Raw genomic sequence first — 144179 nt, 5'->3', positions numbered from 1 at the left:
CTTCATGCCAGGCAAATCCACTGATATTAACATACGCAGAGTGTTCACTCATTTGCAGGTCCCAGCGGAGGCTCAGAGTACACGTGTGATGGTGGCACTTGATTTAGAAAAGGCATTTGATTCGGTGGACTGGTCCTACATGATGTTAGTTCTGGAAAGGTTTGGTTTTGGCCCTGTTTTTTGTAAATGGATTGCCATGCTTTATGCTCACCCCAGTGCTCAGATTAAGTTGGGGGGAGGCTGTCTTGTCCCTTTTCGATCGCGCGGGGCACTCGCCAGGGGTGCCCCCTCTCGCCTGCCTTGTTTTCCTTGGCTGTTGAGCCTCTGGCGGCGGCTGTTCGTGGTTCCGGGGCGGTCGGGGGGATCCGGGTGGGGTCCCTGGAGGAAAAGTTGGCGCTTTATGCTGACGATATTATCCTTTTCCTCCGGGACCCCGGCCGGTCGCTCCGTTCGGCCCTGGATCTGTTGGCAGTCTTCACCACCTTGTCTGGCCTGCGAGTGAACTGGGACAAGTCGCTTATCCTTCCGGTGGACGCGGGGGCCCGTGCCCACGCGGACCCGTCCTTGCCCCTGTGTTGGACTGACAGGCTCAAATATCTGGGCATAGTGATATCCCCTGACATTCGAGACTTTTGTGATCTTAATTTATCTCCCTTGTTGTTGAAATTCGGGACCAAGCTGCGCTCCTGGGCTAATCTCCCCTTGACCCTGATTGGCCGCATTAACCTGGTCAAGATGAAGCTGTTGCCCCCTCTCCTATATGTGCTTCGTCACTCCCCTGTCTGGATACCGAAGGCCGTTTTTCGTCGGCTCCACTCTCGCATCCTTACTTTTATCTGGAATTCTCGCCCTCCTAGACTTCGACTGACGATCCTACAGCGACCCTGGACTCGGGGGGGACTGGCGTGTCCGGATTTTTTCCGTTACTTCGTGGCGGGACTTTTGACGCATGCTCACAACTGGCTGATCTCGGATGCCTCCAATGCTGCGGTAGCCCTGGAGGCGGGCCTGCTGGGCTCATATGAGGCTTTACGTAACTTGTTGCTGCGTGGACCGAGGGCCCCGTACCCTGTCACTGTCTCGATGTTGGCGGTGATTAGGGCATGGAAGTTGCAATCGCCCTACATTCGGTTGGGACCTGGTCGGCGTTCCCCGAATTCCCCCCTATGGATGAATCCGGAGTTACCGGAGTTTTTCTCCATCCCGGATCCCTCCGTGTGGGCCTCCAAGGGCATTCTGTCTCTCTCTCACATCTGTCGGGGGGAGGAGCTTGCGTCGTTCGACCAACTGAAGGCCGATTTCTCCCTACCCAATTCCCACTTTTTCAGGTACCTGCAGCTCCGCCATGCCTTCCACAAACAGTTCGGTAATTTTTCTTGCGACTTCACGCTAGCTGACTTAGAGGCCATTCTCCGAAACGAGACCTTAAAAAAACCACTCTCCACTATCTATGGTACCCTGCTCCCCAGTGTGCACTCGGGGCTGGAGGTCCTGCAGGCCTTCTGGGTGGCAGAGGTTCCCGGCCTTGATGCGGAGGACTGGGAGGACGTCTGGGACTACCCGTTCCGTCACCTGGTGGCCGCCAGGGACCGCCTTGTGCAGTTTAAAATCCTTCATCGGTTTCATCTAACCCCGACCCGACTGCACAGGGCCTTCCCTGATACGCCTGCGGTCTGCTGGCGCTGCGGAGCGCCGGACGCCGCGTATACACACATGGTTTGGCATTGCCCACCCCTGGTAGAGTACTGGACCCGGATTCTGGACTTTGTTGCTCGAGTGACCACCATCCGCGTGCCTCTAAAGCTGGAGTATTGTATTCTGGGACTTGTGAATGATCTGGCCCACTCTGTGGCGTCTCGCACTCTTTTAGGACTTCTGTTGTTCTACGCTAGGAAAATGGTGGTTCTCCACTGGCGGAAGCCTGCTGCACCCACCGTTTCCTCGTGGAAATCTCTTGTGAACTCAGTAATCCCACTCTACAAAGCAACCTATGCTAATAGGGGTTGCCCGCAAAAATTCTCAAAGGTGTGGGACATTTGGTTGGAGTCTGATGATACTACCAATGATGCGGGGGGCCCTGCTGTATCGACTTAGGACCCTTAATTGTATTTGTTATTGCTAATTATTTCCCCTACATGCAGTGGACTCTGTTCAGATCTTCTTCTCTATTGATCTGATGGACCTTCACGCAGTGAACGGATTGCTTCTGTCACCGGGCTCCTTGTGCGTTGAACACCCTTATGAAGTAGCAGTTGGGTGCAGCCTTGTTTGGGGTTGTTTTTGCCTTTTTGTTGCTGTGTATTTTTATTTTATTTTATTTTGTTCTTTTTTGTCTTGTTGTTGAGCCAGGGAATGCCCAATGGCTGTGTTTTTTGTATGTTGTTCTTTTTGAAACAAATAAAAAGAATTTTCAAAAAAAAAAAAATGCTGTCCCTAAAATTGACGTTCTTACTGGCCATCACTACAGCCAGAAGAGTAGGAGACCTCCAAGCTCTCTCTATCAAAGAACCATTTATGGTAGTATTCCCAGACAGGATAGTCCTAAGACTCTGTATACACTCCTCTGTATCTACCGAAGGTAGCATCTCCTTTTCACAGAACACAGGAGATAAATCTGCCTTCCTTCTGTGATAACCCAAGGAACAGTAAGGAGAAAAGTTTCCACTACATTGATGTAAGAAGAGCCTTGCTCACCTATTTAGATAGGACAAGACCCTTTAGGAGGTCAAACCATCTTTTAGTTCTTCACACTGCACCTAGGAAGGGGTTGCAGGCCTCTAAGCCTTCAGTATCTACATATATCAGGCAGGCAATTACCACCGCTTATGAGGCATCAGGTATCCCTGCTCCTATTAAAATAAAAGCGCATTCCACAAGAGCCCTAGCAACATCCTGGGCCGAGAAAGCAGGAGCATCTTGGGAACAGATCCGCAAGACAGCCACTTGGTCCAGCCACGACACTTTCCTGAAACACTACAGGATAGAAGTACTGTCTCAACAGGACCTAACCTTTGGACGGAAGGTCTTGCAGGCAGTAGTCCCACCCTAAGGTAGGCCAGGGGTAATCTAGTATCCTCTCATGTTTGGGCCGTCCTGGAAGGCGATTAGAGAAAACTTACCGTTAGTTTACCGGTAACGACTTTTCTGATGAGCCTTCCAGGACATCCCGGCCTACCCGCCCTATTAAAAGTTTGCAAACAAATTAAGGGGTAAGTACCTATGGAATTAATTTGTACACTTCCCTCGAGAAATTGGTTGTGGAAGATACTTTTTTACAACTGAGGGGCAGAGGGAAGGGTGGGGCCTTTTAACTATGTTTAATTGATTGTGTTTCCGGTAGGAGGAGCCTATCATCTCTCATGTTTGGGCCGTCCTGGAAGGCTCATTAGAAAAGCCGTTACCGGTAAACTAACGGTAAGTTTTTCTTCAAATCTTTTAATGATGGTGTTAGTTTGATTGTCATAGTCATTCTCATCATCACAATTCCGCCTAATCCTTATCAACTGGCTTTTGGGTACTGCATTGAGCCACCTCGGATGGTGGCAGCTGTGTGTTGGGATATACCCATTGTGGTCAACTTCTTTGAAATATGTTCTAGTGCATAGTTTCTTTTCTTTCTTGTAAATGGCCATGTCACGGACCCTACTTCCCCCCCCTTCTTTTCCTCTCTTCTGCACCCCCAGTACTTTACTATCTTCCCCAGCATGAGATTCTTCTCTCCCCCCTGGCTGCTCACTCCTTTGCCTGCCCCCCCCACTGTGCTGTCCCTCTCCCCTCCCCAGCAAGGTGCCTGAATGTCTGCTTCTCCGCCTTCATGCTCCCTGTGGACAATGAACACATTCCTTGTGTGGGCTCAAATAGAGGGGGGCGGGGCTGGTTGCTGGGGCAACTGGACGCCAGGCTGGGAGTTGCCTGGCCCACCTGCTGGGACACAAGTCCTAACATATTTAGCTGAGTGAGAGTCTCTCCTGTGGGTAGTTCATCTCTGCTGTTTGGAAGACTGTGTGGCTCTGAGCTGCGGCCAGAGAACACAGAATCCCCTATTGGTTCCTGCGGGCCTCTTCAAACCTTCCTACAACCTGGATTTTGGATTTACCCTGTCCCTTCCTACAACCTGGATTTTGGATTCATCCTGTACCTGCCTGCTGGTGAGTGGATTAACACTGGGCCTACCAGAACTCTGCCTGAACTTTGTCACCTCATTGTTTGCCCTGCTCTGTGTGTGGCCCAATCCCTCGCTGGCCAGGACTTTGCCCATTCTATTGGGAGCCCCTGTTACGGACTAACCCTGTTATCTGGAACTCTGTCCTACCCACGTTGGGTCTGACCCTGGGCACCATTGTTTGGCCCCTTTCTTTGTGAACATACCCGCTACCGTTCAATAAAAGGCTTTGTTGGCACTCCTGCTCTCCATGTGCGTTCTGTCTTACCTACACTTCCGTCACAGGCCAAATCCAGAAAATTGATGGTGTCTCTACTCCAGGAGTCGGAAAAAGAGATATGATAATTGTTAACTTTAATTTCTTCCATGAAGTCTTGAAAAGATTCTGGGCTCCCCTCCCAGACTATCAAAATTTCATCAATGTATCGTTTATATAAACGTAATTCTGGTCTCTCTTTGCTATAGATCACCTCTTCCTCCCACTTACTAAGAAAGATGTTGGCCTCTGAAGGGGCATATTTCACGCCCATTGCTACGCCTTTTTTCTGTCTGTAGAAGTTACCGCTGTGCCAGAAGAAATTCTCACTCATGGCTAGTTCCAATATTGTAGAAGGAATTCTACCTGCTGGTTATCCATATTGGACCTTTCCAAGGCCCACCTGACCACCTCCAAAGCATGTGATTGGTGTATATTGGTATATAAGGAGTCTACATCCACACTTGCCAAAATTTGATGTTTGTTGGTGTCAATTTGTTCCAACACTTGTATGACCTCCTTGCTGTCCTGTAGATAGGCTGGGAAGGTTTTCGCCAAGGGCTGCAGAAAACAATCCAAATATTCCCCCAATCTGCTAAAAATGGACTCAATCCCACTAACGATGGGTCATCCGGGGGGGTTTGTCCTTGTTTTTATGGACCTTGGGTATTTGATAGATGATTGGTAGTCAGGGGGCATCCGGGACCAGATACCTAGCTTCTTTTTTGTTGTTTAATTCATCATTTTGGGATCTTTTGATCATTCTCTTCAGTTTGGCTTTGTTTTTATTAGTGGGGTTCCCCTTCAACTTTTCATAAGTTTCCTGGTCTCCCACGAGCCTATTAAGTTCATCAAGGTAATCTTTCTTATTGAGGATGACCAAACCTCCCCCCTTGTCTGCCGGTCTTATTACTACATCTTTCTTGCTTTCTAGCATCTTAATCCCAAGGTCAATATCATTTTGCTTTCTCTTAATACAAAAACATTGGTATATTCTACAAAAAGATCCCACTCTAGAACAAATACTGCCAAAAAAACGCAATTTATCTACACAAAACCCACCACTTTGAGACACAGACTGGCCAGGAATGTTGTTAACCCCCCAAAACCCTTGGGGACATTCTTTGACCAGGTGGGCTTTTTCTCATGTGGGCGATGTGTCATGTGTAAGAACTCCAAACATAGAGTGAGGAAAACTACAAAGTTCAAGTCTAAAGGGATGACTTATGAAATTGATAAATTTATCACATGTGGTACTACACATGTGACGTCCCTATTGGAATGTCTATGCAAACTCCAGTACGTTGGCCATACCACTCGCCAACTAGGAGTCCGGCTACATGAACATGTGACCAACATAAAAAAGGGGTTAAAAAAACATAGCCTATCGAATCATTTTCCATTGGTTCATAATAAGGACCCAACCGGACTCAAGTTCTGTGGTATAGACAAAATAGTACCCAACTGGAGAGGGGGAAACCTTACCCAGGGGATTTCACAGAATGAAGGAAGGTGGATATATTTTTTAAAAACACTCCATCCCCATGAGTTGAACATTGACTTTGACCTAAACTGTTTTTTATCCAACTGGTAAAATAATTTTTTATAATATATACATTTTTAAACAATTATTTATAAGTATTTTATGTGGTACCATTGAGTGTTTTTAATGTGTGGTTATTTTACCACGTAATAATTGACACTACATTTTACAAATTCTATTTTAACTATGGAGTTTGGTTTTTATATGATTTTTTATATCAATTTTATATGGTACCACAAGGTGTGCTAGCATGTAGCAACCCACACTATATTTTAGCCTTTTCAGGGCCGGGTTATCTTCCTCTTATAATTTTATATATTTATATATTTTTTTAATTTCTGCGATACTGTATTATTCATGATTTTTAGCCACTAATCAATTTTCTAATTGTTGGAATCCCATTCCAAGAGTAAATCATAGCGATATAAATATTTTTTATGATTAATAATAATTTTCATGATTTTTATTGAGAGTATATATAATTTCACAACAATAATTTTTAATATCCTGGATTTTTATAGTCAAAATCTTTCCATTAATTATCTCTATTCATTATATAGAAAGCTGCGATTTACATCTTGATGTGGTATTTACATTACATATATATGTTTTTTTTCCGTTATGTAATGCCTAAATTGCAGCATGTCATAAAGTTATTAATAAAAGATCGGCAAGTGGTTTCCGGTTGGGTGTACATGAAGCCAGGTACACCCAGCAGGAACAGGAAATGACCAATGTATTAGAGGAGGAGGGGGTATTTATACCCTTCCTAGTTGAGGCCGGAAATACGTCTGTGATGCCTTGGAGGAGGGCGAAACGCATCAACGCAATTTCCGGTCCTACGCTTGCTGTGACGTCATTTCCGGTAGCGGTGGAACGCACGGCGGGACCAGGGGAGCCCGCAGCACACCGTGATCTGAATGATCCGCTATACCAGCTGAATGACTGCACCAGCCTGCCTTTTTTTACCATATGAAATGGGAGTGATCCATTTATGTTCTTCATAATAAACGTTTACCTTAGCAATATTACACTATTGTGAGCCTTTCCTTTCGCATATGGTCCCTATCCTGCTGAGTTCATTGGAGGTCCCTTGGTGGCTCTAATCAGTCTAAAGGATATTTGCCTGGATTCCTTACTGGACTAAGCCTGTGTGACCCTTACACAATACTGTCTAGGGGTCCATTTTGTCCGGTAAGTGTAACATCCTGGGGGAGAGGAAAGTCACCGTTTTTCACCACACTATGGCAGCATGATTTTGCACAGATTTTCCAGCACATAAGCACCTTTTGTGGACTATCTTTCACTGGCTACCTGCTGAAGCACTTTGGATTTCATGCATTATGTTTTGATTGACTTTTTATTACAATTTTCATGGACTTTTATATTCACCACACAGGGTGTATAATATTGATTGTTTTTTATTGATATTTATTGCACAGGGTTCAGGTCACATCTGTCTTATATATTTATATTTTTTGTGATTCATCATCACACTTCGTATGCCAATCGCAACATTTTGGGCTGTTCTTTTGATTTTTGCACAGCAGCACTTTGAGTTGTACTTTAGCACCACCATAGCACAGCATTAATTTATATTTTATTATACTGCAGAGGTAGTCCACCACAGACTCCAGTCCAATGTAGATGTTGCCTTGCTCTTTTTCTAGCAGTTTTGCACTGACTGCACACTGCTGTAGTTGCAGTGAGTGCCTTACTGCAGAGGTAGTCCTCCACTGACTGCAGTCAAATCCACTGTGTATGTGTACTTATTGTGTAGCTGTTGTTGTTGTTGCCTAGCTTTTTTTCTAGCAGTTTTGCACTGACTGCACTGCAGTAGTGAATTAAAAATATTGCAGTGAGTGAGTCCACTACTGCAGCACTTTATTATGCATTAATGGTTAATGCACATCAGATGATGTGAAATGCAAATGTCCCTGCAAGTGCACTTTTCCTATCAGTTTTCATGCAGTTAAGGTGTGAAGAATGTTAAAAATGTTAATAAAGATTAACATGTTTATTAAGAGATTTGTGTTTTTTTTTTAAACTTTTACATGTGTGAAAATATCGGCCCATATCGGGCGATACCGATATGCGATCGCCAAAATTTTGGTATCGGTGTCGGCAACGAAAAACCGATATTGGTCGATCACTAGTATTTTGTCCTCAATATCACTGATGCGGCCTTCAGCAGCAATTGTTCTTTCTCTTATCTACTGGAGGTCTTGTCACAGCAGCGACACCTCCTCTGTCAGTACCCCTAAGCGCTCCTTGACTGAGTTAACTGAAGCAGTGCAATGCTGTACAGCTTGTAAGATTTGACTTAGGGTAGGTTGTTCTTCTTCAAAAAAGGTGAAAGGTGAAAGCTTGAAAGGTGGATCCCAGGGAGGCCAAGCTGAAAGGCCCGAGCTTGACTCGGATAGATGCCACCTTGCTGCCCTCACAAGATTGGGGGAGTCCAAAAGACTGAAAACAAGAAACAAACAGAGGGCGCACCGGCCTAGTGCATTATCCTCAAAATAATTAATTTTATTAGGGTAAAAGAAAGGTACTCACAAACGAATGTTTGGTACAGACATATCACATAAAAGGACTCAAGTGTCCACAGTATCTCGTTATGGATGGATAAAAATCCTCTGGATCAACTGTGGATATAGGTTTGTGTATATGGGATTGTATGGTGGTGTTTTCTTTGTTTTTTTTTTTTATTGGTTGAGCCAGATGGACTTGTGTCTTTTTTCAACCTGACTAACTATGTATGTAAAATCTTTACTATGGGCACCCAGCTGTGACAGCGGATAACTTCTCCTTCATATCACCTAGGTGGTCCGAGTGGAAGTAGGTACCTGTCAAAATTGGGTACCTGCTCTCCCCTCCTCCTCAAAAGCTCCATTTCACAAATAGGAGTGGGGGAGGAAGCCTAAACTTCAACTTGTCATACTTGATCAGACTTCATATTACTATGAACTTTCTTAATTTCTTGCTTAATGTGAGACTATTCCCAGTCAATAACTAAATGTTGAGCATGTCTTGAGATAAGACCATGGATGTGTATCTATTTGGTTGGGCTTTCAATAGGTAGTTTTTGGTACATTCTCAGTATTTGGGTCGCTGAGGCTCAATCTTCCCAGCGCTTTCAGTTCTGTTACGTCACTATAGAGATCTCTGACAGTTGGTCAGCAGTCTATTCTCTTCTTTGCTATAGGCATTTATATTTTTATTTATAACTACACCTTTCTTCTGGTAGAACATCTTTTGTTGAGAAAGTTGCCTGGAACCTCTTTCCTACTTTTGATGTACTGCATTACTGCCTCACTGGCACAGTTAAAAGTGCTTCCCTAATTCTACCTTTGCTAGTTATGGCAGGATATCAGTATATAAATTAGGCAGTCTTTGTTCTTTTTGCAGTTGTTCCCAAGCAGGGACCTATAGTACAAACTATAGGTACTACAATCATAGTAGTGACTCTTTCAAAGTCCATTAACTGCAATTTCCTGATTCAGCTGACTTATTGACTCTACTGTAAATCCCCCTCTCACTAAGGCACCACTTTGAAAAGGTTTGTATTTAAGCCACATTATTCCTTAAAGTGGTATTAATCACAACTGCTGCATCAGTTTTTCTTTTTTTTTTTTTGCTTTTCTCCCTCTGATGATCTGCCCAGTAACACACCTGTATTAGAGTGCCCCTACTCTGCATGAAGGAGCTCAGAGACAGAAGCACTGTCAGTCTGGGAGGAGGGGAGTGTTACATGTACTAGCATATTTAAATACACTAAAAATTGAAGCTGCGGGGTGCTAAACATAGCCAGGGCCATCCCTAGGGCATCCAGACCCTGAAGGCCCCTTCGGGGGTATGCACACCATGACTGCTAAAGTTTGATCTTCTCCAGGAACCTGTAGTGTGGTTAGGGTAAGACAGGGTTTCCTTGTATTTGCGACCATGTCCTGTTTTTACCTGTGGGGTGTTATTCATTTATTGTGCTATCCCCTTGTATTAATGTTCTTTACTACGTTAGTAGTAGATAACGTTAAAATTGACATTTTAGATTTGGTAAGTTTTCCCAAACAGTGTTTGCTGCTTCGGTAGTGTCATAGTATCACTATACCTTCCAGTTGACACTCTTCCACCCAGGGCCGGCCTTAGGTGTTCAGGCGCCCTGTGCGAGCTAATCCTATTCTTTCACCTTTTTTGCACTTTATTTTACTTTTCTTTTTTATGATCACTAATAACTTAGCCCCCCCTTACATCAGAGACCCCCCACACAGAGCCCCCCTTACATCAGAGACCCCACACACAAAGCCCCCTTAATTTAGAGCCCCCCCACACAGAGCCCCTCTCACATCAGAGACCCCCCCACACAGAACCCCCCTCACATCATAGACCCCCCACACAGAGCCCCCCTCACATCAGAGACTCCCCACACAAAGCCCCCTCACATCAGAGACCCCCACACAGAGCCCCCCTCACATGAGAGAACCCCCACACAGAGCCCCCCTCACATCAGAGAACTCCCACACAGAGCCCCCCTCACATCAGAGACCCCCCACACAAAGCCCCCCTCACATCAGAGACCCCCCACACAAAGCCCCCCTCACATCAGAGACCCCACACACAGAGCCCCCTTACATCAGAGACCCCCCACACAAAGCCCCCCTCACATCAGAGACCCCACACACAGAGCCCCCTTACATCAGAGACCCCCACACAAAGCCCCCCTTACATCAGAGACCCCCTACAAAGAGCCCCCCTCACATCAGAGACACCCCACACAAAGCCCCCCTCACATCAGAGACCCCCACACAGAGCCCCCTCACATCAGAGACCCCCCACACAAAGCTCCCCTAACATCAGAGACCCCCTACACACACACAAAGCCCCCCCTTACATCAGAGACCCCCCCCTACACACACAAAGCCCCCCTTACATCAGAGACCCCCACACAAAGCCCCCCTTACATCAGAGACCCCCACATCAGAGCCCCCCTTACATCAGAGAACCCCCCTTACATCACAGACCCCCCACACAAAGCCCCCTTACATCAGAGAGCCCACCTTACATCACAGACCCCCCACACAAAGCCCCCTTACATCAGAGCTCCCCACACACAGAGCCCCCCTTACATCAGAGAGCCCCCTTACATCACAGACCCCCCACACAAAGCCCCCTTACATCAGAGCCCCCCCACAGAGCCCCCCACATCACAGACCCCTCTTACATCACAGACCCCCCACACAAAGCCCCCTTACATCAGAGAGACCCCCAACACAAAGCCCCCTTACATCAGAGAGCCCACCTTACATCACAGACCCCCCCACACAAAGCCCCCTTACATCAGAGCCCCCCCACACAGAGCCCCCCTTACATCAGAGAGCCCCCCTTACATCACAGACCCCCCACACAAAGCCCCCTTACATCAGAGCCCTCCCCACACAGAGCCCCCACATCACAGACCGACCTTACATCACAGACCCCCCCACACAAAGCCCCCTTACATCAGAGCCCCCCCTCACATCAGAGATCCCCCTTACATTTTTTGAAGGAGAGAGACCTCACTTACCTCACGCTGTCTGCAGCTTTTTTTTTCTTTAAACTTTCCGCCCACAATTCCCCGGGGAGTGTGGGCGGGGCAGGAGGAGGAGGAGAAGTGGCGGGAGGAGGAGGAGGAGCTGATGATCTTTCCTCTGGTGTCCCTGCAGGGAGGAGGGATCTGTCAGCGTGGATAAGAGGCTGAGCTGTGTGTGATACACAGCTCGCCTCAGACTGTAGCTAGGAGACCGAGGCACAGCGGGGAGTAAGCGGCGGCCTGTGTTAGCCCTGTCCAGGCAGCGGTCGCCGCTTACCTCCTGCTGTGCGGACCTGATCTTCTGCAAGCTGTGATGGCCGCACGGTGCCCCTGTTGCCCATGGCGCCCTGTGCGGCCACACAGCTCACACACCCCAAAGGCCGGTCCTGCTTCCACCTGCCATTTCTGCCCGCATATTCCACTGAGAACACAAGAAGCATGGAATAAGAATAAAGAAGAAAAAGAATTTGTATGCCTGCCTTCTCCTCAATTCTAACTCTTCAATCTGCTAGCTTCACCTCAAAGATAGGCTGATTTGTGGGTCGCAGGAAGTGGTAATCCCAGTTCCTGCAGAGGAAAGGTTCAAAGGATTTCACTCAAGCCTATTCACAGTCCCAAACCCAGGCAGCGACATTCGCTCCATTTTGGACCTAAACTCCCTAAACTGATATCTACAGTATGTATCTCAAAATTCTGAATAGAGTCCACAAGATCTGTCATCACCTTTCAGATCAGAAAAATTTCTGTCATCAGTGGATTTCCAAGACGCCCCTGAGTAGGCAGCACTTTCTTGTAAAGAGCCCCTTCTTGACTTATAGGGATAAAATGGTCCTGAGACCATGATCTTCTTTCCACCCCAAGGTGGTCTCTTCCTTTCACCTTATTGAGGACATTGTCCCCACTTCCCTATGTATTGCCCTGAAACATACCAAAGTGACTTCACTGCATGGATGTGATCAGAGCAGTTAGTTTATCTGAAGGAAGATATTGCAGTTAGGTAGGTCCTGAGTCCCTTTTGGTGTTCCTGAAGTACAACCTACTCCCTCTTCCATCTTTTCTAGGTGGCTCAGGCAGCTCATTTCCAGGGATTACACCCTCAAAGAACCCTATCAGGGCCCATCCACTGGATCTGTTGTTTCATCTTAGGCCTTTCAGCATCAAGCATCTGTTGCACAGGTTTGCAAGGCCGCCTCCTCGTCTTCTAATCATGCTTAATGTTTTGCTGGGTGGATCTTTAGCCCACTGCTGTTGTGAGCTTTGGACGCAAGATTCTACAAGCTGTCATGTCAGTGTTTTGGGTCTGTTGACTCTTGGTTTTTGTGGGCCTGTTTGCTGCTGTTTGATATGATGTTGCTCACCCCTCTTTTTATTGCTTGGAGAAATCCCATTGTCCTCTGTTTACATGTTTTCCAGGTTCATTCAGGTGGATGTTTAGGCCCGGGCTGATGTGAGTTTTGCCGCAAGGTGCTTCAGGCTGTCATCTGGACATTTTTTTGGGGTTCTTTCCCTTTTTTTGTGTGGACCTTTTGGCTATTCTGTTAGCTATGCTGTTGCCCTAACCACTTTAGTCCCAGTGCTGTTTTAAAATGGTGATGGGACCAGGTGCTTTTTAAACATCCTAATGGCTGCTATACCTGCCTGTAGTGTGTGTGTACATTTGTAAAGCCAACTGTTGGTTTTCATGTGTGCATGATACAAGCGGCTTTAAAGCCCCCATCCCCCTTGTTACCTCCACCACATATACTGGGCTCCTCTGTCCCACCTGAGGGCCCGCTGCGGTCATAGTAGGTGTTGATGGGAGGGGCAGCAGGAGCACTAAGAACATCCGTTTGTTGATCATCTTCCTTGTGAATGAACCAGGAAGCGATGTGTATGACATCACTTCCTGGTCTGACCCTGGAAACGGTTGTCCCCATAAGAAAACCTTTCACCTATGCTATCGCCTAGGGGGGTCACATACACACACACACGTTTGGGAGCCTATGTACGAAAACAGAGATTACCCTATACATGTTACCTATCTCCATGCATGCTGGAGTGAGAGCAATAATTCCAGCACCAGAGCTCCTGGGTAAACTTTAAAACTGATGACCTGTAGGGGCTTGTAAAGCGTTGCCTATGGAAAATATAGGGTACTGACGTTTGTTACCATTTCATGGGCACGCACAATTTTGATGGCCGAGTGGGAGCTTTCTAGGACTAGGTGGGTGTCATAAGATGTCCTCCAGATGTGCCTGTGAGCTCTAGAGCTGGCACTGCGGCTCGATCTGTTGCTCGTTTTGTCTGCCAGACACAGTGAATCAAAACTCATTGTACCAGGCTGGCCCTGATACCATGTAATCCCTGTGACCAATCACAGCATCACATGACCCTTACATCAGAGAGCCCACCTTACATCACAGACCCCCCCACACAAAGCCCCCTTACATCAGAGCCCCCCCACACAGAGCCCCCCTTACATCAGAGAGCCCCCCTTACATCACAGACCCCCCACACAAAGCCCCCTTACATCAGAGCCCTCCCCACACAGAGCCCCCACATCACAGACCGACCTTACATCACAGACCCCCCCACACAAAGCCCCCTTACATCAGAGCCCCCCCTCACATCAGAGATCCCCCTTACATTTTTTGAAGGAGAGAGACCTCACTTACCTCACGCTGTCTGCAGCTTTTTTTTTCTTTAAACTTTCCGCCCACAATTCCCCGGGGAGTGTGGGCGGGGCAGGAGGAGGAGGAGAAGTGGCGGGAGGAGGAGGAGGAGCTGATGATCTTTCCTCTGGTGTCCCTGCAGGGAGGAGGGATCTGTCAGCGTGGATAAGAGGCTGAGCTGTGTGTGATACACAGCTCGCCTCAGACTGTAGCTAGGAGACCGAGGCACAGCGGGGAGTAAGCGGCGGCCTGTGTTAGCCCTGTCCAGGCAGCGGTCGCCGCTTACCTCCTGCTGTGCGGACCTGATCTTCTGCAAGCTGTGATGGCCGCACGGTGCCCCTGTTGCCCATGGCGCCCTGTGCGGCCACACAGCTCACACACCCCAAAGGCCGGTCCTGCTTCCACCTGCCATTTCTGCCCGCATATTCCACTGAGAACACAAGAAGCATGTCCGTTGGCCTGCCAGCTGCCCGCTTTCCGGAGGCACAGCCATAAGACATTGGCCAATGCCTGGGTTAATGCAGCTCCTTTACCGACATAAGAATATATAAAAATATAAATATATAAATGTGCTCCAAGTAGTGTTTAAAAGTCCAGGCAATAGCATGCAATCAAAATTGTGCTTGGTGGATTCTTATTAATCCATTCACAGTGCTCCAGGTGCTGGGATGTGACAACCGTCAATTAAGAAGTGCTTGTGCTTCTCAAAGTAAATTAATCCACAAAGGTGTGGATCAGTGAACCAATAAATAAATATATAAAGAATTCCATACAAAAATCACATAAGGATATATAAAAAAAATCACATAAGAATATATAAAAAAGTATAAATATATAAATGTGCTCCAAGTAGTGTTTAAAAGTCCAAGCAATAGCATGCAATCAAAATTGTGCTTGGTGAATTCTTATTAACCTCCCTGGCGGTATGATTCTGTCAGGAATTCTGTTCCAAAAGCGGTACAATTCTTTTCATGGAAATTTGGCGTTATGTATTATAGGCCTACAATTCTTAGTAATTACTGACTTAAACCTGACCAAAACAAGTCTCTAGTAGACATCCCAGATGTGATAAATTTGAAACACAAACAAGTGAATTGTAATCGAATCAATAATATTATTTTATTATTTAATATATAATATATATAATAAAATTATATTATTGATTAGATTATAATTCATGCGTTATATATTATATATATATGTGTGTATATATATATATATATATATATATATGTGTGTATATAGATATATATATATATGTGTGTGTGTGTGTGTATATATATATATATATATATATATAACGCATGAATTATAATCGAATCAATAATATAATTTTATATATATATATATATGTGTGTGTGTGTGTGTGTGTATATAGGTATATATATATATATATACATATATATATACATATGCATATATATATATATATATATATATATGCATATATATATATATATATATATATATATATATATATACATATGCATATATATATATATATATATACATATGCATATATATATATATATATATATATATATATATATACATATGCATATATATATATATATATATATATATACATATATATATATATATGCATATATATATAATATAAAATGTGTTATGTGTTTTGTGCAACGTTTTTTTTTTTTTGACTTTCCCTCCCTAGTTCCGCTCCCATGCAGCATTGCTGCTGCAGGGAACGGAACTAGGAAGTCCTCCTACTGACAGACGAGCGGCGGAGATCTCACTGGCGGTCACAGCAATGAGAGCTCATCGCTGGATCGCCAGGATAAGGTAAGAGAAGCTCCGCTGCGCTGTCTGCACGCTCTGCCCATTGACCCCGAGCGTGACTCGGGGATACCGCTAATAGCAGAAAATTCCTACCCCGAGTCACGCTCGGGGATACCGCTAAGGCGGTTAATCCATTCACAGTGCTCCAGGTGCTGGGATGTGACAACCGTGGCCTCTTACCAGCTAGCAGCAGGTCACAAGGACCCCCAACGCCTGTGATCCCTTTATTGGGTGGATCAGACCTCTCCTCGATTGCTTGGATCTCTGGCTCCTATATTATATTTGTTGTGCCCTCCTGGCACTGGGCAATTCGGCAGTACAAAATCGTTTTTTTGGGTCTTAGGAAGATATTCTCCGGGGATCTGTAGCACCCTGTATCTCCTTTCCCCCTTTCTTTGTATTGCGGCGGTGGATGTGTATCCCAGCCTCTGTTCCAAATGCCTCTGTGTGTTACTTCCGGGTTAGCATTGACCACAATGCATTTCGCTTAACGAGCGTCCTCAGGAGACTGCCTCTAATGCTAGCCCCTCTTAGGCACACACCGGATGGCCTATCTGACAGATTTTACTTCAACCATGTCTTGATTTCCTTGGGAAACTCTCTGACCTTCTAGAACCTTCAGCCTCCAGGGTTCAAAAGTGTTCTTTTGTCTTTTCACTTCCTGAATCTCTTCAGAAATATGACCCTGACCCTCCTAAAAGTAAAATATTGAGGACAATGAGATGGACACAGGAGAGGATCCTGCAGAGGAATTTTCACCTCCTATGAATGTCCTTTGCCAGGTCTCTAGAAAAACATTGCTCTCTGTGCATTTGTGCATAAATGTGTAGTTTAAGGCTTGGGTATCTCTTGTCCCTGAAAAGGCTCTTTTCCCTTCTCCCAGGCTTACCCTGCTAAGTCAAATGTGGGTCCATCCATTTGGCACAAGCCTTGCACTTAAAAACCCTTCAAGCCTATCCAGAAGCCCTCCTCACAATGAAAAAATGGGGGGACATCTGTCAGCATTTGCACCAGCCATCCTGGACCTCTGGATCCAATCTGCCTTTCCAAAGGCTACGAAAAAGAATTTGTATGCCTGCCTTCTCCTCAATTCTAACTCTTCAATCTGCTAGCTTCACCTCAAAGATAGGCTGATTTGTGGGTCGCAGGAAGTGGTAATCCCAGTTCCTGCAGAGGAAAGGTTCAAAGGATTTCACTCAAGCCTATTCACAGTCCCAAACCCAGGCAGCGACATTCGCTCCATTTTGGACCTAAACTCCCTAAACTGATATCTACAGTATGTATCTCAAAATTCTGAATAGAGTCCACAAGATCTGTCATCACCTTTCAGATCAGAAAAATTTCTGTCATCAGTGGATTTCCAAGACGCCCCTGAGTAGGCAGCACTTTCTTGTAAAGAGCCCCTTCTTGACTTATAGGGATAAAATGGTCCTGAGACCATGATCTTCTTTCCACCCCAAGGTGGTCTCTTCCTTTCACCTTATTGAGGACATTGTCCCCACTTCCCTATGTATTGCCCTGAAACATACCAAAGTGACTTCACTGCATGGATGTGATCAGAGCAGTTAGTTTATCTGAAGGAAGATATTGCAGTTAGGTAGGTCCTGAGTCCCTTTTGGTGTTCCTGAAGTACAACCTACTCCCTCTTCCATCTTTTCTAGGTGGCTCAGGCAGCTCATTTCCAGGGATTACACCCTCAAAGAACCCTATCAGGGCCCATCCACTGGATCTGTTGTTTCATCTTAGGCCTTTCAGCATCAAGCATCTGTTGCACAGGTTTGCAAGGCCGCCTCCTCGTCTTCTAATCATGCTTAATGTTTTGCTGGGTGGATCTTTAGCCCACTGCTGTTGTGAGCTTTGGACGCAAGATTCTACAAGCTGTCATGTCAGTGTTTTGGGTCTGTTGACTCTTGGTTTTTGTGGGCCTGTTTGCTGCTGTTTGATATGATGTTGCTCACCCCTCTTTTTATTGCTTGGAGAAATCCCATTGTCCTCTGTTTACATGTTTTCCAGGTTCATTCAGGTGGATGTTTAGGCCCGGGCTGATGTGAGTTTTGCCGCAAGGTGCTTCAGGCTGTCATCTGGACATTTTTTTGGGGTTCTTTCCCTTTTTTTGTGTGGACCTTTTGGCTATTCTGTTAGCTATGCTGTTGCCCTAACCACTTTAGTCCCAGTGCTGTTTTAAAATGGTGATGGGACCAGGTGCTTTTTAAACATCCTAATGGCTGCTATACCTGCCTGTAGTGTGTGTGTACATTTGTAAAGCCAACTGTTGGTTTTCATGTGTGCATGATACAAGCGGCTTTAAAGCCCCCATCCCCCTTGTTACCTCCACCACATATACTGGGCTCCTCTGTCCCACCTGAGGGCCCGCTGCGGTCATAGTAGGTGTTGATGGGAGGGGCAGCAGGAGCACTAAGAACATCCGTTTGTTGATCATCTTCCTTGTGAATGAACCAGGAAGCGATGTGTATGACATCACTTCCTGGTCTGACCCTGGAAACGGTTGTCCCCATAAGAAAACCTTTCACCTATGCTATCGCCTAGGGGGGTCACATACACACACACACGTTTGGGAGCCTATGTACGAAAACAGAGATTACCCTATACATGTTACCTATCTCCATGCATGCTGGAGTGAGAGCAATAATTCCAGCACCAGAGCTCCTGGGTAAACTTTAAAACTGATGACCTGTAGGGGCTTGTAAAGCGTTGCCTATGGAAAATATAGGGTACTGACGTTTGTTACCATTTCATGGGCACGCACAATTTTGATGGCCGAGTGGGAGCTTTCTAGGACTAGGTGGGTGTCATAAGATGTCCTCCAGATGTGCCTGTGAGCTCTAGAGCTGGCACTGCGGCTCGATCTGTTGCTCGTTTTGTCTGCCAGACACAGTGAATCAAAACTCATTGTACCAGGCTGGCCCTGATACCATGTAATCCCTGTGACCAATCACAGCATCACATGTCAAATGTACACAATGACTGGCTTTCATTCATAGGCATTCATTGTGTAATATTGTGATCTCTGTGATTGGTCACAGTGATCACATGGTACAGACAGGGCCAATCACAGCGCTCCTGTACCATGTAATAGCTGTGACCAAACGTAAAGCAAAAGAAAAACAAATTGTAAAAAGAAAAAAGTTAAAAAAATTGACTATTACCAGTCAATATCCCTGATCTCTACCACATATGACGACACTGTACTGCTCTGGTGTCCGTATGTAGAAAGAAAATGTTTTACTTTTCCTCAGTTTCCAAAAAAATACAACTTAAAAAAACTTCTGATGCCTCTTATTAAACACCTTGGGGTGTCTACTTTTTGGGGGGCTATTTGTATTGTCCTGGAATTTTAGGCTCTCAAGAAATGAGATTGACGATCAGTATATCAGGACTGATCTATTATCACATATATCATAGTTTGTAGACTCTATAGCTTTCACACGGACTAAATAATATACATGGATATGGGTTATTATTACCAAACAAATGTAGCAGAATACATTTTGGCCTAAATTTATGAAGAAAAGCTAAATTTTATAACAGAAACAAAGAAAAATGTTGGTATTTCTTTTTTTACTTATATAGAAAAAAATGAAAAACCCAGTGGTGATTAAAAGAGAAGTATGGGTATAAAAAAAAAAAAAAAAAAAAACATTTATACTCCCCTAGATGGATACAGCATGGATCTGATGCTGTATCTGTCCCCTGCCGCTTCTGAGACTGAATTCAATTGAACAATCAAAGACTGCTGATCACTCAGTTTTCAGCCTTCAGTCAGTCACTGTCAGCCACCGGTTCTTTGCTCTGCATCTCCAGCGCTCACTGGAGCACTGTACTGTGGAAGGGGCTGGAGCAGCTGGCTCAGGCTCTCAGTGGCTGAGAGGCTAAGCCAGCTGCTGGCCCAGGCATCTGGGTGGATCCGGACTGGATTGATCCAGAGCCTGGGCCAGCTGAGTTATGTCATCTAACAGCCTCAAACAGTCTAAAGGCCCATACACATAAGAAAATTGGGTCGGTTATCTGTTCATTAGTATAGTGCTATCGACAGCCAATTCTGACTGTTCAAACTAAATAAGAACTGAAGGTACAAGCTAGACAATTTTGATTGTAAGGGAACACAATGTCAGATTTTCGTTCAATGTGTACAGTAATAATACAGAAATAATTGAATAAAAAATATGCATGATCAGAAGCAAAGAACTACCTGGAAGATGCTAGTACGTAGTTTTGTTTGACTTTGTCATTCCAGAATTTTTATACATTCATACATCCCATTTTCTCATAGTGTGTACTAGGCTTTACTATCAATCTCTGTAAGGAAGATCTCAGCAATTCCAACATTTATTTAATTAAAGAAAGTCTTACTCACCACTACAGTAGGTGTTGCAGTCTCCACTTGAGTTGGCTGAGTTCAGAATGACTATGCTTTTCTGCACTTCATTTTCACTCTTGTGACCATAGGGCAACATAAATGCAGGCCTCACTTTCACTTTAGCAACTTCTGTAGACACAACTGTATTTTTTTGGGCTGTTGCCAGGGGCAACTGCAGACACTTTTGCACCAGAAACTGGGTTTGTATGTAAAGACTCTTGCCCCGCAGCATTATCTCATGTGATATTCCACAGCATAGGACAGGTAACCACATTATGCCCCCACTGTCTACATAATAGAATAAAGATGTTGCACTAATTGATAACCAATTAGAAAAAAGTCCATAGACAAAACCAGTCCTGATCGGCACTCTTCTCCTCACACGCTGTCAGTGTGAGGAGAGGAATGCCAATAAGTCCTTTGGCGACGAAACTGGTTGGGCTCGGCTACACATTCTGACTATCGCACTTTTGGATATTTTTTATGGCCACCATTACCATGATATCTGCTGTTTATGCTACCTTTTATCTGGAATCATTTAAGTGCAATACTTTTTTTTTATTAAATGCTACTCGTGAGAGGGTTTTACACTATCAGCGTTTTAGTATTCATTTACTGGGTGCAATACCACCAAGTGGAGGGCCTGAGGAGAAAAGGATTGGAACAGCTCCCCAGTCTCCTATCTGAGATCAGTGCTGGAGGATTCATTATAGCCTGTATGACCTTCCATGATAGAGGGCCTGGCTCTCTCTGGTCAGAGCACATCCTTTTTTGGTTGCAGTGAACACACATGGTAGAGGGAGTTTTGGATTGAGATATGGAATCTTTTTCAGTGGATCGTATGAAGCTGAAATGTCCAGCCTAATTTCAGACTGCGCCATTTTGGTTTTGTCCATGGACTTTTTTTCAATTGGTTATCATTTAACGCAACATCTCTATTTTATTATAATTTGATTTGTGTCAATATCTCACCAGTGAAATTGGCCAGGGTAATAGTTGTTCCCCTACACCGAAAGAAGGTCCTATATTGACAGAGGTTCCTTCCTCTAATTCTAGCTCCCTCTCAGGCACACAATGGATGGCCTATCTGACTTAGACAGATTTCACTGCAACCATGTCTTAATTTCTTTGGGAAACTCTCTGCCCTTCTAGAACCTTCAGCCTCTAGGGCCTAAAAGTTTTCATCTGTCTTTCCACTTCCTGAATCTCTTTAGAAGTATGACCCTGAACCTCCTAACCTTTTCAAGGAAAAAATTGAGGACGATGAGCTGGATCCAGGAGAGGATCCTGCAGAGAAATTTTCACCTCCTATGAATGTCCTTCGCCAGGTCTCTAGAATGATATTGTTCACTGTGCATTTGTGCAGAAATGTGTAGTTTAAGGCTTGGGTATCTCTTGTCCCTGAAAGGGCTCTTTTCCCTTCTCCCAGGCTTACCCTGCTAAGTCAAATGTGGGTCCATCCTTTTGGCACAAGCCTTGCCCTTCAAAACCCTCCAAGCCTATCCAAAAGCCCTCCTCACAATGAAAAAGCGTCCTCGCTCTCAAAAGTGGGGGGACATCTGTTGGCATTTGCATCAGCCATTCTGGAACTCTGAGTCCAATCTGTCTTTCCAAGGGCTACGAAATAGAATTTTTATGCCTGCCCTCTCCTCAATTCCAACTCTTCAATCTGCCAGCTTCACCTCAAAGATAGGCTGATTTGTGGGTCGCAAGAAGTGGTAATCCAAGTTCCTGCAGAGGAAAGGTTTAAAGGATTTCACTCAGACCTATTCACAGTCCCAAAACCGGGCAGATACTTTCGCTCCATTTTGGACCTAAAGTCCTTATGTCACTAACTCCCTAAGGTCACTTCTGTACCACTTACAGTGAACTCCAAATCTTCCCAATGCAGAAAACTACAGCAAATGTCAAAATTAGCTCAAGTGTAGCACTTCCAAGAACCACTTGCCAGTTCTTTACAGGGCTTTCCTTGCCAACTTTTATTATAAAATGGCTCAAAAGAACACATGTTTTCCATGCAGGAGTTTTTCAGCAAACCATTCACACCAAACTCCTGGCTTTTACTTTGCAGCTAGAATTGAGCCCAAGCATCCTCTGAACTCCTCTCTAGCTGAACTTGCACTTTTTTAATACTCCATTGAGCTGTGGGCAAGGTCATTCCAGTTCCGCAGCTCACATAAACTGCAGAATGAGAATTACCATAGCCTACAGCTCACTAGATTAAAAAAAGAAAATTGTGTGCAAGTTTGGCTGGAGATGAGCTTAAAAAAATGTCTAACCTCATCTTAATTTGCAGCAGTGTCACTCCGTACTCCAGGCTTTGACCCTTGTCTCTATCAGTCATGTAGGAGGGGCCTGACCAGTGTACCCTAGAATCAAATAAACACACGTGGATACTTAAACTTTGTCTATATTGTAAGAATTGAGGCAATATACAGCAATGACACATATTTTGTAGGTCATTCCACTTCTTCAGGCAGAATTTGGCACTGTTCCATATAGTAATATACAGTGGGTATAGAAAAGAATCGCCCCCTTTAAAATAATCACATTTTGTTTCTTTGCGGCCTAAAATAAAGACAGACACCATTTTTGTTTTAACCAGCTGTATTTAACCGCTTGCCGACCGCCGCAAGTAAATTTACTGCGGCGGTCAGCCCCGGCCAGGCAGAGTGACGTTAATTAACGTCACTAGCCTGGGAGGGTCTGGGGAGCGAGCGAGCGCCCGCACGGTCACGGACCCCCCCCGCGCGTGTGACCGGCGGACCCGATGTCCGCCGGTCACTCGGCGATCGTCGGGGGAGAGGGAGAAAGTCAGGCGGCTTGTGTAAACAAGCCACCTGTCATTCTCCTCGGTGTAAAAACACTGATCATTCAGTTCTACTATGTAGAACCGTTGATCAGTGTCCTTACACCTCAAGCCACAGCCAATCACAGTAGAAAGCACGCCCCTAGGGACACACACAGCCCCTCCCTCTCAAATAAAGTTAACCCCTTCACTACCAGTGTATTTTTACAGTAACAGTGCATATGTATAGCACTGATTACTGTAGAAATGTCACTGGTAACCCCAAAAGTGTCAAAAATGTCAGTCAAGGGTCCGATCTGTCGGCCACAATGTCGCAGTACCGCAAAAAAAATCGCAGATCGCCGCCATTACGCGTTGAAAAAAAAAACAACAAAAATTACAAAAATCTTTCCCTTTGTTAGTAAACGCGATAACTTTTGCGCAAACCAATAAAAATACGCTTTTTGCGATTTTTTTTACCAAACATATGTAGCATAAAACAAATTGGCCAAAAATGTTAAAAAATTTTGATTTTTACATTTTTTTTTGGGGGGAATTTCATATAAAAAAATGTGAAAAATATTGTTATTTTTGCAAAATTGACGCTCTTTTTTTGTTTATAGCGCAAAAAGTAAAAATCGCACAGGTGATCAAATACCACCAAAAGAAAGCTCTGTTTGTGGGAAAAAAAGGACGTCAAATTCGTTTAGGTACAGCGTCGCACGACCGCGCAATTGTCCGTTAAAGTTACGCAGTGCCGAATCGCAAAATACCCCCTGGTCGTTTAGCAGCCAAATCCTCCGGGGCTTAAGTGGTTAACTTATAACATCCAAGTGAAAGATATAACACCAACATGTCAGAAAAAAAAAATTCAGAATTTAAAAACAAAATCAGTGAGTTGGAAAAATGATCATCCCCTTATGTCAGTATTTTATTGTAGCACATTTTGCTTTAATTACAACCTTTAGTCTGTTGGAATATGTCTCTACTAACTTTGCACATCTAGACTTTGCAATATTTGCCCTCTCTTCTTTGCAGAACTGCTGAACTTCAGTTAAATTTGATGGTGACTGTTTATAGACAGCAGTCTTCAATTTGATCCACAGATTTTTTATTTTTTTTGAAAAATTTTATTTATGGAATTTTGTAAAAAAACAGACAATACAATACAACACAGAAAATTGAGGCAAACAATCCCCCCACCCCCTTGGTAGTGCAGTGGTTTGCAGTGCAAACTATAGACATGGAGGAGAAATTTACATTCTCCCTCCAAGCGCCCATCAGCAATCAGGAGTCATGCATAAATCTGTAAACACCTCAGTTCAGCAAGAAGGCAGAGCCTAGGATGAGCTCTCCCAACCCCAAAGTTAGCAATCGCCCATCAATGCATCAAGTAAGAGACTCCGCTGTTGCCAGCCAGCATTGCCAAGTTTTCTCAAATTTCTGGGGACATCCCCTGCTCAAATAAGTAGCCTTATACAATGGGAGTACTTTGTTGACCGAATCTTTCCAGAAGGACAGGGAAGGAGCAGCTTGCTTTTTCCAATGTAGTAGAATTGCTTTGCGAGTGTAGAAGAGGGCTACCGAGAGTATAGCCCTCTGATGTTGTCGTGATGCTATGCCCTACACCAGTCCCAGTAGGCACACTGAGATAGACAGAGAAACTGCAAGTGATGTAAGATCACTGAGAAATCCAGTGACACCCTTCCAGAAATCCGTATCAGCGGGCAGAGCCAGAACACATGATCAAAGTCACCTGGAGATGCGGTGCACCTCCAGCACTCCGCAAATCCCGATCCGTAGATTGTAAACATTGTAATAGACCCTATGTAGAATCTTAAATTGGATATAACGCTCTCTCGCTGAAATCAACATACTAAAAGGCAGGTCCCATGTCATCCCAATCCTCCCCCTGCAAGCCAGGGACCGACGCAGTCCATTTATCCCTACACTTCACCAATGCCAATGGTCTGTGCTTAATTAGGTCTCTATAGGCCTCAGATAATGTTTTTTCCAGCGAATCATCCAATAGGAGGTCCTCCATAGGAGAGCAAGCCATGGACACCATACCCGACAGGAATTGTGCCGAGAAAGCATGGCGTATTTGCAGGAAGCGAAGAAAAATAACTGTTTGGTAAGTCGTGTTTAGATTTGAGTTGGTCAAAAGTAAGTAATCTCCCCCTACCCACTACATCCCTCAGATGCTTGACACCCACCCTCGCCCACACCACAGGGTCAGGAATCATGCGAAAATGTGGGAGATTGGGATTGTTCCAAAGTGGTGTAGCGGGGGAGAAGACACGTTCGGCAGTCTGGGTCAAAGACCTAACCTTGTCCCATGCCCAGATCGCAGCCCGCATCGAGCCAGTTAATGGGGAGGCAATTTTAGCACCCCTATAAACTAAACACTGTAGGCTCTCATAAGATCCCAGAAGTGCCGCCTCAAGTGCTGTGGCAGCATCCCCATCGTCCCAGAGCAGCCAGCGTCACACCACCACCATCTGTCCAGCCAAAAAGTACTTGAATAGATCCGGGAGCGCCAGACCCCCCTGACCAATCGGTTCCTGAAGAGCTCTGAGCCCTATCCGTGGATGAGTAGACGACCATAAGAAGGAGCCAAACATGCTATGAACACGTTTAAAATATGAGTCGGGAACCCAAATGGGAGAATTGCGCAGGAGAAACAGAAGAACCAGCAAGATCTTCATCTTAATAAGATTTATACTCTCAATCAGGGAGAGAGGTAACTGTTTCCATGCATCCAGCTGTGTCCTGACCGAACAACGGGAGGAGATTAAGGGCTATGTGGCTGTCTACCCTAGGAGAGACACGAATGCCCAAATACCTACAGCCAGGTCCTTAAATATTGGGACATCAACACAATTCTAATCTTTTTGGCTCTATACACCACCACAATGGATTTGAAATTAAACAAACAAGATGTGCTTTAACTGCAGACTTTCAGTTTTAATTTGAGGGTATTTACATCCAAATCAGATGAACGGTGTAGGAATTAAAACAGTTTGTATATGTGCCTCCCACTTTTTAAGGGACCAAAAGTAATGGGACAGATTACCAATCATAAATCAAACTTTCACTTTTTAATACTTGAATGCAAATCCTTTGCAGTCAATTACAGCCTGAAGTCTGGAACGCATAGACATCACCAGACACTGGGTTTCATCCCTGGTGATGCTCTAACAGGCCTCTACTGCAACTGTCTTCAGTTCCTGCTTGTTCTTGGGGTATTTTGCCTTCAGTTTTGTCTTCAGCAAGGGAAATGCATGCTCGATAGGATTCAGGTCAGGGGATTGACTTGGCCATTGCATACCATTCCACTTCTTTTACTTAAAAAACACTTCGCAGTATGCTTCGGGTCATTGTCCATCTGTACTGTGAAACGCCGTCCAATGAGTTCTGAAGCATTTGGCTGAATATGAGCAGATAATATTGCCCGATACACTTCAGAATTCATCCTGCTGCTTTTTTCAGCTGTCACATCATCAATAAATACAAGAGAACCAGTTCCATTGGCAGCCATACATGCCCACGCCATGACACTACCACCACCATGCTTCACTGCTGAGGTGGTATTCTTTGGATCATGAGCAGTTCCTTTCCTTCTCCATACTCTTCTCTTCCCATCACTCTGGTACAAGTTGATATTGGCCTCATCTGTCCATAGGATGTTGTTCCAGAACTGTAAAGGCTTTTTTAGATGTTGTTTGGCAAACTGTAATCTGGCCTTCCGGTTTTTGAGGCTTTCCAATGGTTTACATCTTGTGGTGAACCCTCTGTATTAACTCTGGTGAAGTCTTCTCTTGATTGTTGACTTTGACAGACATACACCTACCTCCTGGAGAGTGTTCTTGATCTGGCCAACTGTTGTGAAGGGTGTTTTCTTCACCAGGGAAAGAATTCTTCGGTCACCCACCACAGTTGTTTTCCGTGGTCTACCGGGTCTTTTGGTGTTGCTGAGCTCACTGGTGCGTTCTTTATTTTTAAGGATGTTCCAAACAGTTGATTTGGCCACACCTAATGTTTTTGCTATCTCTCTGATGGGTTTGTTTTGTTTTTTTTCAGCCTAATGATGTCTTGCTTCACTGATAGTGACAGCTCTTTGGATTTCATATTGAGAGTTGACAGCAACAGATTCCAAATGCAAATAGCATACTTGAAATTCACTCTGGACCTTTTATCTGCTTCTTGTAAATGGGATAATGAGGCAATAACACACACCTGGCCATGGAACAGCTGAGCAACCAATTGTCCCATTATTTTTGGTCCCTTAAAAAGTGGGAGGCACATATACAAACTGTTGTAATTCCTACACCTTTCACCTGATTTGGATATAAATACCCTCAAATTAAAGTTGAAAGTCTGCAGTTAAAGCACATCTTGTTTGTTTCATTTCAAATCCTTTGTGGTGGTGTATAGAGCCAAAAAGATTAGAATTGTGTCGATGTCCCAATATTTATGGACCTGACTGTAAATTCAGTGACACAGGGGATCGGCACCAGGGCAGAAAAGTTGGCCCGTGCCCCAACATCCATGGGAATTACACTGGACTTCTCCCAGTTGACCCGAAGGCCAGAGAACCCCTCAAAGACTGAGAATAAATCAAATACCGCCTGAATCGACTGTCCGGGGTCCTGCAAAAACAACAAAATGTCATCCGCGTAAAGAGCTATACACTCCTTAATCCCCCCGACCTCCAGGGCACGCACCCTGCCAGGCGCCCGCTGCGCTATGGCCACCAGTTCTATAGCCAGTCCCCCTCCCTATGCGGAATTGCTCCGAAACCGCCATCCCAATACGAATAGCTGCCGTAGGCTCGCTATACAATAGGGCCATCCATTTAAGGAAATTGTCACTGAATCCCATGTATCACATAACAGTCAGAAGGTAGGTCCAGTCAATAGAATCAAAGGCTTTCGCCATATCCAGTGAAACCACCACCGGAGCCCCGGTATTGTCATGATCCACTTGCAAGTTAGCAAACAATCTGCACAAGTTAGTATCCGTCGATTTCTGGGGGATAAAACCCATCTGATCGATATTTACCAGAGAAGTGATAACATGGGACATACAGGTAGCTAGGATCTTAGTCAGAATTTTAAGGTCCTGGTTGAGGAGAGAGATTGGCCTGTAAGATGAACATTCCAGGGGGTCCTTACCAGGTTTCGGAATTAGAACGATCTGAGCCTCCATAAGCGAAGCTGGAAGGACTCCCGTCTGCAAGCAGTAATGAAATAGACTGCAAAGCCGGGGAGTCACCACATCCATATGAGCCCTGTACCACTCTACACCGAGGCCATCTGGGCCAGGAGACTTATGTGGCGGAAAAGCCTTGATCACCAACTCAGTTTCTTCAACAGATATGTCCGCCTCCAGGCCATCTCTCTCCCCCTCTGAGAGTCTGGGAATATTCAGAGTCGACAGAAGAGATTCAAGATCCTGCAGCCTATAAGAGGGAATGGGTGAGTATGATTGTTTATAATATGACACAAAGGCATCCATGACCCCCTCTGGATCTGTGTCTGTAACCCCCCCCCCCCCCCCCCCAGCATCCTGGACACAAGGGATATTTGTTCGAACCTTCTGGTCAGCCACCAGGGCCGCCAACAACTTACCATTTTTGTCCCCCCATTCAAACAGATGTTCCGCCCGTTTGGTTCAAGAAGTGTGCGCGAGACTGTTGAAGTGCTTCCAGCAACGCCACATAGGTAGCATCAGAGGGGTCTGAGGCGTGAGTCTGCTCGCATGCTTGTTCCCTGTCCTGTAATTCCTGCAACACAGAATTGAATTGCCTACAAGCTCATTTAATAGCCGACACATACTAACCCCTGAGGTAGGCTTTAAAGGCATCCCAGACCACAGGAGGATCCCCCAAAGACTCCTTAGTAGTCCAATAATCCTATATAGCCGGGAAGAACTGATAGGCGACCATCTCTACCTCCAACCAACCAGGGCTTAACTTCCATGCACCTCCCCGAGGTCCAGACGACACACCCAGATGTACCGCCAAGGGCGTATGGTCTGAGAGACCCCTCCGCCATGTAATTAGCACCCCTTACCAGCTGTAACATGGGGGCATTGGCAAAGGCCAAGTCAATCCTGGAGGAAGACCGGTGGGTCTTAGATAAATGAGAGAAACATTTGGTGCCTGGATTCTTCCACAGCTCAGTCAAGGGCGCCGTCTCCGCCCACGCCACCAGGTCCACCGAGGCATCTAAAATGGCGTTAAAATCCCCTGCCACGATCGGAGGGAGGTGCATAAAGGGAGTCAGCTTATCAAGCAATTCATACAAGACAGTGGGCTGGAAGGGTGGAGATACAGTACATATACAGTGCCTTGCCAAAGTATTCAGCCCCCTTGAACTTTGCGACCTTTTGCCACATTTCAGGCTTCAAACATAAAGATATAAAACTGTAATTTTTTGTGAAGAATCAACAACATGTGGGACACAATCATGAAGTGGAACGAAATTTATCGGATATTTCAAACTTTTTTAACAAATAAAAAACTGAAAAATTGGGCGTGCAAAATTATTCAGCCCCTTTACTTTCAGTGCAGCAAACTCTCTCCAGAAGTTCAGTGAGGATCTCTGAATGATCAAATGTTGACCTACATGACTAATGATGATAAATAGAATCCACCTGTGTGTAATCAAGTCTCCATATAAATGCACCTGCACTGTGATAGTCTCAGAGGTCCGTTTAAAGCGCAGAGAGCATCATGAAGAACAAAGAACACACCAGGCAGGTCCAAGATATTGTTGCGGAGAGGTTTAAAGCCGGATTTGGATACAAAAAGATTTCCCAAGCTTTAAACATCCCAAGGAGCACTGTGCAAGCGATAATATTAAAATGGAAGGAGTATCAGACCAATGCAAATCTATAAAGACCTGGCCGTCCCTATAAACTTGCAGCTCATACAAGGAGAAGACTGACCAGAGATGCAGACAAGAGGCCCATGATCACTCTGGATGAACTGCAGAGATCTACAGCTGAGGTGGGAGACTCTGTCCATAGGACAACAATAAGTCGTATACTGCACAAATCTGGCCTTTATGGAAGAGTGGCAAGAAGAAAGCCATTTCTTAAAGATATCCATAAAAAGTGTCGTTTAAAGTTTGCCAAACTTAAACAATGCAAAATGTTATGTTTGGCATAAAAGCAACACAGCTCATCACCCTGAACACACCATCCCCACTGTCAAACATGGTGGTGGCAGCATCATGGTTTGGGCCTGCTTTTCTTTAGCAGGGACAGGGAAGATGGTTAAAATTGATGGGAAGATGGATGGAGCCAAATACAGGACCATTCTGGAAGAAAACCTGATGGAGTCTGCAAAAGACCTGAGACTGGGACGGAGATTTGTCTTCCAACAAGACAATGATCCAAAACGTAAAGCAAAATCTACAATGGAATGGTTCACAAATAAACATATCCAGGTGTTACAATGGCCAAGTCAAAGTCCAGACCTGAATCCAATCGAGAATCTGTGGAAAGAACTGAAAACTGCTGTTCACAAACGCTCTCCATCCAACCTCACTGAGCTCGAGCTGTTTTGCAAGGAGGAATGGGCAAAAATTTCAGTCTCTCGATGTGCAAAACTGATAGAGACATACCCCAAGCAAAAGGTGGCGCTACAAAGTATTAACTTAAGGGGGCTGAATAATTTTGCACGCCCAATTTTTCAGTTTTTTATCTGTTAAAAAAGTTTGAAATATCCAATAAATTTCATTCCACTTCATGATTTTGTCCCACTTGTTGTTGATTCTTCACAAAAAATTACAGTTTTATATCTTTATGTTTGAAGCCTGAAATGTGGCAAAAGGTCGAAAAGTTCAAGGGGGCCGAATACTTTCGCAAGGCACTGTACATTAACCAGAACCAGTTTATAAGAATGAATATCAGCTAGCACGATTAGTTAGCGACCCTTAGGGTCGGAGATGACCTGATGTATGGTGCAGGGGACAGCCTTACTGATGAGGATAGCTACACCCCTAGAGTATGTGGAATAAGTAGCATACAGCGCCTGCTGTATCCAGGGGCGGCGTAAGGCCAGAATCCTGCTGCCAGACGTGTGTCTCCTGCAAAAAAGATGAGATGAGGTTTGGTTGACTTAAGATATCGGAACATCAGGGCCCGACGAAATTTGTCATTGAGGCCCCTGACATTCCAAGACACCAGCTCAACTATGGACCCCGCCATTACAAAAAACGTTAAGGACAAGCGTCCTGCCCCAGACAAAGGGGAGGTCGCCACAGGGCCGAAGGTGCAGGTCTGGGAAATCCCAGTGCGGGCAATCAGAAAGTGAGGAAAATAGAACCACTGCACTACGTTAAACAAACCACCCCATATAACCAAAACCCCCTGCCACTGTGTAAAACCAAACATTAACACATACACGCAGCTTGATCCCAAAACTTGTGCAAAAACTGGAGGGTGTGCCCTCAAAGTCACATAAAGGCGGTCAAAAAACAAAATTTGAAAATCCCCCCCCCCGCACCCCGGGCCACCAGAAAAGAGGTGAAAGGGATATGTCACCAGGAAAAATAGTCAGTAGAAAAAATTGTCCACCATCACAAACAAAAAGAAGAAGGGCCAGTGAGGAACAAAAGGTAAAGGAATCAAAAATTGGTCCACATGAGCTCCATGCATAGTCAGCAAGGGAATGAGTTAGGATTCCAGGGCAGCCGCCCCCCTCAACGGAGAGGGTTCATGAGCCAACAAGGTAGTATCCTATCCGAGCAAAAGGTTCAATCACAAAACAAAGGAAAAGGTAAAAACATCCTAAGGCACTGCCACTCAGCATCCAGAGCAGGGAACAGTGATGAGTACGCAGACATCAGGCAGTCATCAGGCGGCAGCTCACAGGGTGTCAATCCAGTCGTAGGCCTCAGAGGGTGTATCAAAGAAACGTACTGTGCCTTGATGTGCCTCTCGCAGCCGACTACGATACAGCATGCTGTGATATTCTTTTCCCGCAGGTGGTGTCTCACATCATTAAAGGATCTGCAATGCTTCTGCACTTCAGCAGAAAAATCCGGGAACAGCATCACCCTGGTGTTCTCATAGGGCAGCTCCGCATGTTTCCAGGCCTCAGCCAGGATCAGGTCCTGGTCCCTGTAATTGAGCAGCCGGGCTAGGAATGGTCTAGGCGGGGCCCCGGAGGGGCGTTTGCCTGTGGGAACCCGGTGCGCCTGCTCGACTACGTAGGTGGCAGGGAGATTAGTTAGCTGCAGGAGCGATTTGAAAAAGTCCTCCGCAAAGGCCTCAGGGCGAGAGCTCTCCACCCCTTCAGGCAGTCCCACCACGCGGACATTGTTGCGGCGTTGCCGGTTCTCGGCATCATCCACTTTATGAGTGAGCGTGGCAACTAGAGACTGAAGTTCTGCAATTTGAGCCATATGAGAGCCTTGGCGATCCTCCACCTCTCCTATCCGTCCCTCCGCCTCAGTCAGCCGGACTCTGATTTTATCCAGGTCATGTCTAATGAGCGTGCACTCAGAAGCCACATTGTCAATGCGTATCATCAGGGATGCCTTACAGCCTTCTATGGCTGCTAGTATGGGTGCCATGATGGCCTCTGCCTCCGCAGTTACCTCCGCTGGAGCTGGGGAGCCTTGCTCCGGTGTCCGGGAGCCAGGGGAAGAAGATGTCCCTATTGAGGCCTCCATGCTGCATCCCACTCCCGCAGGATGTGTGACCAGCAAGATGGTGCCAGGGGAGCATGTGACCCGCCCCTTCCCTGGCCACGGGATTTTAGTATCCTTTGGTAGCTTACCCCTGCTCTTAGCCGACATGATAGCGGTGCGCGGAGGATCCAGGAGGCAAGATGAAGCCAGCCAGCCAGTCAGTAAACACAGAATCGCCCTGTATCAGGAGGATTGAAAAGGATTAGCACGGAGTTCAGCTGCAGCACGTCTGTCCTAGCCACGCCCCCAATCAACAGATTTTTAATGGGGTTTAAGTCTTGGCTCTGACTAGGCCATGCAAGGACATCACCTTCTTTTCCTTCAACCACTGTGTGGTCATTTTTGCTGTGTGCATTGTCATGTTGGAAGGCAAACCTTCTTATTGACAACTTTCTGGCAGAGGGCAGCAGATTTACCTGAAGAATTAGACAGCATTTTTCCCCATCCATTTTTCCTTCTATCCTATTACCACCTCCATGCTTTATTGTAGGAATGGTGTTATTTGGATGGAGAGCTGTATTGGATTTCTATCAGACATATTGTTTGGTGTTTAGGCCAAATAATTACATTTTTATTTTTTATAGAAACTGCTGAGTTGATGGACATTTCTGCTAAAAAGTATAATTTTCATAGTTTATTTAAGATTTACATTTTTGCACATATTTGTTATTTGTATAGTCTAGGGTAGTGGTCTCCAAACTGCAGCGGGATGAGACCCTTTGCTTGCCTTTATCTGGCCCTTGGGGCACTATTTCTCCTACTGACACCAACAATGGGGGCAAAATTCTTGCCACTGACACCAACAACAGAGCGCTATTCCACTGATACAAATTTTTTTAAGCAGATTGATGTATTGGTATACATTAGTATGAATTGTTTGACTTTGCACTTTTGGAGCGCTGATATTATTAACCATAAGTTATTATTATTATATTATTTTATTTATTATTTTATTAATATTATTCTGGACCGGAAGTTTTACCCTCCAAATGACCAGGCCATTTTTTGCGATACGGCACTGCATTCGTTTAACTGACAATTGTGCAGTCGTGCGACGCTGTACCCAAATACATTTTCCCACAAATAGAGTTTTCTTTTGATCACCTCTGCGGTTTTTATTTTTTATATAAACAAACAACAGCGACTATTTTGAAAAAGAAAACAATATTTTTTACTTTCTGCCTAAAAACACAGCCAATGAAATTTTTCTTTTTAAAAATCTAATTTTTTTTTATTAATTTAGGCCAATATGTATTCTGCTTCATATTTTTAGTAAACAAAAATTCCAATTAGTGTATATTGATTGGTTTGCATAAAAGTTATAGTGTCTACAAACGATGCAATATTTTATGGAATCTTTATTTATTTATTTTTACTAGTAATGGCAGCGATCAGCAATTTTTAGCGGGACTGCGACATTGCGGCGGACAAATTGAACATCTGACACTTTTGACACTTTTTTTGGGACCAATGACACCAATACAGTGATCAGTTCTAAAAAAAAAATACACTGTCACTGCACTAATGACACTGGCAGGGAAGGGATTAACATCAGGGACAATCAAAGGGTTAAGTGTGTCCCTAGGGAGTGCTTACTAACTGTGGGGGGTTTGCACTGATTGGAGGAAGACAGAGATCTGGTTTCCTGCTTAGCAGGAACACAAGATCTCCATCTTGTCCCCTTGCAGAACGGCGATCTGCCTTGTTTACATAAGATGATTGTAGGTAGCTGCGGACATCAGGTCCGCTGGACCCGTTAATTGACATTCCCGCTTGCCAATTACGGTGCAATCACGCTTTGCGCAATAGCGCCACATTACTGCAGTAAATACATGGCAGCCGGTCTGCAAGTGGTTAATTAATTATCATTCAGGCTTATAACCTCCAAGGGGGAAGTTCTTCCTTTTCCGTTAAAAGGGCATATTTTTGAGGGGCATACATGCTTTTGGACATTTCAATATCAAGCCTCCGTTTCTTAGGTCTGTATTGCAGCTACCTGGTCTTTGGTACCTTTACAAAATTCACAAAGTGAGTGTTCAAGTATTGACTGATGAAAGTTTTGAACATAAGGTCCTTCAGGCAGCCCTGTAGAACCTGTTCCCACCCCTCATAGTATTGCTTGGGGAGTCCCAACAGTAGTGATTAGAAAGCCCTGTATCCTGGGATGTACGATGAAGAAAACAGGACTTTGTTTTTACTTACCTGTAAAATCCATTTATTGAAGTAAAATAAATCCTGTTTTTAACATTTGACAATTAACCACATATAATATGAAGAGGTACAATATAGTAGGTATAGGGTTTTTTTTGTTTTTTTTTTTACTATAGGCCAGGGTTAAAAATGGAGATTAGATGACTAATCAACAATAGGAATTTGTGTGGAAAGTGATAGGCTTTTTTTTTTTTTTTTAAATTTGTATAATTTTGGCCATATCACCTCTTACCATATTCTGCAGGCTTTTGTTTGATCTTTTATTGACGGGTAAGATTGGAATCATGTGATGTCTTTTGATATCTGTTATATTCCTTCTCCCCTTTCCCGTCCTTCAACTTGTTTGAAGTCCCCCCCCCCCTTTTGATCCGCTGCACCTTTGATCCCTCACATTCCCCCCCCCTTTTTTCCCCATGTTTCTCTGATGCTTGTCCATTTTTCTTTCCTATTTTAGACTTTGTTATGATGCATTGCTGTATTTATCTCTTGGTTATATTTTTGCTTGAATCATTATATTTAATGTATATTGATATGTATTGTTGTTTGTCTTAGATATCATGATACTTTGCAAATCTGTTTAATATATACATACTGGCTGGATCCTGAAGAAGCTATTTCAGTGAAATGCGTTGATCCATCAGCAGATTCATCAGCATATTGTATATACTCAGGCCTTTGGACCTGTTATGCAGATGTATCATTAATCCTTACTGTATGTGTTTTAGTGAACTGCTTGTACAAATAAAAATGTTGAATTTTATATCGTATATGGTCATACAGTATATTTTTAATATATATTTGGCACATTCAAATCCCCACTGTCCAGGTTTGGTATTTCCCCATCCATTTCCTTCTCCCCTTCCCCTTGTGCTCCTTATTACCACACCTGGATTTTACCTTTCTTCCCATCGACTAATCAACAATACACCATCCATGTACAATGTCACTTTATGTATTATTATTTAAAGTTTTATAAAATATACAAAATGAGTACATCAACAAATATAATTTTTTTCATGGTTAAGAAAATAAAGCTGAACAGCAAAGTAAAACCTGTCACACAAATATATTCAATAAAGTAACCTTAGAAAAGTAACCTCCCTCCCCATGAAACCTAATGCAGCTACCAAAGGATTGGTAAGCAGCAATACGCTACATTCTTGTTCTTGGATTTAGGATTGTTTTCACTCCTACATAGCTGAATTTTATTCTTCTGATTTTTTATGGGTTAGCAATACATAATAGCAGCCTAAAATAGTACTCATTTTGCCAGCATCAAAAACAGAAAAAAGCTTTGGCTTCAACAAACATTTTTGTAAAGCCAATGCTAAATAGTTGCATAAAAAAAAGACACAAGTCTATCTAGTTAAAAAAAAAAAAAAAACTGATACAGGATACCTCTTCGGGCAAACTTCTGGCCTACTTTCACTGAGCATGGGTGCTTCACCAAATGGTGTTCATTTTTTACCAGCTTGCAGAATTTAAATAGCGAAAGACATATCTCTGTCATTTCTTTTTTTCTCAAAAAACATTCTTGTGCATGGATGAGTTCACAACACCAGGTCCAAGCACATTGCCCCCCACCAGATCCTACTCCTTCTGCTCTTAAGCATTTAACCCCTGCCAGGTCCCGTTGTGAACTCCTCAATGTTTCAATAAGGCATTTTGAGGGAAAAAAATGTGAAGGCGCGGCTTTTTTGGTTTGAAACATTTTTTTGTGGTTTCTAAATGGTATAGCTGTTTAGGTTTACAAATATAACTTAACAGTTATGACTCTCTCTTTAGTTAGACTATTAATAAGCTCATTAGCTTGTCAGTTTATAAACCAGACTGTCTCTTTTTTTGTCTGTGCCCCCCCCATGATCTAGGATCATTGCAAATGCAGGAGATCAGTGCTCATTATCAGTACTGATAGCTATTAGCTGCTGAGAAGAAAGAGTGGTCATGCAAAGTTCCCAGTCCTGTACTCATAGTACTGTCCCTTGCCACGTAACTCCTTAACCACTTAAACCCCGGAAGATTTTACCCCCTTCCTGACCAGGGTGTTTTGCGATTTTTTACTGCGTGAATTTAACAGACAATTGCACCATCGTGCGACGCTGTACCTAAACGAATTTGACGTCCTTTTTTCCCACAAATAGAGCTTTCTTTTGGTGGTATTTGATCACCTGTGCGATTTTTTGATCATGCACTATAAACAAAAAAAGAGCATCAATTTTGCAAAAATAACAATATTTTTCAAATTTTTTTATATGAAATTCCCCCCAAAAAAATGTAAAAATCAAAATTTTTTAACATTTTCGGCCAATTTGTTTTATGCTACATATGTTTGGTAACAAAAAATCGCAAAAAGCGTATTTTGATTGGTTTGCGCAAAAGTTATCGCGTTTACTAACAAAGGGAAAGATTTTTGTCATTTTTGGTGTTTTATTTTTTAACGCGTAATGGCGGCAATCTGCGATTTTTTTTGCCGGACTGCGACATTGCGGCGGACAGATCGGACCCTTGACTGACATTTTTGACACTTTTGGGGTTACCAGTGACATTACTGCAGTAATCAGTGCTATACATATGCACTGTTACTGTAAAAAATGACACTGGCAGGGAAGGGGTTAACTGTATTGGAGAGGGAGGGGTTAAGTGTGTCCTAGGGGCGTGTTTCTAACTGTGATGGGACATGGCTACTAGTGTAAAAACAGAGATCAACGGTCCTACATAGTAGAACCGTCTGATCTCCATTTTTACACATGGGAGAATGACAGGCGGCTTGTTTACATTAGCCGCCTGCCTTTCTCCCTTCCCGGCGAACGATCGCGAGTGACCGGTGGACATCTGGTCCGCCGGTCACATGCACTGACTTCTTAGGGAACGAGCCGGTGCGGGCGCGAGCTTCAGCGGGCGCGCGCTCGCCTGCTATTGGCTCACAAGCCAGTGACAGGCTAGTGACGTACTGGTACGTCACTTTGCCTGGCCAGGGCTGACCGCCGCAGTATATGTACTTGCGGCGGTCGGCAAGTGGTTAATGTATTGTGTATGCCCTCTATGCCTTCGTTTAGTATTGGCTCTTCACAACGGTTATAAAAATTTGAACCCAAAAGTCTTTCTCTATGCTATGATGAAAAAGCACTCATGAAAACAGAAGCTGTAGATCAGATCAAAAGATGTAACAAATTCGGAACAGATAAAAAAAAGTGCTGGCTAAAGACTGCTTCTGTTACTCCAGTGTTTGTTGTGAGACATGGCAACCAAGCATATTCTGCCTGGCACACTGTAATTTCTGTCCCTTTAGGGGTGGTCTTGACTGAATTCGGTCAACCCAGGGGGGGGGGGGGGGTCCAGGATGGGAGAGCAGAAAGGCAGAAGCATTGGATGTGGGAGTGTAAGTTTGTACCTATGTTAAAGCAGGCAGGTGTATGCAAGCGTAAATGTTTGATTTGATTGCATGAGTGAGGATGATGTGTTCTGGACACAGTAATGGACATTCTGTAGGTGACATAGGTATATGAAGTAACTACCTCTGGTTTACAGAGACTTCTAATGTGAAATAAGTTACTGTAAAATGTTCCACTGAATGCCTCTGGGTATAATTATGTGATTATTGAGTTACTGTTTTTATAGTAATTGTAATGATATTTTTTACGTCACTCACACATATGCTTTTTGCATGCATCTGTCACTCTGATATGCACAGTAAAAACTGTGTCCCCCACCCCCAGCCTAAGTTGGACACCGTTCAAATATTGTGCAAAAGATACTAACAGGTCAATATCTGTTGAAATTCCATGCATGTTTATGTGTTTTTGGGCATGTCACATACAAAATGGATTGTGAAAGTGAGCACTTTGGCACAGGCTAATGGGGGAAACCATATATGCAGTCAAGTAAAATGTAGTGAGCAATCCAGTGACTAAATAACATAGTAAATTCCTTATTTATTTCAGTATGGGTAAAAGCTCCAGTACACATAAAGCTGCTGCTGCGTTTCAGCCCATAAGGGCCTTATCATAGCTATGATTAAGGCCCTTACAGGCTGAAATGCATCAGCGGCTTTATATGTACTGGAGTTTTTGCCCCTACTATAATATAAATAAAGGATTTTGCTATGCTGTTTAGTCACTGGGTTGCTGACTACGTTTTATTTGATTGCTATTACACACGGCTAGTGGAGGCCAGGTGTTGAGAGCTGGTGCAAATTTTTTCCTTGTCAGGAATTTAAGGGTTGAAAAATTGTATTTTTGTTTGAAATTATTTATGCAGTGTTAATTTAGTGTTCTGTTACCAGATATAGTTCAGTACAAATATGTAATTGCAACTTCTATATATAATATATATTTTTTTTTTGTTCTCTCTATATAAACTCATATAATTTATTCTACATGACTGGATTACAGTGGTAGGTCATATTGTCTGTACAAGTGACTCATCAAATCCCTCTGTTTCAATGATAGTGTCCTTTATCCATGAAATATAATTTGACACTCTTGTATATACACCATATTTTCCTTCGGCTGCACATCCTTCTCCCCAGCTCACGACCCCCACCAAGTACCAGGTATTGCGGTATAATACAGCAAATGGACCTCCACTGTCCCCTTTACAGGCATCTTTGGCTTCAATACTGTATCCAGCACAGAACATGTTTCCGGTTAACACATTTTCAGTGGATGCCGTACAGGCCTCTTGGCTGACAACAGGTAGTCGGACCTTTAGTAAGAAACGACTAGCACGTCCTAGATAGCGTGTAGATCCCCAGCCACTTACTTGCCCTACTTCCCCTTCCTGCGTTAATAAACGCCCAAGGCTTGGACTAGGCAAGCAGATGGGTCGTGAGTATTCACCAAAGACAACTGGGTTGCGTAAGTACAGAAGTGCAATGTCATGATCATAATATTCTCCTAGGTAATATGGATGAGAGAAAACTTGTAAGACGAGAATCTTCTGTTCGTCCCTGTCCCGCAGGTTTTTGTCATAATCACCTAAAAAAATTGGAGAAAGTAATGTTAGATAAAAAATAAATATCAGAGAAGATAATTTTCTCTTACCATCCTTACAGTATAACAATTTAGAGGAAATAAATTGTACATGGCCAGATAAAAGCAAATGAAGCAACATATTTGAGTATTACTTAAAGCAAGCAAAGTCCTTTCTTGTATTAACAGAGGCGTGGAATCCAGAGAGAGAGATATAATTTTGCCCCTGTACAAATCATTAGTAAGACCTCATCTGGAATATGCAGTTCTGTTTTGGGCACCAGTTCTCCAAAAAGGATATCGGGGGAACTGGAGAAAGTGCAGAGAAGGGCAACCAAACTGTCAAGAGGCATGGAGGACCTCAGCTATGAGGAAAGATTAAAGGAACTAAACTTATTCTCTCTTGAGAAGAGGAGATTAAGGGGGGATATGATCAACATGTATAAATAAAAACAAGGGGTTTATGTAGTGAACTTGGTGTTGAGTTATTCAATTTAGGGTCATCACGGAGCACAAGGGGCACTCTTTACGTCTAGAGGAAAAAGAGATTTTGTCTCCAAAAACAGAATTGTTTTTTCACCATAAGAGCTGTGAAAACGTGGAATAGACTCCCTCCAGAGGTGGTTCTGGCCTGCTTACTAGATTGCTTTAAAAAATAAAAAAAAAAAGCCTGGATTCTTTCCTAGGTGTAAATAATATAACTGGGTACTAATATTTATAGTTAAAGTTGATCCAGGGAATATCCGATTGCCTCTCAGGGGATCAGGAAGGATTTTTTTTTCCCCTGCTGAAGCAAACACGATCATGCTTTGCTGGGGTTTTTTGCCTTTCTGTGGATCAACTGTGGGTATAGGATTGGGTATATGGGATTGTATGGTTGTGTTTTCTTTACTGTTTTTTGTTTTTTATTGGTTGAGCCAGATGGACTTGTGTCATTTTTCAACCTGACTAACTATGTAACTAAGTCCATCTTTGACAATAAAAACGCTGCTGTTTTTGATCTACCTCATCTGCAAGACCAGTGAATGCTTCTAAACCAGTTATATATATACATTTATGTTACTTTTACATGAGGGCTTTGAAAGAATAGTTGGTAAAAGAGGTAGGGGGTGGGTGTTCACTTTTCAAAGTAAGCGTTAGTGAATAAGGAGAAGATGTCTTCACTTTGAATGCCATGTGCTAGCAAGTGTTCTTAAATTTTCATTTCACATGGTTGGGTATCCCAAGTGAATACAGGTTCATCTTTTTGAATAATGTTCACATTGCAATGTGATCATACACTTTGTTAAGTACAGTTTTGAGACTGCTAGTAAAATTCTTGTCCAATATCATTATAGAAAACAATTATCATTTCATTTTTGTTACTCTTTAGCTTAAAATTACAGTATCTATAGTATACCAATTACATGTAGTACAATTGCTCACCAATGGTGACATGATGAGGAACAACATCCTCAAAGCAGTGGGCAGCTGACAATACCCAGCGTTCACTAATAAGACTGCCGCCACAGAAATCTACTCCTCGGATTGTACGGATTAGGACCTAAAAGAAACAACATCATGAACACAGAACAAGTACAAATTTTTATTACCAATTATAAAGAAAGTAACATTTTAAGGAGTATAGTCTAGGAAAATGCAGTAATCCTTAGCATCCAATACTAAAATTTGCAATGGTTTAATGCTCCCATCCCATCTTGGTAATCCTATGTTAAAACTCATATTTTCTACTGATTTGAGAGCTCTAGCTCTGACTCAGCAGGGGGGTGTCAGACCTTTCACACAGAAAGCAAGGTTCCCAATCTGAAGCATGCTGACAGTGAACAAGCTTTTCTACTCAAAATATGGTTGCTTTCTAAAGAAATCAAACTTTGCACACCTTTAGTTTTGATGGACCTGCAATGTGTTTGCCTGCTTTTAGGTGAATATTCAATTGAGCTTTAAAGTGGTTCTACAGGCAGATTTTTTACCTTAACCACTTAAGCCCCGGAGGATTTGGCTGCTCAAAGACCAGGGCCTATTTTGCGATTCGGCTCTGCGTGATTTTAACGGACAATTGAGCGGTCGTGCGACGCTGTACCCAAATTAAATTGACATCCTTTTTTTTCCCCACAAACAGGGCTTCCTTTTGGTGGTATTTGATTACCTGTGCGATTTTTATTTTTTGCGCTAAAAAACAAAAAAAGAGCGTCAATTTTGAAAAAATAACAATATTTTTCATTTTTTATATGAAATTCCCCCCCAAAAAATGTAAAAATCTAAATTTTTTAACATTTTAGGCCAATTTGTTTTCTGCTACATATTTTTGGTAAAAAAACAAATCGCAATAAGCTTATTTTGATTGGTTTGCACAAAAGTTATTGAGTTTACTAAGGGAAAGATTTATGTCATTTTTATTGTTTTTTTTTAACTAGTAATGGCGCCGATCTGCGATTTTTTTGCGGGACTGCGACATTACGGCGGATCGGACCCCTGACTAACATTTTTGACACTTTTGGGTGTACGTGTGACATTACTACAGTAATCAGTGCTATACATATGCACTGTTACTGTAAAAATGACACTGGCAGGGAAGGGGCTAACTTTATTAGAGATCCAGGGGTTAAGTGTGTCCCTAGGGGGCGTGCTTCTAACTGTCAAGGGGCGTGCCTTTTGATGTAACCACAGAGAGATATGATCCTACATAGCAGGATCGTATGATCTCTGCAGTTACACCAGGGAGAATGACAGGTGGCTTTGTTTACATCAGCCACCTGCCTTTCTCCCTCTCCAGCGGGAGATCGCGAGTGACCGGCGGACATCGGAGCCGCCGGTCACTCGCACAGGGATCCCTGTGACGAGCGGGGGCGAAAGCGCCTCCGGCAGCGCGCGCTCGCCCCCCATTGGCTCGTGGGCGAGTGACGTACCGATACATCACTTTGCCCAGGAGGGGCTGACCGCCGCAGTATATGTACTTGCGGCGGTCGGCAAGTGGTAAATGCATTAAGGTAAAAAAAAAAACTTCCACTGTCTGTGCCTCACCCCCTCCCTAAACACTTACTTAACATCACTCTTGATCCAGCATTATCCTTGCCAGCAGCTCCACTTTTCTCTCTTCCTGCATTTCTGGGTTTTACTGAGAGCCCTGCAGTCAGTCAAATCCAGTGAGTAGGGAGCAGGGGCAGGGCCAAGTCACCCTGTGTCAGTCTATGGTTGCACACAGCCCAGCTCAGGAGCACACCAGCACAAGTGTCCCCATGGCAAGCGGCTTGCTATGGGGGCACTTGGAAAAGAAGAAGAGCCTAGAACGACAGTGGAAGACCTCAGAAGAGGAGGTTCGGTGCTGCTCTGTGCAATGCTATTGCACAGAGAAAATAAGTATAAAATATTTGTTATTTTAATATAAAAAATAGCTTTATAATTACTGTAGGAAAAATATATATTGCTGTATTGATTAACTAAAGCAAGAAAAGTCAGTGGTTTTATGAATGTGAGGTCTGAAGTTGATTGGCGTTCAGGCTAAAAAAAGAATCAAGCTCATGAACCAAGTTACAAGAGTTGCATTTAAAATCTTATATTAACTAAAAATGTTAATTTGCTTTACTGTATGGGCTATTCCAAAAATACAGAATAAGAAATCTAGTGTCCTTCATGGGATGACTATAAAACAAATGATACATGGCAAACATAATGAAATCAAAAAGCAGCAGACTTGCTGTAATTTCCATCCAGGTGAAAGCATAGCTGTATTAATTAATAACAGTTTATTTTTTTTACCTGCAACATCATTGCTTTCCAAATAAAATTGCATACTATTACAGATGAGAGATTACTGCATTTTACAAATATTAAAGTTGACAAATGATATAGTATAATTCACATATATTAATCTACTTGAAGGTTAACAGACCTGCCATGGGCACTGCCCCAACTCACAGAGCATGCCACCAACAATCCGGGCATGTTCATCTGCCAGTAAACTCTCAGAATTACCATGTCCACTGTCTGTTCTGTTTGTATGATTCATGTTAGTCACTGAATTATTGAGAGGATCATATCCACCAACACTTATATACAAACTGTTGGTGTCATTTTTTATTCCTAAGTGCTGAGGTGACATAGTTGCCAGTGATTTGTTCATTGTTTGAGCTGATGCAGTATCGTTACAGAGGGACAATTCTAGTGTTTCATTTGAACTTCTTGGTTGAGACGTAGTGATGGTCGAACTGGGTGGGGAGCGAGTAGTGATGTTGTAGTCAGTATTGAAGAGTTCATCTGATTCCACCTCCAGATCCAGAAGAGAGCGTGATGAGCCAGCTGTCAGTCCACAAGGAAACTTAACTGGAATTTAAGTAGAAATTTAAATCATTACCATCATGCCTGTAGTTTACGAGAAAAAAACTTTAAAAAAAACATTGTTAAGTGTATGTTGAAATTATTTGTAATAGTTTCCTTTATATGTAGCAGGTATATTTAGTTAATATAGTTTAATATATGTTCAGTGGTAACAAGAACACCAAAATTCAAATTGTGTAAGTAAGCCTGAGGAAGACCAAAATGATGTGAACAGCTAGGGATGAGACAAGGAATTTTATAAGAAACTAGGGAAGAACTGCTGGAGTAGATGCACATTTACATAAATCTTGGAGGTGCCATCAGCCAGGTTAGCACAATGAATAAAAATATTAATAACAGAATAGCTAGAACATCAAGACATCACTACACCTTCAATACAGTAAGTGTAAAAAGCAGGTGGGAAGGCCAAGTTGACCATGTAGCATAACAACTTTATCCCTTCATTTGCTTTCATCTCTGAATCATGGACACTGGGTATCAAGCACAGTTAGTAGAGTTTAGTGAACTTATCCTAAATTAAGCATTTGACCTGATCTGATTAGAATGATAAATCTATCTACAGTATATAAATGGGCAAAGATAAAGTGAGTTGTGTTACATTTATAGTTGCTCTATCCAGCTTACCAGCTGGGACACATTTCTTGCCATCCTCTTCCAGGGTGTAGCCATTTGCACAGGAGCAGGTCACGCTGAGTGCTCCGGGGTTGTCTGTGCAGTATTGCCAGCATCCTCCATTCTTATACCAGCACTCCTGTCGCACTGGTAAACAGAAAAACATGGCTATCATTACAGTTATAAAGTTAACCTGTACTAAAAGAAAGTATATAGAATGCCACTGCCGATTTCCTGCTAAAAGTGCTACTTGTTTGGCTGTCATGCCGAGCCAATGGCTTCCATACTTTGAGTCACTGACTTGAAACACATATGCAGATCAGCAATTCTAACTTCACTTACTGCATTCTTGTTCTTATTCAATAACTCTTGTAATAATAAAGTCAGAGATATCAAGGCAGCTATCATCTCTTCAAAGAATCCAGGAATGGCATTTATCGTGTTTCTTTGAGTATAGATTTTCTATAAATGGCTATCCAACTACACTTATAATGTGGAGGATCCCTGTTTGCAGAGCAGTATTGATTGTGACTAGGGTTGAGCGAACACGGACTGTATTATTCGTGTTCGTACCGAATAATTGGATTTTTGTTACCCGAACACGGACCCGAAAACTTTACTGTATGTTCGGGTAAAAATCCGTGTTCGGTCATTTTATTTCCGGGTTTTGTATGCATTGGCGCGCTTTTCATGGCGGGCTTTCAACAGCCAATCAACAAGCGTTTAACTGGTGTGCCTTAAGCCATCCCAGCCATGCCTACAAATGTATTAGTAGCTGTGATTGGCCATCTGAAGCATGTGACCAAGTCTTTATAAGTCCGAGGCAGCGCCGCTGCGTCATTCTGCTGTGTTAGTTCAGGGACAGAGCACACATCATACATGCTGGCTGCTGATTAGGGACAGACAGGCAAAAAAAAACATTTGTGTCCGGATAGAATTGAGGGAGGGGTCGGAGTGTGTTAGGCAGGGCGAGTTGTAGGACATTTTAGGGAGAGGCTGCTGATTTTTAGGGTCAGTTTTCTACAATCGATTTTGCAGTGACCGATCTTATCAATCCTTTTAGGGAGAGGCTGCTGATTTTTAGGGTCAGACAGTGTGTTCTACAATCGATATTGCTGGGTGGGGTTTGCAGTGACCGATCTTATCAATCCTTTTAGGGAGAGAGGCTGCTGATTTTTAGGGTCAGACAATGTGTTCTATAATCGATATTGCTGTGTGGGGGGGTTTGCAGTGACCGATCTTATCAATCCTTTTAGGGAGAGGCTGGAGATAGGCAGGTGTCAGAGGTCCACATCGATTTTGCTGTGTGTGGGGTGCAGTGAACACAATCTTTTTTGCCCACTGAGGAGGAGGGAGAAAAGTCTTTTTCTATCAGTCACTGTGTGCAGCGTTTGTCCTTCAGCTGTGCTGTGCTGACTCTGATCATACACTGCTGTGTTCAGTGTTCAGTTCACATGTGCTATTATTGAGTGGTTTCAAAAATCATACACTTTTATCTATTCCACTATTCAATATACAGCCTTGGGTTAAAAAAAATTAAATTGTGACCTGCAGCAGAGCTGAATGATATAAGACACTGCTGTTCACATCATGTGCTATTGATAAATCACACCAATCTTATATCATATTTTCTATTCCGCTATTCAATAAAAACCTTTGGGTATCAATTAAATTGCGGGATAGTCTGTGTTGGTAGGTGTGAGATACACCTTTCCAAGTTTTTGGGGTTCATCTCATACTTCTGAAGATTTGAGGGTGCTGCCTGTTCCAAACTCCTCCTACTCCTCATCCTGCCTTTTAGGGGTACAAACAATAGTAACTGGGGCCTAGTGTGGTTGTGTACGTGTGAGATACATACACTTTTTTTGATCATATTTTCTATTCCGCTATTCAATAAAAACCTTTGGGTATCAATTAAATTGCAGGATAGTCTGTGTTGGTAGGTGTGAGATACACCTTTCCAAGTTTTTGGGGTTCATCTCATACTTCTGAAGATTTGAGGGTGCTGCCTGTTCCAAACTCCTCCTACTCCTCATCCTGCCTTTTAGGGGTACAAACAATAGTAATTGGGGCCTAGTGTGGTTGTGTACGTGTGAGATACATACACTTTTTTTGATCATATTTTCTATTCCGCTATTCAATAAAAACCTTTGGGTATCAATTAAATTGCGGGATAGTCTGTGTTGGTAGGTGTGATATACACCTTTCCAAGTTTTTGGGGTTCATCTCATACTTCTGAAGATTTGAGGGTGCTGCCTGTTCCAAACTCCTCCTACTCCTCATCCTGCCTTTTAGGGGTACAAACAATAGTAATTGGGGCCTAGTGTGGTTGTGTACGTGTGAGATACATACACTTTTTTTGATCATATTTTCTATTCCGCTATTCAATAAAAACCTTTGGGTATCAATTAAATTGCGGGATAGTCTGTGTTGGTAGGTGTGAGATACACCTTTCCAAGTTTTTGGGGTTCATCTCATACTTCTGAAGATTTGAGGGTGCTGCCTGTTCCAAACTCCTCCTACTCCTCATCCTGCCCTTTAGGGGTACAAACAATAGTAATTGGGGCCTAGTCTGGTTGTGTACGTGTGAGATACATACACTTTTTTTGATCATATTTTCTATTCCGCTATTCAATAAAAACCTTTGGGTATCAATTAAATTGCGGGATAGTCTGTGTTGGTAGGTGTGAGATACACCTTTCCAAGTTTTTGGGGTTCATCTCATACTTCTGAAGATTTGAGGGTGCTGCCTGTTCCAAACTCCTCCTACTCCTCATCCTGCCTTTTAGGGGTACAAACAATAGTAATTGGGGCCTAGTGTGGTTGTGTACGTGTGAGATACATACACTTTTTTTGATCATATTTTCTATTCCGCTATTCAATAAAAACCTTTGGGTATCAATTAAATTGCGGGATAGTCTGTGTTGGTAGGTGTGAGATACACCTTTCCAAGTTTTTGGGGTTCATCTCATACTTCTGAAGATTTGAGGGTGCTGCCTGTTCCAAACTCCTCCTACTCCTCATCCTGCCTTTTAGGGGTACAAACAATAGTAATTGGAGCCTAGTCTGGTTGTGTACGTGTGAGATACATACACTTTTTTTGATCATATTTTCTATTCCGCTATTCAATAAAAACCTTTGGGTATCAATTAAATTGCGGGATAGTCTGTGTTGGTAGGTGTGAGATACACCTTTCCAAGTTTTTGGGGTTCATCTCATACTTCTGAAGATTTGAGGGTGCTGCCTGTTCCAAACTCCTCCTACTCCTCATCCTGCCTTTTAGGGGTACAAACAATAGTAATTGGGGCCTAGTGTGGTTGTGTACGTGTGAGATACATACACTTTTTTTGATCATATTTTCTATTCCGCTATTCAATAAAAACCTTTGGGTATCAATTAAATTGCGGGATAGTCTGTGTTGGTAGGTGTGAGATACACCTTTCCAAGTTTTTGGGGTTCATCTCATACTTCTGAAGATTTGAGGGTGCTGCCTGTTCCAAACTCCTCCTACTCCTCATCCTGCCTTTTAGGGGTACAAACAATAGTAATTGGGGCCTAGTGTGATTGTGTACGTGTGAGATACATACACTTTTTTTGATCATATTTTCTATTCCGCTATTCAATAAAAACCTTTGGGTATCAATTAAATTGCGGGATAGTCTGTGTTGGTAGGTGTGAGATACACCTTTCCAAGTTTTTGGGGTTCATCTCATACTTCTGAAGATTTGAGGGTGCTGCCTGTTCCAAACTCCTCCTACTCCTCATCCTGCCTTTTAGGGGTACAAACAATAGTAATTGGGGCCTAGTGTGGTTGTGTACGTGTGAGATACATACACTTTTTTTGATCATATTTTCTATTCCGCTATTCAATAAAAACCTTTGGGTATCAATTAAATTGCGGGATAGTCTGTGTTGGTAGGTGTGAGATACACCTTTCCAAGTTTTTGGGGTTCATCTCATACTTCTGAAGATTTGAGGGTGCTGCCTGTTCCAAACTCCTCCTACTCCTCATCCTGCCTTTTAGGGGTACAAACAATAGTAATTGGGGCCTAGTGTGGTTGTGTACGTGTGAGATACATACACTTTTTTTGATCATATTTTCTATTCCGCTATTCAATAAAAACCTTTGGGTATCAATTAAATTGCGGGATAGTCTGTGTTGGTAGGTGTGAGATACACCTTTCCAAGTTTTTGGGGTTCATCTCATACTTCTGAAGATTTGAGGGTGCTGCCTGTTCCAAACTCCTCCTACTCCTCATCCTGCCCTTTAGGGGTACAAACAATAGTAATTGGGGCCTAGTCTGGTTGTGTACGTGTGAGATACATACACTTTTTTTGATCATATTTTCTATTCCGCTATTCAATAAAAACCTTTGGGTATCAATTAAATTGCGGGATAGTCTGTGTTGGTAGGTGTGAGATACACCTTTCCAAGTTTTTGGGGTTCATCTCATACTTCTGAAGATTTGAGGGTGCTGCCTGTTCCAAACTCCTCCTACTCCTCATCCTGCCTTTTAGGGGTACAAACAATAGTAATTGGGGCCTAGTGTGGTTGTGTACGTGTGAGATACATACACTTTTTTTGATCATATTTTCTATTCCGCTATTCAATAAAAACCTTTGGGTATCAATTAAATTGCGGGATAGTCTGTGTTGGTAGGTGTGAGATACACCTTTCCAAGTTTTTGGGGTTCATCTCATACTTCTGAAGATTTGAGGGTGCTGCCTGTTCCAAACTCCTCCTACTCCTCATCCTGCCTTTTAGGGGTACAAACAATAGTAATTGGGGCCTAGTCTGGTTGTGTACGTGTGAGATACATACACTTTTTTTGATCATATTTTCTATTCCGCTATTCAATAAAAACCTTTGGGTATCAATTAAATTGCGGGATAGTCTGTGTTGGTAGGTGTGAGATACACCTTTCCAAGTTTTTGGGGTTCATCTCATACTTCTGAAGATTTGAGGGTGCTGCCTGTTCCAAACTCCTCCTACTCCTCATCCTGCCTTTTAGGGGTACAAACAATAGTAATTGGGGCCTAGTGTGGTTGTGTACGTGTGAGATACATACACTTTTTTTGATCATATTTTCTATTCCGCTATTCAATAAAAACCTTTGGGTATCAATTAAATTGCGGGATAGTCTGTGTTGGTAGGTGTGAGATACACCTTTCCAAGTTTTTGGGGTTCATCTCATACTTCTGAAGATTTGAGGGTGCTGCCTGTTCCAAACTCCTCCTACTCCTCATCCTGCCTTTTAGGGGTACAAACAATAGTAATTGGGGCCTAGTGTGATTGTGTACGTGTGAGATACATACACTTTTTTTGATCATATTTTCTATTCCGCTATTCAATAAAAACCTTTGGGTATCAATTAAATTGCGGGATAGTCTGTGTTGGTAGGTGTGAGATACACCTTTCCAAGTTTTTGGGGTTCATCTCATACTTCTGAAGATTTGAGGGTGCTGCCTGTTCCAAACTCCTCCTACTCCTCATCCTGCCTTTTAGGGGTACAAACAATAGTAATTGGGGCCTAGTGTGGTTGTGTACGTGTGAGATACATACACTTTTTTTGATCATATTTTCTATTCCGCTATTCAATAAAAACCTTTGGGTATCAATTAAATTGCGGGATAGTCTGTGTTGGTAGGTGTGAGATACACCTTTCCAAGTTTTTGGGGTTCATCTCATACTTCTGAAGATTTGAGGGTGCTGCCTGTTCCAAACTCCTCCTACTCCTCATCCTGCCTTTTAGGGGTACAAACAATAGTAATTGGGGCCTAGTGTGGTTGTGTACGTGTGAGATACATACACTTTTTTTGATCATATTTTCTATTCCGCTATTCAATAAAAACCTTTGGGTATCAATTAAATTGCGGGATAGTCTGTGTTGGTAGGTGTGAGATACACCTTTCCAAGTTTTTGGGGTTCATCTCATACTTCTGAAGATTTGAGGGTGCTGCCTGTTCCAAACTCCTCCTACTCCTCATCCTGCCTTTTAGGGGTACAAACAATAGTAATTGGGGCCTAGTCTGGTTGTGTACGTGTGAGATACATACACTTTTTTGATCATATTTTCTATTCCGCTATTCAATAAAAACCTTTGGGTATCAATTAAATTGCGGGATAGTCTGTGTTGGTAGGTGTGAGATACACCTTTCCAAGTTTTTGGGGTTCATCTCATACTTCTGAAGATTTGAGGGTGCTGCCTGTTCCAAACTCCTCCTACTCCTCATCCTGCCTTTTAGGGGTACAAACAATAGTAATTGGGGCCTAGTGTGATTGTGTACGTGTGAGATACATACACTTTTTTTGATCATATTTTCTATTCCGCTATTCAATAAAAACCTTTGGGTATCAATTAAATTGCGGGATAGTCTGTGTTGGTAGGTGTGAGATACACCTTTCCAAGTTTTTGGGGTTCATCTCATACTTCTGAAGATTTGAGGGTGCTGCCTGTTCCAAACTCCTCCTACTCCTCATTATGCCTTTTAGGGGTACAAACAATAGTAATTGGGGCCTAGTGTGGTTGTGTACGTGTGAGATACATACACTTTTTATGATCATATTTTCTATTCCGCTATTCAATAAAAACCTTTGGGTATCAATTAAATTGCGGGATAGTCTGTGTTGGTAGGTGTGAGATACACCTTTCCAAGTTTTTGGGGTTCATCTCATACTTCTGAAGATTTGAGGGTGCTGCCTTTTCCAAACTCCTCCTACTCCTCATCCTGCCTTTTAGGGGTACAAACAATAGTAATTGGGGCCTAGTCTGGTTGTGTACGTGTGAGATACATACACTTTTTTTGATCATATTTTCTATTCCGCTATTCAATAAAAACCTTTGGGTATCAATTAAATTGCGGGATAGTCTGTGTTGGTAGGTGTGAGATACACCTTTCCAAGTTTTTGGGGTTCATCTCATACTTCTGAAGATTTGAGGGTGCTGCCTGTTCCAAACTCCTCCTACTCCTCATCCTGCCTTTTAGGGGTACAAACAATAGTAACTGGGGCCTAGTGTGGTTGTGTACGTGTGAGATACATACACTTTTTTTGATCATATTTTCTATTCCGCTATTCAATAAAAACCTTTGGGTATAAACAATTAAATTGCGGGATAGTCTGTGTTGGTACGTGTGAGATACACCTTTCCAAGTTTTTGGGGTTCATCTCATACTTCTGAAGATTTGAGGGTGCTGCCTGTTCCGTACTCCTCCTACTCCTCATCCTGCCTTTAGGGGTACAAACAATAGTAATTGGGGCCTAGTGTGGTTGTGTACGTGTGAGATACATACACTTTTTTTGATCATATTTTCTATTCCGCTATTCAATAAAAACCTTTGGGTATCAATTAAATTGTGGGATAGTCTGTGTTGGTACGTGTGAGATACACCTTTCCAAGTTTTTGGGGTTCATCTCATACTTCTGAAGATTTGAAGGTGCTGCCTGTTCCGTACTCCTCCTACTCCTCATCCTGCTTTTAGGGGTACAAACAATAGTAATTGGGGCCTAGTGTGGTTCTGTACGTGTGAGATACATACACTTTTTTTGATCATATTTTCTATTCCGCTATTCAATAAAAACCTTTGGGTATCAATTAAATTGCGGGATAGTCTGTGTTGGTAGGTGTGAGATACACCTTTCCAAGTTTTTGGGGTTCATCTCATACTTCTGAAGATTTGAGGGTGCTGCCTGTTCCAAACTCCTCCTACTCCTCATCCTGCCTTTTAGGGGTACAAACAATAGTAACTGGGGCCTAGTGTGGTTGTGTACGTGTGAGATACATACACTTTTTTTGATCATATTTTCTATTCCGCTATTCAATAAAAACCTTTGGGTATCAATTAAATTGCGGGATAGTCTGTGTTGGTAGGTGTGATATACACCTTTCCAAGTTTTTGGGGTTCATCTCATACTTCTGAAGATTTGAGGGTGCTGCCTGTTCCAAACTCCTCCTACTCCTCATCCTGCCTTTTAGGGGTACAAACAATAGTAATTGGGGCCTAGTGTGGTTGTGTACGTGTGAGATACATACACTTTTTTTGATCATATTTTCTATTCCGCTATTCAATAAAAACCTTTGGGTATCAATTAAATTGCGGGATAGTCTGTGTTGGTAGGTGTGAGATACACCTTTCCAAGTTTTTGGGGTTCATCTCATACTTCTGAAGATTTGAGGGTGCTGCCTGTTCCAAACTCCTCCTACTCCTCATCATGCCCTTTAGGGGTACAAACAATAGTAATTGGGGCCTAGTCTGGTTGTGTACGTGTGAGATACATACACTTTTTTTGATCATATTTTCTATTCCGCTATTCAATAAAAACCTTTGGGTATCAATTAAATTGCGGGATAGTCTGTGTTGGTAGGTGTGAGATACACCTTTCCAAGTTTTTGGGGTTCATCTCATACTTCTGAAGATTTGAGGGTGCTGCCTGTTCCAAACTCCTCCTACTCCTCATCCTGCCTTTTAGGGGTACAAACAATAGTAATTGGGGCCTAGTGTGGTTGTGTACGTGTGAGATACATACACTTTTTTTGATCATATTTTCTATTCCGCTATTCAATAAAAACCTTTGGGTATCAATTAAATTGTGGGATAGTCTGTGTTGGTAGGTGTGAGATACACCTTTCCAAGTTTTTGGGGTTCATCTCATACTTCTGAAGATTTGAGGGTGCTGCCTGTTCCAAACTCCTCCTACTCCTCATCCTGCCTTTTAGGGGTACAAACAATAGTAATTGGGGCCTAGTCTGGTTGTGTACGTGTGAGATACATACACTTTTTTTGATCATATTTTCTATTCCGCTATTCAATAAAAACCTTTGGCTATCAATTAAATTGCGGGATAGTCTGTGTTGGTAGGTGTGAGATACACCTTTCCAAGTTTTTGGGGTTCATCTCATACTTCTGAAGATTTGAGGGTGCTGCCTGTTCCAAACTCCTCCTACTCCTCATCCTGCCTTTTAGGGGTACAAACAATAGTAATTGGGGCCTAGTCTGGTTGTGTACGTGTGAGATACATACACTTTTTTTGATCATATTTTCTATTCCGCTATTCAATAAAAACCTTTGGGTATCAATTAAATTGCGGGATAGTCTGTGTTGGTAGGTGTGAGATACACCTTTCCAAGTTTTTGGGGTTCATCTCATACTTCTGAAGATTTGAGGGTGCTGCCTGTTCCAAACTCCTCCTACTCCTCATCCTGCCTTTTAGGGGTACAAACAATAGTAATTGGGGCCTAGTGTGATTGTGTACGTGTGAGATACATACACTTTTTTGATCATATTTTCTATTCCGCTATTCAATAAAAACCTTTGGGTATCAATTAAATTGCGGGATAGTCTGTGTTGGTAGGTGTGAGATACACCTTTCCAAGTTTTTGGGGTTCATCTCATACTTCTGAAGATTTGAGGGTGCTGCCTGTTCCAAACTCCTCCTACTCCTCATCCTGCCTTTTAGGGGTACAAACAATAGTAATTGGGGCCTAGTGTGATTGTGTACGTGTGAGATACATACACTTTTTTTGATCATATTTTCTATTCCGCTATTCAATAAAAACCTTTGGGTATCAATTAAATTGTGGGATAGTCTGTGTTGGTACGTGTGAGATACACCTTTCCAAGTTTTTGGGGTTCATCTCATACTTCTGAAGATTTGAAGGTGCTGCCTGTTCCGTACTCCTCCTACTCCTCATCCTGCTTTTAGGGGTACAAACAATAGTAATTGGGGCCTAGTGTGGTTCTGTACGTGTGAGATACATACACTTTTTTTGATCATATTTTCTATTCCGCTATTCAATAAAAACCTTTGGGTATCAATTAAATTGCGGGATAGTCTGTGTTGGTAGGTGTGAGATACACCTTTCCAAGTTTTTGGGGTTCATCTCATACTTCTGAAGATTTGAGGGTGCTGCCTGTTCCAAACTCCTCCTACTCCTCATCCTGCCTTTTAGGGGTACAAACAATAGTAACTGGGGCCTAGTGTGGTTGTGTACGTGTGAGATACATACACTTTTTTTGATCATATTTTCTATTCCGCTATTCAATAAAAACCTTTGGGTATCAATTAAATTGCGGGATAGTCTGTGTTGGTAGGTGTGATATACACCTTTCCAAGTTTTTGGGGTTCATCTCATACTTCTGAAGATTTGAGGGTGCTGCCTGTTCCAAACTCCTCCTACTCCTCATCCTGCCTTTTAGGGGTACAAACAATAGTAATTGGGGCCTAGTGTGGTTGTGTACGTGTGAGATACATACACTTTTTTTGATCATATTTTCTATTCCGCTATTCAATAAAAACCTTTGGGTATCAATTAAATTGCGGGATAGTCTGTGTTGGTAGGTGTGAGATACACCTTTCCAAGTTTTTGGGGTTCATCTCATACTTCTGAAGATTTGAGGGTGCTGCCTGTTCCAAACTCCTCCTACTCCTCATCATGCCCTTTAGGGGTACAAACAATAGTAATTGGGGCCTAGTCTGGTTGTGTACGTGTGAGATACATACACTTTTTTTGATCATATTTTCTATTCCGCTATTCAATAAAAACCTTTGGGTATCAATTAAATTGCGGGATAGTCTGTGTTGGTAGGTGTGAGATACACCTTTCCAAGTTTTTGGGGTTCATCTCATACTTCTGAAGATTTGAGGGTGCTGCCTGTTCCAAACTCCTCCTACTCCTCATCCTGCCTTTTAGGGGTACAAACAATAGTAATTGGGGCCTAGTGTGGTTGTGTACGTGTGAGATACATACACTTTTTTTGATCATATTTTCTATTCCGCTATTCAATAAAAACCTTTGGGTATCAATTAAATTGTGGGATAGTCTGTGTTGGTAGGTGTGAGATACACCTTTCCAAGTTTTTGGGGTTCATCTCATACTTCTGAAGATTTGAGGGTGCTGCCTGTTCCAAACTCCTCCTACTCCTCATCCTGCCTTTTAGGGGTACAAACAATAGTAATTGGGGCCTAGTCTGGTTGTGTACGTGTGAGATACATACACTTTTTTTGATCATATTTTCTATTCCGCTATTCAATAAAAACCTTTGGCTATCAATTAAATTGCGGGATAGTCTGTGTTGGTAGGTGTGAGATACACCTTTCCAAGTTTTTGGGGTTCATCTCATACTTCTGAAGATTTGAGGGTGCTGCCTGTTCCAAACTCCTCCTACTCCTCATCCTGCCTTTTAGGGGTACAAACAATAGTAATTGGGGCCTAGTCTGGTTGTGTACGTGTGAGATACATACACTTTTTTTGATCATATTTTCTATTCCGCTATTCAATAAAAACCTTTGGGTATCAATTAAATTGCGGGATAGTCTGTGTTGGTAGGTGTGAGATACACCTTTCCAAGTTTTTGGGGTTCATCTCATACTTCTGAAGATTTGAGGGTGCTGCCTGTTCCAAACTCCTCCTACTCCTCATCCTGCCTTTTAGGGGTACAAACAATAGTAATTGGGGCCTAGTGTGATTGTGTACGTGTGAGATACATACACTTTTTTGATCATATTTTCTATTCCGCTATTCAATAAAAACCTTTGGGTATCAATTAAATTGCGGGATAGTCTGTGTTGGTAGGTGTGAGATACACCTTTCCAAGTTTTTGGGGTTCATCTCATACTTCTGAAGATTTGAGGGTGCTGCCTGTTCCAAACTCCTCCTACTCCTCATTATGCCTTTTAGGGGTACAAACAATAGTAATTGGGGCCTAGTGTGGTTGTGTACGTGTGAGATACATACACTTTTTTGATCATATTTTCTATTCCGCTATTCAATAAAAACCTTTGGGTATCAATTAAATTGCGGGATAGTCTGTGTTGGTAGGTGTGAGATACACCTTTCCAAGTTTTTGGGGTTCATCTCATACTTCTGAAGATTTGAGGGTGCTGCCTGTTCCAAACTCCTCCTACTCCTCATCCTGCCTTTTAGGGGTACAAACAATAGTAATTGGGGCCTAGTCTGGTTGTGTACGTGTGAGATACATACACTTTTTTTGATCATATTTTCTATTCCGCTATTCAATAAAAACCTTTGGGTATCAATTAAATTGCGGGATAGTCTGTGTTGGTAGGTGTGAGATACACCTTTCCAAGTTTTTGGGGTTCATCTCATACTTCTGAAGATTTGAGGGTGCTGCCTGTTCCAAACTCCTCCTACTCCTCATCCTGCCTTTTAGGGGTACAAACAATAGTAATTGGGGCCTAGTGTGATTGTGTACGTGTGAGATACATACACTTTTTTTGATCATATTTTCTATTCCGCTATTCAATAAAAACCTTTGGGTATCAATTAAATTGCGGGATAGTCTGTGTTGGTAGGTGTGAGATACACCTTTCCAAGTTTTTGGGGTTCATCTCATACTTCTGAAGATTTGAGGGTGCTGCCTGTTCCAAACTCCTCCTACTCCTCATTATGCCTTTTAGGGGTACAAACAATAGTAATTGGGGCCTAGTGTGGTTGTGTACGTGTGAGATACATACACTTTTTTTGATCATATTTTCTATTCCGCTATTCAATAAAAACCTTTGGGTATCAATTAAATTGCGGGATAGTCTGTGTTGGTAGGTGTGAGATACACCTTTCCAAGTTTTTGGGGTTCATCTCATACTTCTGAAGATTTGAGGGTGCTGCCTGTTCCAAACTCCTCCTACTCCTCATCCTGCCTTTTAGGGGTACAAACAATAGTAATTGGGGCCTAGTCTGGTTGTGTACGTGTGAGATACATACACTTTTTTTGATCATATTTTCTATTCCGCTATTCAATAAAAACCTTTGGGTATCAATTAAATTGCGGGATAGTCTGTGTTGGTAGGTGTGAGATACACCTTTCCAAGTTTTTGGGGTTCATCTCATACTTCTGAAGATTTGAGGGTGCTGCCTGTTCCAAACTCCTCCTACTCCTCATCCTGCCTTTTAGGAGTACAAACAATAGTAATTGGGGCCTAGTGTGGTTGTGTACGTGTGAGATACATACACTTTTTTTGATCATATTTTCTATTCTGCTATTCAATAAAAACCTTTGGGTATAAACAATTAAATTGCGGGATAGTCTGTGTTGGTACGTGTGAGATACACCTTTCCAAGTTTTTGGGGTTCATCTCATACTTCTGAAGATTTGAGGGTGCTGCCTGTTCCGTACTCCTCCTACTCCTCATCCTGCCTTTAGGGGTACAAACAATAGTAATTGGGGCCTAGTGTGGTTGTGTACGTGTGAGATACATACACTTTTTTTGATCATATTTTCTATTCCGCTATTCAATAAAAACCTTTGGGTATCAATTAAATTGTGGGATAGTCTGTGTTGGTACGTGTGAGATACCCCTTTCCAAGTTTTTGGGGTTCATCTCATACTTCTGAAGATTTGAAGGTGCTGCCTGTTCCGTACTCCTCCTACTCCTCATCCTGCTTTTAGGGGTACAAACAATAGTAATTGGGGCCTAGTGTGGTTCTGTACGTGTGAGATACATACACTTTTTTTGATCATATTTTCTATTCCGCTATTCAATAAAAACCTTTGGGTATCAATTAAATTGCGGGATAGTCTGTGTTGGTACGTGTGAGATACACCTTTCCAAGTTTTTGGGGTTCATCTCATACTTCTGAAGATTTGAGGGTGCTGCCTGTTCCAAACTCCTCCTACTCCTTATCCTGCCTTTAGGGGTACAAACAATAGTAATTGGGGCCTAGTCTGGTTGTGTACGTGTGAGATACATACACTTTTTTTGATCATATTTTCTATTCCGCTATTTAATAAAAACCTTTGGGTATAAACAATTAAATTGCGGGATAGTCTGTGTCGGTACGTGTGAGATACACCTTTCCAATTTTTGGGACGCATCTCATACTGCCGAGGATTTGAGGGTGCTTCAGTCTGCCTCCTGCCTGTTCTGAACTCCTCCTACTCCTCATCCTGCCTTTAGGGTACAAAAAATTGTAATCGGGCCTAGATTGTGTTTGTACGTGTGAGATACACCGTTTTGTAAAATTTGTCCTATTCTGCTATTCAATATACACCCTGTTTGAGTGTAAAAAATTAAATTGCGGGATAGTCTGTATCGGTACATGCGAGATACACCTTTTTAAATTTGTTTGGCGCATCTCCTTCTACCGCCGAGGATTGCAGGGCGCTTCAGTTTGCCTCCTGTTCCCAACTCCTCCTACTCCTCTTCCTCATCCTGCCTTTAGGGTACAAAAAATTGTAATCGGGGGCCTAGTCTGTGTTTGTACGTGTGAGATACACTGTATTATAACATTTTTCCTATTCCGCTATTCAATATACACCCTTTTGGAGTGTAAGAAAATTAAATTACGGCATAGTCTGTATCGGTACGTGTGAGATACACCTTTTAAATTTGTTTGGCGCATCTCCTTCCACCGCCAAGGATTGCAGGGCGCTTCAGTTTGCCTCCTGTTCCCAACTCCTCCTACTCCTCTTCCTCATCCTCCCTTTAGGGTATAAAAAATTTTAATCGGGGCCTAGTCTGTGTTTGTACGTGTGAGATACACCGTTTTTTTATCCTTTTTCCTATTCCGCTATTCAATATACACCCTTTTGGGGTAAAAAACATTAAATTGCGGCATAGTTTGCATATTTGACTGTCAGATACACCCGTGCGATACTGTTGTTGTTTTGTTCCGCTATTCAATAAACACCTTTCTAGGGCAAGATCATAAATTACAGAAATATGAGGAGACCGTCAAATAGGGGTCGTGGTGCTGCTGGTAGAGCTCCTGTTGCAGGGAGAGGACGTGGTCGATCTGTGCCAGCTACACGCACAAGTGAAACACCTTCCTCAAGTGTGAGTAGGCGACAGAACCTGCAGCAGTATTTGGTAGGGCATAATGCGCCTCTAGACGTGATGAGGCCTGAAGAAGTACAGGCGATAGTAGATTAGGTTGCTGACAGTGCCTCCAGTTCCTTCACATTGTCTCCCACCCAGTCTACTGCAGAAAGGTCAGAGTTGGCACCTGCAGCCAATGTCCAACCGTCTTTCACCTCACCCCCTTGGAAATCAGGCAAGCAGTCTGAGCCCCAAGTCATGCAGCAGTCTCTTCTTCTTTTTGATGACTCTGTCAGCAGGGTTTCCCAGGGCCATCCACCTAGCCCTGCCCCAGAAGTGGAAGAGATTGAGTGCAGCGATGCCCAACCACTTATTTCTCAAGATGAGTACATGCAAGGACCATCGCAGCACGTCTCCGATGATGACGAAACACAGGTGCCAACTGATGCTGCGTTCAGAATTGTGGAGACCGACAAGGAGGGCAGGGGTGAAGACTGGGTGGAAGATGATGTGGAGGACGATGAGGTCCTCGACCCCACATGGAATGAAGGTCATGCAGGTGACCTGAGTAGTTTGGAGGAAGAGGCGATGGTCGCACAGAGCCACCAGCACAGCAGAAGAGGGAGCAGGGTGCAGAAGCGGAGCGGCCGTGCCCTAGACACTACGCCTGCTACTGCCCAACGCAGCAAGGGAACGAGCGCACCAAAGCCAGCTCAAAGGAGTTCTCTAGCGTGGAAGTTCTTTAGAAAATGTGCTGATGACAGGACACGAGTGGTTTGCACCCTGTGCAATCAGAGCCTGAAGCGAGGCATAAACCTTCTCAACCTGAGCACAACCTGTATGATCAGGCATCTAAGTGCAAAGCACGAGCTGCAGTGGAGTAGACACCTTCAAAACCAAGAAACGTCTCTGGCTCATCCTGCTTCCTCTTCTGCTGCAGTCTCGGCCGCTCCAGCCACATCTGTAGTGATACCGGCACCTGCCACCCCGCAAACAGACGATCTGTCAGCAACACCACCACCTGGGTCACCAACCATCTCCACAATGTCCGGGGGAAGCGTTCAGCTTTCCATCTCCCAAACACTTGACAGGAAGAGGAAGTACCCCCCTACCCACCCGCGATCCCTGGCCCTGAATGCCAGCATTTCAAAATTCTTGGCCTTTGAAATGCTGTCATTCCGTCTGGTGGAGACGCACAGTTTTAAAAACCTTATGTCGGTGGCTGTCCCACAGTACGTCGTGCCCAGCCGCCACTACTTTTCCAGGCAAGCCATCCCTTACCTGCACAACCAAGTGGGGGAAAAATTTAGGTGTGCACTGCGCAACGCCATCTGTGGCAAGGTCCACCTAACTACCGATACGTGGACCAGTAAGCATGGTCAGGGGCGTTATATCTCCCTAACGGCACACTGGGTAAATGCAGTGGCGGATGGGCCTGAGGCAGATAGCAATTTGGCGCATGTCCTTCCACCACCGAGGATTGCAGGGTGCTTCAGTTTGCCTCCTGTTCCTAACTCCTCCTACTCCGCTTCCTCATCCTCTACCGCCTCCTCATCCGGACAGCGTAACACCTTCACCACCAACTTCAGCACGGCCAGGGGTAAACGACAGCAGGCAGTTTTAAAACTTGCCTGTTTGGGGGAAAAACCACACACCGCACAGGAGTTGTGGAGGAGCATAACAGCAGACAAATGAGTGGTTGCTGCCAGCGAGCCTCAAGCCCGGCCTGGTGGTGTGCGATAACGGGCGAAATCTCATAGCAGCTCTGGACCTAGCCGGTTTGACGCACATCCCTTGCCTGGCGCATGTGCTGAATTTGGTGGTGCAGAGGTTCCTTAAAAACTACCCCGATATGTCAGAGCTGCTGCAGAAAGTGCGGGCCGTCTGTGCGCACTTTCGGCGTTCTCACCCTGCTGCTGCTCGCCTGTCAGCGCTGCAGCGTAACTTCGGCCTTCCCGCTCACCGCCTCATATGTGACCTGCCCACAAGGTGGAACTCCACCTTACACATGCTGGAAAGACTGTGCGAGCAGCAGCAGGCCATAGTGGAGTTTCAGCTGCAGCACGCACGCGTGAGTCGCTCTGCGGAACAGCACCACTTCACCACCAATAACTGGGCCTCCATGCGAGACCTGTGTGCCTTGTTGCTCTGTTTTGAGTACTCCACCAACATGGCCAGTGCCGATGACGCCGTTGTCAGCTTAACTATCCCACTTCTATGCCTCCTTGAAAAAACAATTCGGGCGATGATGGAAGAGGATGTGGCACAGGATGAGGAGGAGGAGGAGGAGGAGGATGAAGAGGTAACATTTCCAAGGCTTTCAGGGCAGTCATTCACAAGGGGCTCCGAGGGTGGGTTCCTACACACAAACGCCAGGGACACAATTGTCCAGCAGGGGCACAGTTCTGGAGGATGAGGAGGAGGAGCTGGAGGAGGAGATGGAACAGCAGGGTGGCACCCAGGCCAGCTCATGGCCATCACTGGTGCGTGGCTGGGGGGATACAGAGGACACAGACGATACACCTCCCACAGAGGACAGCCTTTCGTTGCCTCTGGGCAGCCTGGCACACATGAGCGATTACATGCTGCAGTGTCTCCACAACGACCGCCGAGTTGCCCACATTCTTACTTATGCTGATTACTGGGTGGCCACGCTGCTGGATGCCCGTTACAAGGACAACGTACCGTCCTTAATTCACTCACTGGAGCGCGATCGCAAGATGCGCGAGTACAAGCGCACGCTGGTAGACGCGATGCTGCTGGCATTCCCACCTGACAGCAGGGCCACAGTGAAAGCACATGGCAGAGGAGGAGGAGGAAGAGGTCGCCAACGCAACCAGGGCACCGCCAGCACCTCAGAAGGCAGGGTTAGCATGGCTGAAATGTGGAAAAGCTTTGTCAGCACGCCACAACAAACAGCAGCACCAGCAGCTCATATGGAACGTCTTAGCAGGAGGCAGCATTTCACCAACATGGTGGAGCAGTACGTGTGCACACGCCTAGACGTACTGAATGACGGGTCTGCCCCCTTCAACTTCTGGGTCTCCAAGTTGGGCACATGGCCTGAGCTTGCCCTTTACACCTTGGAGGTGCTGGCGTGCCCTGCAGCCAGTGTATTATCTGAACGGGTATTTAGCACGGCTGGGGGCGTTATCACAGACAAGCGCAGCCGCCTGTCCAGAGACAATGTGGACAAGCTCACGTTCATTAAAATGAACCAGGCATGGATCCCACGGGACTTTTCCGTACCTTGTGCAGAATAGCGATGGATAACGACCTTACCCAGCCATTGTTCTATTTTTGCTCTTTCTCACTCTTTTGGGGTGTACCCTCATTTAAAATTTCTGAAAAGAAGCAGTGTTGGCTACCTCATCCTCCTCAGGGCCAGATTAACGTAGGGGCTATTGGAGCTGCAGCTCCAGGCCCCTAACTTTTATATAGGCCCCGGGTTGGCCATATTCACTGTTACCGCTCTTCTGTCACTTGTAAACACAGAAGACTGGCTTCTATGCTCGCTTCCCCAGGCAGCTCCCTCAGAACCTCCCCACACAGCACGAAGGCCGGACAAGGAGGGACAGTTGCTGATGCATGAATGTGTTTATGGGCTTCAGAGACAGCATCCCATGTGGAATTAGGCATGCATGACTGCACCCTTCCTCCTCTGGGTGCATGCCAAGGCACGGCCCTTAAGGCCCTTCAAAATCCTCAGCACCAAGCCCATGATGCTCTTAATCCGGCCCTGGTCCTCCTCCACCGCCGCTTCCACCTACACCGCCCATAGGTGTGCGCAGCCTATTGCATTAGGGTGTGCACTCCAAAGTTTAAATACACATGCATGTGTTTGCCTACATGTACATGGCCCCGATACATTACTCTCCCTGCTGGCAAAGAGAAATAGAGCAGAGCAGGTCCGAGGGAGATCTTTCACAGAGCGATAATGCTATGTGCCCTAGGTGATTAGGGTGTGCCCAGGTACACCCGGCACACCCTGTGCGCATGCCTATGACACCGCCACATCCACCACCACCTCAACCTCCCTCCTACTCCATATGGGCCTCGTCCTTGAGAGATGAAGAACATTGTTTTATTTTTCTGTTTTTTTTTTTGTTGTTTTAAGTTATTTCCCTATCCACATTTGTTTGCAGAGCACTCGCCATGCTCTTAACTACGTTTTGCTGCCATTTGCAGCACTCTAGCCCTTTCCATTGGTGTTTTAGAGCCATTTTAGTGCCTGAAAGTTCGGGTCCCCATTGACTTCAATGGGGTTCGGTGTCCGGGAAAAGTTCGGCAAAAGTCCGGGACACGGACCCAGACTTTTTTTTAAAGTTCGGCCGAACCCGCCGAACACGGACATCCAGGTGTCCGCTCAACTCTAATTGTGACCATTTTTAGACCCATCCATCTGATGTTCTCCTTGCTAAGAGATGTAGCTATTGCAATGAAAGTGAGTCTCTAAGCCTTATTCGTGCAATGCAATCCAATAATCGTAATGCTTTTTATTTATTTATTTATTTATTTATTTTTGTGGGGAGAGCAGCTCATTTGTGGAAGTCTGAATAGTGCTACTTCTGCTGGTCACCTTAAAACCAGACTGCGAAGTATATTCCATGCAAAGGTGGAAACCTATACATTACAACACCAAATTATAATTTTTAGAATTCTAAACTGTACAATTTATATACTAAACCAGTTGTGCAAGAATATTAGAAAGGGGGCTACTATAAGCCCCTCTTTCTTATGGGATGGCGGAAGGGTTAGGGCATAAATGGTCCAAAGTTTTTTCCAGCTATTTTATAAGGTTTTAATATAAAATTAAGCAGATTTAAAGTTCAGGCAGTTAAGGGGTTAATGGCCTTTAGGTCTGGGGTCAATTTTCTCTCCCCTTTCCCGCTCTGTAATTCCTGCCATAGTGGGTAGTTAGGCAGTTTAGTCAGTGTAGCTAGGCAAGTTTTAGTTCTCCCTGGTGGTTTAGCGAATGAGCCCCTTTCACGCCCACTTTTATCCCACCTATGAGGTAGAATCTACCTCAGAAATATTTATTCCAGATCCCAAGCCCTCAGAGCTCAATCTCCTCAGAATCTTCCTACCTGCGTTCCTGTGTACTTTCTTTGTGATGAGCCTCCTCAGACAGCTGATCGAGAGAGCGGGCGAGAGTGGCGGAGACGAATGGATTTGCAGATGTCTGCAGATGCCACGGGAGCCGGGTCACGGAGCACAGGCGGAGTCGGCACCATCAGCGGCGGCATCAGAGGAAGTGATGTCGGCAGCCGGGAGGTCGGAGGCCAGAGTTACAGGTCATGTGGCAGCGTCATGTCCGCCGGATGTTTTTTCCGGTCACCGGACCTCTGACGTCGGTGAGGAAACCGGAACGGACGTCATTTCCAGGGCGGGCGGCCCTTCAAAGCGGTGGAGGACACCTAGGCGCAGGTACTCGTCATCCAGCACTCGGCGCCCTGCGGGAAGTCGGAGGGATGGCGCGGGAAGAGGCGGGACACAGGAGACGGTGGACACCAGGGGAAGGAGCTCGGCGGCGGGCGTTCGGCCGTCCATCGTTCAGCCATCGGGACCCCAGATTGGAGGAAGATCACCTACTGGGCAACAGAGTGTGGCCCCCCCTCAGGTCTTCAGCCATGTCTTCAGCCCTCCCCAGCAAGATCCGCAAGCGGCGGGACCAGCGCCAGAAGACCACAGCCCTCCTCTTCTTCATCAGCCTGTGCAAGGTGGTGAGTTACCAAGTCTGTCTGACCCAGATGCTTTGTTTGATCTATTCAAGAGCTTTTGTCAAAGTTTACAGGTTCCCAAGCCAGTTGATGTTCCTGTGGTTTCTGATGTGTGGGCGACCCCTAGTGGCGCTAGCAGGAACGATACAATTTTTTCGGTTGCGAGGGATCAGAACCTTCCAGAGAGTTTTTTGAAGGATTCCATGCCATGTGAGGTTTCGCCATTAGGCTTTCACCTGCCCGAGACCTTAAAAGAAAAAATATGGCAGGGAATGTATATAGATATCTTGTCATTATTGCCTTCTGCCAGGGAATTTATGGCTAAAGATAAGAAAGAGGATGAGGATAGGAAGCGTTATGTTCCTAAGTCCATATTTAATTGGTTGCAGGCGTTTTGTATTTATTCTGCTGTATTGTGTGAAAAATTTCCTGGCAGAAGCGTAGGGCTGTTTCATCATATTGAAATTATTCTAGAAGCCTATAAGAATTTTGGTGGAGTAGCCTGGTTCCAATATGATGTGGCTTTTCGTCAGAAAATGGTGGTGCACCCCGGTCTGAAGTGGGGCACCAAAGACGTAGGTTTGTGGTTGGACCTTTTTCTGCCACAAAGACCGTCCTTTCAGTCATGAACGGCCTCAGGCACTACACAGCAGGTCGCAGGTCCCTCAGGTTATAAACGTGGGATATGCTCCTAACTGAGGGTTTTCAGTTTGGGTTCAGGCTTCCACGTTTTTCTGGAGTTGGTTGCAATTGTTGGTAATCTCAAATCTGTTGTTAATATGTCTGAGGTGGTTCTGGAGAAAATAAATAAAGAGGTTTCAAAAGGAAGGTTTGTTTGTCCTTTTTCTTCCCCCCATTCAGGAACTTTCGGATTTCGCCCATTGGGATAGTACAAAAGAAGGAGGCAAATTCATTTCGGTTAATACATCATTTGTCCTATCCCAAGGGCGATTCTTTAAACGAGGAAATTGATGAAGGGGATGCGTCCGTTTCTTATGCTACTTTTGAGGACGCTCTTGCAATCATCAGAGGTTTGGGTCAGGGGGCGCTGCTGGCGAAAGCCGACATCAAGTCGGCTTTTAGGCTGTTACTCCTGCACCCCTCCTGTTTTAACTCACTGGGTATCTTTTTTGAGGACAAATTTTATTTTGACAGGTGTCTGCCCATGGGTTGTTTCCTGTCATGTTACTACTTTGAATGTTTTTCAACATTTCTTGAATGGGTCTTGAAACAAGTGACAGGGTCTTCCCAGGTCATGCACTATTTAGATGATTTTTTTTTTTTTTTTTATGGGAAAAAGTGGTTCCTCTGACTGTGAGTTTATTTTGAATACTTTTTGCTTGTTGTGTAAAACATTTGGTGTCCCCCTTGCCATGGAAAAGACTGTGTGGCCGTGTACATATTTAGATTTTTTAGGCATCACTATTGATACGGTCCTGATGGAGTTCAGACTGCCGGCTGACAAGCTACGCAAGCTCAGAGGTATGTAGTTTATGGTCATTAGAAAAAAGAAGGTTTGCCTCAGGGAAATGCAATCCTTATTGGGGCTTATGGCTTTTGCCTCCAGGGTCATTCCTGTAGGTAAAGCATTTTCTAGGAGGTTATACATTGCGGTATCAGGCCTTATGTCCCCTTCGGCCCATGTGAGGGTATCGCATGACATGAGGGCGGACTTAATGGTCTGGTTACAATTCCTTCTGCATTTTAATGGGAAAGCTATTTGGCAGTCTGATTTCATTTTAGACAAAGGTTTTCTGCTTTTTACTGACGCTGCGGGATCAGTGGGGTTTGCTGCAATTTGGCGGACACACTGGTGTGCGGAGCGTTGGTGTGAGCGCTGGAAGCGTTTGAAGTTGATAAGGAATGTGGTATTGCTGGCGCTATTCCCCATTGTAGTGGCCCTGGAGGTCTGGGGGGAATTCTTTTGTAATAAACGCATTTTGGTCAGAACAGATAATAGAGGAGTGCTTTATGCTATTAACTGTTTGACCCCCAGATCTCCGCCGGTCATTGCCTTGTTGAGACACCTGGTTTTTAAGTGCTTAGCGCTTAATATTTGGATTAAAGCTGCATATGTTCCAGGTAAAGACAATGATCTGGCGGACTCTTTGTCTCGCTTTCAGGTTCACCGGTTTTTTCAACTGCTTCCAGATGCAGACCCCGTGGGTTTGCCTTGCCCGGCGCACCTCTGGGACCTGGTGTAGAATTGGTGATGGAATATGTACAGCAGTTTTTGGCGCATAGCTCTTGGTCAGGTTACCAATCTGCATTTGCTATGTGGCTAGCCTTCCTGGATTCGGTGAACAGCCCTTGAGACGCTTTTTCTGAGGAGCTGGTTCTGCTCTTCTTGAATTCCCTGTTTAGATTAAATTACTCTTGGGCCCACATTGGGAAAGTGTTAGCTGGCATTTCCTTTTTTGTAAAATTAAAGGGTTTCCCGGCCTGTTCATCCTTTTTTACAGTTCAGCAGGCAATGAAAGGTTATCGGAGGAGGAATTCACGGGGAGATCAAAGGTGCCCCATTACTCTGGACATTTTACAGGGTCTGTGTGCTGCATTAACGGGTGTTTGTTATTCTCCTTATGAGGTCACTCTGTTTAGAGCAGCTTTTTCTTTATTATTTTTTGCTGCCTTGCGAATATCTGAACTTTTACCTGTTAATGCAGTTTGGGGTTCGGGTTTGAGGGTGGATAACATCCATTGTAGGGAGAACAGGTTAAGTATTTTTATCCCTAAATCAAAAACGGATCAGGCGGCTGGGGGTCAGTGGTGTCATCTTAACAGATTTAGGGGTTCTCCAGTGTGCCCTGTTTTTCTGGTTTCCAAATTTTTACAGATTAGACCTGGCAGTAATGTGTTTTTTCTTGTGCACGAGGACGGTAAGGTTCTCACAAAGTTTCAATTCGATTTTGTGTTTAAAAAATGTCTGCAAGCTCTTGGGTTGGGGCAGTTGCGTTTTTCTTCACATTCCTTTCGGATTGGAGCCGCAACTGAAGCCTCTAGGTCAGGCTTGGAGGTTGGTGTAATTAAACAGTTGGGAAGATGGAGATCCGATTGCTATGCGTCCTATGTGCGTCCTAATATTGTGTTTGCTCCTTCCAGGTGAACGGCTGCGAGTATGGATTTTGGGGCACTCGTTTGTTCATTGGGCGCAACAACATAGAGCGAGGAGACGGATTTACTCCGAACACCTTGGCCTTGATGAGAGAAAATTCCATATATCTTGGTTCAGTAAGAGGGGTATGCGGTGGGCGGAGTTATTGCCATGCATGAATAGTTTATTAATTTCCCGCCCCCCCCTCCTGACATTCTCGTGGTACATTTAGGGGGAAATGATGTCGGGAACATAAAAACTTTGGACCTAATTTTTCAGATTCGTGATGACTTGAAATAGTTGAAGCTGAGGTTTCCCAGTACGGTCATCGTGTTTTCTGAAATAGTGTTGAGGCTTATCTGGTCATCAGGCTATTTGAAACCCTTGGGTAAGGTAAAGAAAAGAGTAAACAAAGCTTTGGAGAAGTTCTTATTGCAAGTGGGAGTTTTCACGTACAGGCACTCGGATTTGGAAGGTGGAATTCAGGGTCTTTACAGAGATGATGGGATGGGGTCCACCTCTCCAACATTGGTTTGGACATTTTTATGCAAATTTGGGTACATTGATTGAACTGGCTGCGCTTCGGGGTTTTGGTGACAGGCGATGAGGATCGCCTGTCTGGTGGATGCAGTGTTAATTTTGGCAGCAAATTTAAATTTAGTTTTAGTCTTAAGGCCCGTACACACGTACCGATCGTCGGCATACAAACGTCGGTGGACGAAGGATCTGCCGATTGTACGCGTGTTAGTATGGTGCCTCCGACAGATGTCTGCGCACAATCCGCAGACAAAAGTCTTTCGTGCAAACATGAAAATATTTGTATGCCGACACCAGAACGGACGATTGTTCGCCTGTCAGTACACAATTCGGCCGACAGACCGCAGATTTGCAAGACTGGGCATGCTCAGAAAATAGAAAACACAGGGAAAGTTAACCATTACATGACATCACTTCTGCAGTCGGCGGACAAAATTCTTGTGCTGTCCTTGTGCTGTCTTTGCACTTTTCAGCAGACACCGACATCCCGGGGAGAAAAGAGGAACATTTGTAAGCCGACCATCGGTACGTGTCTACGGGGCTTTAGTATTAGGACTAAAATGGCATTTTAGTCCCATTTTAGTCTTCTGCAAGTGTTTTAGTTTTAGTCGTATTTAGTCGACTAAAACGTCCTACATTTTAGTCGACTAAAACGTCCTACATTTTAGTCGACTAAAACGTCCTACATTTTAGTCGACTAAAACGTCCTACATTTTAGTCGACTAAAACGTCCTACATTTTAGTCGACTAAAACGTCCTACATTTTAGTCGACTATAACTCATTTTAGTCATCTATAATCGAATGTGTGTAGTTCAATTGTAATTTGTAATGCATTATTTAAGCATTTCTCTACAATTTCCAAACTCATTATATACTACTGCTGGTCCTGGAGTGAAAAATCTAATATGTTATTATTTATGGTATTAAGCTTTGAGCATGCACCAGTGTTAATTTTGGCAGCAAATTTCGATTTAGTTTTAGTTATATTCTTTTGACTAAAATGTCATTTTAGTTTTAGTCGTATTTTAGTCTTAAGACTAAAATGCCATTTTAGTTTTAGTTGTATTTTAGTCATCTGAATTGTTTTAGTTTTATTCGTATTTTAGTCGACTAAAATGGTGTTAATTTAGTAGACGAAAACGTTTTAGTCGACTAAATTAACACTGGGTGGATGTTATGAATTCTGTGTTTATTCCTATTAAATACAACCCGAGTTGTTTATGACTGGGTTGTCTGGTTATTTTATTGATTGAAATATTATTGGTGTTTTTATTAATTCTGTTTACCAGTTAATAAACAAGCCACGGCCTTTTTAATCCACAAAAAACTTTGAGTCCGAGTGCCTTTATTTATTTATTTAATTATTTTATTGCAATTATTTATTCAAATTAAGTATTTATGTATGTTTTTTCCTGGTTAGGAGGTTTAGGTAAACGTAGATTTAAATATCTCCTTCCTGCCATTCCATATTAGAAAGGGGGCTACTATAAGCCCCTCTTTCTTATGGGATGGCGGAAGGGTTAGGGCATAAATGGTCCAAAGTTTTTTCCAGCTATTTTATAAGGTTTTAATATAAAATTAAGCAGATTTAAAGTTCAGGCAGTTAAGGGGTTAATGGCCTTTAGGTCTGGGGTCAATTTTCTCTCCCCTTTCCCGCTCTGTAATTCCCGCCATAGTGGGTACTTAGGCAGTTTAGTCAGTGTAGCTAGGCAAGTTTTAGTTCTCCCTGGTGGTTTAGCGAATGAGCCCCTTTCACGCCCACTTTTATCCCACCTATGAGGTAGAAGCTACCTCAGAAATAGGGCTATTTATTCCAGATCCCAAGCCCTCAGAGCTCAATCTCCTCAGAATCTTCCTACCTGCGTTCCCCTCCCTACCTCTCCTTTGGTTTGTCGCGGCTTATAATATTAATCTGGTTGGGTCACCCCTGCCATGCAGGGGGGGACGTTGTTTTCTGGTTAATATTTATTTATGAGTATGGTTGGATGTTATGAATTCTGTGTTTATCCTTATTAAATACAACCCGAGTTGTTTGTGACTGGGTTGTCTGGTTATTTTATTGATTGAAATATTATTGGTGGTTTTATTAATTCTGTTTACCAGTTAATAAACAAGCCGCGGCCTTTTTAATCCACAAAAAACTTTGAGTCCGAGTGCATTTATTTATTTATTTAATTATTTTATTGCAATTATTTATTCAAATTAAGTATTTATGTATGTTTTTTCCTGGTTAGGAGGTTTAGGTAAACGTAGATTTAAATACCTCCTTCCTGCCATTCCATAGGGACAGATCAGAGACTTAACTAGAACTTTCAGGGCTCTGATGCAAGAAACCTTGAAGGGCCCACCTGACACACACCCCCCCCCTCCCCATCAGTCCCATGGCCCTTTCCTCTGGTCCCGCAGCCCTCCCCACTGATCCTGGGGCCCTTTACTCCTGTTGTGGGGCCCTTTATTACAATCCTGCAGCGGGACCCTTTCACATGTTCTGCAGTGGCCCCCTTGCTTCTGTATTGGGGCTCCCCAGGGTGGCAGAAAGCAAGAGATATGTCACTAGCACACCAGGAAACTCCATATAAGGGTCCAAAGCAGTAGGAGAACTACCAGGGTTGCAAAGGTTTCACTTGTGACCGGACTCTGATGTTCTACCACCCTGGGGGTCCCCAGCCACATCTTGCTGTCCTGCCCCTACTATTGACAGCGCTGGTCTGGCGTCTGTCTCCTTGGCAGTAGCAGTAGTCTATTAGGACCTAGTGCTTGTGACATTATGGGGCTGATTGGTGCATGGAGATGAAGGCTGGCACTATTGGTTGTAGACAGCTGAGCTCTAATCTGGTCACCTAGCACCGGTAACATTGTATAACCTTCTCTGTTGACATGCCGATTGGTGATGCTCCCAGTTACAATATCCAGGTGATGCTCCCAGTTACAATATTTATTAAAGTCAAGAGTACAATTATACAGTATATATATATATATATATATATATATATATATATATATATATATATGTATATATCATATGTTCAGCAGCCATGTGGACTTTATGCCTGTTGTTGGCTCTGATCAATAAAACCACTATCATATTTAGCCCATGTTCACATTGGTCTGATTTGACATGCAGGTTGACATGTCAAATTGCATGTCAAATCGGATACAATTGCCGGCAATGGAACTGTCCGAATCAGTGCGATGCCGACTTTGCGGCGCGGCACCGATTCCCAAAAGTAGTTCCTGCACTACTTTTGACGACTTCGGGGGCCGATTTCAATATACATCTCTGAAGGAACCCGCACAGATGTCTGTGAAATTGCCCACAAAGTCAGACTGAAAATGCAGGTTTGAAATCGTACGAGTGCAGCTGAACTCGTCTGATTTCAAACCCGCCTCAGTGTAAACCTGGGCTTTACATTAGATCTGACTAGGATCATCACCTGGATTGCATCTTGATCAGCAAGTCAGAGAAGGCTCCACCACTCCTAAGCAACCTGTAGGAAGCTCAACTGTCCACAATCAAGTATGCTGGCCCTCTTGTGCATGAGCCCATCAGCCCTATAAAGTAACCAGCACCGGGTGCTAATGCGCTGTGCTGCTGCCATGGAGACAGAGACCAATGCTGTCAATAGCAGGGGCAGGACAGTAACCGTGGTTGTTTGGCCACTGGTAGTTTTGCAACTGGCCCACAGTGAGAGGATTCCCCCATCCACCTGGAATGTGTAGATGGGGGATTTGGATCTTATTTTTTTTATTTATTTTTTATTCAACTTAATAGTTGAATGGAAAAAAAAGTGATTAATGCATGGGCTGCCTAAGTGCTATGGCCGGCCATAGACCGTTCGAAATCTTGGCCGGTTCAGCAGGAACTGGCAGAGATTTAAACCATGTATTGGCAGGCTGAATGTACCCAAGTTGATCAATTGTTCAACTTGGGTACAACCAGCCTGGTGAATTATTATTGCATTATCGCTAGCGGTTGCTATAGCTGCTAGTGAAATTCACTGCTTGTTGGGAGCAGACAATTGCTCAGCAGCCTATGCTGGTTATTAAGATCTAAGTTAAAACTAACTATAAAATCCCAGAAGGGACAGGGATAACAGAAGCTGCATATAACTAACATAACAGGAGCTGAATATAAACTCTATTGCAATAAACAGGTTCATCTACTAACATGCTACAAGGTGACCCCTACATACACACATGCATACAGTAGCACACACATAGCTCTCTGGCACCGTGCATGTGAAATAGTAGCAAGGACAGGTCAGAGAAACTCTGTCTGTCACAAGGATTTCGATTTATACCCTCAGCAGCAACAGTTAAACTATTAGATCATAGGAATACTTGCATAATAGTCCCTTTCGCCTTGGGGTTTAGCAGCACAGACAAAACATGTGGCTAAATATTTTTTTTTCTCCCTCCTCTTTCTGGCCTGGGTTTCCAAGCCAACAAATCCGGGACAGGAAGTGCATACATAATATATTTAACCACTTAAGCCCCGGAGGATTTGGCTGCTAAAGGACCAGGGTTTTTTTTGCGATTTTGTACTGCGTGACTTTAACAGACAATTGCGTGGTCGTGCGACGCTGTACCTAAACGAATTTGACGTCCTTTTTTTCCCACAAACAGAGCTTTCTTTTGGTGGTATTTGATCACCTGTGCGATTTTTTGATCACGTGCTATAAACAAAAAAAGAGCGTAAATTTTGCAAAAATAACAATATTTTCCACATTTTTTTATATGAAATTCCCCAAAAAAAATTTTTTGGTGTTTTTTTTTTTTAACGCGTAATGGCGGCGATCTGCGATTTTTTTTTCGGTACTGCGACATTGCGGCGGACAGATCGGACCCTTGACTGACATTTTTGACACTTTTGGGGGTACCAGTGACATTACTGCAGTAATCAGTGCTATACATATGCACTGTTACTGCAAAAATGACACTGGCAGGGAAGGGGTTAACTTTATTGGACAGGGAGGGGTTAAGTGTGTCCTAGGGGCGTGCTTCTAACTGTGCAGGGACATTCCTATTGGTGTAAAAGCAAAGATCAACCGTTCTACATAGTAGAACGGTCAGATCTTCACTTTTACACAGGGAGAACTGACAGGCAGCTTGTTTACACAAGCCGCTCTGTCTTTCTCCCTTCACAGGAGCAATCGCAGTGTGACCGGCGGACATCGAGTCCGCCGGTCACACGCACTGACTTGTCTGTGAACGAGCCGCGGCGGGCGGGCGCGCGCCCGCCCGCGATAGGCTCGCAAGTCAGTGACAGGCGAGTGACGTACCGATACGTCACTCTGCCTGGCCGGGGCTGACCGCCGCAGTATATAGTCGTGCGGCGGTCGGCAACCGGTTAAAGGCATTTACAAATTCAGACAGTAAAGGGCAGCAGATCCCTTTACAAGTGCTTAGCTAAATGGCTTTTTTCTCTTTTTTTTTTATGTGAAAGTAGTCAAAGCCAGCAGTTATAACCATTCCATATATAAAAAAAAAAATAATACAAATATCGTCATATAAATAAAAAAATAATTTAAAAATGTTGTGAGATTCCTGTGAGCTCATCAGTTGGGAAGAGAATGTATATGAGCTGAAAGTGGTGTCCAGCGCAGTTATGGCGTGCCGTGCGGTCATCAATCAGATGGAGTGGAGGAGTGTTGACAGTGTTCATCTTCTCGAGGCAGTGCAGATGCTCTCATTTGCTATAGATGATCCAATTGAGATAATAGGCATGTTGGTTATCAATGTGAGGAAGAACTGTGGGGAGCTCATTAGGCAGAAAACATGATGTGCAATAATATCACAGAGTGGGTTTTGGACCAATAAGGGCATTCTCATTAGTTCGGGCAAAAGGCTCAAAAGTGTTTGTCAACAAACAGGCCAAAATGGAGTAAAAGAACATGATGAAGGAAAAGGCTGTTAGTATTGTTCTGTTAGTTGCAGCTACTGACTTCATTGGTAGCCAGATAAATGAAAGCACTTCCCCAAAACTTAAAGCTTTACATGCATAATATCCTCTCCATCACGTTACATAATGTGGACATGCTCTGAATGTTACAATGTATGCCTTATATTGCCAGATAGAAAATGAGCTTCCCTCTGTAGTTCTGCCAAGTGCCCATCCAGCTTGGGTGGGCAACGTCAATTAGTCCAAGGGACAGTGCTCATCAGTCATCAGTAATTGAGATGAAAGGTTTTGATACATGTGAAGAGCGCTCAGCACTCATAATTTACAGTTCAGTGAAATTTATTTTGTAATTAACATTTTTACAACAATTTGCAGCCACCTCTGACAGAAAGAATGATTGAATGAATAAGAAACGCCTGTTTATCATATGAGCTTTCATATAAACATAAAAGTAGTATACTTACCATTTTCACAGTGTCTCCCAGCATAACGAGGGGGGCACAAGCAAGTATATGTGTAGTGATACTGTTGGCAGATTCCTCCATTTTGACATGGATTTTCTTTGCATGGACTAAGATCTACAAAGGTGCAATAACACATAAAAAAGACACTATAAAAATAAATCACTGACATTTGTTCTTTACATTACTAATACCTTTTTTATGCCAAAAAAAAATCTAATTTGGATTAACCACGTCCCGTTGGCAGCATTAGGCTGAAGTGGTGATATCTTGATGATGCCTGCAGCTACAGATAGCAATTCCCTCTCTTGTAAAAGCCATCCTAGCGGCTGATTAGCCACTGGATTGCTTTTACAGGCATCAGGAGGGGATGTCCCCCCCCTCCCGCTGCCCAATGGTGACTCTCCCTTATAAACGGGGATCGGGAGACCTGATCTTGCAGCGCCGCCAGATTACCATTGAGCTTTATCATCCAGGGAGCCCAGAAGCATTGAAGTGTTGTCATGATGTCACTTCCAGCTCTGGCAGATGTAAACACTGCCATTTTTTCTCTCTGGAAAGCAGAAATCAATGTTTTTTTTTTTGTTTTAATCTCATTCTTTTTCAGGTTAGAGGAGATATCTTGGGTGTTATTAACCCCAGATGTCTCCATAAAGAGGATCTGTCATGCCTTATTCTTATTACAAAGAGATGTTTACCTTTCTTGTAATAGGAATAAAAGTGATAAAACAATTTAAGAGACAGTGTAAAAAGAAAAAAATAATAAAATAAATAATAAAAAAAAACCTTCAAAGTTTCTTGTTCCTTGTTCTTGTTCCAAAAGTAAACGCATACGTAGGTCGTATATGTAAATGACGTTTGCACCACATATGTGAAGTATCGCCACTAACGTTATAGTGAGAGCAATAATTTTAGCACTAGACCTCCTCTGTCACTCTAAACTGGTAGCCTGTAAATATTTTTAGAGCGTCGCCTTTGGAGTTTTTTTTAAGTACTGTAGTTTTGTGGTATTACATGAGTGTGTACAATTTTGTTAGGTATTTATTTACTCAACATAACATCATCTTTAATATTTTCCAAAAAAATCGGGTTACATGTTGTGTGTGTGTGTATTAAAATTCACGAAAGTGTATTTTTTTTAAATTGCATTTGAAAAATTGCTGCGCGAATACTGTGTGAATCCTGGACCTCCACATGTCAGCTTACCATGGGTCAGCTCTGTGACAGGAGTCACTTTGGACATGGGGGTTGTGGACCCCAAATTCCTTTAGAGAGGTTGGGGGGCACCATGCCCAGCCTTATGGGGCTCTCTTATGTTTAAGTCACCCTGCGTCTATTATGGATGCAGGGTGACCAAGAGGGTGGTGAACACTGAGAATAGGGTTTGGACTACTCCAAATGGGACAGTGATATTCAGGAAAGATGTCTCTCTTGAAATATGAAGATTTTATTCCCTGTACAGTATGAGGTCCCTGACCAGGAAGTACAACTCCTAAAATGTTCATTCCAGGAAGTTCAATGTGGAGACTGACTGTCTAACAATGTTGCTTTTGTCTGAGGTGGCTTTCCATTCACCTATTGTCAGGTGTGCTAATGAACTCACCTGTTGTCTGCTAAGGGATGTATTGACACTCAGAGTAATGTGTATTGGGGGCTCGATATGGAACCATTGTTCTGTGTCTGGCTGTTGTGTGCATTGATTGCCGCCGGGGGGCTTCTGTCTCATTACACATAACAGTCCTTCTGGTCAAGCTATCGGACCAATCCCTGCTGACTCATTTTCAAGTTCTCATTTGCATGGCTAAGGAGGACCTGAAGGGGAACTACAGGTACTTTGCAATTGACCAATAGGAGGGCAGTTGTTGGGGGCAGGATGTTCCAAATTCTGTATAAAAGTGTGTTGTGTACTTCCAATAAATGTCTTCCTGTTTGAACATACATACAGCCTGCCTGGTGTTTGTTCTAATGGATTCTGAACGGCACATAGCTGTAGTTCGGATCCCGGAGCCTTGGTTGACCGAACCATCAGATGTTGCGATCTGCAAGCTGACTCACTAGAAGCAGAGGAGTGTCGGGAGAGCGGAAGCGAGCGAGCTAGGGTCTCGTTACAAGCTCAGCCCCCTATGACCCCTGAAGGACAAGGACAACCTCTTTCCTAGCCCATAAAAAGCAGCTGTCTGCCTGAGCCAGTGTTCTTTTTTTGTCCTCGCTCCAGGTGCCTCTTAAAAAAAAAAAAAGAGAGACGAAAGAAGATAATGGAACTTACTTTCAGTTTTTTTCTCACTTGCGTTGCCTGCTCAGGTTCAGCCAGCCTCTCCTGAGTCAGAAGTGTTGGGCTGTAAATCTCCCTTTTGGTGGGTTCCCTTGGTGCTGAGACATAATGTTGGTAGTATAAACTACTGCTATTGCTGACAATGAACCCCCGGTTGGCAGTATAAAATACTGTTTGGGTTGTGATTGGAATTGCTATGGCTCCATAAGGCTGCTTGGACGGTGTGGATCTAGGAGGCATGCTGGCGTTGGTAGTTCCACCGCTTGCCATTGCTCTGGATGCAGGCTGTAGCTGGGGGCAGGCAATTCCGGGTGTGACGTGGATCGCCAACCTCTTGGGGGGGCCGGGGGGTCAGAGCTACCACAGGCCACCAGGCAGGGTTGCTTAGCAACCGGGAGACGCCGCAAGATGTTTGGCGGGTGCCACGGAGCATAAGGGTGGCCCTTTCTGATCATTCCCTCCCTGTTTCTTGGCTGCTGAGCTCCAGTTGATCAGCTGCTCCAGCCTGTCCTACTCCTGCTCTGCTACGCGAGTCCTCTTTGCAGCTAACTTTGAGCTATCTTGACTCACTAGCAGCTGAGACATCTCATGTTGGAATCTGTCATTGAAGGTCTTCCCTAATTCTCCTGCCTGCCTCAAGCACTGAAGAAACGCATGGAAATGTTTTTATTTGTTATTGAATTTTTTGACTATTTTTTTTTGTGTTAAGAGAGCATCTTTCTTTCTGTTGACAGAGAGAAGCGCCTGGTGAACGCCCACGAAGAGGGTCTAAATTGTCACCTCACCTTCAAAAAAAAAAGAAGGGCTCAAAGCGTGACAAATCAAATTAAATGAGTGGCCTGCAACAGGATTAACTTCCATCAGAACAGCGCTCCAGGTCGCCCTCACCTGTACCTCATTATAGTCACTCAGAAACAAGCCAGCAGGTGTCGCAACATCGAAAAGCATCCAAAAAGCACAAATCGGGGCATAAGCACAGGCAAAGGATGTCTTCCTCTTCTAGGTCCTCCTCGCCAGCACACCTGGAAGAATAGGCCTGTTGGACGTGTTCGGCTGAAGCACTACCAGGGAAGTTAGTGTTTGCATCTAGCTTGAAGGAGGACAATGCAGCAGATGCACGTCAAGTAAAGTCTTACATCTAACCGGCAGTCAAAGAGGGGACGAGAAGCGTGTCTAGGAAATCAGCTCGGCCCGCGCTCTCTTCGGCTTCAGAAGATTCGGAGCCCGGAACATAGTTCCCCTTTAATTCAAATGAGGAAGAAGAGTCTGTGTCTTCAGAGTCAGAGATTGAACCAGATACTCATGCCTTCGATTTTTCTTTAATTCCCTCCATGGTGGAGACAGTAAAAGATGCTATGAAGTGGCCTGAGGAGGCCTCACCTCCTAGAAAGCAGCGCAAATATTATCCTGACTTGAATAAGTCAGTTCCTTCCTTCCCTCTCTTTTTGAAATTGAAGAGATTGTGGAAGATAAATGGGCAATACCAGATAAGAGGTAAACATTCACAATAGAGTCTTGAAATGCTGAATTATGGGATTCTACTCCTAAGGTGGACGCGTGGTTGCAAAGACTCGGCATATCACGCTACCTCTGGAAGATTGTTTCCTTTAAAGATCTCATGAATCGTAGGATAAACACAGATTTGAAAATAATTTATAGTGGTGGGAGTGGCCTGCAGGCCAACTATAGCACTTACTTCTGTGGTGGCGGCTCTTAGAATGTGGGTAACGAAATTAGAGGCTGGATCTTCGGGAGAGGTGGTAGGAAGTGGAAATTCTCCTACTTTGCAGTACATTAAAACCGCAGTAGACTTCCTGGCAGAAGCAGCTGTGGACTAAGTTAGGATGAGTGCTAAGCTTATGGCTCATTCTGTAACAGCTCGTAGGGCTTTGTGGTTGAAGCATTGGTTGGCTGACAATGCTTCCAAACACAGCCTTTGCTCAGTCCCCTTTGACGGGAAGCTCTTGTTCGGCAAAATGTTGGAAACAGCAATTTAACAGGTCTCTGGCGCCAAGTCAGGTCTAAAAGAGAGAAGAAGGCTACATCAGTACTTTTGCTCTTCCAAAAGGACCAAAGAGGGGTCAAGAGAAGCTACTGCATATCAACCGGTTAGGCCATTCTTCAGACAATGGAAAGGAGCTGGTTCATTTTTCCCGAAGGCTGCCAAGGCCAATCAGACAGCGAAAGCTTCAGACAAGCTCTTCTGAAGGTGTCTCCACCCAGGCCCCTCAAGTAAGAGCGAGGCTATCTAATTTCGGGGATGTCTGGGCAGAAGAGGCACAAGATGCCTAGATCCTGGACATCGTTCAAAGGGGGTATCAGTTAAAGTTCAAAAAGAGACCACCTCAATTATTTTTCGTGGATACCCTGGTACCAGTCTGTCCAAAGAATAGACAACGTTTCTTAACATGCGTAAAGGAATTAACGGCACAGGCGATTCTGCCAGTTCTGAGACATGAATGGGGAAAGGGAGTGTATTCCCCTTTGTTTTTGGTTGCAAAGTCCTCACTGGCTTCAGGTCTATTTTAAACTTAAAGGCCCTAAATTCCTTTATGAAAGTCCCGCCGTTCAGAATGGAATCTGTGGAAACAATAATTTCAGTAGTGAAGCAAATTCCTATCTACACATGCCTATAGATGCAGCTCACCATCGCTTCCTTAGCTATCAATAGAAGGCTTGCATTTTCAATTTTGATGTCTGCCATTCGGGCTCTTCACAGCTCTCAGAACGTTTTCAGAGGTTTTGTCGGCTGTCATCACGGTTTTCAGAATCAAAGACATACAGATATTCCACAACCTGGACATTATTCTGCTACTAGCCTCGTCAATGTCTCTTCTTCAAGAACATGTAGCGATAACCTGCAGCACACTCAGTCGCTTTAGGTGGTTGATTAATTATCGGAAGAGCCAGATCCAGCCGACACAGATTTTGGAATATCTAGGAGATGCAGATTTTGGAATATCTAGGAGTGCAATTCAATACAATTCAGGACCGTGTCTTTCTTCCCCACAAGAAGATTCAGGAAATTCAGAGCAGAATGAAGGAGGTGATGTCCAAATCACTTCTGATAGCGAGGGAGTGCATGCAGTTCTTGGGTCTACTGTCCTCCATGATCCCAGTAGTACTCTGGGCCAGATGGCGGAGGAGGAGGTTTCAATACAATTTCCTCCACCAGTTGGATCTTACTCCTTAATTCAGAAGATCTCCATTCCAGTTCCAGTAAGACATTCACTGGCCTGATGGAGGATTACTCAAAATCTGTCACATGGAGTACCACTTGAATCTCCAGAGCCAGTAGTCGTGACGAAAGATGCCAGCCTTTTAAGCTGGGGGGCTCACTGTTTGTGCCAGAATGTTCAGGGCCAGTGGAAGGCAACTCCAGCACAGAATTCAAACCTTCTGGAATTGGAGGCCATTCGACATGCTTTGCTAGCGTTCCAGCTGATGTTACACAGCAAGCAGTCAAGGTTCTCTCGGACAACAGAACCACAGTGGCTTATGTGGCCCGGCAAGGTGGCACCAGGAGTCTGCCACTCCTCAGGGTGGCTTGCCAGATCTTCCTTTGGGTGGAAAAGAATGTCTGCTCTCTTACAGAGGCCTATCTGCTAGGGTCCGAGAATGTTCAGGCAGATCGAAAATTCATAGATCAAAATGAATAGGGCCTCAATCCCAAATATTTACAAAATATCTTCAAAGTCTGGGGAACACCAGCTAAGTCCTGTTGAAAATTTGTTGAGAGAAAGTAGTGGCAATAGCAGTGCTACCCTTGTGGCCCAGGAGGCCGTGGTTTTTGTTAGTGTGGAGGATGAAACTGTGCCAGCCAATTCCACTACCCCCTTGTCAAGATCGTCTGCTGCAGAATGGGAAACGCTGGGAGAACTGACTCCCATTTCATGTGAAATGAAGTTGCCACCTTTGGTAGAAAACTCCGTACAGGCCTAAGTACCACTCTCAAAAAATTAGGCAATACAACTCCTTGGCTGAGAAAGCACACAATTCAGATTCTCTCCTAGCTAAAGCAATTGCAGTGAAAAATATAGTCCTTTATGTCAAATGGAATTCAATCTCCAAGCCATTAATTTCAGTCACCTAAACCCAGAGAGACTGAAATTAATGGCGTGGAGATTGAAAGGAGATCTTTAAAGCACTTGGATCTGTCGGATCGAGTAACAGGTACTTTGTTGCAGGCTCGAAAGAAGACGACTAATACTACCTATAACAGGATTTTGAAAGTCTTTTTACGCTTCTCTACAGAAAAAGTTTTGATTCTGTGTCCCCTTCTGTCTCTAATATATGAGAGTTTCTGCAAGATGGTCTGGATAAGGGCTTGGCCTACAATTCCTTGAAAGACCAAGTTTCTGCACTTTCTGCAAACAGGAGGTGGGCATAGGATCTTCTGGTGGTGTGTTTTTTGCTGGTGGCAATTAAGATCATGATCATTTCCCAAATGGGATTTGCCTCTGGTTTTGAAAGCCTTGTTAACCCCTCCGTTTGATCCAGTTTCCTCGTGCTCTCTGTTTCATTTGACGTTAAGGACTAGATTTTTGACTGCAATTGTTTCAGCTAGGAGAGTATTTGTGCGCTTTCTCAGCAAAGGAGCTGTATTGCTTTATTTTTCGAGACAGAGTGGTGCTCAGGCCTGTACTGAGTTTTCTACCAAAGGTGGCAACTTCATTTCACATGAGTTGGGAGTCAGTTCTGCCGGCATTTCCGGAGGACAGATCAGAAGATTAATGGTCAAGGGTAGATCTGGTGTTCTTTTTATCAACCTATCTGGACCGGAATAAAAATTTCCGAAAGCAAGATCAGCTTTTTGTCTTCCTGTCAAGGTCTTACCTTGCCCTCCTGTTGGCAGCCATCTGGCTTGGATGACTACCCGCTTCTGGACTTGACCCCGGCTTGTTCCTACTCTCACTTCCTCACTTTTGCTGTGCATTTATTTTTGTTTGCACCAATAAACTGCTTTATTTTACCTGCATCCCCGTGTGGTCTGGTTTCCTGGCACCCTGACAGTATGCAAGGACCATGAATCCTGACAATGCAGGTACTCCTACGCTCCCCATGCTTGTTACCAGGCTCAATTAACAAGATCACCTTTTGGGTCAATTCACTCAGGCATTACAGACGTTGCTTGCACACACAGCACACCTTGCTCCTGGTGCTGCTAGGCCGGTGGTTCCTCCTGTTGTTGCACCTGCTGCTGCTCCTGCTCCTACAGTTGCAGCTGGAGTCGCTGTTACCAGAGGGATTGCTAGTTCAGACCCCCTTCTGCAGCGCTATGGGGTGAACCAAGTTAGTGTTGTGGCTTCCTAAACCAAGTGGGCATGTGTCCAAGGTGGGCTTCCTAATCTTGTTGCTCTTGGACAAGGCCTTGACCAGGGCAAATCCCTTATGGGAGAACCATAATCCTGTAATAATCAATTACCCGGGTTTTGTTGCCTCCTTTCGTAGGGTATTCAACAATGTGCCTGCTTGCACTGCCTCTGCTGCAAAGCAGCTCCTGTCCATTCAACAGGGTACGCTATCCATTGCCGAGTATGCTATTGAATTTCATACCCTAGCAGCAGCGGTATGCTGGAATAATGAGGCTCTGGTGGCTGTCTTCTCTCATGGTCTCTCTGATGCATTGAAGGACAAGATTGCGGCTAAGGATCTCCCTGACGAGCTTGAGGCTCTCATTTCCTTCCTGATTTTGATTGATACCAGGCTCAGGTAGAGACCATTGTGTAGGAACGCCTGCGGAAGCCTCCTACCAGATTTGCTCCTACGTTTTCTTTCCCACCCATTCCTCCCTCACCTCCCACACCTACTGGGGATGGTGTGTCTGGCTGTAAACCCATGCAGCTTCGGTTCACACGCCTTTCCGAGGCTGAGTGGGCCTTTAGGAGGAGGGAGGGCTGGTGCCTGTATTGCAGTCTTGGTGGAAATCTTCTCCGACCCGTCCGGGAAACGCTTAAGGTCCTGTCGGGGGCAGATCTTAGGTAGAATTTTCTCGTCCCCAGATTCCCGTAAAGATAGACCGCTAATCACAGTTGTCCTCTCCTGGGCAGTGGGTTCAGTGGTTACTCAGGTGTTGGTAGACTCCGGTGCTGGTGGTTATTTTATTGACAGTACGTTAGCTACTGTGAATTCCATACCCTTACAGCCTCATTTTTCTCCACTAGTTATCAAGGCGATTGATGACAGACCCCTGCAACTGGCATAGGTTACCCACAAGACTGTTCAGGTTGATATGGCGACAGGGACTGTTCACAGGGAGTGTACCTGTATCCAAGTTGTTTTGTCCCCACACTACTCCGTTGTTTTGGGGTACCCTTGGCTTCAGAAACACAATCCGTCCTTTGATTGGCAGTCGGTCAAGATCCTCTCTTGGTCTCCACTTTGTGGCACTGTTTGTATCCGTGGGCCTAATAAGGTACTGTGTACCTCCTCAGATTCAGTGTTGCCTCTTGAATATCGTGAGTATCAAGATGTATTTGACAAGGTGCTGCTGGTACTCTTACTCCTCATCGTCCATACGATTGTGCCATAGACTTGCAACCTGGTGCCATTCCCCCTTGTGGCAAGGAGAATAAGGCCATGGAGGAGTATGTTGCAGATGCGCTTGTCCAGGGGCACATTCGAAAGTCTACTTCTCTAGCGGGTGCCGGTTTTTTCTTCGTAAAGAAAAAGGGGGGTGAGTTGAGACCTTGCATTGAATATAGGGACCTCAATCGCATCACAGTTTAAGAATGCATACTCAATTCCGTTGATTACTGACTTGTTCGACCGCCTCATAAGAGCAATGGTCTTTACCAAGCTTGACCTAAGGGTCACGTATAACCTCATAAGGACCAAGGAGGGAAACGAGTGGAAGACCATGTTTAATACCAGAACTGGTCATTACGAATCTCTAGTTATGCCCTTTGGCTTGTGCAATGAGCCCGCTGTCTTCCAGGAGTTCCTCAATGATGTCTTTCGTGATATGTTGCAGCAATGTGTGGTAGTCTATTTGGACAACATCTTGATTTACCCAGACTCCATTGAATCACACTACCTGGATGCCAGACGTGTGCTGCAAAGGTTACGTGAGAATGGACTTTTCTGTAATCTTGAGAAATGTGAATTCCACCTGTCTCAGGTTGCCTTCTTGGGCTACATCATTTCTGCTAAAGGGTTCTCCATGGACCTTCAGAAGGTTTCGACTGTTCTACAATGGCCTTGCCCCAGTGGTCTCCGTTCGATTCAGCGTTTCTTTGGGTTTGCCAACTACTATCTGAAATTTATCAGTAACTTTTCCTCTTTGGCAAAACCTATCTCAGATCTGATCAAGAGGGGCAGTGATTCCTACAATTGGACGCCTGCTGCCATCCAAGCTTTCGAGACCCTCAAGTCTGCTTTTGTTTCGGCTCCCATTCTGTCTCATCCCAATCCTGGGTTTCCCTTTGTCCTAGAGGTGGATGCATCTGAGACGGGAGTATAAAAGCAGAGGGAATCAGCGCTTAATTTCTGAAAGTGGTGGACCACGGATAAATTATTGTAGGTAAAAAGATGTGACCAATGTAAACGTAAGAAAAAATGATAAACAATAATAATCTAAGACAATAAAATGACAATCCTTGTATAACAATATGGATGATATACAAGGTGCTAAGGTGATAATGAATAAATCAATAAAGTGATCAGTGCCAAATATAAATCATATATATAAGTGATGGAAAATAGACAATAATGCCCCGTACACACGTACCGATTGTCGGCCGTAAATATTCAGCCGGCGACCGATCGGCCAATTGTAGGCTTGTTAGTATGATGCTTCCGACAGCCGACAGCGCATTTTCGGCCGAACAGAATCTGTCGTGCAAGCATTAAAATTTGTGTTGGCCAACACCAGAACGGCCGATTGTTCGCCAGTCAGTACAGATTTCGGCCGACAGACAGCAGATTTGCAAGACTGGGCATGCTCAGAAAAGAAAAAAGACAAGGAAAGTTAACCATCACATGACATCACTTCTGAAGTCGGCTGTTGTTGGCTGACAAAATTCGTGTGCAGTCTTTTGCAGTTTTCAACAGACACGACAGCCCTGGACAAAAGACGGCCGATCGTTCGGCCGACGATCGATACGTGTGTACGAGGCTTAAGGCTGACGGTGGGCAACAGACCGGTTGCACAATAACGGTGATATAAACAACAATATCCAGTGCAAGTGGGGGTGCAGTTGATATTCAATGGTGCAAAATAATCAGAAGTGCAAAAAATGATAATAAGCAAATAAATGCTGCAAGATGCCTAAATGCAACAAAATACAAAAAAATGTATATATATCAAAAATATATAAAAAATAAAAATCTACAAAGCACAAAGTCCCAAATAAATATGTGCATAAAATAAAGTGCTGGTAATATCGAGTGAAGATAATAAAAGTTCATATGTGATCCAGTGACATTAAAAGGTACACTTCCGGTGACAACCAAGTGCGATTATTTTTGAGCTTGAAATCCAAATTAAGTGCAATGGCCACTCACCTCCATTAACATTCAAATGAGCGTTTTGGTGTAATCAATCACCATAGGGGACCTCCAGATGGGCATTATATTTTGGAGATCCATTTATTCATATCCATAAGCCCCCTATTTCATTGGAAAACACTTTATTGATTTATTCATTATCACCTTAGCACCTTATATATACTTGTTTCAGTATGTTGTGACACTACTGAATCAGCTGCTGATTTCTGGTGTTCCACTACATCCAGCATTTCTTGACTCCATTGTTCTGTACCTCACTGGTAGCGCATTGGTTCACCTCTTCTTATATTTTAATCTGAGACGAGAGTAGGCGCCCTCCTGTCTCAGAGTTGGACACCTGATGGACCCTTACTTCCTTGTGGGTTCTACTCCAAGAACCTATCTCCAGCTGAATGCATTAACGAGATTGGAGACAGAGAGCTTTTGGCCATTATCCAGGCTCTCAAAAAGTGGGGACGCTTGCTCGAAGGTTCTGTGGTTCAAATTCTCATGCTCACCAATCATAAGAATCTGATGTATCTCTTGGAGGCCAAGAGGCTCACATCCCTTTAGGCCAGATGGGCCTTATTCTTGTCTCATTTTAACGATGTGGTCTCCAAGAATGTTAAGGCTAATGCCTGGTCTCGCCAGTATTCCGAGTTGTCCAGGGAGGACTCCGTGTCGACATCGGTCACACCTTCAGATCATATCCTGGCTGCCATCCGCACCAACTTAACCTCTCCTCTTGGGGAACAGATCTTAGCTGCCCATCCTGATGCTTCCACAGGCAGACCTGTTGGCAAATGTTTTGCACTTGAGGGGTTGCGCACGCACCACAATTCTAAGACTGCCGGTCATCCTGGTAAGAACCAGATATCTTATTTCTGACATGAGAGGAGGATCTGCAAAGTGACAGCACCAGGCTGAGAGGCACAAACTTGAACCACAAAAGTCCTTCAGCTATACCAGTAGTCATCCAGACAAGGTCCCTTATGATTGTCCCATGCTTCTGGCTAAGAGCAATGAATATTATGAAGCCGAAATTCTGAGCAATGCTGCAACAAAACATGCTGACTGGATCATCAGATGAAAAGAGAAGAAAGAAAGCCTAAAAAAGAAAACGAATGCAGTCAACACATCCAAGAATTGTATTGCAAGAGGGGTGAAGGAGCAGACAGGTTGATTAAAGGATCTGGTATTAACGTATTCAACTCAAGCGCATTTCCCTAACCATGAGAATGTGAGACATTATGTTCTGGTGAGTTACCATCTGATGGGAGTAGGGACACACAACGGTGGTGGAGTTTGCGCTGATTTTTTTTTTATCGAGGTGTCACTGGATTTAATATTTTCTGGACTTATGGAACTTTATAGACTTTACACTTATCTAACACTAGATTTAAAGGAGAAGTATCACTTGTTCACATTGTGTATTTGTTCATGCTATATTTTTTTTTTTTTTATCACAGACAAAGTAATCTGGGTGTGGATTGTCTTTGGTTATTCAATTAGTTTGTTTGCGCTACTGGTGATATATGTGGGTTTGTCAAGTTCACATGATTGGATTTCACTATTTTTTTCTATTGAGTTTTAAATTTAACTAGCAGCATTTTTAGTTATTGTGATTCACTTTTATAATTGTTTGCATGCAGGGGATCACTATTTTAGTTTTCATTACTTACTGTAATTTTCCTTTTCTGGATACTCCTCATGTAAGCCGGGGACTCCCACCCAAATTCCATTGTGAGGTGTGGTATTTTTGAACACTGGCACAGACAGCCGATCTTTATAGGCTAGGAAAGAGGTTGTCCTAGAGGGGTCAGAGGGGGCAGAGTTGACTCATGGTAGGCTGACGTGGAGAGGATCCAGGAAAGGAAAATTATGGTAAGTAATGAAAACAATTTTCCTTAATAATACTGTTTTTTTTTTTTTGTAGGGAACATAATGCTTTCATCACAGGACTGCTTTCAGGTATTAGTCAGAGTGACGTCTCTTTATTACCTAATAAAACCCCCCTTTTTTTTGGAAACTAATGTAAGTATAAAATGTATTTTATATGTATTTTTTTGTACATTCTTACTGTGGGCTAAGCCTTTTTGTTAAATTTACAAATTTAAGGAAATATATAGTGCCTTTGAATATACAGTATTTTCTTTTAGTCAGCAAATATAGTTAAAATAATTACGTAGGCATATTTCATATTTTTAGCAGGCAAATCTTCAGAAAGGCCTTTTATTTATAGGACGTTAAATCATTGTTCAAATTTATCCACAAAGCTGCATGAGTCAGAAGCATCGCAGAAAGTAATCTCCTTCTTGCCTGCTTTGTTCATATAGAGCCTATCAGAAAGCATACAGCTTGTGGATGTATACTGTATTCAATGTATGTTTGCAATATATATGTGTGTATATATATATATATATATATATATATATATAAATATACAGGCATACCCTGCTTTATGTACCCTCACTTTACGTACACTCGTGAGTACGGACACATTGGCGTCTATGGGAAATCTTGGTCGGCTTGACACAGCACTGCTCCCGATCCATAAGTGACAGGAACATTAAACTGGGGGAGCACCGAGAGGGGACCCAGAGCTACAACATATCCGATTTTGGGGTCAGCTAGCTTGCCTAGGTAATTTATCATGTCGTAGTCCTGGGCCCCCTTAACCTGGTCCCCGAGTTCGGTGTCCCTGTCACTTATGGTTTGGGAGCAGTGCCATGGCAATGTGACCAAGATTTCCCATAGAGCTAGTGTATTTACATACAATGAGAAGTGAAACAAAAAGGTATTTCTTCACTTTAAGTACATTTTCGTTTTACATACATGCTCTGAACCCATTGTGTACCTAAAAGTAGGGTATATGCCTGTATGTATATACATATATATATATATACATATATATACAATCAGTTTAAAATATGTATACATTTTAGATAAATATCGTTGACCCCAAACTATTTAGTGTATCAAATAGCATTTTCTCAGCATGAAAAAAAAAACATTTTAAGCAACAGACAGCATGGATTCATGAAAGACAAATTTTGTCAAACAAACTTGATTTCTTTTTATGAGGAGGTAAGTAAAACCATGGACAGAGGGGTGGCTGTGGACGTAGTATACTTAAATTTTGCAAAAGCATTTGACACAGTTCCCCACACATGTCTAATGTGAAAGGTAAAGTTTACAGGCTTGGATAAAATCCTGTTTTTGTAAATGTATAAAAAAACTGGCTAAAATACCAAATTCAGAGAATAGTGGTTAATGATTCTTACTCTGAATGGTCTAAGGTTATCAGTGGTGTACCCCAAGGTTCAGTGTTGGGACCCTTGCTTTTTAATATCTTTATAAATGATATAGGGTCTGAGATTAAAAGTACAATTTCAATCTTTGCTGATGACTCCAAGCTATGCAGTGGAATAACTGTTTCATTAGGGAACTATGTTGTAAAGGAGGTTGATAAATGTAAAGTTATGCACATGGGTGCTAAGAATATGCATAAATCGTACATACTTGGGGGAGTACAACTGGGGGAATCAATGGCGGAGAAGGATCTGGGGGTTGTGGTAGAACATAAGCTTAATAATGGCATGCAATGCAAAGCTGCAGTTTACAAAGCAAGCAAAGTCCTTTTCTTCACAGTAAGAGCTGTGAAAATGTGGAATAGACTCCCTCCAGAGGTGATTCTGTCCAGCTCAGTAGATTGCTATAAGAAAGGCCTGGATTCTTTCCTAAATGTACATAATATTACTGGGTACTAACATTTATAGGTAAAGTTGATCCAGGGAAAATCTGACTGCCCTTTGGGGGATCAGGAAGGAATTTTTTCCCCTGCTGTAGCAAATTGGATCATGCTTCGCCTTCCTCTGGATCAACCAACTGTGGGTATAGGATTGTGTATATGGGATTATATCGTTCTTTTGTTTTTTATTGGTTGAACTAGATGGATTTGTGTCTTTTTTCTACCTAACTATGTAACTATTTCATAGGTCTCAATTCTTAGATGCCAAAATGGGCAATTGCTACCGAAAATTAGAAAAGAGTTACACATTCTGCTGGGTTTATATTGCTGTATATCTTTGTCTATCCTCTATCAATTCAGCAAATAGAACTCTAGTTTCCTGTTCACATTTCTAGCTAGATTTCATTTTAACCACCTGGCAACCGCTCACCCAAAATGTACCGTGGGCAAGCGGCCATTGTATGCAAAGAGACATATCCATACGTCGCTGCCTAATCCCAGGTTTAGGGCGTGCACATGTGCGCCCCCATCCGGGCACCTGCTGTGATTATACACAGTGGGAGCCTGTCAGCAAGTCCCGGCCAATGATTCACGGCTGGGGCCTGCTGATTGGCTGTATGCAATCACAGTCAAGAGCTCTGTATTGGTAAACAACATAGAGCTCTTTACAGAGGGAGCAATCTTTTAAATGAAACTGAGAGATCTTTAGTAAAAAGCAGCACACTTTACACATTAATGCTCTATATGTTAACCCCTTCCCAGCTAGTGTCATTAGTACCGTTACAGTGTATAGTATAATTACTGATCATTGTATTACGATCACTGGTAATGTCAGTGGCAGTTAGTCAGTTCCCCCCCCAGCGTCAGTTAGTGTCAGATTCTCTGCCGCACTATTACCATCCCATTATAAGTCGCTGATCGCCACCATTAGTAGTATAAAATTAAAAAATGTAAAAATTTTTAAAAATGTCAGTATATATATATATATATATATACCATAGTTTGTAGGCACTATAACTTTTACGCAAACCAATTAATATACACTTTTTGTTTTTTTTTAATAAAAAATATTTATGAACAAATGTTATTTTCTAAAAAATATGTTATTCGAAATATGTTTTATAGCAGAAAGTAAAAAATATATTTTTTTATTCAAAATTTTTTTTCATTTATAGCACAAACAATAAAGAAGTCAGTGGTGATCAAATGGCACCAAAATAAAGATCTATTTGTGCGAAAAATTATATAAATTTTGTTTGAGTACAGCGTAGCATTACCCAGCAAATACCACTTAAAGTGCCAAATAACAAAAAATGGCTGGTCATGAAGGGGGTAAAATCTTCCGGAGCTCAAGTGGTTAAGTTGTTGCTGAAGGAAACCTAATGCTGGCCATACACCTGCCGAAAAATCGTTCAAAAATCTGTCATTTGGTCCAATCGTCCATTTTTCCTCCAGTTAACGGGCACAAATAGAAAATCATTTTCAACTTTTCAGAGCTGAAAAATCGAAGGAACAGTTTTGAAAATCTGCTGGCCGATCGATAAACAAACGATAAATTGAAAGGTTAACCACTTAAGCCCCGGAGTATTTTCCTGCTCAAAGACCAGGGCCTATTTTGCGATTCGGCACTGCGTGATTTTAACGGACATTTGCAATGCTGTACCCAAATGAAATTGACCTCCTTTTTTTCCCACAAACAGGGCTTTCTTTTGGTGGTATTTGATCACCTGTGCGATTTTCATTTTTTGCGCTATAAACAAAAAAAGAGCGACAATTTTGAAAAAAATAAAAATATTTTTCACATTTTTTTTATACGAAATTCCCCCCAAAAAAAATGTAAACAACAAAATTTTTTAACATTTTAGGCCAATTTGTTTTCTGCTACATATGTTTGGTAAAAAAAATTGCAAGCGTATTTTGATTGGTTTGCGCAAAAGTTATTTCGTTTACTAACTAAGGGAAAGATTTATGTCATTTTTATTGTTTTTTTTTTAACTAGTAATGGCGGCGATCTGCGATTTTTTTGTGGGACTGCGACATTGCGGCGGACAGATGGGACCCTGACTAACATTTTTGACACTTTTGGGGGTACCAGTGACATTACTACAGAAATCAGTGCTGTACATATGCACTGTTACTGTAAAAATGACACTGGCAGGGAAGGGGTTAACTTTATTAGAGATCCAAGGGTTAAGTGTGTCCCTAGGGGCGTGCTTCTAACTGTCAAGGGGTGTGGCTTTTGATGTAACCACAGAGACATACGATCCTACATAGCAGGATCGTATGATCTCTGCAGTTACACCAGGGAGAATGACAGGGGGCTTTGTTTACATCAGCCGTCTGCCTTTCTCCCTCTCCAGTGGGAGATCGCAAGTGGCCGGCGGACATCGGAGCCGCCGGTCACTCGCGCGGGGATGCCCGTGAACCAGCAGGGGTGTGAGCGCGCCTCCGGCGGCGCACGCTCACCCCCGGTGGCGCGCGCTCGCCCCCTACAGGCTCCCGGGCGAGCGACGTAGCACTACGTGACTTTGCCCAGGAGGGGCTGACTGCCGCAGTAAATGTACTTGCGGCGGTCAGCAAGCGGTTAATGTGTTTCTTGGCCGACCTGTTTGCCCTAGGTATATGTGACAAACTGAATTCATTTATGTCCATTGAACGATTTATCGTTTGAAATTCGGTCATTACATGATGGCACGATCGTCTGCTCTCAGGGACGATTTTTCGTTTTTTCGAAAATGAGTGTGCCCAATATTTCGGCAGGTGTATGGCTAGCATAAGTCTGAGGTTTCTACATGAGAAAGGGAGCTGCAAAACAAGTTAGTCTGCTCTGCTGTCTCTTGTGAGAGCCCACAGTGTTCAGAGAATATTTTGTCATGTCACAAATGTAAATAGATAGTAAAAACTGATTCTAAACATTAGTTGAAAAGCTAAAGAAAAAGTAAATCACATAACATTTCCCAAAACCGAACAGTTTCTTTCACTTACCTTTATAGTGATACCAAAACTCTGTCTACAATGTATAAGAAAAGAGACACAGTCTATGTCAGAAAGGGTAAATAAAAAACATAATTTCGCATTAATCAAAAGAGAAGGATTTCCTTTACCTTAATAAGGAGGCAAAGTTATCATTTTTGAAACTAAAGGAACCTTAGTAGTAGTACATTATATATATATATATACAAAACAAGCACTTTCTTTTTAAGACCTTCTTTTTAGAAAATATGCCCCCCCCCCCCCGGCTGCCCTTCTATTTGGGGCTGCCTCCAACAATGAGGAGGCCCTGTCTACCAGTCTTAACATCTGCTGCTACTCCCTACACTGATGTGATCAGTGTTCTTTATCACAATATCAGTGGACCGACACACTGTATGCCTCTGCAGTGAGTAATCACAAATGTCATTTCATGAATGAATAAAAAAAAGGCACAATTACTTCAGCTGTAGGCAGAAGCTGACGGGTTGTATTTGCCCCTTGACTTCTTATATTTCTTGAGGACTCTTAGGTAGTTCCCAGCTCCTTTGGCTCACACCACAAAAACGCACTCCAGATCCATTCTGGATGCATTTCTGCATGCACGTTTTTAACGTGTTTGATGCCTTTTTTTTAATGTGTTTTGACGTGTTTCCGGAAGCATTCCAGATGCTTTTTTCCTTCACCAGTGCATTCTGGTGCATTTTTCATGCGTTTTACCATGTTCCAGTACAGTCCAGTGCAGTAAAAATGCAGCACGTTCTACTTTTTTTTTCGCTGGAACTGGAACTGGAACGCACTGAAACTGACTGCACTGGTGTGAACTATGCCATTAGAAACCATATGACCTACTTTAAATGTGTTTTTGATGCAGAAAAACAAAACCCACTGGACTGCATGTGGTATGAACTGCTCTACACTATAACACAATATTTCTCACACTTTATTTCTTTTCTCTATGTAAAATAGGAAAATCAGTCAGAAATTAACCCATGGGATGTTAAGGAAATGGTTTATTGTGCCATTGTCCATGTATCTGAATCATCAGGTGTGTATTTTCTCATTTTTTTATGAGAATGAGAATGAAATAAAGCAACCCTGCCTTATTAAAAGGTGACTATCTCATTTCGTCTTGCTGGTTGGTAGATTGCGCATGCTGATTTCTAGCTTGTTTACTCATCTGGTTTTTCCCTAAACTCAGCGTTGTTGTTGTTACTCCCTGGTGCCAGTGTGTGTCACTGGTACCTTTGGCAATAGAGTGAGATGCCACAGTAATACTTAATGTGATTGTAAAGTCTAATTTTTTTCTATTGAAATAACAAACATGTTATACTTATCGCCTCTGTGCAGTGGTTTTGCACAGGGCAGCCCTGATTCTCCTCTTCTTGGGTCCCTTCTATTATGTGCCCCCACAGCAAGCAACTAGCTATGGGGGCACTCGAGCCAAGTCACAGCTCCGTGACACGGATTCAGACACGGAGCTGCCATTAGGCCCCATCCTCTCTCTCTCCTGATTGGCTAACTGAGTTTAATTGACAGTAGCAATGGTGCCGCTGCTGTTTCTCAGCCAATCAGGAGAGAGAGTCCCGGACGGCTGAGGCACTCATGACATTGCTTGACAGAGATGGGCTCAGGTAAGTATGAGGGGTTAGCTGAGGCGGGCTGCTGCACATAGAAGGCTTTTTATCTTGACTTTACAACCCCTTTAAATGACTATTTATGTTATCCCTGGTCAACCAGTACGAGGTTTATTGCTACAAGTGCATGCTGGGGGCAGCATAAATATTTGGATACTTTTGGCCTGTACTGAGGTCTTTGGATAGATTCTGAGTGTTTGCAAACCAGTAAGGTTGTTCTGAATTTACAACCTCTCTCTCTCTCCAATGCGTTGCTGTGAGTAATGAAATCGTAAAAAAAGCTAAAGTAACTGGTACCTAATTATAACACACCCTCCTCCTTTCAGGCATGGACTGGGAAAATACTAGACCACCCTTTCTCTGGGGGTCCCTGACATGCCTCTGGATGGGGGGGGGGGGGGATGCTACAGAAGTATTCTTTGATTTTTGTGTCCTACATATAGTATATTAACATATTTGTTGAAACTTTCTCAATTGGTTTACGTTCCACATACCGTTTTCTCCTGTGATTTAAAAATTTCTCGGGCTTCTTCTCTAGAACATGTTTCTTCATAACATTCCCGCTCTAGGTTGCCTGGAAGAATTTCCTCTAGGAAATGATTGGCACGCTTCCTCAACACATGATGTGCCTTCTCCCTCTCTATGAACACTAGATGTTGCAAAGAGAAATCGAGCATATGTAAAAAAAACTAACACGGATTTTCATTTAGAGCATAAGAAGGGTTGCAAAGATTGCATGACTACTGAGTTTATGCATAATCTATAGAGTGCTTGCTGATAAGCATACTCTGCCCCATAAACCACCAAATAAAACACTACACGGTTATATAGTTGGAAGTGCAAGGCCACAGCTTTATTGATTTACAAAGCATTTTTGTTCCAATGATAATGTCAAACTGATAACTTACAATTAACTAAAATCAACCTTTGCCAGCCACAGTTGAGTTGTGGGCAGCCATGTAACATGCCAAAAAATGTGTCTGTCCTAAACAACAGTTTAGGATACACACCTATTAGCAAAGGCCTGTTAAAGGTTTAAATCATTGCCAAGTAGACTGCTGGCAAGACATACCCAACCAATAAACCTGTGACAATTATGGGCTAATGTATTGTACACAGGACAGTTGAAAACCTCTTCTGAACGCTGGAAACCGACAGTGAAAAACGTCAGTTTTACAGCTTTTATGTACCGAGTTTATGTGAGTATAGCAGCAGTTATGAGCGTTTGAGGTGAGACCCTCCCAAATGCCCACAATGCATGAAAAACGAGTCAATTATTAACTTTGTTATGTCCTATTTTTTGTCTTTTCACTATGGATCCCATCATGGGCATGTGTGAGGAAACGCTCCTGATGTTGCTGAGGCTCCGAATATATCAAAAATTGCATGAGAGGACCAAAGTTCATTGCTACTGGACTCGTCCATTGATATAGGCAACAGCATGTGGTGAAATGTATGTTTCATTCACATTTTTGTATGTTCAAAAAGCATCAGAAATTGTTTCCCCTTTCAAAACGCTTATAAACGCAGTTTACTGCGGGTACACTCAGTTACACCAGGTTACAAGCATTTGGTATTTGAAATGCCAGTAAAATACAGTCCTGAATGCAATTTATCTGCTTTTAAAAAAAATGCCTGTAACCTCAACTGCCTCTAAACTACTATAAACGACTGAGTGTACATGTACACATGAGTAAACATAGATGAGTGTTCAGAGGCTGCTGAAAAAAAGCCCAACTGCTCCTAAACTTCAGTTTAGCAGCTGTAGGGTACATGAGGCCTAACAGGAATTTAGGGCGGGGGGGGGGGGTGGTAAGATGGGGGCTGAGAGGAGCAGGAGGCATGTCCAACAGTTGCCTGAAGGTCCTGCAAGTCTGACCTTTCCTTGATTCTATGTACGGTTTTTTATCATTCTTTTATATCACATTTTTTATTCTGATAAGCAGCACAAAGTAAAATACTAACATAAGATCATAGCCAACAATTATTTTTTTAGCTGGCTGTGTCACATCAGAGAGATTTTACTTTACTTCCCCTCCTAGAAACAGAACAGGAAATAAGAGGAAATCTCTACAAAGTTATCAGAAATCCCCTCTTTGTTGTCACCAGAACAGTAGTCACTATTGGAATATTTAATCTTTACTTCTTTTCTGGTGACCTCTTTAACATTGGGATTTCTTCTCACATTAGTAACCTGGTGACAATGGGAGGAGGAATCTCCCCAGTGAAAACCTAGACAACCCCCCCCCCCCCCCAAAAAAAAAAAAAAAAAAAAAAAAAAACACAGATAATCTAAACCTTACTCTATTAAAAAAAATGCTTTGCTATCAGGGTCCATTCATACGAGCGGTGTGCCCAGCAGACTCAGTTTTGCTCAGTTGGGATCGATCCACTGATCCCCGCTGAGCAGGTGGATGACAGCTCCATCTCCGCTTACTATGCAGAGACGGAGCTGTCAGATCCCTGCTCTCTATAAGAGATCGGATGAAAAAGGACCGCCTGTTCGTTGTTATCCGATCCTATCCGACCTGATGGAAATAGGGTTTCCATCCGTCTGGATTTCACAGACAGGATCGGATAGCAGCGGGTGTCAGCGGAGCTGTCTCCGCTGACATCCGCTGCTCCATAGAGGTGCATGGATCATCCGATCAGGTCTGCCTGAAAAACTGACAGGCGGACCTGGTCGGAAAGCCCATGTGAAAGGGTCTTACGATATACTTCAAATCTATCATTTAATCATACCTTTGTAACATGATACGTTGGAAAGCAGTAACAGAGTAACATAAAGGATGTGGCTTAATATTTTCATTCTTCTTGTCTGTAACATAGAATTTGTATTACATTATAGTCATCAAATTCTTAGTGTTTTATCAGTGCTAATGAATATTCTTGATATATCTACATTTCTTCTACAAATCATTAGAGAATCATAAATTACCACAGGATGGTAATGTAACATTATTTTAGAAACAATAAATTGTTTGCAATTCCAAAAAAAACACAACCAGTTTAGTGTCCATTCACACTACCGTGACTTGTCAGGCGACTGGTCAGCCTGACAAGTCGCGGTCCGTCGCGGTCCATTGTGTGCTACAGGAACCGTTCTAATAGGAGCGACACAAGTTGCTCCGACTTAGAAAAAGGTTCCTGTACTACTTCGGGGCGACCTGGAGTGACTTGCATAGACATTCATTATATAAAGTCCGTGCAAGTCGCGCCGAAGTCGCGGTGCACGCGACTTCACAGGTCGCCCCCGAAGTCGTGCCACTGCAGTGTGAACCGGCACAATGACTTGTAAAAATACTATGTTACCTTTGGATTACTCTCACATGTATGGCCAAGATTTGTACATGGGAATAATAACTAGTTCTTTGTCACATACATAATGTTACAGTACAATACACTGTAACAATATTAAAAGGATTTTGTGTTACCCAGGATTCTCATTCAGGCAGTTTTAGTTTAGGCCTCTTGCACACGATACTCCTGTTTGAGCATTTCCTTTTGGCCTCATGCACACAATACTCCTGTTTGAGCATCTACTTTTTCCAGACCTTTTTTTTTGTATGTATTTGCGAGTATTTCTGAGTATTCACGAGTATTCGTGAGTATTTACGTGCGTTGAGGCTTAAATTACTGACCAAAAATGCAGATTTTTCTATTTTGTTCTTACTGAAGAATGCACAGCGCTTGTTTACGCGCCTGTGTGCATAGGCACATTACAATTAATGGGCTGTATTTTAGCTCAAAAAGCTGTACTATTTTCAAGCCGCGAGATGCTCAAACAGGAGTATCATGTGCAAGAGGCCTTAAGGGCTGGGATTGCCTAATTCATGTAGAGGAAACTGGATTTTCAGTTTCCTCAGAGAATGGTAAAACCTGAACTGGGTCCTGGAGGCAGGAGACTGCAGAGACTTGAGAGGGTTGAAGCCTCCAATCAAGGGTTCATGTTTTGCCAGCAACCAGCGCACTGGTTTGTGTAGGTGTGTGCATTGTTTTTGAGAGGAAGCTGACTGTAGGTCATGGCTCCACCCCAGCCATCAAAGGAGATCTTTGCCCAGGAGTCAGGAGGTCTGCACCGAGTAGACAGTTGGAGCCAGTGCAGCAGGGAGCTGCTATGTGTGTGCACATGTTTGAGAAGACTGTATGGAGGAGACACACAAGGGCCCGAGGACTGAGGTCAGAGCAGTGGCACTGCAAATGGAAATCAGGAGGATGATGACAGTGGCGATTCTAGGAACACTATATAAGGGGGGCACATAAGATACCAAAGTCAAAACTGGGGGGGGGGGGGCACTCATAATTTTCACCACTATATCATACCACTGAAAACAACTAAATAAGTATATATATATATATATATATATATATATATATATATATATGTCAAAATATAAGTGCGTGTCGGCGCGACTATAAAACTGGGATCCAAACTCTATATGTATATGTAAATGATCAAATCAATTGATTGGTCGCAGCCGCTATATCATCATATGTTCATCACTACACATCCAAAGTTAACAATCAAATCATACGATATAGAGCTACTGACACCTGATCATGAAAAATGTGCAAATCAAGCAATAATAAAGTGCTTAAATGAATAAAGATTCTACCTTAATGCCAATATCACAAATAAAGTTGCCATACATAAACCCACAATTAATCATAATGTGTGGGTAGTGAATGGTATGTGTACACAACACTCTCTATATAATAAAGGTAATTACAATGTGCAAATACTGCAAACAAATGACACTGTGCTTGAGCACATAAAATCACTACTAAAGTGGAAATATAACATCCAGCGTTAACAATTAATAATGACACATCACTTGTTAAATTTATGCATATAACAGTCCATGAACTGCATCCAAAAAAGTAAAAGTCTCTTCAATATCCCAAAGGTGCTCAAGTGATTACTGGATTAATGAAAAAAGTGCTCGTGATCCCTCCACCATATACGGATGGCCTCTCATCTCATATTCTGACCTGTGTTTTACCACCAGGCCAAAAAAGCGACTGTTTCCCCTATGGGGATGTACGGGGTCACGCCACCAGGTCCTGGAGTTTCCTTGAGACACTTTGGAAATTGTGAATCAGCTTGCCTCCTACTGGAAAGAAGGGGAAAATAAATTAAATTTAAAGGCAGAGAGCACTAGATCCTCTTTTCCCCTTCTTTCCTTATTATGTGTATCGAGCATGTGAAGTAGGAGGCAAGCTGATTCACAATTCCCACAGTGTCTCAAGGAAACTCTAGGATACGGTAGCGTGAAGTTGGAGCGGTTGCCATAGGACACTCCTGAGCTTTGGCAGTGTGTGGTGAACCAGAAGGCCGCAAATATATACATCCAGTGATTTACACTGATTTCACCTCAAGCAGAATCTGGATTACAAATACCCCCTTTTCCCTTTGGATTACAAATGTAATTTATGTGAATGACTAGGGTTCCTGCTGCTGGTGAAGATTTGCAAGGCCTTGCTAGAAAGAGACTCACATAATTCATAGATAAGGGGGCCCCCTATAGGTGATAGAGTGCACTCTTTCAGTATTACACAATGTTGAGAGGTATTCTATTGAGATATATCTACAAATATATACATTCGGCTGAGTTAGTTAGATCTGACTGTTTTATCTATAGTTATTATAGATTTAAACATCTGATTGTCACTCCCACAGGTTCACAAAAGAAGTTGCATTGCAGTTACACATATATATATATATATATATATATATTTGCATCTCTAGTTAGATATTGTTATATCTATTGTAGAGAGTCAGCCTGGGACAGGCTGAAGAGAGGGTTCATTATAGAGGGCAGGTACTTCCCTTTCAGACCTGTTTATTAAGCACCTGATCTGAAAGTATCAGTGGAGCTGTTTGTGTGGATCTGTTTGCTAGGAGTGGAAGAGACTCCAGCACACTAAGAGAGAAGCTCCATTGCTGTCTGTGACCTGTATTGAGTAAGCCAAGCCTTTGAGAGACTGTAGCTCTGGCTAAAGCTTTGTAATAAGTTGCCTACAAGCCTGTCGTTTTCTATTTGTTTTGCTGTTTTGCTGAATAAAAGCATATTTAATTTCACTGGACTGTCTCTGAGCTGGCTATTCACCCCTCTGATCCTGTACAATTGGTGCAGGAATGCATTGGGCAGTTTGAGGGGTGCAGGCCAATCCTATGTCCTGAGAAATACTGGGCTAATGTGCTGGCTCCACTCCTGACTGCAGATCTGACTGCAGATCCCCAACCGGCATACTGTGACTTGGCCCCAGAATCAGCATGGGACTATAAGCTGCTAAAAGCAGAAATCCGAGCAAGGCTGGGAGTGACTGTTGCTTTAATGGCAAGCCGAGTTCATGACTGGCGCTTTGAAAGAGCAAAGCCTGCCCGTGCGCAGCTATACCACTTGGTGCATTTGTTCCAGGACTGGCTGAAACCTGAAGAGAAGACACCCACTCACATCTTCAAAAGAGTCGCACTGGATCGTTTACTGCATGGGCTGCCTAGGGAACTCCACCGATGTGTGGCTCAGTCCAAGTCTCAGTCCCTGGATGAGATATCTGCTCCTGTTGAGGGCTACAACTGTGCTGAAAGTTCCCATGTGAGTCCCTCTATCACCAGAGAGCTGAGTCAAACTAACAAAGTGCATTCTAGCACCAAGATGGCACCCACTGACCACAGAGTATCTGCTCGGGTGCATAACACAAATGATAGGATCACCCCAGTACCAAAGCTTCAGGAGAGCCGGCAGGGGGAACCCCGTGAGGTTTACTGTTGGTCCGGCCATCAACTGGGTCATCTGGCGGCCCAGTGCCCAAGACAGGAAGAACCAATGGAGTGCGACATGGGTCGCCATCGCTCCTTTACAGTGTGCGTTGCAGCCAGCCTGAATCCACATGAGTGTGTGATGCAGGTCAATGGACAAGAGGTGGTAGCGCTCCTTGACTCTGGGAGTGTTGTCACGCTGCTCTGTGCAGACAAGTTGCAGAAAACTCTGGTGTCAGGGGAACAGGTCCGGGTCATCTGTGTGCATGGTGATGTGAAGGACTATCTGGTGGCCTGTGTGACCCTGTGTACACCTGCAGGAACTGCTACACTAAAAGTGGGGGTGGTCCCAAGATTGCCTCATGACATACTAATCGGGCGAGACTGCCCCATATTTTGGGACTTGTATGAGCACAAGCTCAAAGGTTCAGGGGCTTGTTCCCAAAAGCAAGAACCCACAGAGGTTGTAAATAATACTGTGTTGTAGAATGCTGATACTGATGAAAAGTACCAGGTGGCTGAAACTGCAGAAAGTGAGCCCAGTACCCTGGAGGTATTAGCGGGGTTGGAAGCATAGGGAACCTCCTCTGAGCCAGAGTTGTCAGATCTCGGGGGCTCCCGGGAAGATTTCCTTAGTGCTCAGTTGAGGAACCCTACTTTGATCCCCGCCAGGGAACAGGCCATGGCATTGAACGGTGTGCCACAGCAACCTGGGGCGGATACACAGTTCTCCCATTTTGCTGTGAATCATGACTTGTTGTAAAGGGTAACCAAACTCAATGATAAAGTGTTGGAACAACTGGTGGTACCCACAACTTTTAGGTCTAAAGTGCTACATTTAGCTCATAGTCATGTGCTTGAGGGACACCTTGGCGCGGCTAAAACTCAGGAAGGGGTTTTACAGAATTTTTATTGGCCCGGGGTATATCGGGAAATTAAGTACTACTGTGAGTCCTGCCCCACCTTTCAAAGAACCGCGCCAACACCCCATTTTTGTAGTCTGCTGGTACCGCTTCCAATTATCGAGGTTCCCTTTAATCGCATAGCAATGGACTTGGTGGGCCCTGTACCCAAGTCAGCTAGGGGACACCATTACATCTTAGTTGTCCTTGACTATGCCACCAGGTATCCGGAAGCGGTCCCTTTAAGTAATTGCTCATCCAAAGTCATTGCACAGTTGTTTCAGATGTTCGTGAGAACAGGACTCCCATCCGAGATCTTGATTGATCAGGGTACCCCATTCATGTCAAGAGTAATGAATGATCTCTGTAAACTGTTGACATTTGTGGACTTCGGTGTATCATCCACAAACTGACGGGTTAGTGGAGCGGTTCAACAAAACCCTGAATTGGATGCTAAAAAAAAGCAGTGGAAGAGGATGGCCATGATTGGGATTACTTACTGCCTCCCCTGTTGTTTGCCATAAGAGAGGTACCCCAGGCCTCCATGGGATTCTCCCCCTTTGAGTAAGTTCATGGGAGACACCCCCGTAGACTACTGGATATAGTGAAGGAGACGTGGGAACAAGAGACTGCCCCTTATTGGAGTGTGGTGGAACACATTTCACAACTGCAGAATAGAATAACAAAAGTTATGCCCATAGTTAGGGAACATTTGCAGGCTGCCCAAAAGGCCCAGAGTCGGGTGTACAACCGATCCGCCAAGGTTAGGGAGTTTAAACCTGGGGATCGGGTGCTGGTGTTAGTGCCTACTGTAGAGAGTAAGTTTCTCGACAAGTGGCAAGGACCTTTTGAGATAGTGGAGAGGGTGGGGAATGTTAACTACAAAGTCCATCAACCCACCAAACGTAAACTCTACCAGATTAACCATGTTAACCTGATCAAACCATGGAAAGATAGAGAGGTTTTGACAGTCAGTGCGAAGGTCCAGGAAGATCCTGTTGCTCAGATTAGAAAGGTAGGAATTGCAGAGGCTCTCTCACCTCCACACAAACCGGAGTCTTGGGAGTTTTTGCAGAGGAATCGAGACATGTTTTCAAACCTGCCTGGTTTAACCTCTGTAATAGAACATGATATAATTACAGACCCCCTGGCCTGGAACAGGGGGGGGGGTATGTAGAGAGACAGGCTGAAGAGAGGGTTAATTATAGAGGGCATATTCTTCCATTTCAGAACTGTTTATTAAGCACCTGATCTGAAAGTATCAGTGGAGCTGTTTGTGTGGAGCTGTTTGCTAGGAGTGGAAGAGACACCAGCACGGTGAGAGGGAAGCTCCATTGCTGTCTGTGACCTGTATTGGGTGAGCCAAGCCTTTGAGAGACTGTAGCTCTGGCTAGAGCTGTGTAATAAGTTGCCTATAAGCCTATTTGCTCCAAAGACTGTGGAATATTATTTCAAGACAAGCCTGTCGTTTTCTGCTTGTTTTGCTGTCTTGCTGAATAAAAGCATATTTAATGTCACTGGACTGTCTCCGAGCTGGCTATGCTGTCCAAGTGCTTTTAAAATGGCGGGAGAACATTTCAGGTGAATGCTGTGATGCTGGATGACAAGGTCCCTGCCAAAATGTTCTTCCCGTTGGAGAAGAAAGAGAGCGAAGGGAGATCTCCCTCACCTCCAGCCAGCCCCAGCTCTGTGAAGAAGGATGCTGATGGCACAGGAGTTCCTCCTGCTTCCTTTTATGCTGATGTGAGTAGACTAGTGGATAGTCTGGTCCTTAACGGGACGAGACTCATTTTTTCTCAAGCCAATTGCCTACTTCATTAGGAGAAGAAGACTTTGAAAGCTGGATGAGCCAGGCCACTCAGGCAGTAGATGAGTGGAGTGTTTCTGAAGCAGTGAAGAGACAGAGACTGAGCAAGAGTCTAAAAGGTCCTGCCGTTGAAGTGATCTGGAATTTAAGGATGGGTAATAAGAACTGTACTGCTGAAGACTACTTGGATGCTCTATTTGATGTATTTGGACGAGTGGGGAAGACCACAGATTTGCTGTATAAGTTTAACCACACTCATCAACAGAGGGGAGAGAGACTGTCTGAATACATCTCTTGGGTCGATAAAATGTTACATCAGATCCTGCTGAAGAAGGGCATTGACCCAAAGGATGCTGATCGGTTACAGTTGGATAGAGTATTGCAAGGGGCCCGAACCCAATCACCCTATTGTTCTAAAGCTATTGCTGAAAGGGGTCCGGGACACCCGCACCTATACTGAACTCATGAGAGAAGTAAGAGAGGAGGAGGCCCTCCTGTTAGAAAAGAGCCAAGGAGTAAGAGACCTGCTGAACCATGAGGGGAGAAGGGAGAGGGCTGCAGCCCGACTGGTCAGAGTTGAAAACAGTCTCTCCGAAGACGAAAGTGAAGTAGTACTGGAAGTGAACCCTCACGAAGAAGCAGGGGAGAAAAGGAAATCAGATGATATATTAGGAAAACTGAACTACCCAACTAGTGCCATCATTCAAAGTAATATAGAAAATTTTGGGGGACTATTGCTGTTTTCTGAGTGGAATCAGTCTCCATGAATATGATTCAAACAAATATCGCTAACCTATAACCTGGGCGATTTACTAGGATGATACATATTATTCCGCTCTTCCCCCGTTCTGGATGATATACAATATACAACTTGTCCCATTTTCCACCATATTACAATCTCAGAAATCTCGAGAAATCTCAGAAATCCTCTCAAATAATTTTACTGTAACTCTATTTTGTAATAAAATTATGTTTTAAGAGAATTTGTGAGTCGCTATGATTCATTTCATGATGTGCCTTAGAAAGTCCAGTCTTCTGTTTTTGTGATGAACCAATTTGGGCCTTGGTTTTCCAGCCCATGATTCCCCACAAACTCCCATTTTCGAAATCAGATGATAATCTACATTCTACTGACCTGATGCTTCAGGTGGCACAGGCCCAGACCCAAATGTGTCAAACGTTGATGCAGATCATGGAAGCTCAAGGAAAGATGCCAGAGGCCAGGAAGAGTTTCAAAGGGTCCAACCTCCCTCCCCTTTGGGAAAGGGGATGTTTCGAATGTGGGGAGATGGGGCACTTCCGAGCTAAGTGTCCAAAGAGAGGCTTGAGCCTTGAAGAGTTGGAAGAACTGTTGAAAGCACTGCAGAAGTACTTTTTCTCAAAGAAGGCGGAAAACTTCAGGGAACCTCAGTGAAGGAGCCAATTGAGAGTCCCTCGACAAATGTGAGCTCCAACAGTAGTGAAAATGGTCATAGTCACCGCAGGGTGGGGTTTTCTCCTCCACCCTCCCCTGATATCTCAGTTAGTCTATGGGGGTCGCCTGGGTTGGGGAGAGAGACACAGGGGGTCAGTACCTCCACTCCACTTCGGGAAAAGTGAACATGAACCCCCAGGATGAAGTCAGTAGAAGTGCAGACTGCTGAACTTCCACAGAAGGTTAATCGGAGTAGAACAAAAAAAACAGTGCCTAAAGTTTGGCGAAAGTTGTTTGAGCCTGTGAAGGGGCTGATGCCAAAAAAACTAGTGGGGCCATCTTCCCATAGTGCCGCTCTAAGTGGAGGGTATTTACACCAAGGACCAAGGCTCTCTTGGACACCGGGGGCCCAAGTAACACTACTCTATTGGGACTTCTATAATAAACACTTGAAGCATATTGTAACGCTGAGCGCTCCGGTCCCTGCTTCTGGACCGGAGCGCTCGCAGCGTTCGTTCCAGATCCACTCACCTGTGCCCGCTCCGGCTCCCTCCTCCGCTCCCCGCTCACATGGTTCCCGGAGCGTGCGCCCCTGCACCATAGGGCGCGCACGCGCAGGTCGTTTGAAATTTAAGGGGCCTGTGCACCAGTAATTGGTGCCTGGTCCAAACCTCCCTTCCTGTTTCCTGTTTCCTGTGACCTGTTTCCTGTGACCCGTTTCCTGTGACCTGTTTCCTGTGACATGTTTCCTGTTTCCTGTTTCCTATATAAGTGACCTGCCCCTTCCAGCCATTGCCGGATCTTTGTTGCCTTGTTGCCTTAGTGAAAGCGTTATTTGTGTAATCCTTTGCCTGTTGCCGAACCCTTTGCTAACGACTATCGCCTCTGAACCTGTGCTGCCTGCCCTGACCTTTGCTACGTCTGACTACGCCTCTGCCTGTCCCTTTTGTACTACGCCTATATCAGCAGTCGGTGAGGTTGAGCCGCTACCAGAGGACACGACCTGGTAGTTACCGCCGCAGCAAGCCCATCCCGCCTTGCGGCGGGCTCTGGTGAAAACCAGTAACTACTTAGAACCGATCCTCCGGTACGGTCCACGCCAATCCCTCACTGACACAGCGGATCCACTCCCTGCACCGCTCCTGCTACCAGTCCGGACCCTGACAGGAGGTTCCGGCCATGGATCCCGCTGATGTGCCTCTGCCTAGTATCGCGGACCTTACTACAGTTGTGGCCCAGCAGTCGCAGCAGATCGCTCAGCAAGGTCAACAGCTGGCACAGTTGACCGCCATGCTGCAGCAGCTTCTTCCAGCACAGCAGCCGCCTCCACCGCCTGCATCTGCTTCACCACCGCAGCCTGTGGCCGCCGCCACTTCTAGAGTCCGTCTGTCCATGCCGGCCAAGTACGACGGTGATCCCAAGTTGTGCCGCGGATTCTTATCCCAATGCTCCCTTCACCTGGAGATGTCGGCTGACCAGTTCCCCTCGGAACGAGCCAAGGTGGCATTTGTCGTTAGCCTGCTTTCGGGGAAGGCCCTGGCCTGGGCTACACCACTTTGGGACCGCAACGATCCTGCCACTGCCAGTGTCCAGAGTTTCTTTGTGGAATTCCGGAGTGTTTTTGAGGAGCCAGCCCGGGCTGCCTCAGCAGAGACTGCGTTATTGAACTTGTCCCAGGGGAGTTCCCCTGTCGGAGACTATGCTATCCGTTTCCGCACCCTGGCTTCGGAACTCTCCTGGAATAACGAGGCGCTCTGTGCTACCTTTAAGAAAGGCTTGTCCAGCGCCATAAAGGACGTCCTGGCCGCACGAGAAGTCCCTACCAACCTGAGTGACCTCATCCATTTGGCCACCAGGATTGACCTGCGTTTTGCTGAGCGACGAGAGGAACTGCTACAGGAAAAGGGAAGTGCTCGTCCCAGACGCTTTCCTCGTCTGGCGCCTATCTTCCAGCCTCCACCGCAACCCTCTTCTGGGCCTCCCACCGAGGAAGCCATGCAGGTGGATCGGTCTCGCCTGACCACGCAAGAAAGGAACCGCCGTAGAGACGAAAACCTCTGTTTGTACTGTGCCAGTACTGAGCACTTTCTAAAGGACTGTCCTCTCCGTCCACCGCGTCAGGGAAACGCTCGCACCTAGTCAACGTGGGAGAGACGTTGCTAGGTGTGAATACCTCCTCTCCGCGCATTACGGTACCCGTGCGGATTTCCGTGTCTGCCAAGATCTCCTTTGCTGCCTCTGCCTTTCTGGATTCCGGTTCAGCCGGTAACTTCATCGACGCCTCGCTGGTGAACAAGTTCCACATCCCTGTGGTTCGTTTACTGAAGCCCATCTTCATCTCCACAGTTAATGGTGAGAGACTCGACGGTATGGTGCAGTTCCGTACAGAACCCCTCCAGATGGACATCGGAGTCCTGCATTCTGAGCGATTGGAGTTTTTTGTGTTACCCCATTGCACCTCAGAACTCCTCTGCCCTGGCTCCAGCGCCATTGTCCCGTTCTGGATTGGACCTCCGGAGAGGTTCGAAGCTGGGGTTCGGCTTGTTTCGCCAGATGTCTCAAGTCGGTACGAGTCAAGTCTGCACCTGTTATTTCTCCTCCTCCCGGTCTGCCTGAACCATATGCGGATTTTCCAGACGTTTTTTGCAAGAAACAGGCAGAGGTGTTGCCTCCACATAGGCCATATGACTGCCCCATTGACTTGCAACCTGGCACTACGCCGCCTAGGGGAAGAATCTATCCTCTCTCCCCTCCAGAGACTCTAGCCATGTCAGAGTATATCCAGGAGAACCTGCAGAGAGGGTTTATCAGGAAATCCTCTTCTCCTGCCGGAGCAGGATTCTTCTTTGTTGCGAACAAGGACGGTACCCTTAGGCCTTGCATAGACTTTCGGGGTCTCAACAGCATTACTGTAAAGAACCGTTACCCTCTTCCCCTGATTACGGAACTCTTTGACCGGTTACAAGGCGCCAAGTACTTCACCAAGTTGGATCTCAGAGGGGCCTATAACCTTAATCGCATCCGAGAGGGTGACGAGTGGAAGACGGCTTTTAACACCCGAGACGGGCATTTTGAGTACTTAGTCATGCCTTTCGGGCTCTGTAACGCTCCAGCGGTCTTCCAGGAGTTTGTTAACGACATTTTCCGAGACCTGCTCTATACCTGTGTCGTGGTCTATTTGGATGACAACCTCATCTTCTCTACTAACTTGGATCAACACCGTGCTCATGTCCGCTTAGTACTCTCCCGTCTCAGAAAGAACCGTCTCTACGCTAAATTTGAAAAGTGTTTGTTCGACCGTACCAGCCTTCCCTTCCTGGGCTACATCATTTCTGCCAAGGGACTACAAATGGATCCTGCCAAACTGTCTGCCATCCTGGACTGGCCTCGTCCCTCTGGCCTTAAGGCCATCCAGCGATTCCTCGGATTCGCAAACTATTATAGACAGTTCATCCCGCATTACTCCACCCTTGTGGCACCAATTGTAGCCCTAACCAAGAAGGGGGCTAACCCGAAATCTTGGCCGCCCCAGGCCGAGAAGGCCTTCAGCGCTCTTAAGTCTGCCTTTGCCACCGCCCCAGTTCTGTCCAGACCGGATCCTACTAAGCCATTCTACCTGGAAGTCGACGCTTCCTCTGTTGGTGCTGGTGCTTTGCTCATGCAAAAGACTACGAGAGGCAAGTCGGTTACTTGCGGGTTTTTCTCTAAGACTTTCTCTCCCGCTGAAAGAAATTATTCTATTGGGGATAGAGAATTACTCGCCATCAAGCTGGCCTTGGAAGAGTGGCGGCATTTACTGGAAGGATCGGTACATCCCGTGAACATCTACACGGATCATAAAAATGTATCTTACCTCCAGTCTGCTCAGAGACTAAATCCCCGCCAAGCTCGCTGGTCTCTATTTTTTGCCAGATTTAACTTCCGGATCCACTTTCGTCCAGCGAGCAAGAACCTCAGGGCCGATGCCCTCTCTCGTTCGTCTGATGTCACAGGAGAGGAAGTCAAGCCACAGCACATTGTGCCCCCAGAATGTCTGGTCACCGTGGCACCTATAGACTTGCGTAACCTCCCTCCCGGAAAGACCTATGTTTCTCCCCGTCTTCGCCTAAAGGTTCTTAAGTGGGGACATTCTTCTCTTCTCGCAGGACATCCTGGCGTCCGAAAGACTCTACAACTTATCTCCAGGAGATATTGGTGGCCATCCTTGGAGAAGGACATCTCTGAATTTGTACAGTCCTGCTCTGTATGTGCCAGAGACAAAACCCCTCGCCAAAGACCCGCCGGCTTTCTCCAGCCACTTCCCATACCAGAGACCCCTTGGTCCAATATCGCAATGGACTTTGTTACGGACCTACCACCATCTCACGGGAAAACGATAATTTGGGTCGTCGTAGATCGCTTCTCGAAGATGGCGCACTTCATCCCGTTGCCAGCCTTACCATCCGCACCTTAGTTGGCCAAGCATTTCCTCCGACACATCTTCCGGTTACACGGCCTGCCTTCACATATTGTCTCCGATAGAGGAGTCCAGTTTGTGTCCAAGTTCTGGAGGGCTCTCTGTGGACGGCTTAAAATCAAGCTGGATTTCTCTTCTTCATACCACCCCCAAACCAACGGACAAGTAGAGCGGGTCAATCAAATCTTGGGCGACTACCTTCGCCACTTCGTTTCCTCCCGTCAAGACGATTGGGTCGACCTCCTCCCGTGGGCGGAGTTCTCCTATAACCACAAAGACTCTTCCGCCACCAACAAGTCTCCCTTCTTCGTGGTTTACGGTCGTCATCCTCTGCCTCCTCTGCCGTTATCCTCCTCCTCCGGTGTACCTGCAGTGGATGACCTGGTGCAAGACTTTTCTGCCATCTGGCGTGAGACGCGCCTGTCCCTCTTACAGGCCTCATCCCGCATGAAAATCCAAGCGGACAAGAAATGTCGGTCTCCTCCTGTCCTGGTTCCTGGGGACAGAGTTTGGCTCTCCTCCAAGTACGTCCGCTTCAGGGTTCCTAGTTACAAGCTTGGTCCTCGTTATTTGGGACCCTACAAGGTCAAGAAGAGGATCAATCCTGTGTGTTACCAACTCCATCTCCCTCCCTCCCTTAAAATTCCCAACTGTTTTCATGTCTCCCTCCTCAAGCCTGCGGTCTTTAATCGCTTTTCCCCCAAGAATCTTCCTCCCACGCCTGTATCCGGTACCTCGGATGTCTTCTCCGTTCAGGAGATATTGGCCTCTAAATTGGTCAGGGGGAGAAGATATTTTTTGGTGGACTGGGAGGGCTGCGGTCCTGAAGAGAGATCCTGGGAGCCAGAGGAGAATATCTTGGACTGTAACCTCATCCTCAGGTTTCTGGGTACCAAAAAGAGGGGGAGACCAAATGGGGGGGGGGGTACTGTAACACTGAGCGCTCCGGTCCCTGCTTCTGGACCGGAGCGCTCGCAGCGTTCGTTCCAGATCCACTCACCTGTGCCCGCTCCGGCTCCCTCCTCCGCTCCCCGCTCACATGGTTCCCGGAGCGTGCGCCCCTGCACCATAGGGCGCGCACGCGCAGGTCGTTTGAAATTTAAGGGGCCTGTGCACCAGTAATTGGTGCCTGGTCCAAACCTCCCTTCCTGTTTCCTGTGACCTGTTTCCTGTGACCTGTTTCCTGTGACCCGTTTCCTGTGACCTGTTTCCTGTGACATGTTTCCTGTTTCCTATATAAGTGACCTGCCCCTTCCAGCCATTGCCGGATCTTTGTTGCCTTGTTGCCTTAGTGAAAGCGTTATTTGTGTAATCCTTTGCCTGTTGCCGAACCCTTTGCTAACGACTATCGCCTCTGAACCTGTGCTGCCTGCCCTGACCTTTGCTACGTCTGACTACGCCTCTGCCTGTCCCTTTTGTACTATGCCTATATCAGCAGTCGGTGAGGTTGAGCCGCTACCAGAGGACACGACCTGGTAGTTACCGCCGCAGCAAGCCCATCCCGCCTTGCGGCGGGCTCTGGTGAAAACCAGTAACTACTTAGAACCGATCCTCCGGTACGGTCCACGCCAATCCCTCACTGACACAGCGGATCCACTCCCTGCACCGCTCCTGCTACCAGTCCGGACCCTGACACATATTCCCCTTTGCAAGTTGGAAGAATTGGAGATTTGGGGCTTGGGATCCCAAAAGTTCCCCTATGATGGATATATCCCCTTGAAGATGTTGTTTCAACCGGCAGCAGGGGTGGAGATGGAGGTGCTAGCTAGGGTGTGCCCATGGCCTCCTGGTGCCAAGCAGAACTCTATTATTTATTGGGACCAATACTGACTGTCCGAAGAATGCTCTCTCATTTAGCCTTAAATGGCTTGCTAGAAGAAGAAGTGCACCCACAACTAAGGCAGGCCTTTCAGGGAGTGGTGAAAGAGCAGAAGACCCCTGTGGAAGGAGTGGGGAAGTTGTGGCGGCTGGACACCAGAGAACGCGTGTTGCAGCCAGGAGAGAGAGCTTGCATGAAGGCAATGGTGAAGCTCTCCTGGGATCAGCCGGGTCCGTTTGTGATGTTGGAAGGGAATATGCTAGGAGAAGACAGTGGGATAGAGTTGGTCCCTGAGATAGTCCCAACTAAGGCTTTGTAGAGAAGTGGAGGGAAGGTTCCTGCCAGTGTTCGGAATGTCACGAAACAGCCAATCAGTTTGAAGCCCTGGATGGTTTTGGGGCGCGTGAGTGCTGCCATGCCCCTAACTCCATCGGAGTTGGATGAAGAAGGGGATAAAGCAAATGAGTCCGAAGACACTCCAACCCGGTGCCCAGCTGTCCCATTCAAGTGGGGGAGCGGATGAAGACTCAGCTATCCAGATGGGAGAAATTATTCTCTAAAAATGATTATGATGTTGGATGTGCCAAGAGTGCTCAGCACTGGATCCCCCTCAGTGAGGACAAACCCTTCCGAAAGAGGGCTAGGAGAATACCGTTGAGTGATCTTGAAGACCTTTGGGAGCAATTGGCGGAATTAAAGAAGTCTGTTGTTATTCGGGAGTCTCGCAGTCCTTATGCCTCCCCCATAGTGGTGGTCCGCACGAAGAATGGGACCATTTGAATGTGCATTAATTATCTCACTCTGAATCGCAGGACCATCCCAGATCAATACACTACTCCTCGGATAGAAGACGCGCTGCAATGTTTGTCTGGAACCAAGTGGTTCAGATTTGAAAAGCGGATACTACCAGATACCCATGCACCCAGATGATCGAGAGAAGACTGCTTTCATCAGCCCATTAGGGTTTCTATGAATTTGACCGAATGCCCCAAGGATTGGCTGGGGCCCCGGCAACCTTTCAGCGCCTCATGGAAAATACAGTGGGTGACATGAATTTGATCAAAGTCCTTGTATACTTAGACTACATTATTGTCTTTGGAAGAACACTAGAGGAGCATGAGGCTCGCCTGGAAAAGGTCTTCCAAAGACTTTATGAAGAAGGATTGAAGCTGTCTTTAGAGAAATGCCAGTTCTTTCAGACGTACTTACCTGGGGCATGTGATATCTGCTGCGGGGGTATCCACAGATCCCAAGAAGCTTGAGGCTGTCACTACTTGGCCAAGGTCCAAGCCCATCACGGAATTGAGGTCCTTCTTGGGATTTTGTTCTTACTACAGAAGATTCGTCAAGAATTTCACTCAAATAGCCAAGCCACTGAATGAGTTACTGAAGAAGGAAGTAGGAGGAGAAAATTCCTCAGCCAATGACACTGAGGTGTTCCGGAAGGGGCCTTGGGGGTCCAAAGAGTCCATCCAAGCTCAGTGGAGTGCTAAGTGTGAACAGGCTTTTTGGAAGCTAAAGGAGAGTCTTACTAAAGCCCCTGTGCTGCTTATGCAGACCCAGCAAAGCCATATGAATTACATGTGGATGCCAGTCAGGATGGATTGGGTGGAGTGTTGTATCAAGAGATTGAAGGGAGACTGCGCCCTATAGCATACGTTAATTGTAGTCTGTCCCCTTCTGGTAAGAATTACCCTATTCACAAGTTGGAGTTCCTGGCCCTTAAGTGGGCTGTAGTAGATAAGTTAAGGGACTACCTCTATGGAGCCTACTTCATGGCCAAGACTGATAACAATCCTTTGACTTACCTGTTAACCACAGCTAAGCTGGATGCCACTGGGCACCGATGGTTGGCGGCACTGTCAGAATTTCAATTCAGTCTGAAGTATTAACCTGGAAAAGGAAATTTGGATGCTTATGCATTATCCAGTCGCCCACATCCTACTGACAAGAGAGAACGTGAGTGGGTGCACCTGACTTCTGAAGGAGTACAAGCTGCTTGTCAGGGAGTAGAGTACTGGCTGAAGGGAGCTTTGGGAGCTGAAATGGTGGGGGTTTCTCCCTCAAGGGTACCCCGATGCTATTGTGACTTAACTCAAGTAAAGAGTTTGGAGCTCCCTCAGCTGACTAGAGAAGACTTGAGGGAGGTGCAAGGGGAAGATCCTTTGGGAGCTTTGGTGAAGAAAGCTTTGAAGGTGGACAATCCAAAGACTCTTTTAGAGAGCTCCATCATAGGGGCCAAGGTAGTCCATCGAGACTGGAAAAAGATGAAGATGAAAGATGGGATCATCTACCGTATAATCCCAGTGGAAGATTCTGATGGGGGTTGCCAACTGCTGCTGCCTGAAAAGTATCGGTTGACTGTCTTAGCTGCTCTCCATGATTCTCATGGACATTTGGGACCTGACCGAACCTTTTAATTAGTAAGGGACCGATTCTACTGGCCCTTCATGAGGAAGGAGGTGGAGACTTACTTCCATTCCTGTATTCGATGTATCCAAAGCAAGACTTTACCACACAGAGCTGCTGCCATGGGTCATCTACAAAGTCAAGGACCTATGGAGTTGGTGTGTATTGACTTCCTGTGTCTCTAACCTGACTTGGGTGGGCGTAGTAATATCCTAGTTGTGATGGACCATTTTACTAGGTATGCTCAGGCTTTCTCTACTCTGGACCAGAAGGCAAGCACCGTGGTTAAGATCCTAGTTGAGAAGTTCTTTGTCCACTACGGCCTACCCCAGCGGCTGCATTCTGATCAGGGCCGAGACTTCGAAAGTAGACTGATTAAGAAGTTGTGTGGATTGCTAAAGATACAAAAGTCAAGGACTACTCCATATCATCCCCAAGGAGACCCTCAGCCTGAAAGGTTTAATCGCACCTTATTGAACATATTGGGGACATTACCCTTTGAGAAGAAACAACATTGGGTGAATATGTTTCAGCGCCAATACATGCTTGTAACAGTACAGTTAATGATTCCACTGGATATTCTCCCTATCGGCTAATGTTCGGAAGAGAAGCTCGGTTACCAGTGGACCTGGCCTTTGGGACTTCATCTGACCATACTTCACAGAGCTCCTACAAAGGTTATGTTGATAGACTCCGACAAAATTTTAAATTAGCTTATGAAAAGGCCATGGAAGCCTCTGCTACTAGGGAACAGCGGAACAAGATAAGTTTTGACTTGAAAGTGAGAATACAGGACTTACAGCCTGGAGACAGAGTTCTTCTGCGAAACTTGGGAGGGCCTGGAAAGCACAAATTAGTTGATTGTGGCGTCCACAGCCATTTATTGTTCACAAGAAACTACCAGGGTTGCCTGTCTATCAAATTGACCCTGAATGGAAGGTTGGGCCTCTGAAAGCTTGGCGCCAGAAATCATTTGCTGCCCATTGCTGCAGCAGTTAGAGTACCAGCAGAGTCTGATGAAGAGGAGGATGCTCCTAGGATTCCAAGATTGCGACCTCGACCTTCACAAGATTCCCAGACCTCAAGTTTACCTGAGAGAGAAGAGGAAAGTGATGACGAAGATATCATCTTTGATTGGTGGTAGCCATCGCCTAAATAGAATCCTGTTCAAGGAAGTCACTCGTCAGCTGTTGAATGTCCTTCTATACCACTTCCCGAAAGAAAGAGGCCCCAAGTGCCAGATCTGGCTACTATCCCACCAGTATTAGATTCCATAGAGAGAGAGGATGTGATAGATGTTCCTGTGGGTGCCCTGCCTTGTGAAGATGCTCCAGTTACGTCTTCATCTCCTGATTTGGCGAAGCCTTCTGATGGGAATGTAAGTCATTCCCCTGAAGAGAATGACGAGGTTCTAGTGGAAGATAGGAGTCCAGTTTTACAAGAAACAGAGGATCCAGTGGGCACTTCTGAGGAGCTTGGGGAGTCTCGGCCAAGCTGTAGCTTTCAAAGGTTGGAAAATGAATCTGAACCCAATGATGGGGTGTCATTAAGGCTAAGAAGAGAAATACACCCGCCAAAAAGACTGACGTACGATACTTTAGGAGAAAGCTCTGAAGAACAAATTGTAATGACTCAACGCCCCACACAAGTAGTTGCCTCTTCTATTGGGATCCCCAAAGAAGATGACCTTATTCCACCCGCCACTGACTTATTGTTGGCCTATTGTGAGAGTGACTCAGACCTTTCTAGTAGTTTGTATAGTCAACTGTTAGAAAGTAAGTTTATTGATTATTTATCAGCTGTTATTAGTTCTACACTTAACTGTTGTTAGTTCCAGCTCTGCAATACCTTACAACTCAATAGAGTCTTCCTTTCAGGAGTCTCTTCATCTTTGGGGACCAAAGACTTTCAAGTGGGGGGAGGATGTAGCCCGGTGAAAAAATCATATCCAGTATAATTGAGGCTGATATACTGTTCCTTTAAGTCTGGTGCTTATTGCGGGTTCTCCTGAAAGAGCGGCGTGTTGGATTGTTGGACATGTAATCCGAAGAAAGATGAAGACTGTGTAAAGTGGGCAGGATTGAACTATACTCCCAGGGAGCTGAGGGTTCCGCACAGGATTATGGGAGAGTCGATAAATAAGGGGCGGGGCCGGATGTACGCTCTCTTGCTTCAGGGACCTCGTGAGGTGCAGAGGGTCTGGAAGAGGAGGAGAACCACTGCGGTGAGCAGATCAGGCGGAGGCTGTGGCTTGGTGTGGAGGCACATCGGAGAGGTAGCGGAAGTCATGGGGAAGTGACTGATATGATGTAGAGTCGTTTCGGAGGATTGGGTGAGAGAGACCTAATTGTTGTGAATGCAGAAGCCCAGAGAGGTTGGAGCGGTTGCTATAGGACACTCTTGAGCTTTGGCAGTGCGTGGTGAACTGGAAGGCCGCAAATATATACATCCAGTGATTTACACTGATTTTACCTGAAGCAGAATCTGGATTACAAATACCCCCTTTTCCCTTTGGATTACAAATGTAATTTATGTGAATGACTAGGGTTCCTGCTGCCGGCGAAGATTTGCAAGGCCTTGCTAGGAAGAGACTCACATAATTCATAGATAAGGGGGCCCCCTATAGGTGATAGAGTGCCCTCTTTCAGTATTATGCAAGGTTGAAAGGTATTCTATTGAGATACAGTGGGTACGGAAAGTATTCAGACCCCCTTAAATTTTTCACTCTTTGTTATATTGCAGCCATTTGCTAAAATCATTTAAGTTCATTCTTCTTCCTCATGAATGTACACACAGCTCCCCATATTGATGGAAAAACACAGAATTGTTGACATTGTTGAAGATTTATTAAAAAAGAAAAACTGAAATATCACATGGTCCTAAGTATTCAGACCCTTTGCTGTGACACTCATATATTTAACTCAGGTGCTTTCCATTTCTTCTGATCATCCCTGAGATGGTTCTACACCTTCATTTGAGTCCAGCTGTTTTTGATTATACTGATTGGACTTGATTAGGAAAGCCACATACCTGTCTATATAAGACCTTCCAGATCACAATGCATGTCAGAGCAAATGAGAATCATGAGGTCAAAGGAACTGCCTGAAGAGCTCAGAGACAGAATTGTGGCAAGGCACAGATCTGGCCAAGGTTACAAAAAGATTTCTGCTGCACTTAAGGTTCCTAAGAGCACAGTGGCCTCCATAATTCTCAAATGGAAGACGTTTGGGACGACCAGAACCCTTCCTAGAGCTGGCCGTCCGGCCAAACTGAGCTATCAGGGGAGAAGAGCCTTGGTGAGAGAGGTAAAGAAGAACCCAAAGATCACTGTGGCTGAGCTCCAGAGATGCAGTCAGGAGATGGGAGAAAGTTGTAGAAAGTCAACCATCACTGCAGCCCTCCACCAGTCGGGGCTTTATGGCAGAGTGGCCTGACGGAAGCCTCTCCTCAGTGTAAGACACATGAAAGCCCGCATGGAGTTTGCTAAAAAACACCTGAAGGACTCCAAGATGGTGAGAAATAAGATTCTCTGGTCTGATGAGACCAAAATAGAACTTTTTGGCCTTAATTCTAAGCGGTATGTGTGGAGAAAACCAGGCACTGCTCATCACCTGTCCAATACAGTCCCAACAGTGAAGCATTATGGTGGCAGCATCATGCTGTGGGGGTGTTTTTCAGCTGCAGGGACAGGACGACTGGTTGCAATCGAGGGAAAGATGAATGCGGCCAAGTACAGGGATATCCTGGACAAAAACCTTCTCCAGAGTGCTCTGGACCTCAGACTGGGCCGAAGGTTTACCTTCCAACAAGACAATGACCCTAAGCACACAGCTAAAATAACGAAGGAGTGGCTTCACAACAACTCCGTGACGGTTCTTGAATGGCCCAGCCAGAGCCCTGACTTAAACCCAATTGAGCATCTCTGGAGAGACCTAAAAATGGCTGTCCACCAACGTTTACCATCCAACCTGACAGAACTGGAGAGGATCTGCAAGGAGGAATGGCAGAGGATCCCCAAATCCAGGTGTGAAAGACTTGTTGCATCTTTCCCAAAAAGACTCCTGGCTGTATTAGATCAAAAGGGGGCTTCTACTAAATACTGAGCAAAGGGTCTGAATACTTAGGACCATGTGATATTTCAGTTTTTCTTTTTTAATAAATCTGCAACAATGTCAACAATTCTGTGTTTTTCTGTCAGTATGGGGTGCTATGTGTACATTTATGAGGAAGAAGAATGAACCTAAATGATTTTAGCAAATGGCTGCAATATAACAAAGAGTGAAAAATTTAAGGGGGTCTGAATACTTTCCGTAACCACTGTATATCTACAAATATATACATTTGGCTGAGTTAGTTAGATCTGACTGTTTTATCTATAGTTATTATAGATTTAAACATCTGATTGTCACTCTCACAGGTTCATAAAATAAGTTGCATTACAGTTATATATATATATATATATATATATATATATATATATATATATATATATATTTGCATCTTTAGTTAGATATTGTTATATCTATTTACAGCTTATATTATTGTTGCATAAGATTCTGAGTCTTGGGCTTCACAGTGGTTTTGGGACCTAGAGATTCAGAATCTCAATCTTGCCTTTTTTGCTAATATTTCCTGTTGTGTTGAAACTGTACATGTTTATTTCCTTCTTACATCAGTAAACTCATATAATGATATTCAAGTGTCATTGTTGTCTCTCTGAGCTACCATGTCAGAACCAATAGTGGAGGTGCCTCAGGGTCAAGGGAGTGCAGAGGAAGTGTATATACTTAGCAGTCCCTGTGGGGGCCATGCTACATTAACACTGGATGTTATATTTGCACTTTATTAGTGATTTTATGTACTCAAGCACGGTGTCACTTGTTTGCAGTATTTGCACATGGTAATTACCTTTATTATATAGAGAGTGTTGTGTACACATACCATTCACTACCCACACGTTATGATTGATTGTGGGTTTATGTATAGCAACCTTATTTGTGACATTGGCATTAGAGTAGCACCTTTATTCATTTAAGCACTTTATTGGAAAACCCAGATATGCACCTTTATTTAATTAAGCACTTTATTATTGCTTGATTTGCACATTTTTCATGATCAGGTGTCAGTAGCTCTGTATCGTATGATTAGATTGTTATATATATATATAAATAAGGTTACAAAATATGAGAGTAATCCAGTATGCAATGATACCTTTTTATTGTACTAACCTAACAATTAAAAGACAAGCTTTCAAGAGTTTTCCTTTCTTCCTCAGACCTGAGAAAGAGGAAAACTCTTAAAAGCTTTTCTTTATAGTTTAAAGCAATTTCAGCAAACAGTTTACAGCTGGGGTGTCAAACTCAAATTAATCGCAGGGCCGCATCAGCATTATGGTTGCTCTCAAAGGGGCAGTTATATCTAAAAGATTAGATGTCCAGAGCACTCCATGCCCCCTTACATGAGATGTCAAGAGTCCCCCACCCTTCCTTACATCACAATGAACACCCTTACGTTGTGCTGCTGCCAGAAAGAAGATGCGGGTAGATCTAGGAAGAAGTGCAGGATCTTGAGGAGTACCAGAGGAGGGCTGGAGTCAGCTTCCAGAGTCTACTGAATGCTGAGACCAGGGAAGGCGGAGGCAAGGTGGTATTGTGGCTGCACAGAGAGGTGCAGGATCTGTAGGAGGAGTTCTGCCCTCCTCTCTGCTGCAGACTGCTGAGAAGTGTGGGGGGTGGGGTGGGCAAAGATGATCCCTTTTGCAGCTGCACAGAGGAGTGCAGGATCTGGCAAAGGCAAAGGAGTTCTGTCCTCTCTTCTGCCGACTACAGAGACAAGGGGGCTGCAAGAGAGGTGCAAGGGCCTCATGAAATGGCCTGGGGGGGGGGGCGCATTCGGCCCGCAGGCCTTGTGTTTGACACCTGTGGTTTACAGAGTAATACCCCTATTAATGGTGCCAGTTTACGCAGTAATACCCCTTGTATTTGTGCCAGTTTATGCAGTAATAACCCCTAGTATTGGTGCCAGTTTACACAGTAATAACCCCTAGTATTAGTGCCAGTTTACACAGTAATAAGCCTAGTATTGGTGCCAGTTTACTCCGTAATAACCCCTAGTATTGGTGCCAGTTTACGCAGTAATACCCCCTAGTATTGGTGCCAATTTATGCAGCAATATCCCCTAGCACTGGTGCCAGTTTATGCAGTAATAGCCCCTAGTTTTGGTGCCAGTTTATGCAGTAATAACCCCTAGTATTAGTGCCAGTTTACACAGTAATAAAGCCTAGTATTGGTGCCAGTTTACTCCGTAATAACCCCTAGTATTGGTGCCAGTTTACGCAGTAATACCCCTAGTATTGGTGTTAATTTACGCAGTAATAGCCCCTAGCACTGGTGCCAGTTTATGCAGTAATAGCCCCTAGTTTTGGTGCTAGTTTATGCAGTAATAACCCCCAGTATTAGTGCCAGTTTACGCAGTAATAGCTCCTAGTATTGGTTCCAGTTTATGCAGTAATAGCCCCTAGTATTGGTGCCAGTTTATGCAGTAATAACCACTAGTAATGGTGACAGTTTATGCAGTAATTGCCCCTAGTATTGGTGCAAGTTTACGCAGTAATAACCCCTAGTATTGGTGCCAGTTTATGCAGTAATAACCCCTAGTATTGGTGCTAGTTTACGCAGTAATAAAGCCTAGCATTAGTGCCTGTTTACGCAGTAATAAAGCCTAGTATTGGTGCCAGTTTATGCAGTAATATAGGCAAGTATTCGTTCCAGTTTACGCAGTAATAAAGCCTAGTATTGGTGCCTGTCTACGCAGTGATAAAGCCTAGTATTGTGCCATGCTCTGAGCGCAGAGCAGGTAGGGAAGAATAGTGAGACCTGCCAACCACAGTGATGAAAGTGTTAAGGCCAGCCACGACAGTGGCGGCAGTCTTAACACTTTCATCAACTTCGCACCTCTCCATCTGGGACTCATGCCCCTAAAGCAGGGGTGCAAGGGCCACTTTAGTGACTTGGTAACCGGTCGTGGGCCACACTGAGCGGAGCGGGCACATGAGAGGTCCATGTCCACTCAGCATATGCATATGCAGAGCAGACATGGACACAGCTCGCTCTACTCTATGGGCCCTTCGATCTGATCCACCCAGACAGAAGGGGATGGATCCCCTTCTATTTTATTAACTAGATCAGATTGGAGATAGATGAGTGTAAATGGACACAAGTTTGTTTACATCTGCCGCTCTATAGAAGTGAACAGAGGGTCCGATTGGGTCCACCAGGTGGACCCAGCTGAACTGATCGTGTAAAAGGGGCCTAAGGCTGCTTTCACACGGATGCACTGCAGTTTACCTGCACCTCAACTGATCTCAATTTTCCCTTCTTCCTCAGGATTCCTGCAGGTACCACTGGCTTCTGCTGTCCCCCAGGTGGGTATGGCTGGTGGCTTCTGCTGGCTGGTACTGCTGGTGGGTACAGCTGGCTGGTACTGCTGGTGGGTACTGCTGGCTGGTACTGCTGGTGGGTACTGCTGGTGTGTACTGCTGGTGTGTACTGCTGGCTGGTACTGCTGGTGGGTACTGCTGGTGTGTACTGTTAGCTGGTACTGCTGGTGGGTACTGCTGACAGGTACTGCTGGCTGGGACAGCTGGCTCCTCTGACACCAACAGAGCGTGACAGGATCTGGCGCTGGAGGAAACATGCGGGTGCATTAGAGCAGAGCCGATGCTTCCTGTATCACTTCTGTGACCAGGCGGAGTACATTTGGTATCACTACACCTGTGACAGGAGCTGGAATTATATAGAAAGCATCGCGTCTGCTTCCTCTAGTGCCAGCTCCCTTCGCCACAGTAATGCTCAGGGATGGCGGGTCCAGGTCTCGCAATCGGGGCTTATCAACCCGTCATCCTAGAGGTGGGATCCTGTTGGGGGGCACAATATAATGTTGGGGGCCATGGCCCCCTCTGCCCCCCCCCCCATTTTGACCCCACTGGCTGATTTTGGAAAAAAATGCTCCAAAAATTTCTGAGTTCATCGACAGACACAGCACCCACCCCTCTATGGAGTTTTGATACTTCTGTTACTGCTTGCTACTAAACTGAATACCTAGAGCAAAGAGGGGTTTATATACTAGCTGAGAACAGCCCATGGGCATAGCCAAGTGTTTTTTGTTCTGCCTAGTCCTACTCCTGGAAGAGTCGATATAACCCAGTAGTTATGATTTATGGAGAACTGTGTCCGTTGATGAACTCAGAGAAATGGATTTTACGGTGAGTAAAAAATCCTATTTTTAGGGGCTTTTCTTGCCCACCTTTATTAACCACTTGCTTACTGGGCACATGTTCCTGCCTAGGCCCATTTTCTGCTTTCAGCGCTGTCACTCTTTGAATGACAATTGCGTGGTCATGCTACACTATACCCATATGACATTTTTATCATTTTTTCACACAAATAGATCTTTCTTTTGGTGGTATTTAATCCCTACTGGGTTTTTTATTTTCTGCTAAACAAACAAAAATATACTGAATATTTTGAAAAAAAAAGTTTTCATAGTTTGTTATAAAATTTTGCAAACAGGTTGTTTTTCTCCTTCATTGATGTGTGCTGATGAGGCTGCACTGATGGACACTAATAGGCTGCACTGATAGGCACTGATAAGGGGGCACTGATGGGCACTTATAAGTAGCACTGATGGGCACTGAAGTGCACTGATAGGCGGAACTGATAGGTGGCACTGATGGGCACTGACAGGTAGCACTGATAGTTGGCACTGGTGGGCGGCACTGGTGGGCACTGGTAGGTGGCACTGGTGGGCACTGGTTAGGAGCACTGGCAGGCACTGGTTAGCAGCACTGGCGGTCACTGTGTGGGATTGATGTCCCTTTTACAGAAGCCAGTAATCTGATTATTTTTTTCTCCTCACACTATCAGCTTCTGTTTACATCACGTGACTGTTTACATAATCTGGCTGACAGCTGATCATGTGGAAAAGGGCTGGGATCGGCCCTTTACTCCGATCTGTGATCAGACAAGTCCCAAGGACTCGGTAATCACAGAGCACACTGTAGCAGTCTGTCGGCTATAACACGGGCACCAAGTGGTTAATGATTTTTCTCTTTTGTTCATCGACGGACACGGCGCTGTACCAAAAGGAATATGAGGGGTGGAGAAAATAACCCAAGGCTAAACACAAGAGCCCTTAACCGGGATACAGGAGCCCTAACCGGGTCACAGGAGTCCCAAATGAAAAGATTTTTTATTGAAAAACCCCCCTCAAGAGGGAACAGCCCCTCTTAATCAACAGCCTGCAAAACCTTGCGGCCAAAAGAAGCATCCGCAGATGCCAAAATATCTACTTTGTAGAATTTGGTGAAAGTATGCACCGATGACCAAGTGGCCGCCTTGCAAACTTGAGAAACTGACGCTTGATTACAGCCCAATAAGTACTCAGTGCCCGAGTAGAATGCGCCGTGACAGGGAAAGGAGGAACCCTACCTTTAATGGAATAGGCCTGAGTCACCATCTGTCTGATCCATCTGAAGATGGTAGCTGAAGAAGCGGCCAGACCCTTCCTTGGTCCTTGTGTAACCACAAAGGGCAAGTCTGACCTCCGAAAGGACTCGGTAGCTGCCAGATACACTTGAATCGCCCAAACCACATCCAAGGTATGCAAAGCAAATTCCTTGGAACGAGGCGGCTTGGGACACAAGGAAGGCAACACAATGTCCTCATTCAAATGGAAGTCAGAGACAACTTTGGGCAGGAATGACGGACAGGGATGAAGAACCACTTAATCTTTATGGACCACTAGGGAGTAGGACAGGATAGTGCCGCCAACTCCGATACCCTACGGGATGATATAATAGCCACCAAGAATGCCACCTTCTGGGACAATGTAAGCAAGGGAATCTACTGAATATTCTCAAATGGAGGTTTCTGGAAAACCGAGAGCACCAAGTTTGAATTCGATGGTAGCAAAAGAGACCGTACAGGTGGAGCCACAAACCCCCTGACTGAAGATATGAACTAAAGAGTGCGTGGCTAGAGGTCGCTGAAAGAAGATTGCCAAGGAGGACACCTGGCCCTTGATGATACTCAAGGCTACACTTCTGCTCAATGCCCTGTTAAAGAAAGGCTAAGACCTGAGCCACAGAAAAGGAGCGAGGATGATCGCATATCTACTAACACCAAGAAATGTACGCTTTCCACGTACGATGGTATATCTTGCTAGAAGTCAACTTCATTGCCTTCACCATAGTAGAGATCCCTGATCCAGACAAACCACTATGCCTCAGTACCTGGTTTACAGTAGCTAAGCCATTAAAACCAGCGACTTTAAAGCAGGATGGTAGATCAACCCTTGGGATAACTGGTCCTCTCTGAGAGGTAGCCTCCAAGGGACGTTTACAGCCACCAGAATGATTGGAAGACCCTCACCCCTTGATTCCTCACATGAACGGCTGAAGAAAAAGCTTGATTTGAGGATGATACTGGCCTTAACATACCCCTTGGATGCCTGCAGTCTTTACCAGAGGACTCCGTGACAACGCCACAAACCTTCTGTGAAGGTGAACCTGCTAAAGGAGCTGTATGTAGGACTGTGCAAACAGAACTGTCTTGAAGGTGGATACCACCAGACCCAGAACCTGAATGCAAGACGGGAGAGAGAACTGTTTGTGTGACAACAGCCGGTGAATCAAGGCCTGTGGTTCCTGAAGCTCGTCCAGAGGAAGAACACCCTGGTCAGAATTAAAACTCGACCTAGGTAATTCAATATCTTGGACAGGGATAGGGGTGACTTTAGGTTCTGATGTCACCTGAATCTTTGCAGGAATTATATCCGCACAAGGAGACTCTGGGCCTAAAAAGCCCAAAATGGATGAGCCTTGCCCCCCCCCTTTTTTGGTACCCCCAAAAGGATAATTTTGTGGATCCCCTTGAAGCTCACAAAGGAGGTCCATGGGGCTGGAAATCCACAAAGATTTCCCCCTACCCCAGTTATGGATGAGGGCAGACCTTAACGCTGAAGAGGTCTTGTCTGTGGATACAGAGAAGTCAGCTCCAGGCTTACCAAACCAAGGTTGCTTGGAACCTCCCGGAGAAGACTAAAAAGATCTATTTCCTATGTCTGCAGCCCTGGGAGCGCAAAATAATTTTCTATGGGCTGAGAAGGAGGGCCCATGTTTACGGCGAGGCTCCTTCCCTTTCCTAGACAGTTGCAGGAAGGTACTCTTCCCCCCTGGGAGGCCCCTAATGATGTCAACAAGAGTAGCGACAAACAGACAATCGCCTTGAAAGGGCAGATCAATGAGAGCTTTCTTAGAGGCTTGGTCTTTAGACCAATTCTTAAGCCACAGCACGCCCCTAATCACCACCACTGAAACGGAAAGCTTGGACAGCACAGGAGCTGTATCCAAAGCTGCACCACAAAAAAACTGCAGCCCCTGGACCAACTAGTCTGCATAAGCACGTAAGAACATAAGCAGCGGGAATCTGCTCACTCCCCAGGCCCTGGCACAAAAGCCTGGCCCATTCAGTTAGGGTCTGAGACACCAGAGCTGAGTTTCCAGTGAGATTCTATGCTGAACATTTTCTTCCTATCAGATCTGAGCAGCCCATGTGACTATAGGGTCATGAAGCACCCTCCTAGGTAGGTGCTAGTGAGAGAGTATACCTGTAGTTTTTGGCTCTATCTGTGTCTCAGAGGAGCAGCAGGCAAATCTATATTGCTTTCTGTCTAGCAGAGAGCAGGATCTGTGAGTTAGGTCTGCTCAGTGTGCTCAGTGTGTGATTCATTGGGTCTAGAGAGTGTTTCACACTGGTCCAATAGGGAGGCATGTTGGACAGTAGGAGGAAACCTGACCAATGGATACATAGGCTTTGATACAGTCCTAGTGATTGCCGGAGACTGGCTGTCCCCGTGCATTCTGGGATACTGTATAAAAGCCAGGAGCACATGTGCTGTGGGGTCTTTGGCTGAAGAGCAGAGTCCCGGAGGGAGGGTGGCCGCTGCCTCCTCCTCCTCTGTAACAGTGGCATGTGGCATCAGGAGGTCGTCTTGAGGGCCAGAGGAACGGAGGTGAACCCAGAGGTCCAGAAAAGCTGACTGAGGGAGAGACACTGGAGACCCTGGAAAAACAGTATCATAAGTACAGGGGATCGTGTCAAGAGGCCTGACCTGAGGGGGGGGGCCACCCCAAAGTAGGATAGTCAGAGGGCGGGTGTCAGTGGTCGAGAAAGAGGATGCTAGGAAAGTGTCCTGAAGAGAATTTATTTCATCAAGTCATCTGGATAGAGACTTAACCTTAAATTCACCTAAGTGACAGGGTGAATCAACAGCCTGGCTGTATCGAGAATTAGAAGTCCTCCATTTTGTGAATAGTTTATTTGGAGTGTCCCACCATTCCCTTCTCCCATCCCTATTTAGAATAAAACACCAAAAACACCTACAGTACATATCCCTGGACTGATCATTGACTGAGCCAAGAAGCAAAGTGTTAAATTGTGAATACCAGTGTTGTGAATGGTAACCCAGGGGGACCAGAGAGTGTAATATCCAGCAGTCCTCAAGGGGGCAGTGCTACAGTCACACATGTGGGTGCATACATACTAGTAAATGACAACCCCCTCTCTCCCTTCACCTCCATGCCCGCTAATCAGCTAAACACAATGGGGGCAGGGTATGACATTTGGATTGATGGAGGCTTCACCTCCCTCTTACTAAACTAGGACTAGATTACAAGCTCCTCCTGCTTATGATTCCCCGCAGACAGGCTGGAAGAGAGCTAGGTCATGTGATGGTCACTAAACAGTGTGTGTTTAGTAATACTTTAAATGTGATAGCTGCATTAGTTTTTTTTTTATGATTATTTTCCTTTATTTTTACTTGGTGATCCAGCCAGTAAGACTGTTTTTTTTAAATCTTCTTTAACAGACCAAACTGTCTAGCAAAAGTGGTAATTAGTGTCTTGGGATATGCCATTTAACACTAACACAGGTGCTTGCAATGGTCAGCTTTAAGTCTTTTAGTCAAAACCTTTCATGTAAAAGGAAAAAATAACTGTAGCTGGAACTGCCTAAAACGTGTTAGCTGGAGTTAGGTTTGAATTGGTCAGTGTAATGTTACGGTACCTTTGGTACCCTAAATTACTCTTTTCACAAGTGTATGCGCCCCACCATTCTCTTTTGGAAAGGTGCGCATACACCTTTAAGACTGAAGCTGTCATCACTCAGCGCCGGACTAGATGGCTATTTAAAGCGCCGGTTCTCACTCACATGTGTTCGTTCAAACACCCTTACCTGGATGCTAACTTGGCTTGAAGCTTTCGTGCTTGCAAGCATACCTCGCTGACGGAACCTCGCTGCGCTGATCCCTGCATCCCGCTTCCGGATCATCCGCTCCTCCTGAACCAACCTTCGGCTGTATTGCTATTAGTGCTAAGTACCCCGCAGGGGAACCCTCTATAAACTTATACTAAGCTTACACTATCTAGCTCTGCATAGTAAAGACTATTTATCACATCTGCATATCTAGATTGCTAGCTCTTAAGACTACTGCTACTTATTCCTGCACTGGGTTGATCGCTCTTGTATGTCCACCTGCTACTCTGTCATCTGCTACCATACATGATTGCTAAACCTACCTGCATCCATCTGCTACTGTCTTACCTTCAAGTGTCTGTCACCTACCACCTCCACTCAGCCTGTCTCTTAAATCTTCATCACTGTGTTACTACATACATAAAGTCACTCTAGGAACCAGCTTGTTGAGTGTGTGTATTTACTAGCTGAATTAAGACCTTCCACACATGATGAGTCATTGAGGTTGTGTCAGGGCACAAACACCAGGAGAAGGGCTCTAGGACCCAGCAGCGCTATCAGCACTTTGGCAGGAGAAGGACTTTAGGACCCAGCAGCACTACCAGCAATTTACCTGGGCCTATTTAAGGAAACCTGCCAGTGATTTTAGTTGCTGGTTGATCTTCAGCTCCTCCAGTGTGTTATCCCTGTGATATTCCAGTTCCTGTCTCCTGTTACCAACCCGGCTTGTCCTTGACCTGTCTCCTGATTGCTTCCTGTGTTTGACCTCGGCTATCCACCTGACCACGCTTGCTCTGATATCCACCTGGCTCCTGATCTCGGCTATCCACCTGACCACGCTTGCTCTGATATCCACCTGGCTCCTGATCTTGGCTATCCACCCGACCACGTTCCAGTCTCAGCATTATCCAAGTCCTGCAAACACCTCACGGGCGCCACCTGTCTGCTGATTCCACTCCAGCACTCCAGCTGTACTCTGGATCCTCCTGCACACAATCCAGCAGGCGACCCGTGCTACTTTGGGCCTGACCTCTCCTGTTCTCATCCTCAGGGGGGTCTGGAACTTAGCCGCAAGGGAAGCCCTCTCTCTCCATTGGCCTCTAGCACCAGGTACGTGATAGTATCAACCAGCCAAGATGTCTGAGGCCGAGAGAGGTGCTTCCGCATTAGAGGCCCTATGTCAGCAGATTACAGTTCTTACACAAGCAGTCCAGAGCTTACAAGATGGCTACTTTCAGCTGGAAGGACGCCTTCACCCTCTCAGTTGTTCTGCTACAGCCGCACCTGCTATGGGTTTACCCCCTCCGGAGCCCAGAGTTCCCACTCCCGATCGCTTTTCAGGTGACCGACGGAAATTCAGAGCTTTCAAAAATGCTTGTGACCTTTACTTTGCCCTGCAACCAAGGACTTTTTCTCTTGAGACTGTCAAGGTGGGTTTCATCATTTCACTCTTATCTGATGAGCCACAGTCCTGGGCTCATAATCTCATTGAGCAAAAGAACTCAGTCCTGGATTCAGTTTTCACCTTCTTTGAAGCTATGGCTACCTTATATGATGATCCACAACGGACGGCCACCGCAGAGTCGGCCCTTCATGCTCTTGTACAAGGCAGACGACCTGTGGAGGATTACATTGTGAAATTTCGCAAGTGGTCAGCTGATACTGGGTGGAATGATGCCGCCCTAAAATACCAGTTCCGGCAAGGCTTATCTGAGTCTCTCAAGGACGAGTTGGCTAGGATTGAGGCTCCCGCCTCACTAGAAAGTCTCATCCAAGTCTCTATCCAACTAGACCGACGGCTGCGGGAGCGAAGGTCCGAACGCACTCAGACCCTTCGACCCACATGGATAATGCCAAAGGTCCCAGGACCAACACTCCCAGCCTCTATTCCCCAGTCCATGAATATGTCCGATGGGGAACCCATGCAAACTGGCCTACTCCGCCCTGCTTTAACCCCTGAAGAGAGAGCACGCAGACGACAGGATAACTTGTGTCTCTACTGTGGGACTTCGGGCCACTTCCTTCGCAGTTGTCCTGTTCGCCCAAGGAAGTCCAGCCTTCCACGCCCCTCTTACCTTCAGTTGTCTGGGACTATATCCACTCATTTAATTCTCCCCATCTCTCTGCAGGTGGATGGAAAGGAAGTAAAGCTGCAGGCGATCATTGACTCTGGAGCCTGTAGTTGCTTCCTGGATATCAACCTAGCCAAGAACTTGCGCATACCCCTGAAACTGAAGGAACAAAGACTTGATGTACATTTAGCAGATGGCACTGCTCCTAGCTCTGGACCAGTCACTCAGGAGACTATCCCTGTCCTTGCCACAACAGAAGCAGGCCATCGGGAATTCCTCCGCTTTGATGTCATCAGGTCTCCTATTTTCCCAGCCATCCTAGGGATACCCTGGCTACGGGCCCACAACCCGCAAATTGACTGGCCCAAGGGAGAAATCATCTTCTCATCTTCCTATTGTCAGCAACACTGTGGCGTCCCCACGCCTGTCAACTCTTCAGTGTGTCTCTCCGTTCAACCTACACCGGATCCCTGTCATGCTGTTCCTTCAGCCTACCTTGACTTCCTTGATGTGTTTGACAAAAAAGGTGCCGATGCCTTGCCCCCACATCGGTCCTACGACTGCCCAATTGAGTTGCTACCTGGAGCAGAAGTCCCCTTTGGGCGCATCTTTCCGTTATCCGAAGTGGAGCTGGAGGCCCTCCGACAATATATAGATGAAAACCTTGCCAAAGGATTCATCCGCCCTTCATCGTCACCTGCTGGAGCTGGCATTTTCTTCGTCGAGAAGAAGGATCGTTCTCTCAGACCATGCATTGACTATAGGGACCTTAATAAAATTACTATCAAGAACAGATACCCACTCCCTCTCGTCCCTGAGTTATTCCAAAGATTCCGAACAGCCCAGGTTTTCACGAAGTTGGACTTGCGGGGGGCCTATAACCTGGTTCGTATTAGGGAAGGTGATGAGTGGAAGACCGCCTTCCGAACACGCTTTGGTCACTTTGAGTACCTTGTGATGCCCTTCGGGCTATGTAATGCCCCCGCCACATTCCAACATTTTGTGAATGATATTTTCAGAGAATACCTTGACCTGTTCTTAATCGTCTATCTGGACGACATACTAATTTTCTCAGCCTCGCTTGAACTCCATCGAGAGCACGTCAGAAAAGTGTTAAAGACCTTAAGAACCCATGGCTTATATGCTAAAGCAGAAAAGTGTGAGTTCGAGAAACAATCTATCCAGTTCTTAGGACTCATAATCTCCACGAAAGGGATTTCCATGGATCCTCAGAAGGTATCAGCAATCTTGGAGTGGCCTGCACCTTCTGACAAGAAAGGGGTCCAGAGGTTTGTGGGCTTCGCTAATTTTTATAGGAAATTTATTCGGAATTTCTCAACTATTATTGCCCCGATCACCCAGCTCACTCGCCTGCACTCACGCTTCTCCTGGAACCAAGATTCTCAAGCGGCTTTCGAAAAACTGAAGGCTCTCTTCACCTCTGCTCCAGTGTTGCAACACCCTGACCCAGCTCTTCCCTTTGTCCTTGAGGTGGATGCATCCGAAGTAGCTACGGGAGCCGTGCTCTCGCAGCGTCAGGGCCCAAAGGCCCTGCTCCACCCAGTAGCCTATTGCTCCAGGAAGCTGAATCAGGCCGAAAGAAACTATGACGTGGGTGACAGAGAACTCCTGGCAATTAAAGTCGCTCTCGAAGAATGGAGGTACCTCCTGGAGGGCGCTAACCATCCAATTATGATCTTCACAGATCACAAAAATTTGGAATATTTAAGATCTGCAAAACGCCTAAGACCTCGACAAGCCAGGTGGGCCTTATTCTTTTCGAGATTTAATTTCCACTTGACATACCGCCCAGGTTCCAAAAATGGGAAAGCCGATGCCCTGTCCAGGATGTTCCCCGAATCTGCTGAATGTGCTCCTCCAAGCACTATCTTATCTGCCCAAAATTTTTTGCTGATTCAACCTAACCTAAAGGCATCCATTGAACAAGCTTCTGTATCGTGCCCCGAATCCGAACATGACTCGTTAAGGAGGCAGGGTGGATTACTTTGGCACCAGGACAAAATCTTTGTACCTCAAGAAGCTAGGTCTCTGGTTCTCAGGGCATTCCACGACCACCGACTTGCAGGGCACTTTGGGGCCCGTAAAACTAACGAGCTCATTCAGCGGTCCTTTTGGTGGCCTAACCTCAGTCGGGACTGTAGATCCTACGTCAAGTCATGCACCATATGTCTACGTAGCAAAAGTGACAAAGTCAAAGCCTGGGGTTTATTAAGACCCTTGCCTATCCCTAATCGCCCCTGGGAAATGATTTCTATGGATTTTATTGTTGATCTTCCTCCCTCTGAAAGATTCACGACCATCCTTGTTGTGGTAGACCGATTATCAAAAATGGCCCACTTCATACCAATGATTGGTACTCCCTCTGCAGCGGAAACCGCTCACATGTTTATCAAGGAGATCATAAGACTTCATGGACTACCGAAGAACATTGTTTCGGATCGGGGGGTGCAATTCACCTCTAGGTTTTGGAGAGCCCTTTGTAAAGCCTTGGAAGTGGAACTCTGCTTATCATCTGCCTACCATCCCCAAAGTAATGGGCAAACGGAGCGTACTAACCAAACCCTCGAGCAATACCTCCGCTGCTTTTCAGCTTTTTCCCAAGATGACTGGGCATCCCTGCTTCCGCTGGCGGAATTTGCCTATAATAACTCTGTCCATTCAGCTACAAATCAGTCCCCATTCTGGGCTAATTATGGATTCCACCCTGCTGCCCTGCCTGAAATTATGCCTGAAACTTCTGTACCCACCTTGCAGGACAGACTTGTTTTTATTCAAAACAATTATCAGGTCCTCCGGGAGTCCATACAGAAAGCCCAAGTGGATTACAAAAAACACTTTGATCGGAAACGGAGGGGAAATCCTTCCTTCAAGGTTGGGGACAAAGTGTGGCTGTCTACTGCCAACCTGAAATTGGCCTGCCCTTCACGGAAGCTAGGGCCAAGGTATATTGGGCCTTTTCAGATCAAACGGGAAATTAACCCAGTGGCTTACGAACTATCTTTGCCTGACTCATATAGGATCCATCCGGTTTTTCACACCTCCTTGCTTAAACCAACTGTTCCAGATCCATTTCCAGGGAGAGTGGAGCCACCTCCACCGCCAGTGACGATTGGTGAGGACACAGAATTCGAGGTGGAAGCAATCCTGGACTGCAGGAAGAGAGGGAGACAAACCCAATTCTTAATTAAATGGAAAGGGTATCCACCCGAAGAAAGCTCATGGGAACCCGAAGCCAATGTACATGCCCCCAGACTCCTCCAAGAGTTTAAGGACAAATACCCAGAGAAAATTTCTCAAATAGGCATCCGGAGGCTGCCCGTCAGGGGGGGGCACTGTCAGGGCACAAACACCAGGAGAAGGGCTCTAGGACCCAGCAGCGCTATCAGCACTTTGGCAGGAGAAGGACTTTAGGACCCAGCAGCACTACCAGCAATTTACCTGGGCCTATTTAAGGAAACCTGCCAGTGATTTTAGTTGCTGGTTGATCTTCAGCTCCTCCAGTGTGTTATCCCTGTGATATTCCAGTTCCTGTCTCCTGTTACCAACCCGGCTTGTCCTTGACCTGTCTCCTGATTGCTTCCTGTGTTTGACCTCGGCTATCCACCTGACCACGCTTGCTCTGATATCCACCTGGCTCCTGATCTCGGCTATCCACCTGACCACGCTTGCTCTGATATCCACCTGGCTCCTGATCTTGGCTATCCACCCGACCACGTTCCAGTCTCAGCATTATCCAAGTCCTGCAAACACCTCACGGGCGCCACCTGTCTGCTGATTCCACTCCAGCACTCCAGCTGTACTCTGGATCCTCCTGCACACAATCCAGCAGGCGACCCGTGCTACTTTGGGCCTGACCTCTCCTGTTCTCATCCTCAGGGGGGTCTGGAACTTAGCCGCAAGGGAAGCCCTCTCTCTCCATTGGCCTCTAGCACCAGGTACGTGATAGTATCAAAGTCCTTCTCCTGCCAAAGTGCTGATAGCGCTGCTGGGTCCTAGAGCCCTTCTCCTGGTGTTTGTGCCCTGACAGGTTGGGAATGGTATCTCAGCATCTCTCTTACATGACTACTGAAGTGGAATATTTCTGCAGCTGAAAATCCACACCATACATGAAACGCAGGAGCGTTACAGATTGAACGAGCCCACAAATGGATTCAGCAGAAATAACCACTCAGGTGACACAATTAAAACAGCAAGTAACTGCGTTAATACACGCACTTGCTGAATTAAAAGAAGACAATCAGGCTCTGTCGCAGCAGGTAATTAGACTGACACAACTTACCTCTGCTCAGTCCCCTGAACCCAAGATAAATCCCCCTTTGGTATTTACAGGCGATCGCAAAAAATTTCGCGAATTTAAAAACGCATGTGAGTTACTTTTTTTGCTAAAACCTCGTACCTACCTTACTGATCACATTAAGGTTTGTACTATTATTTCTTACCTAACAGGCGATCCTCGAGCCTGGGCAGACTCTCTTTTTGAGAAAAACTACCAGCTTCTCAACTCCTATGCCTTGTTCCTAGCAGAACTCACTAGCCTATATGATGACCCCAATAGGCAGAGTACTGCCGATCTTCAATTAAGATCCTTGAAACAAGGAAGGAGGCCTGTAGAAGACTTTGTCGCGGAATTCAAGAGATGGACCCTTGATTCAGAATGGAATGATGCATCTCTGAAAACCCAATTTAGGCTTGGCCTATCAGAAGCCGTTAAGGACGAGCTCGCCCGAGCGGATCTACCAAAAACCCTGGATGCATTAATACAACTCAGTATTACCATAGATAGAAGACTACGAGAAAGAAAGGCTGAGAAAATGGGAATGCCATTATCCGTTTCCTCTCGGATTCCGGCCGTTAACCCCGTTCCTATGGAGGTAGGAACCATACGCCCACCGCTACCAACTATGGAAAAAGCCAAAAGACGATATGAAAATCTCTGCTTGTACTGTGCATCCCCGGATCACAAGATAAATGTCTGTCCCCTAGTCAACAAAAAGAAGGGTGAGTGTTCACATGTCCTCCTAGGGGGATTGACAACTTCATTCACTAACCCTTACATTTTTGTTTGTTTGACATTACAGTGGGACCAGAACAGGATTACTACTAAGGCCATGATTGACACAGGATCTTGTGGAAATTATATTGATATATGTTTTGCTGCTTCAAATAAAATTCCTATTATTTCTAAACTTAAACCTGTCTCAGTAAGTCTTATTACCGGTGTTCCATTATCCTCTGGTCCAATCACCGATCAGACACAAGCACTTCTAGTCACTATTAACGAGTCTCATAGGGAGACTACTACCTTCGATTTAATATCTTCACCCCACTTTCCCATTGTGTTGGGACTTCCCTGGTTACACACACACCAACCAACCATAGATTGGAAGGAACGGTCCTTGGCCTTCCTCTCTTGCTATTGCGAGGATACGTGTAACCTCCCGTCTTCCGGGAAGATTCTGTCTATGGTGACAGATGAGATTGCACCACTATGTTATCAGGATCTTTCTGAGGTTTTTCTTGAGAAAAATGCTCAAGCATTACCTCCTCATCGAGACTATGATTGTAGCATTGATCTACTCCCAAATAGCAAATTGCCGTTCGGTCATGTTTATCCTCTTTCACAGGATGAACTTTCCCATCTCAAAACCTATTTGGATGAGAATTTGGAAAAAGGTTTTATTAGACCTTCCACTTCTTCCACAGCAGCAGGACTCTTTTTTGTTCGCAATAAGGACTCAAGTCTCAGACCTATCATCGACTACAGGAAATTGAATGCTATCACAATAAAAGATCGCTATCCTCTACCGCTTATCCCTGAGCTCATTGAGCAGGTGCGTGGAGCTACCTATTTTTCAAAATTGGACCTGAAAGGAGCATACAATCTCATTCGAATCCGTGATGGAGACGAGTGGAAGACTGCATTCAGAACCAGATACGGATTGTTCGAATATCTTGTGATGCCATTCGGCCTATGCAACGCCCCTGCAGTTTTCCAACGATTTATAAACGATATTTTTAAAGACTTACTAGATGTCTGTGTTGTGGTATATCTGGACGATATACTTATATATTCACGATCCCTGTCTGAACACATAAGACATGTAAGACTTGTACTATCGAGATTGCTTGCACATAACCTTTATGTGAAACTGAAGAAATGCTTGTTTCATAAAGACGAGGTACTCTTTCTAGGCTACATCATATCCAAAACAGGAATCGAGATGGACATGAGTAAAATATCCTGCATTCAGGATTGGCCTACACCAACCACACGCAAGGCGCTACAGCGATTCCTGGGATTTTCAAATTTCTACAGGAAGTTCATTAAAAACTTTTCTGCTATTGTGAGACTCCTCACACAGCTCACTAGCATAAAAAAACCATTCAAATGGTCAGAAGAAGCCAATAAAGCTTTTCACTTGTTAAAGACAAGGTTTACTTCCGCTCCCATATTACGCCATCCAGACCCATCCCTCCAATACATTCTGGAGGTAGATGCGTCAAACATGGCAGTAGGAGCAATACTCTCCCAACGACCAACCCACACTTCACCACTTCATCCAGTCGCCTTTTTTTCTAAATCCCTAAGCAGTCCCGAGATAAATTACCCCGTGGGTGAAAAGGAACTGCTTGCTATAAAATTGGCTCTGGAGAATTGGCGACATTTACTCGAAGGCACCCAATTACCAATAATTATATACACGGACCATAAAAACCTCCAATATCTTCAGACTAGCAAAACTCTCTCGCACCGACAGGTACGATGGTCACTATTCTTTCTAAGGTTTAACTTCCTAGTGACTTACACACCTGCAGATAAAAACAAAAAGGCGGATGCACTATCACGACTAACTGAAGAAAACTACTTTGAAATCCCTTCCGTTCCTATAATACCTCACAAACGCATTATTGGAGTTGTCCGTTCCTTGAAGGAAGAGGTTTTGCATGGTATAAGTTTGGATTCACCCCCACCACAACTAAATACTGATGCAGAAGGCTTCCTCTACTACAACGACAAACTTTACATACCACCTACCCTACGCACCAAGATCTTGGAATTATCTCATGATGTGCCTATGGCAGGACATATGGGTATGACAAAGACTCTTAATTTGATTTCCCGGCAATTCTGGTGGCCTGACATGAAAACATCTATACAAAAATTCGTCTCTTCATGCAATGTCTGTGCCAGGTCCAAAATTGACACTACGAGACCATCCGGTCTACTATGCAGTCTACCAATACCCCAAACTCCATGGGAAGTTTTGTCCTTGGACTTCATCGTAGAATTGCCTCTTTCCAAAGGATTTAATACCATCTTGGTGTCAGTGGACCATCTGACAAAGATGGCACATTTCATTGCTATTCGCAGACTACCTTCGTCCAAACAAACGGCAGAACTCCTGATGAAACATGTCTTTAGATTACATGGTATCCCAAAAACTCTTCTGTCTGACCGTGGATCCCAATTTATTTCTAAGTTCTGGCAAGAACTATGTCACATACTACGGATCGAGCGGAAGCTCACTTCTCCTTACCATCCGCAGACCAACGGACAGACTGAAAGAGTCAACCAATGCATCGAGCAGTATTTACGTTGTTACACTTCTTACCAACAGGATGATTGGGTGGATCTTCTCCCTCTGGCAGAATTTGCCTACAACAACGCAACCCACAGTACAACCAAGCAGAGTCCGTTCTACTTGAACTATGGGTTTCATCCCTCTATTCTTCCACCACGCATCCTTCCTTCAAACAACCCAGTAGCCTCAGACTATCTTACCCAAATAAAGGATTCTCTGGGTTTATTAAATACTACCATTGCACACGCTCACAGTCAACAAAAGAAGTACTATGATCTTTGCAGAAGACCTTCTCCACAGTACACTATCGGGGACCTCGTTTGGCTCTCAACAAAAAATTTAAGACTGAAGATCCCTAGCAAAAAGCTTGGACCTCTGTTCTTGGGACCTTTCCCAATCAAAAAACTTATTGGAAAAGCTGCAGTACAGCTTACATTGCCAATAGACCTAAAAATCCATCCCATTTTCCATGTGTCGCTACTGAAGCCCCATGTTCCGGACCACGGAATAAGGCCTAATATTCCACCTCCGCCTCCTGTACAAGTTGAAGGTGGAGAAGAATACGAGATAAAAGAGATTCTGGATTCTCGTATCTACAGAAGAAGACTTCAGTACTTGGTTAGATGGAAGAACTATGGGCCCCAAGACGACACCTGGCTAAACACCTCTGAAATACATGCCCCTAGATTAATCCGCAATTTTCATGCGAGATACCCAGACAAACCAGCTCCAGAGGCCTTCAGGAGCCGGCCTTAAGGGGGGGGGTATTGTAATGTTCCGGTACCTTTGGTACCCTAAATTACTCTTTTCACAAGTGTATGCGCCCCACCATTCTCTTTTGGAAAGGTGCGCATACACCTTTAAGACTGAAGCTGTCATCACTCAGCGCCGGACTAGATGGCTATTTAAAGCGCCGGTTCTCACTCACATGTGTTCGTTCAAACACCCTTACCTGGATGCTAACTTGGCTTGAAGCTTTCGTGCTTGCAAGCATACCTCGCTGACGGAACCTCGCTGCGCTGATCCCTGCATCCCGCTTCCGGATCATCCGCTCCTCCTGAACCAACCTTCGGCTGTATTGCTATTAGTGCTAAGTACCCCGCAGGGGAACCCTCTATAAACTTATACTAAGCTTACACTATCTAGCTCTGCATAGTAAAGACTATTTATCACATCTGCATATCTAGATTGCTAGCTCTTAAGACTACTGCTACTTATTCCTGCACTGGGTTGATCACTCTTGTATGTCCACCTGCTACTCTGTCATCTGATAAACAAATAAATGTAGCACCCTACAAGGTAGGTGCTAGGTAAAGTATAGTGAGCCTTGTCTGCTTAACAGCAGGGCCATGCTTTTCAGCTGGGCTGTCATGTCTCCCAGGTGTGCCTATTGGGACTGGGGAGTCTCCCCACTGTACATAATGATAGGGTACTCATTGGGCAGTGGAGGAAAACCAGCCAATGGTTCACTCAGGCCTGTATATACCCCAGCAAGGCAGATTCTGTCGCACAGCATTCTGGGAGTCTGTATAAGTTTGAGGGGAGCACTTGACGCAGCATCTTTGGCGGGAAGCAGAGTCCCAGGAGGGAGAGTGCGGCTGTCTCTCCTCCTGTCAGATGAATCGGGTGTCCCAGGTGGCTTGCCTAGTGAGAGGGGACAGAAGGCTGAGCTGAGCTGCAGAGAGGATGCGGTGCAGAGGACCAGTGGAGCTGAGATGGGTCCAGTTTCAGGAAAGCATTCCCAGTTTGTGAGTACTGCAAACTGCCCCTGGGGGGTCTGCCTGGTGAGAGGGGACCACTCCAGAGAAGGTCATAGGGATCCAGGAGCTAGCTAGCCGGTGCAGGAGCAAGAGTAAAGGGGGTGCCAGTGTTGACCCTGAAGAGTAAAGGGGGTGCCAGTGTTGACCCTGAAGAGTAAAGGGGGTGCCAGTGCATGGACCCTGAAGTATAGAGAGGGTGCCAGTGTGTGGGCCCTGAAGAGTTAAGTGTACAGCGTGTACAGTGTTGAGAGTTGCAGTAGCAAAAGCAGTTTACAGAAGCTACCTTAGTCAGGAAGGACTGAAGGGAGCAGTGTTCAGGACTTTTGAGCTACCCAGAGTGTCAGAAGTCAGTTCTAATAACAGTCCAGGATTTTTGAGCTAACGAGAGTGTCAGAAGTCCAAGTTTCAAGTACAGTGCAGCAAGTCAGTATTTCTGAAGCCCCAGCAAGCGATGGTCGGCCCCCAGCCAGCATCAAGACAGCGCTGAAAGGCATTTTTCTTCAAGTGTCCCATTTTGTACCTAGTTGAGCCAGAGGAGTATCCCACTCATTCCCTTCTCCTATTCCCAATATAAAATAAACAAAACAAACCAAATGGTCTTCAACTCAAATCTCACACTTGGGTATTCAGCTTAAATGGGCTGAAGGTGATACCGGTGACCATGGCAGACCCACATTAGGCCCAATGCCTAATAACTGAAAACCAAAGCAGCCACCACATCTAGTAATTGGTAAGCTGTAATTTAAAAAAAATGTTTTGGTTTTAGGTTTAGACATGCTTCAAACACCTTTTGTTTTGATGCAATTAGCTCATTTAACTTCCTGCCATCCGCGCTACAGCCTATATACGGCTGCAGCGCGGACTTGAATTTTCGGGAGGCCGTTTTTAAACGGCCTCCCAGAAAGACTCTCCCCGCGCTCCCGCGAGCGCGCATCGGGGAGAATCTGTGTCGGCCGTGTAACTTGGACACAGCCGATCACAGATCGTGGTGAATGGCCAATCACAGCGGCCATTCACCACGTGATCAAGCCTTCCAATGAGAGATGATCTCATATGTAAACATATGAGATCATCTCTCATCGCCGGCGCTCCTTCCTCACACAGAGCCTGCAGTGTGAGGAAGGAGGAGGAGCCTCACAGAGCCGGGGACACACAGGAATGTAATCAGGGCACTGATCACCAGTGCCCTGATTACTAAAGGTAAAAAAATACACAAATTGCCCCCCCATCAGTGCCCACAGTGCCCGCCATCAATGCCCACAATCAGTGCCCATAGTGCTGCCAGTCAGTGCCCATCAGTGCCTGCTCATCTAGGCACTGATGAGCACTGACTGGCAGCACTATGGGCACTGAGTGTGGGCACTGATGGTGCTGCCCATCAGTGCTCATCAGTGCCGCCCATCAGTGCTCAGCAGTGCCACCCGTCAGTGTCCATTAGTGCCATCCGCCAGTGCCCATCAGTGCCGCCTATCAGTGCCGCCTCTCAGTGCCCAGCAGTGCCACCTCTCAGTGCCCAGCAGTGCCGCCTATCAGTGCTCATCAGTGCCGCCTATCAGTGCCACCTATCAGTGCCGCCTATCAGTGCCGCCTATCAATGCCGCCTATCAGTGCTCATCAGTGCGGCATATTAGTACCTCCTCATCAGTGCCCATAAGTGCCACCTCATCAGTGCCCATAAGTGCCACCTCATCAGTGCCCATAAGTGCCACCTCATCAGTGCCCATCAGTGCAGCCTATCAGTGCCCATCAGTGCCGCCTCATCAGCGCACATCAGTGAAGGAGAAAATTTATTTTCAAAATTTACTCGCAGAAAATAAGAAAAACTTTTTTTTTTTTCAAAATTTTCTGTCTTTATTCTTTTTTTTTGTAAAAAATAAAAAACCCAGAGGTGATTACATACCACCAAAAGAAAGCTCTATTTGTGTGAAAAAAATTATAAAAATTTCATATGGGTACAGTGTAGCATGACCGCGCAATTGTCAGTCAAAGTGTGAGAGCACTGAAAGCTGAAAATTGGCCTGGATGGGAAGGGTGTTTAAGTGCACAGTAGGCAAGTGGTTAAACTTAGGCTCCATTCAAATATTGGTGTCCCGGATCTTGGGCAGAATCACCACGATTCTGCCTGCGATCCAGAATCACGGCAAATCATGGGATGGCCGTGCGATTTCTGTCACTTAGAAATTGCCCCCAAAAACGCTGCACAATCGTGGGGCGACAATCACGGTAAAATCATAAACACAGAATCGCAGGACGCCTGTTGTCCAAAGAAAGAATTTATTTTGGGCGACAGGCGTCCCCGTGATTCTGTTTGCGCAATTTACATTTGTGGCAAAATCGTGCCGTGTAATGTAAAAGGAGTTTTACAAAACACATACCTTGTTTATAGAAGCTAAACTTACTGTTGATTCTGTTCCATATAATATTTGTTTATGGCGCTGTCCATTGTGTAAGTTTAGGATGAGATGATTACAAAACGCATGAAAAGAATACATATTGTGAAATTGTTCCAGAACTCTAGGGCAGCGTAATCTTTTGTTGTGTTTTCTGTCAACAGTTTTTAAAAGATACCTTTACTAAAGAATATGGCGGTTTCAATTTCTGTCTTTTTATAAAAAAAAAATGCTAGTTGCCTGGCTGTCACTGCCATTGACCATTGCTTAGAATCACTAGCACAGCAAGACTGCAAACTTTGACATAAGGCTATGTCCGTGTGTCTGCATCTACCTTTTATAGGCTGTCTGCAAACAGCTTGGGGTTAATGCAGCCTATGCAGGCACAAAAGCAAAGGCAGCCTGCATGCAGTATGGGTGTCAATGCCCATCTGAACAAGGCCTAAGGCTTTCTGACTCAAAAAGTGTGGAAGGATAAGTCAGTCACTTAGCATTTTCAAAAGGAGACTATCAATGGCAGATTCCCTTATTTTTCTCATGATGGTTTTACTTTAACCACCTCCCTCCTGCACCAGGGGCGTAACTACAGGGGTTGCAGGGGTTGCAATCGCTACCGGGCCCCATGCTCCAGGGGGCCCGGTAGCAAACCAGTGGGTGAACTTCCAGGATCGCAAAGGTCACACTTGCGACCGGACCCTGGCATTGCACCACTGTGGGGAGGCCCCAAGATTGCAGGAAGGGGGCCCACAAGATTGCAGGAAGGGGGCCCACTGCAGAACCTGTGAAAGGACCATAATAAAAGGCCATGCAATGAGTGTAAAGAGCCCCAGGATTAGTGGGAAGAGCCCTGGGCTTGAAGGTAAGGGCCCCGGCCAGGGGTCTGGGGGGCCCTTCATGGTTTCTTGCATCAGGGCCCTGAAGGTTCTAGTTACGCCTCTGTCCTGCACTATAGTCGAAAGACAGCTACAGCGTGGCCTCACATTACTAGGAGGGTGTCTATGGACATCCTGCCGTGATCGCACTTTCTGCGCGCCCCCTGTGGCACTCATATGCATGGATCTGTGATCGCCGTGTCCGTCAGATACAGCTGATCACAGATCGGTATAAAGAGCCAATCACAGCAGCTCTTTACTATGTGACCAGCTGTGTCCAATCACAGCTGATCACAATGTAAATAGGATTTGCTGGTTATTGGAAGTCCTCTTCTCATGTTGCAAGTGCGTGAGGAGAGGAGAGCCAATAACCAGGAAATCCACACAGGGGACATCTACACTGATAATAAGGGCACTCATCATCAGTGTCCTGATGATCAGTGCAGCCCCAACAGTGCCCACAAGTGCTGCCAATCTGTGCCCATCAGTGATACCTGTTAGTGCCCATTAGTGATGCCTGTCAGTGCCCTTCAGTGATGTCTGTCAGTGCCCATCAGTGGTCCCTGTCAGTGCCCATCAGTGATGCCTGTTAGTGCCCATTAGTGATGCCTGTCAGTGCCCATCAGTGATGCCTGTCAGTGCCCATCAGTGATGCCTATAATTGCCATCTATCGGTGCAGCCTCATCAGTACCGACACTCTGTGCCCGTCAGCGCAGTCTCATCAGCGCACATCAGTGAAGGAGAAAAATTACTTATTTAAAAGATTTTATCACAGAAACTTTTTCTTCAAAATTTTTGGTCTTTTTTCATTTGTTTAGCAAAAAACAAAAAACACAGTGGTTTTTGAATACCACCAAAAGAAAGCTCTATCGGTCTCAAAAAATAATAAAAAAAGTTTGCTTGGCTAGTGTTACGTGACTGCGCAATTATCATTCAAAATGTGACAGCGCTAAAAACTGAACATTGGCCTGGGCAAAAAAGGGGTGAATTAGTCAGCAAGTGGTTAAGGTGCTGTTAACAGATCTAATAGCAATGTCCTAAAAATAAAAATAAAATATAATCCTGAAGGATTCTCAAATCCTTTAGGATTAGGATTCTATTTTTGGAAATGGCATCTTGTTAAATTATGAAAAAGCAGCAGAGGTCAGGACATGAAAGCAAACAGTAATGAGATGCACCATCAGTCTTTATTATCCATTAGTATTAGTATAAGGCAGTGTACAAAGAACAGTGTCCTTAGCAACCAAACAGAATTCCTTTTTCACTAATGGAACTCTCATTGCATGTTATATGTTTCTGAAATCTGCAAATCTTAATTGTTTTCTGCACTACTTTATTAAAAAAAAAAAATATATATATATAGATATACCAAAGTAGACACATATAATGCTGTACCTATAAACTTTAGGATTAAATGCTACATGTTCAGCCTAATGTGTCTGTGCCAGGTAAACCATGCTTTAAATCCCCAGGAATGATATCATAGAATTACCAATTTATAGATGTAATCCATACATACCTTAGTGGGAGTGCTATGGAGGGTCTTGAGGTAGGCTCTTTAGTCACTGTTCCTATATGTGTAATTCATGTACCTTAGCACTACCAGTGGGCAGCACTACTGTGGTCTGCAATCACCCCTAGTTAATCATCAGCACAGACAAATATTGACAGGGGACAGAAATCAAACATGCGGTATTGTATCTTGAGCAAGTGGACATTGAGGGGGAGTGAAAGGTGAATCAGTAATGTAACACTAAAAAATATTGATGATTGTGGGGAAATGGGAGAAAAATACACGTGTAAGTATTCAGTATAAACATATAGGGCTGCATACATATGGGCACATATTTGCAGAACATTCATAGTATTCAGAGGCAGCTAAACACTGCCTCTGGATGCAGCCACACTCTCCAGGGGTCTTCAAATTATGGCCCTCCAGTTGTTCAGGAACTACGATTCACATCATGCCTAGTCATGTCTGTGAATGTCAGAGTTTTACAATGCCTCATG

At 44.6% G+C, this 144179-nt stretch overlaps 1 protein-coding gene across 1 annotated transcript; it reads right to left on the bottom strand.

The window, feature by feature from the left end:
• Positions 1 to 39447: 39447 nt before the first annotated feature.
• On the bottom strand, positions 39448 to 143832 carry LOC309549278 (coagulation factor X-like). Its single transcript, XM_082249422.1, has 9 exons — positions 143689 to 143832; positions 97330 to 97405; positions 95082 to 95236; positions 92966 to 92990; positions 75474 to 75587; positions 44992 to 45126; positions 43922 to 44352; positions 41458 to 41575; positions 39448 to 40038 (listed from the first exon to the last, which is right to left on the bottom strand). The coding sequence occupies exons 2-9, from the start codon at positions 97394 to 97396 to the stop codon at positions 39461 to 39463; spliced, it is 1623 nt and encodes a 540-aa protein (XP_082105548.1). The 5' UTR covers positions 97397 to 97405; positions 143689 to 143832; the 3' UTR covers positions 39448 to 39460.
• Between the last annotated feature and the right edge of the window lie 347 nt (positions 143833 to 144179).

The sequence above is a fragment of the Pelophylax lessonae genome (assembly GCF_965119305.1).
Source record: "Pelophylax lessonae genome assembly, chromosome: 3".
NCBI classification, from domain to species: Eukaryota; Metazoa; Chordata; class Amphibia; order Anura; family Ranidae; genus Pelophylax; species Pelophylax lessonae.
The sequence above is the reverse complement of the archived record's forward strand: the minus strand, read 5'-3'. Positions and strand labels throughout refer to the sequence as shown.

Bases quoted from the DNA above. Each gene is read 5' to 3' on its own strand.
- LOC309549278 (XM_082249422.1), bottom strand. From the start codon at position 97,396: ATGAAAATATTAAGCCACATCCTTTATGTTACTCTGTTACTGCTTTCC. The intron at 75,588-92,965 runs GTAAGTGAAAGA...GCACCTTTGTAG, and splicing joins GTTTTGGTATCACTATAAAG to ATCTTAGTCCATGCAAAGAA. The intron at 44,353-44,991 runs GTAAGCTGGATA...CTTAAATTCCAG, and splicing joins CAAGAAATGTGTCCCAGCTG to TTAAGTTTCCTTGTGGACTG.